Raw genomic sequence first — 144,179 nt, forward strand, 5'->3', positions numbered from 1 at the left:
GAAGAGCCAAGACCGGGACCCTACCCAGAGAAACAGAGATACCTGAGATAGAGACAGAGACGATGACGTGGAGTGATGAAGCTGCTGGGGACTTTGGACCCCAGAGAGGGAAAGGGACTGTGGGCCAAAAACTGGGGGTGGGGGGAGTGTAGGGGGCAGGTTTCTGGGATATACCCTTTGGGTGGTTGATGATGCATGGAGGGGATTGGAACCATGGCAGTGAGATGATATATGATGGAATGAATGTAAAACTAAAGTTCTCCTGGGTAAACTATCATATAATTCACAATAAAACATTAAAAAAAACAAACAAACAAACATAATCACAGATCCAGAGAGGGAGAGCGACTGTGTGCTGAAGACTTGGGGGTACAGGGGAAGGATTGCATGGAGGGGATTGTAACCATGGCAATGAGACGATATACGATAGAATGAATGTAAAACTAATGTTCTCCCATGTAAACTATCACATAATTCACAATAAAACATTTAAGGAAAAAAAAAAACATAATCATAATAGAATTGCTACATTTAAAAATAATTAACAGTAATTCCTTAGTATCTACAAATTTCTATTATTCAAATTTCCATTTTTCTAAAAAATATCATACATTAGGTTCCAAATAAGGTCTGCATATTGCATTTGGTTGACAGGTATCTTAAATCTCTTTGAATTATGACTTCCACCTCTTTGTGTTGTTTTTTTTTTTATTATTATTTCCTTGTAATTTGTTTATTGGTAGAAACTGGGTAATTTTGTTTACAAATGTGTACCATTTGTTTTCTGCAGTGTGGATTTTGCTGATTGTATCTTTGTGAGGTAGTTTACGTGTTCCTTTTCCTTGTTTCTATTTCCTTTGAATACTTGGGTCTAGAAACCTGACCGGATTAGGGCATGGGATTAGAGGGGAAGAGGAGAGAGAGAGACTTCAATTAAGGGGCATGTAATGACTGGTTATCTCTTTCTGTGATGGTAGTTGCCATTGATGCTCAATTCCTAGAGTCATTATTTCATTAGGGACTGCAAAACAGTGGCATCTTAATGCCGTTATTGTGACTTCATTTATTTGCTGGAATACTTCTATTTGGTACAGTTTTTGTAGGAAAGACAAGATAAATGCTTGATTATTTTTCTTTATCAGTAATCAATGAGTTGATTCACTAGCATCCTTCAAAGAGGACTTAAAAAATTATACGTTCTCATACATACATACATACGCTACTCAGCGACTAAGAGAAATGAAATCTTGATACATGATACAGTATGGATGGACCTTGAAGACATACTGAGCAAAATAAGTCAGTCATAAAAGAGCAAATATTATATGACCTCATTTATATAAAAAGATAAGAAAAGGCAAATATATAGATACCAAACTGTATTAGTGGTTGCCAGGGATGGGAGGGAGGGAAAGGGGGAGCTACTGCTTAGGGAGTACTGAGTTTTGGGTTTACAGTGATGGAAAAATTGTATTGATTTAGGGTAAGGTTACATAACCAATTATTTTAAGTGCTGTTGGTAAGTTATACACCAGTAAAAAGTGGAATTGGCAAAAGTTGTGTGATAGATATATTTACAGCAATGACAAAAAAAAAAAAAAAAAAGAGTAGCTGCTGAAGCTGCTTATGAGCAACCAAAAACCTAATTGGATTTGGTCTCTTTGTTTATAGGTTTAGGGTCGTGGTTTCTTGGGACATCCTAGTTAATTGGCCTAATAGCATGTTTAGTGCCTTAGCTTTACCTCCTGTGTTATCATTAAGTGCCATGGAGTCTGTTCTGATTCATAATGACCTTGTATAGGGTTTCTGAGAAGCGGCTGATGGATTTGAACCACCCACCTTGCAGTTAGCAGTAGGCTGCTTATCTCACAATGCCTCACCAGGACTTTATTGTTATTGTTGTTAAATGCCATTGAGTCATTCCAACTCAAAGCAGCCCTGTGTAGGGTTTCCAAGGAGCAGTTGGTTGGTTTGAACTACTGGCTTTGCGGCTAGCAGTCCAGTGCTTATCCTTCAGCACTACACCAGGCCCCAGGAGTTTAGCTAGTAAGAATTTTTTCAATTTGGTTGCTGAGTCCTTTTGACATGGCCTTCTATGCTAACTGGCATGAGAAAAATGTAACTGGCTCATCTTACACATGTTCTTTCCCAGACCTGGCATCTGCATATCATCAAGAAAGCTTGGTTCCTTTAAGTTGGATGTGATATTTAGAGACCATATTCTAGGCAATGGAGTCCTGGTGTGACTCTGTGGGTTAATGTGCCAGACTGCAAAGCAGTTTGAACTGCAAGGTTGGCAGTTCAAGCTCACCAGCTGCTCCTTGGAAACCCTGTACGGGGTCACTATGGTTGGAACTGACTCGATGGCACTTCACAATAACAACATTCTAGGCAATATTGTTGTGAAATGCCTTCGAGTCAGTTCCGACTCATAGCTACCCTGTATAGAGTTTCCGAGGAGTGGCTGGTGAGTTTGAACAACCAATCTTGCAAATTGACCTTGCTCTCCAGTGCTTATCCTACAGTGTCACATCAGGACTTCTAGACAACAGAGATGCTCCTTTCCTTTGGATTGATCGTTGTTTTTAGGTTTCTTCCATGTTGTGGACTTATGTTATGCCAGTTGACCATGGTGTCCCCTGAGACTGTGGTCCTGAGCCCCCAGACCTAGTAGTTCATTGCCTTAACATATTTGATATTATCTAATAAGTTTTCATCAATTGCCCCCTGTATGCTCCATCACACCATAGGTGTGTTTGCAACAAAGCTACAAATGTTGTTTTTGTTGTTAAGTACTGTGGAGTCAGTTCCCACTCATAGCGACCCTGTATAGGGTATCTGAGGAGAGGCTGGTGAGCTTGAATCTCCAACCTTGTGGCTCAAACCGACATTGTAGTCCAGCACATTAACCCACAATGCCACACTAGGGCTCCAAAGGTGCAAGTATCCTATTTCAAATCTTTATATACTATGGGTATACTATCACGCTCCCTTCTATACCCATTCATCCTGTGTATCTGTCCATGTATCTACCCTCTGAACACTGTTGTTCCAGAGTTATGTATATAGCACTGTTTACCGCTATTTCCTTTAACTCTTGCATACCTCACTGTGAGTTCACCTGTCTTTATCATTCTTCTGCCAACTTCCTTCTTATTGTTACTCAAGTTAACATGTGTCTACCCTCTAGCCAGTGAATTACTTTCCCCTCTCTCCCACCAGTGGTAGCCATAAAAAAATACTTCTTTTAATATGAAAATCTTTTCTTGAGTTTTTTCAATAGTTGCAGTTGTTGGTAAGTACTGTTGAGTCATCTCATATAATATTTGTTCTTTTGTGATTGACTGATTTCACTCAGCATAATGTCCTCTAGGTTCATCCATGTTATGAGGTATTTATTCTTCAACATTATATAGTATTGATGGGCATTTAGGCTGTCTCCATCTTTTTGCTATTGTGAATAGTGCTGTAGTGAACATGGGTGTGCATGTATATCTACTTGTGTCCTGGCTCTTATGTCTTGTGGATATATACCAAGTAGAGGGATTGCTGGGTCATAAGGCATTTCTATTTCCAACTTATTGAGGAAGCACCATACCATTTTCCACAGTGGGTGAACCATTTTACAGTCCCATCAGCAATGTAGGAGTTTCCTAGTTGGTCCACAGTCTCACCAGCATTTGTGGTTTTCTGTGTTTTTGAACTTTGCTATTAATGCTAGGGTGAAATGATAGCTCATTGTTGTTTTGATTTGCATCTCTCTGATGGTTAATGATCATATGTTTGTTGGCTCTCTGAATATCTTTTTTGATAAAGTGTTTGGTCATGTCCTCTGCCCATTTTTCATTGGGTGGTTTGTCTTTTTCTTGTAGAGCTTTGTCGTTTTCGATGAATTTTAGAGAGTAGTCCCTTGTCTGTTGTGTTATTACAAATTTTTTTTCCCAATCTGTAGGCTCTCTTTTCATTACTCGTAGTGAATTCTTTTGATGCACTTAAGTGTCTAATTTTTAGGAAGTCATCTATTTTGTCTTCTACTTTTTGTGTATATTTTAAGTTATATTTAAAAATGTATTTATGTGATATTTGCCATTTTGAATCAACAATCATGTGGCTTATTATGCCAGGAATGACAAATTGAAGAGGAAGGACATCCCATTCATCATCACAGTGTTTTAAGCGCTATCTTGAAGTAGGATGCTGTCTGTGATAGGATAATATCTTTATGCATACAAGGAAGACCAGTTAATACCACTAGTATTCAAATTTATGCACCATCCACTAAACCCAAAGATGAAATAGAAGATTCTACCAATTTCTTCAGTCTGGAATTGAACAAACATGAGATCAAGATGCATTGATAATTGCTGATCATTGGAATCCAAATGTTGGGAACAAAGAGGAAGGACCGGTAGTTGAAAAATATAACCCTGTTAATTGAAACAGTTAATTGCAAGACCTATGACTTCTTCATTGCAACATCCCTACTCGACCACATAAATGATGAATGTACATGTGGGCCTCACCAGATGGAATACAAAGGAATTAAATTGACTATATCTGGGGACTTATCTGGGGGGAAGATATGATGGAGAAGCTCAGTATCATCAGCCAACACAAGGGCCAGGGGCTAACTATGAAAAAGATAGTCAAATGAAAAATCAGGCTGAAGTTGAAGAAAAATAAAAACAACTTCATGAGAGCTAAAATACAACTTTGAATATGTTCCAGCTGAGACCGTCTCTCAACAGATCTGATGCATTAGACTGAAGACTAGAAGAGTTGTGGGATGACATCAAGAACATCATACATGGAGACTTCTGGCAAAATGGCGGACTAAGTAGACAACCTGTATGAGTCCATATAACAAAGATACAAGAAAGCAAATGAAACAGACACAGATGAAAATTCTGTAACCCTGAGTTTCGGAGGAAAGGTTAGAGAGGTGGCCTGAATACTTGCATGGAGGAGAAGCTGAGCAAGAATGGTGAAAGAGGGAGACTGACTAGTGAACAGCTGACCAAAAATGGTGTGACCATCTTGTGAGCAGTTTTGGCAACAGAAGGTGGTCTGTCAGAGCAGATTCACACACATGACAGGAAATGTGTGATTCCTTCTTTTTCCCTACACTCCCCTGGTGACCACAGGCATGGCCAGCACCCACCCTCACCCACCCCTAATGCAGACCCTGCTTGATGCAAGTTCGGAGCCACACCTGTATGAGGTGGTCTCTTATTTTTATCTTCTTTAGCTCAAATTTTATGTCCCTCTTTCATCTTTATACTTACTGTATTCTTTTTTTCTGATTGCTCTTTTTATTTTTTTCTCTTTATTATTTTCTCTTTTCACTGTTAGTTCCTTGTTTGTTTATTCTCTTTTGTTTTCTGTGTGTCTGCGTGGTTTCCTTTCATGTCCAACATTAGACAGCAACCATCTGATACAGTCCAGCCACAATACCCTCTGCAGCTCCAACCGCTGGACAAGAGTCAGTACCAGCTCCTATAACCACCTGATCAGTGTGATAGACAGCAATCTACACCAGCCAAACCCACCCTAAACTGAGGTGCATGAGTGGTGAACAAGAATGGTGTACATGCTTCCTTTCTTTAATTACACCCACAGGAGACAGTGGGTGGGTGCTTAAGTACACACTAACATACAATCATCAATTAAATATAAATATGAAAACACCACAATGCCCTGGAGACAACAGAAAATTTTGGTTCACATGAAGAAACCAGAGAGAATGATTCAAACAGACCACCAAGAGGCAGAGACAACAAATGTTTCTGAGGAAGAAAAGGTAATGAAGCTAACTGAAAAATAATTTAAAATAGTGATATTTAGATAGCTTCAAAGGATTGATAGAAAGATTGAGGAAAGCAAGGAGAAAAGAGGAAAAAAAAACTTTAGAAGAATTCAGAGAAAGACTACAAGAACAAACAGATAAGTTACATGCAAATTTTGAAATAATACAAAAACTGCAATTATAAATCCAGAAGGATGATTCTAAGATTTCAGAAATGCACAATACATTGAAAGGACAAAGGAGTAGATTCGAAGCAATGGAAGCCTGAATTACTGAGCTTGAAGATAAATCTCTCAATACTAGTATGCTAGAAGAACAATCAGAGAAACGAATGAAAAATTCTGAAGAAAGTCTACAAGTTATGTGGGACACCATGAAGAAGAACAACTTACAGATTTTCAGAAGAGGAAGAGAACAGCACAAAGAAAACTGTTGAAGAGGTGTTGGAAGAAAACTTCCATAACATCATGAAAGACAAGAAGATAAGCATTCAAGAAGCTAAACGAACCCCAAACAGGATAGACATCAAAAGAAAATCACCAAGATGTATCATAATCAATCTCTCTAAAACCAAAGGCAAGGAAAGAATCCAGCTTGGGAAAAACAAAAAGTTATCTAAAGAGAAGAACCAATAAAATTAAGTTCTGATTTCTCAGCAGAAAACATGCAGGTAAAAAGGCAATGGGATGACATATAAAAACTCTAAAAGAACATCACACATGAAAAGAAAGCATTAAAAGGCCAGGAAAGAAAGAAAAGACGAAAGTGGATGTCAGAAGAGACTCTGAAACATGCTCTTGAATGTAGAGACTCTAAAGCAACTGGAAACAGTAGTGAAGTAAAAGAGCTGAACAGAAATGTTCAAAAGGCAGCTCAAGTAGACAAAGTAAAATATTATAATGAAATGCACAAGGACCTTGAGTTAGGCAACTGAAAGGGTAGAACATGCTCAGAATTTCTCAAACTGAAAGAGCTGAAGAAAAAATTCAAGCCTCAGGTTGCAGTATAGAAGGAGTCTATGCGGAAAGCAATGAATAATGTAGGAAGCATCAAAAGGACATGGGAAGAATACACAGATAGTCACTGTACCAAAAAGAACTGGTCAGTGTTCAACCATTTCAAGAGATAGCCTGTGTTCAAGAACCCAGTGGTGTTGAAGGAAAAAAGTCCAACTGCAGTGAAGGAATAGGTGAAAAACAATGCTCTAGGAATTGATGGAATACAAATTTAAATGTTTGAACAAACTATTGAAGCACTGGAGATACTCATCTATGCTAAGAAATATGGTAATCTGCTTGGAAGAGATCCATATTTGTGCCCATTCTACAGAAAGGTGACCCAATGGAGTGAGCAACTTGTCAAGCAATATCATTAATATCACATGCAAGTAAAATTTTACTGAAGATAATAAACAGTTGCAGTAGTATATCGATGAAGCTGCCAGAAATTCAATCCAGATTCAAAGGAGGACGTGGAATGTGGGATATCATTACTGTCAACAGATGGATAATGGCTGAAAGCAGAGAATACCAGAAAGATGTTTACTGTATTTTATTGACTGTGCAAAGATAGTCAACTGTGTGAATCATACAAATTATGGATAATATTGCAAAGAATGGGAACTCCAGAACACTTCATTGTGTGCATGAGGAACCTGTATATAGACCAAGAAGCAGTTGTTTGAACAGATACTGAATGGTTCAGAGTCATGAAGGATGCCTGTCAGCATTGTTTTCCTTCACTAAATTTTTTCAATCTCTATGCTTAGCAAATAGGGAAACTTTATATGTGAAGAAGAATGTGGCATCGAGATTGGAGGAATACTCATCACGAACCTTCAATATGCAGGTGCTACAACCTTGCTTACTGGAAGCAAGGAGAACTTGAAATACTTACTGATGAAGATCAAAGATTGCATCCTTCATTATGGATTGCACCTCAATGTAAACAAAACAAAAATCCTCACAACTGGACCAATAAATACCATCTTGATAAATTAATAAATGGTTAAAGTTGTTAAAGACTTCATTTACCTTGAACCCACAATCAGTGCTCATGGAAAGAGCAGTTAAGATATCAAAAGACATTGCCTTAGGCAAATCTGCAAAAAGTCTCTTAAAAGTGTCAAAGATCAAAGATAATCACTTTGAGAACTAAGGTGTGCCTGACCCAAGCCATGGTATAATCAGTTGCATCATATGCCATGTGAAATTCTGGTATAGCAATGTAGAATAAGCACTGGACTGCTAACTGCAGGGTCAGTGGTTCAGATTCATCATCTGTTCCTTGGAAACTACATACAGGATTACTATGAGTTGGAACCAACTGGATGGCACTTAACAATAACAATAAATGCATGTGAAAGTTGGACATTGAATAAGGAAGAGAGTAGAAGAATTGATGCATTTAAATTATGGTATTTGGTGATGAATATTGAAAATGCTGTGGACTTCGAGAAGAGCAAACAATTATGCTTTTAGAGCAACTATGGCGAGACTTATCTCTTGTACTTTGGACATGTTGTCAGGAAGGACCAGTCCCCGGAGGAAGGACATTATGCTTGGTAAATTGAAGGGTCAGCAAAAAAGAAGACTCTCAACAATATGGGTTGACACAGTGGCAGCAAAGTGGGCTGAAACATAAGAAAAATATTATAAGGTAGGCACAGGTCCAGGCACTGTTTCATTCTGTTGTGCATAGGGTTGCTATGAGTATGAACAGACTTGACAGTACCTAACAACAACAACATGTGCAACAACAACATGTGCAAGACAGTCTGCTGACTGTAGGGATTTAGCAGCGAGCCAAGAAGTCATTGTCCTTAAAGAATACTATCTAATGAGTGCATATAGAAGGATGAACCTCATTATACCCTCTGTACAGGTGCGCATACATGCTGGAGAATGAGTTTTCTCTTTATTCCAACTCACCAAGCTCCCTATCGCAGTCCCCAGAAGAGACAGACATCTAGCTGTGTCAATCTGTATGCACAGAGACCAGTTGACAACAGAATCTGGGTCCTTCCTGTTCTTTCAAACCTCATATGAAGGTCCGTGAGTTTTCTCTGCATTCCTTCTCTAAGAAGTTGTTGATTGAAGGTACATTTGCTTGTTAACAGACTGTCTCTCACATTCACATATATATATGCACATACACACATGAAAGGGAGAAGTGTTCAGCATGTACAGGCATGTGAGCAGATAGGATTGGCAGACAGAGAAAGGAGTCTCAGTTTCATGCGCACATGGGGCATATAGCTCCCCTTATCATGCATTCATTTATATTTTCCCTTCTATCTCTCTCTCTTGCTTTCACACAGAGGCACACACTCAAAAGAAGGCACTTTCTGAAGCATTCCCTTCCTTCTGATACATGCAGGTATATGCACATACATGAAACATTCAGGAGAGTGTGCTATCTCACCAGCTCCCTCTCTCACATCATTTATCTGCTGGAGAGTGAGCTTTCAAAAACTCACTCCAGCATGCTGGGTTTGCAGGAGTGGAAGCCTAGTGTACCCCACTCTCTTGTATGGGTGGCATGTGTTCCCACACATACTTGTACCTACATAATGCAAATCTATCCCCCCCTGAGCATAAGGGCACACGCTCCCCTCACCCACTGCTCTGCCCACATACAAAGGGGCTGCAAAAACTTCACAGAAAAATTCTATTATCTTTTTATTTTTTAAGTTTTTATTGTGAGTTGAGTGATAGTTTACACAGGAGAACATCGGTTTTACACTCATCGTTTCATTGCAATGATTACAATCTCCTCCGTGCATCATCATTCAGCAGTATTTGCTTCTATTCCCTCTGTTTTTAGTTTAGTTTAATTTTGTTTTGGGGGGGAGGAATGTACACAAAAACACTCAGGAATATATAATAATTTAACAATCTATCTTTTCATTCAATTTTTAAACAAACTTTTTGAAACTCCCTCATGGCTTGCCTGTTGAACAATGAGCTCTTCAAACCCCATTCCACATGCTGGGTTTGTAAGAGGGTGAACCTTGGTTTTCCCCTCCCACCTCTGTTTTTCCCTCCCCCCCTCCCCCTCCTCTTTCTCTCTGTCTCTCATTCTCTCTGTCTCTCTCTCTCATACACACACAAAGAGATTTTTACTTCATATCCTCTATGTGAAATGGTGTGATCTTTGTTGACATATGGGGATTAAAGGAGAGGAAGACTGTTCAACTCACACAAGAGAATGATTCCGTTCATTTTCCCATGTAAATACTCAGGCACAGATATTTAGGCTTCTTGACTCTCACATGCCCTTTTACATGTAGAAATATGAGTTCCCTTAAAAATTCAAATTCATCCAAACACACACACACATATATAAATGGAAGTTAATATGTAAAATTGGTTCTATGTCAGGTACTATGCTCCGTTTTATATTTATTTGTAATCTTATTTTGTTTTCTTGGCACCATTGAGAGGTAGACTTTCTTTTCTCCATTTGTCACAAGTGCAACTTGACCTTGGGAAGATCAGGTACACAGGGTTTGTGAATACCAAAGTCCATGGCTTTTCTTTTACATCAGTGGCTGTCTAAGTGTGGTCCTCAGACCAAAATCATCAGTATCTTGTCATAAGTGTCGGGATTTTGTAAGAAATGTAAGTTCTTGGGACCCACCCAGAAGAATTACTGAGTCAGAAACCCCTGTAACTTGTATTTTAGCAAACTCTCCAGGTGATTCTTAGGCATGTTAAAGTTTGAGAACTGCTTGTTGCATAGTCTCATAATTTTTTCCCACAAATTATTTTTGGGACATTGAGCATTGTTATCTCATATCCATTCTCTTTTATACTCCCCTCTCCTGGTCTCTTTGTTTTTGCTTATCTGAGAGAGCAGACAAAATATGTGCTCAGTTAGACATCTTTAATGTGAAGCTTGAGAATTTTTACTTCTGTATCATCACAAGTAAATACCTTGTGTTAAGAGTGAGCCTTCTTAACACACATGGGGGAAGAAGGTGTCTGCTGTGGTCCTCCAGCTAATCCTTATTACCTGGGAGAAAGTTCTGTCTGACTGTAATGTAATACACCTGGGCAAGGATTCTGAGCGCAGGCACTTCATCTTATAGGATTGAGCACCTTACATCCCTTTATTCTACAAATATTTATTGATTTCCTCTTCCATATGCAGTACTCTGTTGGGCAATGAGCATATAGTAGTAAACAAGACATGTCGGTCCCTGCCTTCATGGAGCTTTCCGTTAAGGAAACAGACTAGAATTCATTTTCAGTCAGTACATCTACCTGCACTGAGAGTGGATAGGTCTCAGAGTGGACTTATTACACTATCACTCACCAATACCCACACAAAAAGTGTGACTTTTTTTTTTTTTTTTAATCACAGAGAACTAGGCAGGAGAAAATATCCTCCTCATAAATAATCAAGATCAAGACTCTTGATTATAAACATACCCACCCACACACACACACAGAGGAAGGGCAAGTGTCTGAGCCTTCTTGTCTGCTCCCCTTCTCTAATCCTTGGAACCTAGGTGTGAGTGCTGTTTCAATGCAACACACCTATTCAAGGATTCAAAGAGGCTGAGCCTTGTCTGCATGTAGAAGGACAGAGTACTTGAACATCACTACTTCCACCTTCCACGTTCTTTCAAATACTGTTACTAGGTGCCTCTACTGGGTAGTAGCAATCACATCTGTCTTAGTTATCTAATTTTTAGTTAAGAATTTATTCTCTTATAGTTTAGAAGGCTAGAAGTCCAGATTCAAAGTGCCTGCTGTAGGGGAACACTTTGTCTTACCGGCTCTGTGAAAAGGTCCTCGTTTCCTTTTAGCATCTGTAGGCCCAGCATTCCTTGAAGATCTCTGTATGCCTTGACATCAATCTTCCCCTGTATCTAGGGTTTTCATAGTGCAGGGACCCCTAAGTCTAAAGGACACGCCCCACTCCCCGTTATTTTATCTTGGTAGTAATAGGTCCCTCTTTCTCTGCTGAACTCTTCTCTCCTTTTATATCTCAAAAGTCATTGACTCATGATATTACCTAATCCTGTAGATTTCATGCAGCTTCGTTAACATCATAGAAGTGAGGATTTACAGCACATTGGATACTTACATCAGATCAAGGCTTATCACATCGGATCACATTATAGGCAGAGTGATTACACCATATTAGATCTCATCATCTCAGAAACCCTATGTTGCTGTTGTTAAGTGCCGGCGAGTCAGTTCCGACCGATAGCGACCCTATATAGGGTTTCTGAGGAGTGGCTGGTAAGCTTGAACCCTACCGACCTTGTGGTTCAAATGGACATTGCACTCCAGTGCATTAACCCACAGTGCCACACCAGGATTTCAGAAACCCTATACAGGGTCACTATCACTTGGAACCAACTCAACAGCACACAGCCAGCCAGCCAGATCTCGTCCTGGAAGTAGTTATTATGTCTTAACTGCTAAACCATTGAGAATCCTGGCACAGCCAAGTTGACACTTTGTTCTACAAATATTTATCGATTTCTTCTTTCATATGCAATACTCTGTTGGGCAATGATTATATAGTAGTAAGCAAGACATACCTAGTCCCTGCCCTCATGGAGCTTACATTTAAGGGAGAAGACTAGAATTCATTTTCAGTTAGTACACCTACCTGCCCTGAGAGTGGGTGGGTCTTGAGTGGACTTAATAATTACACCATCACCCACAAATACCTGCACAAAAAGCATGAATCCTTTTTTTTCTGATCTCACACAGAACTAGGCAGGAGAAAACATCCTTCACTATCACACTATCCATCGCCATCAAGCCAATTCTATCTCATAATGACTCGATAGAACAGAGTAGAAATTCCCTGTAGGGTTTCCAAGGCTATAAATCTTTATGGAAGTAGACTGCCACCACTTTTTCCCTTGGAGCAGGTGGTGGGTTCAAACCACTGACTTTTTTGGTTGGCAGCTGAGTGCTTTAGCCATTGCACCACCAGGGCTCCATGGTATTAACAATACAGTGGTGAATAAGATAGAAAAAGTCCCTGACCTAGATTCCTATCCCTAGGGTTCTATAGAAAGTACTGATTGGAATGAACTTTATCATTCCCAGTGAGTAGGCATCCATCTATGTTAGGGTGTGAACTTTCTCTTTATTCTTGGCTTACTATGTGTCAGAAATTGTACTGGGGAAATATAATGAACAATGAAATCCCTTATCCTTGAAGAGCTTATATAATACAGCAGAGCAATGGAAGGGAATAAAGTATCCTCCCTTTGTTGTATCATCCTCCCACATGTACATGCTTGTGTGTGCCTACATATGCAGATTATCCCATCCTCTCAAGTATGATCTGAAAATTATATTATTCACATTACAGATTCAAAAGTTCTGTAGGATAGTGTCCATGTGACATTGTGAATGGGACTGAATACATCCTACTCTAGATGCATCAGTCTTACTAAATACATGCATTGATGTATGGCAGAAAAGGAATGCGAATTAACTTATACAAGTACACACAGTGTGCTTTCTGCTCTGCTCTCCCTCCTTAACTCTTAGTATCTGAATGCAAGTGTTGGCTGAACCAGTAAAATGCCTCTGAGTAGAGAAGAACAGAGGATCTGTACATCACCTCTCTCATCTGCTTATGGTTTGCCTGCATGCCTGCCTTCTGTTCCTCAGAAATTCTTTTCTTCCACAATTAGTATTTTTTGGGCACTGTGCTGGGCTTCGGGTGAACCAGGAGTAAACATAGAGTAGAACAGAGTACTCCAGCATGTACTGAGGGTGAGTGGGCCAAATAGTGGGCTTATCCACCCCCTTCAATTTACACACAAGTGAGAGACTTCTTGTTCCTATTCTCACAGTTATATATGTAAAGAAACCTCCTTATTTCAGTTTCCAAACCAAAGCAAACCACATCTGTGAAGTTGATTTGGACTCATAGAGACCCTACAGGGCAGGGCAAAAGTGCCCCATAGGGCTTCCAAGGCTGTAAATCAGAGAGTGAAAGCTTCATCTTTGCATGGGACAAGGCACCTTTACACCTTCCTCCCCTTCCAATCTTTTATAATTGTCTGCTGAGTATTTATTACAGGTGCTGTGCTGGAAACTTGGTCCACAAAAAAAATGAAGCTTACAGTCTAGGGAGGAGAATGGACTTCCTTCTCATTCATTATGTCTGCATGTCCTGAGAGTGAGTGAGCCACAGTTTGGAACGTTACACACACACATAAACATACACACACATATGCCACACAGATGTATGCCTGGGGAGCTTTTAAACCTCAGTATAAGTCCACATAAATGCACTGTATGTAGGAGAGGGGCCTTTCTGGTTACACCCAAAGTCCCAGATCCACAGAGTGTGAAGGTATCTGAGCCCTCTGACCTGCTGCACCACCCCACATTCTTTCAGCCTAGGTGCAAGTGCTGTCTTAATTCAATGCCCCTGTTCAGTGGTTCAAAGTGAAGGAGTCTTGTACACATTTAAAGCGACAGCAACTCTCCCTCTTTTTCCTTCCTTCCACAAATATTTGAGTGTCTACTAGATGCCAGGCACTATGTTGGTCACAAAACATGTTTGTTGTTGTTAAGTGCCGTCAAGTCGATTCCAATCCCTAGTGACCCTGTATAGGGTTTCCAAGGAGCAGCTGGTGAGCTTGAACTGCCAACTTCGCAGTTCAAACATTTTGCAGTCTGACGCATTAACCCACGGCGCCACATGTAGCAAGGATCAAATGGAACAAGGTTGCTACCCTTCTGGAGTTTATATTCTGGTAGAAAAATAATGAACAGACTTGTTGTTAGGTGCCATCAAGTCGGTTCTGACACAACAGAAGGAAACACTGCCAGATCCTATGCTATCCTCACAATCATTGTTATGCTTGAGCCCATTGCTACTGCCACTGTGCCAATCCATTTCATTAGAGGTCTTCCTCTTTTTCACTGACCCTCCACTTTCTCATGCATGATGTCTTTCTCCAGGGACTGGTCCCTCCTGATAACATGTCTAAAGTATGAGAGACAAAGTCTCACTATCCTGGCTTCTCAGGAGCATTCTGGCTATACTTCTTCTAAAACAGACATGAATGATGTGGAACAGTAGGCAGCTGTTGTTCCATCATAATCATAAGGAGAAGCATGTGCACCGTATGCTAGAGTGAGATTTCGCCACATCTCCCCCACACCCTATATACACAGACAAACCCAGAGATATGGATGTACATATACTAATCTCACTTACAGGGAGCGCAGGAGATGGGGCCTGTTGTACTGTCCTGCTCCTATTACCCAGCATGAAGACCAATGAGCTTTCTTATATTCCCATAAATAAATAGATACCCACCCACCGGTATCTTGGAGAGATCCTTTTCCTTATCTGTCTATACAATCATATATGTATGTAGAAAAGAACCTTCCCTGTGTGTACATACACACATATACATGAGTGTGCACACGGTATGTGGGTATCTGAGTCTTCAGTTCTTCTCTTCTTCAATAATCTTTAGTACCTGGCTATGTTGCAGTCACAGTGCAATCATTCCAAGACTGAGTTGCTTTTGCATAGAGTGCAGAGTTTCTGTACATTCCCCTGCTCCTCCTTTCACTCATGCCCTCAACAAGTAAGGAGAGGACCATGTCATTTACCAGTTCTGGAGACATATGGTAAACATAACCCCATCTCTCTCTCTCTTCCACTCTCTTTCTTATACACACATAGCACTCAGATATAGAATCATAAGATAATGTCCCCCTGTACACAGAAATGCCTCCATGGTATGCATAAGATAATGAGCTTCATTAGAAGCTTCCTTTCACCCATATCTAGTGTACAAGATAATGCACTTCCTACATGCTTGTCCCATAGCCAGAACTTGTATATGCATATGCAGAAAAGACTTCTCATCACCTTTGTACATAGTCAAATCATCTATGAACAGGAAAATGATGCTTCTTAGACATACATACACACAATTTGAAAATTCTGTTCAGTTTATTCTCATTCTTGATAACTAGGAACAAATGCCGCGCTAGTCTATTATCCTTATACAAAAATTCAATGAGAGTGAATCTCATTCATGTTTAAGAGTCAAATTCTTGCATCACCCTCTTCAGCTCTTCCATTTCTGTAATGTCCATTTTGAACAGGGGTTTTCAAAGTATAGTTGCTGACCCAGCAGCATTAGTATCACCTAGGAACTTGTTAGAAGCAGAAAGTCAAAATGAGTGAGGCCCAGCAATCTGTGTTTCAACAAGCTCTTCAGGTGATTCTTTTTTATGCTCAAGTTTGAGGATCACTGATTTAAAGTAAGTACCAGGGACACAGTAATGAGTAAGTCAAGTCCCAAACTTCAATGGACTTCATTTATAGGAGGTGGTATAGAATGGACTTGCCATTCCTCATGTATATTCCCTTTGCTTAGCATGCAGACAGCGGCAGGGAGTACATCTTCTCATTATTGTCTCCCATGTCTGTAACCACATGGTTAAGTGATCATACAATGAAGACTGTATTAAGGAGAAGTCTTCAGAGCCTGCACTTCGCACTTTAAACATACACACATGATGTGCAGAACAAATGCTTCTTCTCCCATACCCATTGCATATAGGAGTTGTGATTTCTCAAAACACCTCCTGTGTGCATGGATTACAGGAGGACGAGCCTTGTCATCATGAACCTTCTGCCAAACACACTTAAATCCAACCATTAAATGAGTACATACAAATGGATCACTTTTTATATATCACTGTTCTGGTAGTGCCCAGCTGAATAAAACAGTGTCTGTCTCTCTTTATAGATTTCCAGCTTATTGGAGGTGTGTATAGTGAATGAACTTTCCAAGCTAGGAAACAGACATCCTGAGTGTGCCAAGAATTGAGCCTTCTCATTCCTCTGACAAACCCATGTATGCACATGCAAACACACACGTGTAAATATAGACACATTTCCACACAAAACGTAAAGGGCAGGACAGAGACCTTCTTATTACCCACACTTATTTGCAGGGTGTAAATGCCTACACTCGATGAATGTCTGGTGTGCAGGTGCCTGGACCTTTATTTCTGTTCCCATTCACTTATCCTTGCGACCTAGGCATGGATTGCCTCCTCAGTGCAGTAAGCTTATACAGAGATGTGAGGTTGTGATCCTTGTGTGTGTTTGTAAGACAGAGCCTGTACAGTGGTTCTCTGCTCTTTTTTTCCAGTCATTTATGTGTGCATTACTTTGTTCATTAATTCACTCATCAAGCCATTCACCCATCCTTTCAACAAATATATTGAGTTACTGCTATTTGAGGATGCCAACGGTGAACAAATTGGTCAGGGGCACCAGCCTTACTGTCTAGAGGGCTCATGAAGAATCAGATTCCTCTTAATCAAACTAGCTGTGGTTTACATGGGCTTAGAGTGCCAGAAATTGGACTTTTCTTTGTCTTCTCAAAGATATGGGTACCTATGTCCATGTGTGTGGTGTGCACATCCTGAGCCTTCTGCTCTACTGCCCCTCTTATTATTCTTCCTTGTGACCTAGATGTGAGCACAAATTTTATACAATACACCCACTTCAGGACTCTAAGGGACCTTTTCTGCATGGAGAAGGACAAAGTACCAGTGAATCACCTCTCCCACCTGTCTTCCCACCTCTTTTCTTCCCTTCCACAAGTATTTATTTAGCACTTATTATGAACTGACACTGTATTGGGCTGTCAACATACGGTAGTTTGCGAGATGGACTTGGTCCCTACCTTCAAAGAATATGCATAGGAGAATGGACTTCTTTGTCATCTAATATCTCTGCATGTATTAAGTTTTTGTGTACAACAGAATGGGGCTTCTTACTAATACACTCTCCCAACACAAAGTGTAAGGCTAATTATTTCCTGCAACAGAAAACCTTCTCCACACCGAGCACTGCAGGTGCCTGAGCCTTCTACTCCGCTCCCTCTCTCTAATCCTTGCTATCTGGGTGCTAGTGCTATTTCAATGCAATGCACCTAGGCAAGGATTCAGAGAGGGTGAGCTCAACTGCATCAAGAAGGACAAAGAGCCTGTGCATCACCTCGCCCTTCTTCTTCTCTTACTAGTAATACATTTTTTTGAGTGCCTGGTGGGTGTTGAGAATAGAATTATTAGGGATGGAAGACTTTATGTTGAGTGTACTAGAATAAATGTCATTATTAACATAATGTCTCCGCGTTCAGGTGCTCTGAGTGCTGAAGTGTGAGCTTTCTCTTTATTCCTCTTGTGCTTTCCACATAGGTGTGATTGTTGTCTCATGTATTCAAAGAATCTTGCCAACATATACAAGGAATGAGTGCTGTTATGTGCTTCCTTTCCTTTTCTAAGTATGTTTTTTAAGTTTCCACTATGTATCAGGCACTGTGTTGAGTGTTGAGGATACAGTGATAAACAAGGCAGGCAAAATCATTGGGTATTCTTGCTAGTGGGTCTTGGCTGCCATAAAGGATTGCAGGATGCTCTTAGATTACCTTTGCCTTTCATTTGTTCATGTATTTGATAAATATTTATTGAATGTCTTCTGAATGTTGGGGATGTAGTGGGCTTATATGAGAATGATGGTGGTGGTGGTGGTGTGCTGTGAAGTCGGTTCTGACTCGTAGCAACTCTGCATAGGGTTTCCAAGGCTGTAAATCTTTACGGGAGCAGAAAGCCTCCTCTTTCTCCCACGGAACAGCTGGTAGTTTTATACTGCTGGCCTTGAATACTTATTTGGGAATCACTTGCTATGTGCCATCCATTATGGTTGCTGTTGTCAAGTGCCGTCAAGTCGGTTCCAACTCAGAGCGACTTAAGCCACTGACTTTGCAGTTCAAACTGACCTTGCAATCCAGTGCATTAACCCACAGCGCCACACCAGGACTCCATCCATTATGGTAGCGGTTAGAAATGCGTCAATGAACACAACTGTGGTTGTTTGGTCTAGTAGGTACAAATAGGAGTTTAATAGAAACTCTTAATGTGTACCCCATCTACCATTATGTGTGTGTGTGTCATTGATATTTTACCACAATAAAAAAACGACATAAAATTTGCTATTTTAAATCATTTAAATGTGTAGTTCAGTGGCATTAATTACATTCATAATGTATAACCACCATCACTGTCGTTTTCCAAAATTTTCATCACCCGAAACAAACTCTGCACCCATTAAGCAATAACTCCACCTTTTACCTCCAGCCCTGACAACCTCCGGTCTACTTTCTGTCTTTATGAATTTGCCTATTCTAGATATTCCATATATGTGGCCACCACCTGTCTCACTTTGTCATACTATAGTGGCTTACATGCTATGCTAAAGGCTATGCCATCAGTACTTAAAACACCGGCAGGGTATTCCATGGTGGACAGGTTTCAGCAGAGCTTCCAGACTGAATACAAATTAGGAAGAAAAGCCTAGTGATCTACTTCTGAAAATTAGCCAATGAAAACCCTATGGATAACAACACAATATCATCTGATATTCTGAAAGGCACTCAAAAAAAATATATAATGGCCACAGTAACGGATTTGAGCATACTAATGACTGTGAAGGTGATGCAGAACTAGGCAACATTTTGTCATAGGGTCACCATGAGTTGGGTTTGACACGGTGACAGCTAACAATGACATATAACTGGAATCATATAATTTTTGTGTCTATTTCAGTTAGCATAATATTTTCAAGGTTCATCACCATTGAAGCATGTATCAGTACATCATTACTTTTAATGGGTATATAATATTCCATTGTATGTGCATTTTCATGCCACATTTTGTTCATCCGTTGATATGGACACAGGCTATTTCTACCTTTTGGCTGTTGTGATTAAAGCCCCATTGAACATTTATGTACAAGTATCTGTTCTGTTTGAGTCCCTGTTTTCAAGTTTTGAGGGTATATGCCTAGGAATAGAATTGTTACTTCATAAGGTATCTTTTTGTTTAACCTTTTGAGGAGCAGGTAAACTGTTCACCACCACAGCTGTACCATTTTACATTCCCACCAACAAAATGCAAGTATTATAGTTTTTCCCATCTGCTTTTTAACTTTATGTTTGGGTGTAGAGAGAAGCAGAAGAGTTTTATCCCAGAATTCAATGTTGTATATCATCAGCACATTTTGTCTTCTGGAAATGAGACAATTCAAGAAACTAAATAGGATGAATCTTTAAGAGAAAAGAAGGGAAGGTTTGGAGAATTCTGATTTAGCCTACCATTTCTATCCTGTCACAACTCTGGCCTCAGAACACCTTTCCTGCTTTGACGTGCGGTGTTGTTGTTGTTGTTAAGTGCCGTAGAGTTAGTTCCGATTCGTAGTGACACTGTATAGGGTTTCTAAGGAGCGTCTGGTGAGTTTGAACAACTGACCTTGCTGTTAGCCGTCCAGTGTTTATTCTATAGCAGCACCAGGGCTCCTTGACTTGTAGTATTCTTCAGTAGCCAGTTTGTGCTTCAACTATCTATCTATTCATTCCTATCTTTCTTAGTGCTTTTTCCCATTGCCCATTACAAATTCATGATTTTCAGCTCTGAATACCAAATATTCCAAAGAGTAGAGAGAAACAGACAGACTCTGTTCAGTCTTCTTTCTCAAGTTCTTAAAGAGTTGGGACTTTCAATCTTGATCTTCCTTCTCTTCCAGTCTTTCCCAGTGTATTCTGAAAAATAAGATTCAGATTATTTAATGTTTCTAATTTTTGCCTCACCCTAAATCCCATATTGATTACTGCTTAACCTTATTATTTTTCTCAAATTTTATATTACCCTTGATGCCTAGGATAGCAGCATCAGGATCCCTTGGATACTTGATAGAAATACAGGTTATCAGGCCTCACCACAGATCTACTGAATCAGAAAACCACGGGTGGAGCCAGACAGTCTGTGCTTTAATGAGTCCTTCTGGTGATTATGGTGCATGCTAAACTTTGAGAACCACTGAGTCAAGTAACTAAATGTCCATGTTTTAATTGTTAAAGAGACTTCTGTGTTCCATGGAATGATTTTCAGAGTCAGAATTTTCTTTCACTCTCTTTTTTTACTTGACTGAAAGGAGACCTGGTGGTGCAGTGGTTAAGCACTAGGCTGCTAACCTAAAGGTCTGTGATTCAACCCACCAACTGTTCCATGAGAGAAAAGTATGGCAGTCTGCTCCCATGATGATTACAGCCTTGGAAACCCTATGAGGCAGTTCTACTACTCTTTTCAATAGGGTGGCTGTAATTTGGAATCTACTTAATGGCAACAGGCATTTGTGTTCACCTTTTTTAGTGATGACACAGGCACCTTATGTGCACATTACAGGTTTTTTTGCTAATCACACAACCGCCTCACCTGCTAGTTTCCTCTATGTGCTATATGCGTGTGTACATTTGTGAGAAAAATACAGTTTTTTTCTTTTCTGTTCCTTTCACTTTATTGTGTATATTCCCTAATATAAAAAAAGTATTTATTTTAATACATGTAATTGAATTCATCTTATCTTGTTTCATAGATAAGAATTTTGTCTCTTGTTCACATCTGGAATAAATATGCTATTCTGTGTCTTTTTACAAATCAACTTTTAAAAAACACATCTGGAATTTATTGCATTGTGGTATGTTATAATTCTATACTCTTCTCCATCCTGATATCCAGCAGTCCATCAACTGTTTACTAAAGAGGGATACTTTCCTTCTATTTTAATAGTTTATTAACTATTCCAAGACCAAACCAAACTTATTACCACCAAGTTGATTCCAACTCATAGCGACCCTGTATAGGGTTTCAAAGACTGTAAATCTTGATGGTAGCAGAAAGTCTCAGCTTTCTCCCATGGAGCTGCTGATAGATTTGAATAGCCAGCCTTGCAGTTAACAGTCCAGTGCTTATCCTACAGTACCACCAGGTTTTTATAATAGTTTCAATCCATTGCTAGGATCTCTCTTCTTAATCCAGTGCTATAAGGTTTTGATGATTCTACTTTACAGAAGATAAAACATGACAGGATAAATTTATATTTACATTGAAGAAAATACATATACTAGTATCCATGGCTACTTATACTTCTAGGTGGATTACACTATGAATCTATCAAGTTGTGTAAAGGATCCTATGGAGACTTTAGATTAATAAAAAAAATGTTGTTGTTGTTGTTGAGTGCAGCCAAGTCATTTTGGACTCATAGAGACCCTGTATAGAGTTTCCAAGGAGCGGCTGGTAGGTTTGAACCACCAATTTTGTGATTAGCATACTAGTGCTTATCCTACAGAGTCAACACCAAGGCTCTAATATAAAGATGTAATACACTTCAAATTAGGGTCTCTTTCATTCTTGCTACTTTTAAACTTTCCATGATATCTTTGTTGATTTATGTCTTCCTTCCTCCCCCTGCCCCCAATTTGGCTTTTATAACATCTTTTTTTTAATACTGCATTTTGAGTAGAAACCGTGGTTTATTGATTTATGGCTTATAGCTCTTAAATTATTTTACCATTGTATTTTGTATGGTAGTATATAGGGATGCAGTTTACTTTTGTAAATTTGCCTTATAATTTCTGAATTTATTATTTTCAGTTATTTTAAGTAGACAGTTATGTTATAGAGTACTATAGGCATGCTTTCATGTACATGCTTTCAAACACTGCAATATTGTGTTTTCCTATATATATTCCTCACCTTTTTGTTCTTTGAATTTCTGTTGTACCACATTAAAGATAATTGACAAAAGGTGTCATTACCTTCCTGTATTAAGGAAAATGGCAATTTGCTTTTATTTCCTGTCAAGAAAGAAATCCTCCAAATGGAATATTTTAAAATGTTTCTACCTTTATGTTTTATTTTATTTTATTATTTTTAATTTACTTATTTTGATCAGCATAAATGTTCTTTAATTATTTTTACACTTTCTGTATAGTATTTTGAGCTTTAACATATCAGGCTAGTATAAAGGTTTACAGTTAGTAATCTTAGATTTTGAGTCATTTTAAGATGAAAGTGGAAGTTCAAAGTGTACTTATGAAAATTAATTTTCTTTTGTAATGTCTAGTTCTTCATCATCATCACCATTATCTTTGTTTTGATCCTTTTTTAGTCAACATTTACCAGATACACATTTAACTGATAGCTATCTCTGAAGAGGCGACTTTGAATTTGCTCTTACAATATCTAAAAGAATGAAGTGAATAATTTGGTGGATACAGAGAATTTCGGAAAACCTCTAAATCTTCTTCCCCATTAATCTTTTGTATATTTTGGTATGCAGCAGTGTAGACCTCTAAAGCTTGGCCATGAAATAACAGTCAATAGTGATACATTCTGAAAATATTTTCTTTATATCCTTTATTTTCTGTTTTTCAAAGTTGCCAATCGTTTTCCTCCAAATGACGAGTTATTCAGGTAGCATCTATTGTAGCTCTTTGCAATTCAGTTTCTGCCTATGAAATAACATGTCCATCGGATGGGTTTTGCTGGCATATCATTTCTAACTGTGTTAATTGTTTAGCTTCTCAATTCCTTGCTGCTAATGTTGCTTTGAAAGGAGCTCTGGTAGCGTAGTGGTTGCAAGTCGGGCTTCTAACCTCAAGGTCGGCAGTTCAAAACTACCAGCTGTTCCGCAGGAGAAAGATGAGGCTTTCTTCTTCCATAAAGATTTACAGCCTCAGAAACCCTGTACAGGGTCACTATGAGTCGGCCAACTCCACGGTACTTAACAACAACAACAACAACACAATGTTGCTTTGAGGTCATCCTGCTTCATTTTTACAATGGTTCCATAACCTTTCAAAGGTTCAACTACTTTGGCTTCAAGTCTTTCAGCCTTGGCTTGTTGATAATCCTGAAGTTTGGCAAACTCATCAGCAAAGTTTTTCAAGCCCTGCTTTAAATTTGGAATCTCTGAAGAGGCATACACATTGATTTCATTCACCAGGAGGTCTGCTTTGTCTCGCAATCTGGCGGTTTTCCATACATAAGCAGCAAAGATTTGGCACAGCTCTCCAAAATGCTTCTCCATATTTGTGACAACATCTTGCAGTTGTCTGATTTGAGCATCCCGGTTCTTCAGGCTGTGCTTCAATATCTTGCCTTGCACATGACCAAGGACCTTTAATTTATTTTTAACACTTTTTATTGTGAATTGGGTGAAGGTTTACAGAGCAAATCCATCTTCCATTCAACAGTTCACACACATTTTACTTCATTTCATTGATTGTAATCTCCACAGTGTAATATCACTTATCCCACTTTCTCCCTGTGTTTCCTGTTTCCATCCCTCCTTCTTTCCTGACTTCTGAACTTTGCCTTTGGGTAAATGCTACCCTTTTGATCTCAAATGGTTGATTATTCTAAGGAGTATGTACCTTCCTAGTATTACTGTTCCCCTCATAGAACTATTGTTTTTGTTTTTGGCTGAAAATTGAACCATGGGGGTGAGTAGTGAGTTCATTCTCAGACCTGAAGGGGTGACGAAGGGCCATCATTGCAAAATATATATATATATATATATAGAGAGAGAGAGAGAGAGAGAGAGAGTCCTGGTGTAGTGCTGTGGGCTAATGCGCCAGACTGCATAAGCCATTTGAACTGCAAGGTCGGCAGTTCACGCTCACCAGCTGCTCCTCAGAAACCCTATACAGGGTCGCTATGGGTCGGAACTGACTCGACGGTACTTAACAACAACAACATATATATAGGTTTGATAGAGGATATTTCTACATGTATATACTGCAAATATATCCATGAATGTGGTTGAACACACAGGGAGCAAAGTTACGAAAACTTGTTTTTTTAGACATCACCAAACACTTTGAGTCACTGGGCCTGGGGGTTTAGGACCATAGTGTTGGGATGCCAAGGTCAATTGGAGTAACATAGTCCACAAAGGCAATGTTTTACATCTTACTTTGTTGAGTAGTGGTTGGGGTCTTAAAAGTTCATGAGTGATCATATAAGATGCAACTTTGGGTCTTTCTTAGTATGGAGGGAAGAAGAATGAAGTAAATTAAAGACACATAGAAACAAAACAGCCTCATGACCCTGCAACACTACAAACTGCTCTCAAAAGAATCACATTAGAAGGTCCTGGATAGATTGGGAGAAAAATGTGGAGCAAAACTCAGAATCATAAAAAAGACCAGAGTTACTGTTTGGATAGAGACTGGTGGGACCCTCGAGATGGTGGCCCTTAGTTACCCTTCAGGTCTGAAAATGAATTCATCCCCATGGCTCATTTTCAGCCCAATGATAGACAGGTCTATAAAGGGAACAGTAATACCAGGGAGAGGTACACACTCCTTAGATTTTAGATCAACAATTTTAGATCAACAGGGCAGCATTTACCCAAGAACAAAATTCAGAAGGGTTAGGAAAGATGGAGGAATGGAAACAGAAAACACAGAGAGGATATGAGATAAGTGATGATATAAAATCAATGACATAAAATAAAATGTATATGAATTGTTGAATGGAAACTGATTTGCTTTATAAACCTTTACTCAATTCACTACTCAAATCACCTACACTAAAACTAGAAATAACAAAGTACCTACCCAGTCCTTTCCTCTTCCTGCCCATTGATAGCACAATGAGCTCCTCAAATAACATTTTTGCTTGTTACTCTTCAAGACCCACAGTGACTCCATTGACTTTCCAGGGCCTTCATGATCTATTTCTGTCCATTCATTCTCAAATACCTACCCTATCCTCTATCTAAGCACAGATCCTAGCTTCATTCTCATCTCCAAGCCTCTGACTATTTTGCTTCCTGGGCTTAGAATACCCTCTCTCTCTTCCAAGCCTTCTCTAGCTTACAATCATTCTTCCTTTTCCCAAATGCCCATTGTACTTTTATTCTAAAAGTTTAATATTTATCTGTTGTGTAATTGCATTATGTGATGGTCTTCTTCCTAATTAGAACATAAATTTCTTTATAGTAGTCACTGAGTAGCAAACTCCTTTAAAAAATATCTTACTGTGTTTTCAAAGTTTATGCAAGTTGAATTCTTATTTGACAGTTTCTGTACAAATTTTTCCATGACATTAGTTGTATTTTTCATAAAGCATCAACCTTTTTTTTATGACTCCATCTGGTTATTCCATTTCCAGTGACCCCTTATCTTCTGATCTTTGCTTTAGACCTTTTGAATCCATATAGATGGTGTTTTAGTAACTGTCACACTCACAGGTAATATCCTTTATTTTATGTACCAACCTGTTACTTTGCTAAAAGACGACCTCTGGATAGTTTTGGTTCAGGGTTTAAAGAGTATCTTAGGAAGATGATCTCAGAATAGTCTCAACTAGTCCAGTAAGTCTGAACTTCTTAAGAATTTGAGTTCTTTTCTACATTTTTCACTTTTTTCTATCAGGGTCCATCTCTTGTGGCCCTGATCAGAAATTTCAATAGTGGCAGCTGGGCACCATCTACTTATTCTGGTAGTCTCAGGCCATGGCTCATGTTGGCTATTAGTCCTATAGACTAGTTTCTTCTCTGAGACTGGTTTCCAACAAACTTTTCATATTCCCAATTACCACCCTTCCCCCTGACCCCTGCTTCAAGTGCATAGTATAAATTTGGGGGGTGTCAACTCTAAAAAAAATATGATTAGCTGTTAACCTTCCCCAGCTGGAATTCTTTTCAGTAAAGATTTACTGAACACCTCTGAAAGAACACTGGAGTTGCAGAAGAACAGAGATGAGAAATGAGAAGGACATGGTGTACTCACAAGACTCAAGTGGAAGAGATTATGCAACCAGTCTGAACAAAAAGCGTATTACCGAAAAAGCCTTTTGAGCTGACCCTAGATGAATTGATAGGTTAAATGGGATTTAACCAGGCTGAAAACAGGATTGGGGTGAGGGCCTGACTAGGAGGGATTCCAGATAGAGCAACTGGCCTGAGCAAAGGCATGGAAGTGTAAAAGTACATGGCTTATAGGGGGTATTACAGATTTGTGGCAAGGAGCTCTGGTAACGTAGTGGTTACAAATCGGGCTGCTAACCTCAGAGTCAGCAATTCGAAAATACCAGCCATTCCATGGGAGAAAGAAGAGGTTTTCTGCTCTCATAACGACTTACAGCCTCGGAAACCCTGTACAGGGTCACTATGAGTCGGAACGGACTCTATGACACATAATAACAACAACAACAAACAGATTTGTAGCAGGTTATAAAGTCTATCAGGGTAGGTGGGATCCATACTTCAAAGGACCAGGAGTTTCATGCAGAGAAGTTGAGACTCGACCCTGTAGGCAATGGGGTCTAGCTTATGCTTTTGAGCAAAGAAGTGACAAAGGAAATGTATCAGCTCTGAAACTCAAATAGCATTCAAACATTTCAGTGATTGACCTTCTCCCTACTCCTCTATTGCAAGGCAGGTCCTATGTTTGAACCCACTTTAGAGGCACTTTGAATGACAGGCCTAAAAATTCTAAGGATCAGTTTTACTCTGCACCCATGGGGTTTCCATGAGTCAGAGTCAACTTGACAGCAACTAACAACAGCAACTATAGTTGGGAAGATAAACCAGCTCCTCTTGTTTTGTTCCTTTCCTGCTCCTGACTGACTTCAGGGTTGTGGTCAGTTCGAGGTTTGATTTATTCCAGGGGTGCCATTCTCTGAACTGACATGTCATAGTGAAGTCCCAAGGTTATGGAAAGAGTACTGGGCTTGGAGAGTTGAACTAGATGAGGGTTCAAATCTCAGGTTTCAGGAACTTTATTTCCTCATATTCTGCTGCTTTATTATTTTTTAATTTGTGGACAAATATCACTTTTACTGATTTGGTGTATATATATTGTTTAATGCCTATTTACAACATCTGCTTTGCTTGATTTATTTCTTTTAATTCTCTTTTGTTGACTCTTTCTATTCATTTCTTAAGGAAGCACTTTATAACCCAAACAATAAACCAAATAGCTGCTCCAGGAAATGTTTGAAATAAGGATTGTTCTCTGTCAGTGGATTATAGGAAGGAATTTGTAAACTGAAAAGTTTTCCAGTTTCCCCTTTGTTGTGTCTTCAACTTATAGCCTATTTTGTTTTAATGAAATCCCCAAACAATAGGACAACTTTCTGAAAATATGACTAGAGGACATATTCCAAAGCCAAAAAAAATATTTTTGGACTCCGCAGACTTTTTCTTCCTATGATTTGTTTTGCTGGAACACACTGTATTTTAAATAACTTCCTGAGTGAAACAAGTAACAAGTGGAGAGAGAGGGTGAATTCTGTATCACTTAAAATTTTTCTTGCTTTCTTTCAGTGCAAGAAAACAGGACTTGCACTGAGCACTTAATAAATGTATGGAACTCATGGGCACTTAATAAATTTAAACTGAAAGAAAACCTCAAGTTGTGCTACTTTATTAACCCCAGTTCTTCTCATTATTAAAATGGTTCTTGTTTTCATCCAAAATTTTTAGAAACCTGGAGTGCCTACTCTTGAAATTGCTTTCAAGGTCATCTGGTATCTATGGAACATGGTCAAAGTCATCCCATGTCTATATTGTTTCATTTCCCCTACCAAAGAATGTCTCTTTTAGTATGAAAACCTTTTCTTAAGTTTTTATAGTAATCTCATAAAATACTTGTCCTTTTGTGATTGACTAATTTTACTCCAGGTTCATTTATGTTATGAGGTATTTCGCAGATTCATCGTTATTCTTCAACATTGTATGTTGTGTATGTACCAAAGTTTGTTTATCTGTTCATCCATTGATGGGCACTTAGGCTGTCTCCATCTTTTGCTATTGTGAATAGTTCTGTGATGAACTTCAGTTTGTAGGGCCCATTTTTGTTAGGTGCCATTGACTCAGTTCTGACTCATAGGGCCCATTTGATCCACACAACAAAGTTAGAGTTTTTGAAGCTGAGGAAGTGGTTTTAGGGTCAATAATTTTGTACTTTAATTGAACTGCAGTGCAATGAATTATTTAATGTATCTTCTAGCCATAGTCTTTGTAAACTCCCACAAAATGACTTTTTCCTAATGGATATATCTGAATAAAAGAAGGTGGGGGAAGATCCTGATGTATTATATGATTCAGTTGTGACTGATTACTTACAGGTCTTATTGTGATTGGTCAATTTTGCATGGACCACAAGAGGCACTTGTTTGAACAGAACATGGGAACACTGAATGGTTTAAAATTAAGGTGTGCGACAGGGTTGTATTTTTTCACCATACTTATTTGTATGCTAAGCAAATAATCGAAGAAGCTGGGTTATATGAAGAAAAACGTGGCATCAGGGTTGGAGGAAGACTTATTAACAACCTATGTTATGCAGATGATACAACCTTGCTTGCTGAAAATGAAGAGGACTTAAAATACAGGGCTTCATTCTTCTTGGATCAACTATCAACACTCATGGAAGCAGCAGTCAAGAAATCAAACGACATATTGCATTAGGCAAATCTATGACACAAGACCTTTTTGAAATGTTGAAGAGCAAAGATGTCAGCTTGAGGACTGAGAAAAAGAGGAAGACCCCCAGCGAGATGGATTGGCAATATGGCAGCATCAGTGGGCTCAAGTGTGTCAACAGTTGTGAGGTTGGCCCAGGACTGGGCAGTGTTTCGTTCTGTTTTACACAGGGTCCCTATGAGTCGGTACTGACTCAATGGTACCTAACAACAACAACTGTGTATAAAATGAGCCATCTCAGAAGCAAAGTTGGGAATCTTTGAACGCTGCACTTTGGTCCTCCTTGATCCAAGAGATAGTGGACATCCTAGCCCATGAAGCACATAAAGCTGAGTGGCTTTGGGCAGGGAGCTCATTTTCAGAGTGAGGTGCCACCAAGCACTTAATTGGGGAGCTAGGTTTGCTGACCCACAGAGCTAGAGCTGAGTGCCTTTGGGCTGAGGCTTATGATGGAGTGAAGTACTCTTTGGGCATTTATAAGCAGCTTTAAAGAAGCTTGTAACATTGCTGGAACAGGGCAGTTGCCAGGCCAAGGAACTGAAGACCAGAGAGAGATCTGCTTGTGTGGGCATGGCTGAAAGAGGCTACCTTGACTGAGCATTTCCAATCTTGAATTATAACCTATTAACTTCCTTAATGAATCCCATAACTGTAAGTATGATGTTTGAGTTCTGTGTGGCCATTGCAGTGGATTATTGATCTTGATGTCATCCCACAGCTTGTTTGGTCTTCACTTATTAGTGTTTAGTGTATCAATTGTATTCTTTTTTATAAGGTCTCTAACCATCCCTCCCAAAGTAGAATGGGATGGTTGGTGCCATTTTTACAATACCTTGGAGAAAATTTGTTCCCTTCTAAGCTTCAAGCTGTTTGTGTATATTAAAGAAGAATATTAAGAATGCATTTCTTGTGTTTATATTCATCCTTACTCCTAAAAGGAAGAAAGATTTCACTTGGAGGAGGATTGTATTTTCTCTTGGTTTCAAGTATCAACTTCACATTAGTCCTCTTGATTTTCATCAGACAAGCTTGTGTCATCTGTATATCACAGGTTGTTAATGAGCCTTCCTCTAATCCTAATGTCACATTCTTCTTCATATAGAGTCTGCTCAGCAAACAAATTGAATAAGTATGGTGCCATATGGTGACAGGATAGAACTCTGAAACATCCCTTTCCTGATTTTAAACCACTAAATAATATCAACACTGGACTGAGAACCACAAGGTCGGCAGTTCAAACCCACCAGCTGCTCTTTGGAAACCCTATACAAGGTCGGAACCAACTTGACAGCACTTTACAGCAACAAGTATTCTCTTGTTATGTTTGAACAACTGATTCTTGTTGAATGTACAGGTTCCGTATGAGCATTCTTTACAATTAATTCCCATTCTTTACAGTGTTATCCAAAGTGTATTATGATTTGCATAGTCGAATCTGCATAGCCTTTGTATAGTCAATAAAATAAAAGACAAGTAAACATCTTTATAATTTTCTCTGCTTTCAGCTAACATCCATTTGACAGTTCCTGTCAATATAGTGCTGCAAGACCATTTTTTAATGGTCAGCAAAATTTTGTGTGTCGTGTTAATGATATAATTTGATAATTTCTGCCTTCTGTTGCATCACCTTTCTTTGGAATAGGCATAAATAGGGATCTCTTCCAGTGAATTTGCCAGATAATAGTCTTCCAAATTTCTTGGCATAAATGGGTAAGTGTCTCCAGGACTATATTGGTTTGTTGAAACATTTTGATTTGTATTCCATAAATTTCTGGAACCTTGTTTTTCACCAATGCCTTCAATGCAGTTTGTATGTCTTCCTTTAATACCATTGATTCTTGGTCATATACTACCTACTGAAATGGTTGAACATTGACCAAATCTTTTTAGTACAGTGACACTCTGTATTCTTTCCATCTTCTTTGGCTGCTTCCTGTTTCATTCACTATTTTACCCATGTTGTTGATAAATACTGTCGAGTTGTTTCCGACGCATAGCAACCCTGTATAGGGTTTCTGAGGAGCAGCTGGTGAACTCTAACCACCAATCTTTCAGTTCAAACCAACTTTGCAGTCCAGTGCATTAATTCACAGTGCCATACCAGGGGTCCATTTTGCCATAGAATCCTTCAGTATCGCAATCTGAGCTTTGACTTTTGTTCTTCCTTTCAGCTTGAGAAATGCCAGGAATGTTCTTCCCTTTTGATTTTATAACTACATGTTTTTGCACATTTTTATAATAATTTACTTTTTCTTCTGTCTTACCCTTTGAATTTTTCTGTTTAGCCTGTTTTTTTTTTTCAGTCCATCATTTCTTCCAGTCATGTTAGCGTCTCTACATTTAAGAGCAGCTTTCAAAGTCTTCTTCTGACATCCATTTTTGTCTTTTCTTGTATTCCTATCTTTTTAGTGACCTTTTTCTTTTTTCTTGTGTGATGATCTTGATGTCATCCCACAGCTTGTATGGTCTTCACTTATCAGTGTTCAGTGTATCAATTGTATTCTTTTTGAGATGGTCTCTAACTTCAGGGGGAGTATCCTCAAGGTCATATTTTGGATTTCATGAATTTATTTTCATTTTCTTTCCCTTCCACTTGGACCCACATATGAGCAATTGATGGTCTGTTCCACAGCTGACCCCTGGCTTTGTTCTGGCTTCTTATAGTGAGCTTTTCCTTCATCTCTTTGCACAGATGTAGTTGATATGATTCCTGTGTAAACCATCTGGCAAGATTCATGTGTGTAGTCTACATTTATGTTATTAATAAAAGGTATTTTACTGAATAAATCATTAGTCTTGCAAAATTCTACCATGTGAGCTCCAGCTTTGTTGCTATCAAGGCCACATTTTCTAACTACTTCCTTTTAGTTTCCTATGTTCACATTTCAATCACCAGTAGTTATCAATGCATCATTATTACATGTTTGATCAATTTCAAACTGCAGAAGTTAGTAGAAATTTTCAGTTTCTTCATATTTGACTTTAGTGGCTGGTGCATAAATTTAACTAATAGTAATTTCAATGGTCTTCCTTGTAGGTGTATGGATATTATTCTATCACTGACAGCATTGTACTTTAGAATAGATCTTAATATGTTCTTTTTTACAATAAATGCAACACTATTTCTCTTTAATTTGTCATTCCTGGCATAGTTAACCATATGATTATCCAATTCAAAATAGTCTAATGCCTATGATACGGATCTTTATGTATTCTATTCATTTTCAACAACTTCCAATTTTCCTAGATTCATGCTTTGTACTTTCCACATCTCAATTATTAATTGATGCTTACAGCTGATACCCTCAATTTGCCTTTTGTTTAAATGAAGGTCCCAAAAGCTCTGCTCCATCCATGTCATTACTTAGAGAACAGAGTCCTAAGGTCACTGTGAAATTAAGCATGGAACAATGTTCCAGTGCAACTCATGAAGCTTTCAATAGCTAACTTTTCAGAAGTGGATCGCCTCTTCCTTATTCTTAGTCTTTCACAGTCTAAAAGCTCTGCTAAAACCTGTCCACCGTTGATGACCCTGTTAGTGTTTGAAATACTGCTGCCTTATCTTCCATCATCACAGCAACATGGAAGCTACCACAATATGACAAACTGACAGACAATTACTCACAAATCTTTGCCTTTCAATCTTAATTTCATCTGGCCCTTGTTCCCGGCATCGTGTTTCTACCTGCCCCTCTATCACACAGTGTTTCCTACATAATAGGTGATTCATAAATGTCACTCACACTGTAGTCAAGTTGGTTTCTTTATTACATTTAGGTATTGTCAAAACAAGCACAGGATTTGTAGCTTTTTTTTTTTCTTTTGACACTAAATGAAAAGAATTTACCCTAAACCCATAACTTGGTGGCTAGAAATTGAAGAGTACCTAGTAAATAATGATTTTTTTCTTTATGTTCAATAATGAAAATAGTTTATTTGACTGCCATGATTCCAATTTTTCAGGTCTGTCACTTAATGTGGATCATCACATATAATTATGGTAACCTGGAGTAAGAAGCTTCTTAAAAGAGTTAGAATACCTAAAAAGTAATATTTAATTATCCAGTAGATCTTTGTGGGCCCTGATTCTTGACCAAGATTTCATTTTAAAATATGGGGGAAAGAGAGAAGGCAGGGCTGGACAAGGTAAAGTTGACTGTACTGCTGTGTTGCTATTTTTATCAGAATTCTCAGAGGATTTTTTGGTTCTTTTTTGTTTTTGTCTTTGAGTAAAGCTTGTAATGTTAGATTTACACCAGGAATGTAGAAATTGTTATCTGTTATTTTATATTGTTCAGTATAGAATAACATTGAATGACACAGTCTGCTTTTTTTTTTTTTCTGTGTCAAGCATCCAGTATTTTTTTAAAATTTTTTTTTTTACATCTCACTTTACTATACCAAGAAATGTGGAAGACAGTTATACCTGGACAACCAACTGGGACAGAGATCCAGACTTGTGCCCCTTCCAAAGAAAGGTGATCTAATACCATGCAAGTTAAGTTTTACTGAAGATGATTCAAAAACAATTGCAGCAGTACATCAATAGGAAACTGACAAAAATTCAAGCCAGATTCAAAAAGGATGTGAAACAAGGGATATCATTGCTAATGTCAGATGGATCTTGACTGAAAGCAGAGAATACCAGAAAGATATTTACTTATATTTTATTGACAATTCAAAGGCATTTGACTATGTGGATTATAACAAAGTATAGATAACATTGTAAAGAACACTTAAATCTATACATAGAACTTCTCAGTCATTCAAACAGACCAAAGGAATATTGGGTGATTTAAAATCAGGAAAGGTATGCATCAGGTATATCCTGTTGTTATACTTATTCAATCTGTATGCTGAGCAAATAATCAGAGAGTAGACTATGTGAAGAAGATTATGACGTTGTTGTTGGGTGCCATCAAGTCGCTACCAACTCATAATGACCCTATGCACAATAGAATGCAACACTGCCTGATCCTGGGCCAACCTCATAATCATTGCTATGCTTGAGCCCACTGATGATGCCACTGTGCCAGTCTATCTCGTTGGGGGTCTTCCTTTTTTTCTCCTACCCTCCACTTTACCAAGCATGATATCCTTCTCCAGTGACTGGTCCATCCGGACAATCTGTCCAAAGTATGAAAGGCAAAGTCTGGCCATGCTGGCTTCCAAGGAGCACTTTGGCTGTACTTCTTCCAACACAGATCTGTTTGTTCTTTTGGCAGTCCATGGTACTTTCAATATTCTCCTGTAACACCATAACTCAAATGCATCAGTTCTTCTACGGTCTTCCTTATTTACTATCCAACTTTCGCCTGTATATGAGGTTATTGAAAATATCATGGCTTGCGTCAGGTGCACCTTAGTCCTCAAACTGACATCTTTGCTCTTCAACACTCTAAAGAGGTCTTGTGCAGCAGATTTGCCCAATGCAGTACATCATTTGATTTCTTGATGGCTGCTTCCATGAGTGTTGATGGTTGATCCAAGAAAAATGAAGTCATTGACAACTTTAATCTTTTCTCCATTTATGTGGATGTTATTTACTGGTTCAGTGGTGAGGATTTTTGGTTTCTTTACACTGAGGTACAACCCATACATAAGACTGTGGTCTTTGATCTTCTTCAGTAAGTATTTTAAGTTCTCTTGGCTTTCAGCAAGCAAGGTTGTATCATCTGCATATCACAGGTTGTTAATGAGCCTTCCTCTAATCCTGATGCCATGTTTTTCTTTATATAACCCCAGATTCTCAGATTATTTGCTCAGCATACAGGTCAAATAAGTATGGTGAAAGAATACAACCCTGGTGCACACCTTTCCTCATTTTAAACCATTCGTTGTTCCCTTGTTCTGTTTGAGCAACTGCCTCTTGGTCTATGTACAGGTTCCTCATGAGCACAATTAAGTGTTCTGGAATACTCATACTTCACAATGTTGTCCATAGCATGTCATGATCCACGCAGTTGAAAGCCTTTGCATAGTCAATAAAGCACAAGAAAACATTTTTCTGGTGTTCTCTTATTCTCTGCTTTTAGCCAAGATCCATGTGATGTCAGCAGTGATATCCCTTGTTCCACATCCTCTTCTGAAACCGGCTTGAACCTCTGAAAGTTCTCTGTCAATGTATGGTTGCAGCCATTTCTGTATTACCTTTAGTAATACTTTACTCGCAGGGGATATCAATCATAGTGTGGCATTAGGAATGGAGAAAGGCTCATTAACAACCTATGATATGCAGATGACACAACCTTGCTTGATGAAAGTGAAGAGGACTTGAAGCACGTACTGATAAAGATCAAAGATGATATAGCCTTCAGTATAGATCATACTTCATTGTAAAGAAAATAAAAATCCTCCCAACTGGACCAGTAAGCAGCATGATAAATGAAGAAAATAATTGAAGTTGTCATAGATTTCTTTGCACTTGGATACACAATCAATGCCCATGGAAGCAGCAGTCAAGCAATCAAATGACATACTACTTTGTGTAAATGTGCTACAAATGAACTCTTTAAAATGTTCAAAAAGAAAATATGTCACTTTGAAGAGTAAGGTGCACATGACCCAAGCCGTGATATTTTGGATCACCTCATATGCATGTGGAAGCTGGACAATGAATAAAGAAGAATGTAGATGAGTCTATGCCTTTGAAGTATGGTGTTGGTGAAGACTACTGATTGCTAGCAAAACAAAGAAATTTGTCTTGAAAGAAGTAAAGTCGGAATGTTCTTTAGAAGTGAGAATGACAAGACTTCATCTCATGTACTTGGACATGTTATTAGGAGGGACCAGTCAATGAAGAAGGACATCATACTTGGTAAAGTAGAAGGTCAGTGAGAAAGAGGAAGATCCTCAATGAGGTGGATGGATTCAGTGACTGCAGCAGTGGACTGAAACATAGTAACAACAATTGTAAGGATGGTACAGGATTGGATAGTGTTTCATTCTGTTGTATATAGGATTGATACCGACTTGAGAGCATTAGAAACAACAACAGCAACTTTGTTTTTGGAGCTCTAGGAGAGTCAGAAGCATCACATAATGCTGCTTCATTACCAATTGGCCTTAACATTTCTCAATATCCAACATCTATGGCATTATCTATTTTAAATGATAACTTGTGAATTCCAATTTTTTTATACACATGCCCTTATTTGGTTTTGTGCTCATTTGCATGGTTTTTAAAATTTTGTTGTGAACTAAGTGATAAGGCTAGAGGTACATTACACTTAGAGTGTAACTGAATATATTAAATAGTTTGTCTGTTTTGTCAAAGTAAGCATGGAAGAAGACATAACAATAAGTGGTAAGGGATTTAGAGGTCATTGTTTTAACTCTCATATTTTTCTTTCTGCATAGGCGCCATGGATAACAGAGGCTTTCGGCATGGAAGTTTTAGTAGCTTCCAGAGCAGCACCAGTGATGAAGACTTGATGGACATACCAGGCACAGCTATGGATTTCTCCATGAGAGATGATGTTCCTCCTTTAGACCGAGAAATAGAAGGTATTATTACTCCTCATGTAAGAGCCCTGGTAGTGTAGTGGTTATGACTTGGGCTGCAAACCACAAAGTTAGCAGTTTGAATCTACCAACCACTCCCCAAGAAAAAGATGCTCCCATAAAGATTTACAACCTCGGAAACCCTATATAGCAGGGGTGGGGGACATCTGGCCCATGGGCTGTATGTAAATGGCTCTGGAAATCATTTGGTCTTGCCCTGCCAAGGCAACTGCAGTTCCAGCCATCATGTTGTTGTTGTTGTTGTTAAGTGCTGTCAAGTTGGCTCTGACTCATAGCCATCTTGTATAGGGTTTTCGAGGAGTAGCTGGTGTGTTTGAACCCTTGACTTTGTGGTTCAAACAACCTTGTGGTCCAGTGCACTATCCTGCATTGCTACAGCAGGACTCACATTGTTGTTGTTAAGTATCACTGAGTCAGTTCCAACTCATAACTACCCTGTATAGTGTTTCTGAGAAGCAACTGGTGAGCTTGAACCACCGGCCTTGCAGTTCAAACTGACCTTGCAGTCCAGCACATTAACCTACAACACCACATCAGAACTCATGTTAGGGGTGAGTTAATGAAATGTGTGACCAAATATAGCAGGCTAATTTTTAAGATGATAATTTTGTGTGGCCTGCAAATGATGTTATGAATTTTGACAGAAAAAAGGTTCCCCACCCCTGCTATAAGGAGCTCTGGTAGCGTAGTGGTTATGAATCAGGCTGCTAACCTCAAGGTCGGCAGTTTGAAACTACCAGCTGTTCCGCAGGAGAAAGATGAGGCTTTCTTGCTTACGTAAAGATCTGCAGCCTCGGAAACCCTGTGCATGGTCAGTATGAGTTGGAACTGACTCCACGGTACTTAACAACAACAACCCCTGCTGTACAGGGTCACTATGAGCAAGAAGTGACTCCACAGCACACAACCATTGCTCCTGATGACAATTTGTTTTTTTATTACTTTAAATTTTTACTTACATTAAAATTTATTTCTTCTGAAATACAATCCTATGAGTTTAAATACATGCAGAAATTCTTGTATCTATCAGCACTAGCAGGATACAGAACAATTTCAACACCCCAGATAATTCTCTTTTGCTACAACTTTGCAGTCATACCCCACCTTGTACTCTTTTCCTATAGCTTTGCTTCTTGTATTTCTTATTGTTTTAGTTTTCATTATTATTGCCTTTTATTATCAATGTTTTTATAAATCTGACCTTTGTCTTTGGGGTTGAAAACATTGCATATAAAAAAGATACATTTTAATGTATACATACATAAAAATTTACTTCAATGATGAAAAGTTGGATAATGTTGGCATTTTGTCAGTTGTGGTAATAACTCCACTTGTGGAAGGTTCTGGATCATCTTTATTATCCCTGGGAATGAGGGTTGTGTTTTTAGTCAGAAAATTAGTGGTAGTTGTCTTTATGTGGTCCTTTTCTTCATATATTTTGCAGTGTTATCTCACTGCTTCCCTAAACTAGCCTGTTGATTTTTAGCAAAACAATCATTTGGGTCCATTTTTAAGTGACTGAAAACCCCTGGTTTAGTTTAGAAAACAAAATCTATATGGCTGTGTTTTGAACCGTAAAATCGATATGGCAGTGTTTTGAACAGTAAATCGTAAAATTGAACATCTGATAATGATGATACCAGCAAATTATGTTCTGCGACATTGTATGTGATTGTTGTTGAGTGCTGTTGTCCATTCTGACTCATAGTGACCTTGTATAGGGCTTCTGAGGAGTAGCTGGTGGGTTTAAAAGTTCAGTGCTTATCCTATAGTGCCACACCAGGACTCCATTGTATAGAGCACATACTTGTGATTGTAACAATAAGATGAGCAAACAAACAAACAAAAGGAACGGTTGTAAATCCTCTTCACGGAAACTTGAATGTCTTAAGTCGGGGACTCCCTATATGTGGAATCATATAGTATGTCACCTTTTGAGACTGTCTTCTTTCATTCAGCAGCCATTTGAATAGGTGTGATGCTGTATCTCATCCTGGTTTTAGCTTGTGTCTTCTGAGTGCCTAATGATGCTGGCCAATCATTTCATATGTTTTGCTATCCTTAACATGCTCTTGTATGAAATGTCTGTTCAAATTATTTTCCATTTTTAGTTAGTTGAAATACATGTATCAAGAAAAAAATCTCATCTGTTATTTGGTTGCCTAGTCATGTGTCATTCTTTTCATTGCATACAATTTCATGATATGGTTGTTTATATAATCAACCTTCTGTTGATGTACATTTCATTTGTTTCCACTCTTTCTTTTGTAAACAATGTTGCAAAGAACTACTATACATGTATATAACTATCAATGATAGCCTGGGAAACCCTATGGGGTAGTTCTACTCTGCACTGTAGTTTTGACTCCATGGCCCACAACAACAACAGCATCTATCTTTGTAGATACAGATCATGTCTTTCAATTATATGAGAGTGTTTTCTGAAGCATGGATGCATGAAGATCCTTATTTCCCACAACTTAGTATTGGCTATTATGATTCTTTGTCATCTTAACCCATATGATAGGTATAAATAAATGCAATACATTCATGTTATTTTTTATTAATGTGGCTAAATATATTTTATGTATTTATTGACCATTTTAATATCTTTTTCTGTAAGTTTCCTGTTTACATGATTTTTCTATTTTTCTAATAGGCTGATTATCTTCTTTCTTTTTTTAAGCTTTTGTGAATTGAGTGATAGTTTACATGGGAGAACAGTGGTTTTATACTCATGCTATCGTATTTTGTTTCATTGCAATGATTATAATCTCCACGCATCATTTATTTAACAGTATTTGCTTCTATTCCCTCAGTTTTTTGTTTTGTTTTGTGTTTTTGATGTACACAAAAAACACTCAGGAATATATAATCATTTAAGCAACCAAAGGGCACATTTTGCAAGGCAACCTCCTGGCTGCTAGCACAAAGCCTTTCTCTTCCCATGAGTCTAGAGTCTTTAGCTGCTCTATCTCACTATGCCATCACCTCTGCCTCCATCTCTGGTGTCACTGCTTCTCTGGTTAGGGTCCCACATTCTGCTCATGCTCTTCTCCTTTGATGGTTCTGGGGTCCTCTGTTCCTGGAATGTAAGATCAACTACTCCCCCCTTTATGTTACACAACTTCTACCTTTACAGTTGTGACAATTGCAATTAGTTATGATAACAATTATTCACTATTTAATCAAAAGAGTCCTATCTCCATCTCCTTTCACCAGACCCGTCAAGCAAGCCCCCTATTCAGTGGGGCTTCTACCTTGCCCAGCACATTCTGAAATCAAACTCTCTTTTGAAAACTTGTAAGCCAGCCACTTCGTGCCTTTATAGCCTTCCCCCCACCCCATTTTAGGTAGCCAATGTCTAATTTGCCCATCCCTGTCAACCCTGTATACCAAGGGTACAGGCTTGATCTTTAATGTGATGATTCCTTCCCTCTTGGTAGGTATTTTGAGCTACTACATCCATAAGTATAGGTCAAGTTCATCAAATTGTAGCAAGTTACATTTGCTTCTTTTATCAAATCTTGTTATCTTCCTCCAGTAGAGCTCTGGTCATCAAGCCATTGAAGCTAGGACAAATGGGTGCTATCTGCAAGTTTGAGCATTCTTGTACATCTTCCCCTACTTCATATCAGCTGGACACTTCACTCTCAGTTGTAGCCCTCCGTGGCTAGGTCAGTGTCCATGGGCTCAAGAGTTCCCAAATCTCACCAAACTTCAGTCCAACCAGCATTTCTGTTCTCTTTCATCTGAAGGTTGACAGGAGTCTATGGAACGTGGTCGAACACAGCCCATATCTTCATTACTGCCTTTTCCCCACTTTCACTCAATATGTAAACCAACATGGTCACCAGTGAGCTTACATGCCTACTCATGTGTTCCCTTTGAGTTTCAGTCTTGGAGGGGGGTTTGTCCTGAACAGACTTGATTGCTTGCCTTGATGACTTCCCAGTGAACAGCTTGCTTATAATAGACAAACAGATTGCCATTTTTGTTTTTGTTTTTTTTTCTGCTGGTCTTTCTTTCAGGAAGTATCTTCTGTTCCTCTAACCGCTCGGGGCTCGTCTGCATGTCCTTTCAAGTAGGAATGTCCCACTCAAAAGGTTCTGGATGGGGCTCAGGATTCCACCTAGGTCCTATACACTACAAAGGCTCCACAAGAAGCCTATTTCACTGGGAAAATTCTAGAACCCCTTTTGTGTATTCAAATCAGTTATAGGCTGAAGATGGGCTTACAAGCTTTCTATAGTCCTATTTCCCAATATTCCTTTCTATCCCACTCAAGTGTCTATTTTAGACTACTAGGCAAAGGAAACCAATATCCATAAGACAGTCAAGCATCTTAACATTATTTCTCCTCTTTTACCCATTCAGACTATGCCTTAATCCCTGTATCATAGAGCCCTGTTGTTCCGAAGTTGAGCATACATCACTATTTACCTTTGTCCCATTTTGAGCTGATTATCTTTTCTTAGTTATGTTGTTGTTAAGTGCCATTGAGTCGGCTTCAACTCATAGCAACCCTATATAGGATTTCTGAGGAGTGACTGGACAGACCTTGCAGTCCAAAGCATTAACCAATAGCACCACACCAGGACTCCTTTCTTAGTTATAGGAGGCCTTTGTATATTAATCCTTTTTATTACCTCTACATTTCACTTTGTACTTAGAAAGGACTGTACTTAAGATTAAATTTGCACAATTATTGTAAAACTACCGTCTGGTTCTTTAATTCACTGGGATTGCCATTTTCAAAGTCAAGTCAGAGAGCATTCAGTATTTGTACTAAAGGCTTATGATATTGTAGATACTTTACTAGGTCCTAGGAATTAGGAAGGCTTTAAGATACCATTACTACCTTCATGAGGTTGATTCTAGTTAGCTAAACACATATAAGTACTTAAGATAAAACCTACCACTTCGAGTTGTGAAGATTAAATGAGATAATAAATATAATATGCTGATAACTGTAGCTGGCATAGAATTAAAATGTTAGCTGTAGCTTTTACTATTATTGCCATAACCCTTTATTATAAGTACTAAGAATTTAGAAAGGTGCCCTGGTTGGCATAGTGGGTTGCATGTTGCGCTGCTAACTGCATAATCAGCAGTTCAAATCCACAAGTTATTCCACGGGAGAAAGATGAGGCTTTCTGCTACCATAAAGATTTACTGCCTCAGAGACCCTATACCAAGTCACTATGTATTGGAACCGACTCCATGGCACACAACCCACCACCACCAAAAGAATTTAGCAGAGGAAGCGTTCGTATTTAGTATGTGTGTCTGCAAAGGATTAGAAAAGGTATCACAGCAAAGGTGTATTTGAGCAGGACCTTGAAAGATTAGTTATTCAATAAAAGGAATATAATTCCAGAGAGAAAGCTTTTATAGGACTATTATTTCCCATAATACACAGAGCTATAAGCCCAAGTAGGTAACTTGGAGGAAGCTTGAGTCATGCTAAGGAGTTTGAATTAACTTTTTGACCATTTTGAGGATAAAGCTCCTTCACCCATTCATTTAGCATACTGTTTTTGAGTACCTGCTATGAACTAGACACTGGGGATACAGTAGTGGGAATAAGATAGATAAGGTCCAAGTTGCCCTGTAACTTAGAGTCTAGTTGAGGAAAACAGTAAATGGATTGATAAATATATCTCACCTTGATATATTGCCCATTGCAACAAGTAGTAAAAATGTAAAACTTGCCGTCAAGTTACTTCTGACTCAGCAACTCTGTGTGTCAGAGTAGAACTGTGCTTATAGCGTTTTCAATGGCTGATTTGGGGTCGGGGAATAGATTGCCAGGGATTTCTTTCAAGATGCCTCTGGGTGGACTTAAACCTCCAACCTTTCACCAGCTGTCAAGCACGTTAACTCTTTGCACCACCCAGGGATTCCGTAATAAGTTGTTTTTAAGTGCCATCGAGTCAGTTCCAACCCATAGTGACCCTGTGTAGGGTTTCTGAGGAGCGGCTGGTAAACTTGAATCGCTGACCTTCTAGTTCAAATGACTTTGCAGTCCAACACATTAACCCACAGTGCCACACCAGGACTCGTAGAAAGGAAATAAACTGAATGACAATAGAAAATAAATAGAGAACAACACTTTAGTTAGGCAGGTCAGAGAAGATCTCTCTCAGGAGGTGATACAAATTGGGGTGGACATACTTGTATGAAAATTGCGGCTTTAAAAGGATGAATAATAAGAAATTTGCTTAGTAAAAATACCCCAGGAAAGCAGCAGTAGAAAATAGCCCCTGAATTAAAGTTCATAAAAGAAAGGTACTCATGGTTTGGTATTTGCCTGCTTTATTAAAGTATTATTTGTGTATCAGCATCTTGGTGTGTTGCCATAGGATAAGCACTCGATCACAAAGTCAGTTGAATTGGTGGTTCAAACTCACCAGCCTCTCCTACAAAACCCTATACAAGGTCACTATGAGTCAGAACCAACTCAGTGGCACTTAACAGTGACAACAACAACAATAATTTGTGTACCACTTCCACTTTATGTGTAGTTAAAACCATAGTGAGTTGATTATAGCAATCACTGGCTCTAATGAAGTCATTAGTTAGTGTATCCATAACTTCAGCTTCTACTTAAGCTTTTCGGTTTAACTTAGCTATCTATCATTGTTTCTTCTAATAGAAAGTGGTTTCAGGTAGCATCGTATCACCAAAGTACTTTCTGTGTGTTCATGTTGCTCTCAGTAGATGATTAGGGCAAGTGGTTATTCATTATTTCTACTTGATAGACTAGAATACTGAGGCAGAACAAGATTTGGACATTGCTTATGACTGTAGACTGTGTTTTTATACTAGTCCTTCACAGCTTTTCACCAGTCTTTCACAGGCTATGACCATAAAATAATGTGGCTAGTTCCCATGAGTCAACACTCATGGTAGCATCAGTCAAGAAATCAAATGATGTATTGCATTGGTCAAATCTGTTGCATAAGACTGCTTTAAAGTGTTGAAGAGCAAAGACTAAGTTTGAGGACTAAGGTGGGCCTGATGCAAGCCACGGGATTCTGAATAACCTCATATGCGTGCAAAAGTTGGATAGTCAATAAGGAAGACCATAGAAGAATTGATGCATTTGAGTTACGGTGTTGTAGGAGAATATTGAAAGTACCATGTGCTGCCAAAAGAACAAACAGATCTGTGTTGGAAAAACAGTACGGCCAGAGTGCTCCTAGGAAGCCAGGATGGCCAGACTTTGTCTTGCATACTTCAGACATATTGTTAGGAGGGACCAATCACTGGAGAAGGATATCATGTTTGGTAAAGTGGAGGGTCGAAGAAAAAGAGGAAGACCCCCAGCGAGATAGATTGGCACAGTGGCAGCATCAATGGGCCCAAATGTAGATTGTTAGATTGGGCCAGGATCGGGCAGAGTTTCGTTCTGTTGAGTTTAGGGTCGCTATGAGTCCTTACCGACTCGATGGCACCTAACAACAACAGCAAATGATATGCTGCAGTGATATAATTTTCATACTTTGCTGTTTAATTGTTCCTACTGTATTTACAGTTTTCACATGGGATTTCCTAAGGGGGTGGGAACAGGAGGAAAAAAGTTCATAAAGTCCTTAATATTTGGTAAAACTGTGCATAAAATAATAATTTTGTTCTAGGCATGTACTAAAAATGTTAGAGGGAATTTGAAAGGCAGTAAAAGTGGATCTTGTTTTCCAGATGGCTAGAGGGATTGATTTATGAGTAATTAAAAATAAATTATGCATAGCATGGATAAATGCATCTGAGGTAGCATAGTCTATAAATTAAAAGAAATATAAACATGGGATCTAAGAACAAAGTGGAAAGAGAAAGGAAAATAGGAAAAGGGTTTGAATAACAGAAAATGAGTCTGAGTTGTTCTCATAGTCCAGTTGATCTTACTTGCCTTCCTCTAAAGTCTGTCCTCATAGTCTACAATTCATTAATTCGTTCAGTGTCTATGTGTTGTTTTTGTAATGTTCGTCAATTCCTTTCTCTCACCTCCTTGTCTTTTTGCCTAGTGTGGCTTGCTACACCCTAATTGTGAAATGAGGAGACATTCCTGGCAGACAGCAACACAGGAGCATGAGAGAGTCTTTTATATTCAAGAAACACAGAGGCTGCGTGTCGGAAGTCTAAGGCTTCTGAGGTGGGAGGGGGTGGTGGCGGCAGGTGTTGCAAAAGGGGGAAGGCATCAGAGAACAGGATGTGAGATTTAACTAGAAATCTAGGCGGAGTCCAGATTGTGTACACTTTTGGACTTCATCCCATAGCCAGCACAAGAAAACCTACTGCCGTCAGTCCAAATGCCTAGCAACCCTGTAGGACATAATAGAATTGTTCCGTAGGGTTTATGAGGTTATAAATTTTTAAAGAAGCCGACACCCTCATCATTCTCCCATTGAGTGGATGGTGCCAATGTTCAAACTGCCAGCCCTTTGGTTAGCAGCCCAATGTTTAACTTACTGTTTCACCAGGGCTCCTTTTGTGCCAAAGAGTCATCAAATGAATTAAAAGCAGAAGAGTATGATGACATTTGTGTTTTATAGATCATTTGTGGCAGTGTGGAGGGAGGATTGAGAGCAATAATAGATTGGATACTAGAAGACCAATCAAACTTGTTTTTTTTTAAATCAGGCAAAAGATGATAGGGACAGATGTAAAACAGTAGGAATGGAGAAGAAGTAATAAAAAGTTCAGGAGGAATTTCAGAGGTATAATTGATAAGACCAATTGGATATGGAAAATAGAAGAGTATCATGGATGAATTCAAAGTATAAGGCTGTGTTCCCCCTTGTTAGTTGCTGTGGCGTCTCCTCTGACTCATGGAGACCTTATGTGTAACAGAACAATGTGTTGTCCATACTGCCCACTGCCAAGTGAAACAAAACCTCCAGTATCCCAGAGAGAAAAATAAATGTTGGTTTTCAAATGGGATAGAATGAAAACATGAAAGCTATCAAGTAAATTGTCAAAACATTTCTGTTTATTCTGCCACGATATAAAACTCATCATTTTCCTTGAACTAGAACTAGAAAACAGCTTGGGCTCCAGCTCCTAGAGAAATCTAACCTTATCACCTCAGTTATGCTTCCTCTAAGATGTTCAAGTTAAGCAACTGTGTGGATTAGTGTGCAGAAAACAAGGAAAAGTACTTTGGAATCTGTCATCTTCATAACCTTTAAACTTCCCTTACTCACTTAGCCTGAGAGAATGGCAGTCGTTACTACTGTTTTTCTGGATTTGGAAAGAAAAGTTGCCCACGTCAAAATTTTGTGGGGCCCTTAACCATACTAGTTTTATATTCTGAACCTTTAAAATTAGACCTGTGATAATATCTGCATGCTTTAAAGGTTTCCTTTGAATTGCTTAATAGGAAAATGGCTGGCCAGATTTTAGAATTGATACTCTGTAATCACTCCTGGGTGGAGCTCTGGTAGCATAGTGGTTACAAATTGGGTAGCTAATCTCACAGTCAGCAGTGAGAAACTACCAGTGGTTCCACGGGAGAAAGCTGAGGCGTTCTGCTCCCGTAAGGATTTACAGCGTCGGAAACCTTATATAGGGTTGCTATGAGTTGGAGCCGACTCCACGGCACATAACAACCACCACCAATCACTCCTGGTGTGGCACTCTAGGATCAGCACTGGACTTTGAACCACAAGGTTGGCAGTTCAAACCTATCAGCCGCTCTTTGGAAGCCCTATACAGGGTTGCTATGAGTCGGAACTGACATCACTGCACTTATCACAACAATCATTCACTCGAGTATGGTAGTTCTATAGGATAAGCTCTGGACTTCAAAACACATGGTCAGTGGTTAGCGCCCACCAGCCACTCCACAGGAGAAAGATGAGGCTTTCTGCTCCTGCAAAGATGTAAAGCCTCAGAAATGTTGCTGTGAGTCAAAGCTGACTCAAAGGCAGTTAACAATACCAGTCATTCCTCAAGGAGCCATGGGGCACAGTGATTAAGGTGCTCAACTTCTAATCAAAAGATCAGAAGTTCGAATCCATCAGCCACTCCGTGGGAAAAAAGAAGTGACGGCTGCTTCCATAAAGATTTACAACCTTGGAAACTCTATGGGGGCAGTTCTATTCTGGCCTATAAAGTTAGTATGAGTTGGAATCAGCTCAATAGCAGTGGTTGGATAATCAGTCACTTATTTATGCATTTTTATTATTTTTTATTAACTAAACTCCTGGTGTCCTGGTGTGGCACTGTAGATTGGCATTGTACTGCTAATCAATTTGCATATTTTGTTTTTACCTAATGTCCCATTCAGGATACCACACTGTATTTCATTGTCATGTCTACTGTGCTGCTTTTGCCTGTGATACTTTTCCAGTCTTTCCTTGTTTTAAATGACCTATAGAATTTTGAGGAGTACTGGCCAGCATTTTGTAGAGTTTTCCTCAATTGAGATTTGTCTGAATTTTTTTTTTTAATGATTAGACTGGAGCTATAGATGTCTGGGATAGAAACCCGGTATGGCACTGTAGAATAAACACTGGAATAATAGCCACAAGGTCAGTGGTTCAAACCCACCAAACGCTCCTTGGAAACCCTATACAGGGTCGCTATGAGTCAGAATGGACTCGACAGCACTTAACAACAACAATATTTATTTCTGGAAGATCACAAGATAAAAGTGCCATTCTCATCCCATATCAAGGGCAGATACTATCAACATGATACCACTATTGATGTTAACCTGATCACCTGACTGCAGTATTTGGTTAACCATTTGTTAGATTAAAAAACCAGTTGCCATAGAGTCGTTTCTCACTTATGACAGCCCCACACGTGTCAGAGTAGAACTTTGCTCCACAGGGTTTTTAATAGCTGAGTTTTCAGAAGTAGATTATCAAGTCTATCTTCCAGCTGGTTAGTAGCTGATCCTGTTAACCATTTGCACCATTCACAGATGTACATTTGTTAGGTTCTTGCAATGGAAAGTTACTTTCTTTATCCCCTTTTGTATTGTATTAGGGAGTTAATTAAATTCCATCTCCTTAAGGCTAGAGTAGAGGTTACGAATTGGGCTGCAAACCGCAAGGTCAGCAGATCGAAACTACTAGCTCTTCCGCAGGAGAAAAAAGGCGGCTTTCTGCTCCCATAAAGATTTACAGCCTCCGAAACCCTGTACAGAGTCACTATGAGTTGGAACATAACAACAACAACAGCAAGAATAAAATGTCTGCAGAAATTATTTGGAATTGTTTCGTGTAAGACATTTTTCTATTCTCTCCCATTGATTTATTTAATCATTTATTTACATAGATATAAACTCATGTCTATGTTATACTTAGGATTATAATCCAGTACTACTTAATTATTTTGTTGCTCAAGTTGTTCCAGCTTTGACCTATGGGAGTTCATTCAGTTGGCTCCTGTGTTTCTTTACATGTCCCATCTTTTTTTTTTTTTTTTGGTACACTTCCTTTCTAGTACTAAAAAATGTTCCCTGCTCTAGCCCTAAAATAAACCATTTCACTAAGAAGCCCTGTTCCTTTTATTGGAGAATGGTACTAGCAGTGAAGATCTGGGCACTACTTTACTATTGGGGTACTGTTGCTTTTGGGCCCTCTCAGGCAACAGAACAAGGAAATACATGTGTGTATACTCACTCAAGTTTATACATATATTTATAAATATAGCTACATGTAACCATCTGTATATATATTAACCTAAACATGAGGTCACACTGATGTTTCCAACTTTAATTCATTTACCACATGTCTCACACCACATGCCTTCTCCCCTGATTGTATCTTTCCACTAGGACAGTGAGAAAGCTGGCTGCTACCATCTCTGATCTATTTACTTAACTGTTCAGTTCCAGTATGCATGTGTAGTGTGGTTTCACAATTGTGAACCCATACCCCTTTTGGAAAATAACTTTATCGACAAGAGTATAGTGCTTATGCACAATTCCTTTTACTGCTAGTCTTACAGAGGCCACTCCATTCCAAACTTTCATAGGCCAGCATTTTTCCTTTCATCTCCTTCAGTTAGGTTCATATGTTTATAATACAGTTAGAGATTCTTTTGTCACATTCTGTATTTCATCCTGGGATCCCCACCCTCCTGAATACTTTCTTTAAAATGTGCATGAATTAAGAGTCACTCTTTGCGCTATGTTGTTGTTATTAATTGCCCGTTGAGTTGGTTCTAACTCAGTGACCCTGTTTCTGAGGTGCAACTGGTGAATTTGAACCATGGACTTTGTGGTTCAAACTGACCTTGCAGTCCAGCGCATTAACCTGCAGTGCCACACCAGGACCCCTAAAGTTCTGTGTTGTTATTTTGTTGTTGTTAAGTGCCATCAAGTCGGTTCTGACCTATAGCAACAATGTATAGGGTTTTCGAGGAGCGGCTGGTGAGCTTGAATCGCTGACTTTGTGGTTCAAACTGGCATTGCAGTCTAGCACATTAACCCACAGTGCCACACCAGGACTCCGTGTATATAAATTTCTATAGATCTTGGCAAATGCATAGTGACATGTATTCACCATTACAGTATTATATAGAAGAGCTTCACCACCCTAAAAACAAAAACAAAAACTCTCTTGTATTTCACTTATTCAATTCCCCCACCTCCTAAATGCTTGATAATCATTGATCTGTTTATTGCCTCTAAATGTGCCTTCTCTAGATTGTTACATAATTGGAGTAATACAGTATGTAGCCTTTTCAGATGGACTTCTTTAACTTAGCATTATGTATTTAAGATTGATCCATGTCTTTATGTTGCTTAACAAATCGGGCCTTTTTATTGTCAGATAATAGTCCTTTGTATGTATGCATAAGTTTGTTGTTGTTCTTGTTGTTAGGTGCCATCGTGTCAGTTCCGACCCATAGCAACCTTATGCACAGCAGAACAAAACACTGCCCAATCCTAGGCCAACCTCACTACTGTTGCCATGCTTGAGTCCATCTATGCTGCCACTTGGCCAATCCATCTCATTGGGGGTCTTCCTCTTGTTCTCTGACTTTACCAAACATGATATTCTTCTCCAGCGAATTGTCCCTCCTGACAATATGTCCAAAGTAATGAGAGGCGAAGTTTGGGCATCTTGGCCTCCAAGGAGCACTCTGGTTGCACTTCTTCCAAAACAGATCTATTGTTCTTCTGGCAGCCCGTGGCACTTTCAATATTCTCCTCCAACACCATAACTCAAAAGCATCAATTCTTTTATGGTCTTCCTTATTCACTGTCCAGCTTTCACATGCATATGAGGTTATTGAAAATACCATGGCTTGGGTCAGGCTCACCTTAGTCCTCAAGCTGACATCTTTGTTCTTCAACACTTTAAATAGGTCTTGTGCAGCAGATTTGCCTAATGCAATACATCCTCTGATTTCTTGACTGTTGCTTCTGTGAGTGTTGGTAGTTGATCCAAGAAGAATGAAGTCCTTGACAACTTCAGTCTTTTCTTCATTGATAAGAATGTTGTTTATTGGTCCCATGGTGAGGATTTCTGTTTACTTTACACTGAGATGTAATCCATACTGAAGGCTATGCTCTTTGATCTTCATCAGTAAATGTTTTAAGTCCTCTTCACTTTCAGCAAGCAAGGTTGTATCATCTGCTTATTGCAGGTTGTTAATGAGTCTTCCTCCAATCTTGATGCCACGTTTTTCTTCATAGAACCCAGCTTCTTGGATTATTTGCTCAGCATACAGGTTGAATAAGTATGGTGAAAGAATACAACCTTGTTGCACACCTTTTTAAATTTTAAACCATTCAGTGTTCCCATGTTCTGTTCAAACAACTGCTTCTTGGTCCAGGTCCAGATTCCTCATGAGCACAATTAAGTGTTCCAGAATACTCATACTTTGCAATGTTGTCCATAGCTTGTCACGATCCACACAATTGAAAGCCTTTGCGTAGTCAAATGAAGTACAGTTAAACATAGTTCTGATATTCTCTGCTTTCAGCGAAGATCCATTGGATATCAGCAATGATATCCCTCGTTCCACGGCCTCTTCTGAATCCAGCTTGAACCTCTGGAAGTTCTCTGTCAATGTATGATTGTAGCCGTTTCTGTATTACCTTTAGCAAAACTTTACTCGCATGGGATATAAAAGTGATTGTCTGATGATTTCTGCATTCCGTTGGGTCACCTCTCTTTGGAATGGGCACAAATACAGATCTCTTCCAATCGGTTGACCAGATAGTTGTCTTCCAAATTTCTTGGCAGAGATGAGTGTCTCTTGTGCCGCCTGACTTTCTTGAAAGATTTCAATTTTTATTCCATCAATTCCTGGTGCCTTGTTCTTTGCCAAATCCTTCAATACACCTTGGACTTCCTCCTTCAGTATCATTGGCTGTTGATCGTATGCTACCTCTTGAAATGGTTGAACATTAACCATTTCCTTTTGGTACAGTGACTCTCTGTCTATTGCTTCCATCTTCTCTTGATGCTTTCTGCATCACTCGATAGTTTACCCAGAGAATCTTTCAATAGCAAAAGTTGAGGCTTGAATTTTTTCTTCATTTCTCCCAGCTTGAGAAATGCTGAGACTGTTCTTCCTTTTTGGTTTTCTGACTCCATTTCTTTGCACATTTTGTTGTAATATTTGGCTTTATCTTCTCGAGCTGATCTTTGAAATTTTATGTTCAGCTCTTGGACCTCCTCATTTCTCCCATTTGCTTTAGCATCTCTCCACTAGAGAGCAAGTTTCAGTGTCTCTTCTGACATCCATTTTGATCTTTCCTTCTTTCCTGTGTTCTGAATGACTTTTTGCTTTCTTCATGTATGCTGTTCTTGATGTCATCCCAAAACTCTTCTGGTCTTCTGTCCTTCCTCTTTGCTCCCAACCTTTGTATTCTAGTCACCAGTAATATCTTGATTGCATGTTTGATCGATTTCAAATTGAAGAAGTTGGTAGAATTCTTCAATTTCATCCTAACTGGCTTTAATGTTTGGTGCGTAAATTTCAATAATAGTGGTATTAACTGGGCTTCCCTGTAGGCGCAAGGCAATTATCACAGATGGTGTTGTACCTCATGACTGATCTGGATATGTTCTTTTTGACAGTGAATGCAACTCCATTCCTCTTCAATTTGTCATTCCCGGCATAGTAAATCATGTGGTTGTCAGATTCAAAATGGCCAATAGCAGTCCATTTAAGCTCACTAATGCCTATGATATTGATGTTAATGCATTCCATTTCATTTTTTACAACTTCCAATTTTCCCAAATTCATACTTTGTACATTCCATGTTCCAATTTTCAATGGATGTTTACAGCTGTTTCTCTTCATTTTGAGTTGTGTCCCATTAGCAAATGAAGGTCCTGTGGGCTTTTCTCCCACAGGCTTTGCTCCATTCACGTCATCACGGTCAACTCTACTTTGAGGAGGCAGCTCTTCCCCAATCGCATTTTGAGTGCCTTCCAACCTGAGGGGCTCATTTTCTGGCACTATATGTGACAGTGTTTCTCTGCTATTAATAAGGTTTTCAGTGACTCAATATTTAGAAGTAGTTAGTTACTCTTTCTTCCCATTCTGTCTTCGTCTGTAAGCTCATCTGAAACCTGTCCACCATGGGTGACCCTGCTGGTATTTAAAATGCCAGTGGCATAGCTTTCAGAATCACAGCAACTCACAAGCCACCAAAGTATGGCAAACTGACAGATGAGTGGTGGATGCATCAGTTTATTCACCTATTAAATGACATCTTGGTTTGTTCCAATTTTTGATAATTATGACTAACACTGCTGTAAATATTCACATGCTGTTTTTTGCGTATACATGTTTTCACATCAGTTGGGTAAATATCAAGGGAAGACATTGCTGGATTACATGATAAGATTATGTTTAATTTTGTAAGAGACTGCCAAACTGTCATCCAAAGTAGCTGTACCATTTTGCATCCCCAACAGCAATGAGAGTGTCTGTTACTCTGCATCCTTGTGAGCAATTAGTATTTTGGATTTTAATAGATTTCTTAGCTACTTTAATAGATGTATAGTAGGTTTTGCTGTTTCAATTTTCATTTTCATTTCCTTAGTGGAAAATGATACTCAGCATCTACACATGCTCCTTGCATATCTTCTTTGGTGAATTGTCTATTCAGACCTGTTGCCCATTTTTTAATTGAGTGGTTTGTTTTATTATTGATGAATTTTCAGAGTTCTTTGTATTTCGGGTACAAGTCCTTTATGAGCTGTGTGAGTTGCAAACATTTTTCCCTAGTCTATAGCTTGTCCTTTCATTCACTTAGCATTGCCTTTTACAGAGCAGAAGTTCCACATTTTAATGAAGTCTAACTTAGGGACTTTTTCCTTTCTAGGTTTGTGCTATTGTTTTTAAGTTTTTTATCATGAATTTAGTGAAGGTTTACAGAACAGATCGTCAGTCTCACATTCAACAAATCATGCACATTCTGTCATTACAGTGATTGGAATTCCTTCCAGGTACCATCAGTTAACAGTATTTACCTGTATTCATTTCATGTCTTTCACTACCTTCATCTATACTGAGCCAGCCTCCATCTTGTTGTATATTGCCTTCCCCATCATCCAAGTTAACATGTGTCTACCCAGTGAGTAATTTTCCCTTACCTCCCACACCTGGTAACCATCAGGAATAGTTCTTTTAGCAAGAAAATGTTTCCTTAACTTTTCACTACAATGTTCTCTCACAATATTTATCCTCCAGGTTCATCCATGTTTTGAGGTGTTGCACAGATTCATCATTATTCTTCAACAGTGTAGTATTCCATTGTGTGTATGTACCAAGTTTAATTAACCTTTCTTCCCTTGATGGGTAATTTAGGCTGTCTTCATCTATATAATATTGTGAACAGTACTGCAATGAACATGGATGTGCATATATCTACTTATGTCATAGCAGTTATTTCTTGGGGATCTAAACCAAGTAGTATGCTGGATCATGCAGCATTTCTATTTCCAACTTTTTGAGGAAGCACCATACGTTTTCCACAGTGGTTGTGCCATTTTACAGTCCCAACAGTAGTGCAGGAGGGGCCAAGTCACTCTACACCCTATGCAACATTTGTTGTTTCCTGGTTTTGTTTGAGTTTTGTTATCAGTGCTGGAGTAAAATTATATCTCATTATTGTTTTGATTTACATCTCTCTCTAAGTGTGGCACTCACGACCCATCTGTCAATTTGTCATACTGTGGTGGCTTGCATGTTGCTGTGATTCTGGAAGCTATGCCACAGGTATTTTAAATACTAGCAGGGTAACCCATGATGGACAGGTTTCAGCTGAGCTTCCAAAAAAAGACAGACTAGGAAGAAGGAGAGATGGACTACTTTCAAATATTTAATCACTGAAAGCATTATGAATAACAGTGGAACACAGTCAGCTCCAGATTATTGAATATTGAAGCATGATGACGAGCCACCGGAATGTTGTCAGATATAGTGCCAGGAGATAAGCCCCTCACGTTGGAAGGCACTCAGAATGTGACTAGGGAAGAACTGCCTTTCAAAGTAGAGTTGTCTGTGATATGATGCAAATGGAGTGAAGCCCTTGGGACCGTCACTTGCTGATGGGACACAACTCTAAATAAAGAGAAACAGCTGTAAAAAATCTGTTAATAATCAGAACATGGAATGTATGAAGTATGAATCTAGGAAAATTGGAAATTGTCAAAAATGAAATGGAACATATAAACACCAATATTCTAGGCATTAGTGAGCTGAAATGGACTGGTATTGACCATTTTGAATGTGACAGTCAAATGGTTTACTATGCCAGGAATGACAAATTTAAGAGGAATGATGTCGCATTCATCATCAAAAAGAACATATCAAGCAAGAGCAGTCATGAAGTACAACACTGTCTGTGATAGGATAATATCCATACACCTACAAGGAAGACCAATTAATAACACTGTTATTCAAATTTATGCACCAACCACTAAAGCCAGTGATGATGAAATTGAAGAATATGCAAATTCAAACTGAAGCTGAAGAAAATGAAAACAAGTCCATGAGAGACAAAATATGACCTTGAATATATCCCAACTGAATTTAGAGATCATCTGAAGAACAAATTTGATAACATTAAACACTACAGACTGAAGACCAGAAGAGTTGTGGGATGACATCAAGAACATCATACATGAAGAAAGCAAAAAGTCATTGAGAAAACAAGAAAGAAGGAAAAGGTCAACATGGATGTCAGAAGAGACACTGAAACTTGCTTTCCAATGGAGAGATGCTAAAGCAAACGGAAAAAATGAGGAGGTCCAAGAGCTGAACATAAAATTTCAAAGATCAGCTCGAGAAGATAAAGCCAAATATTACAACAAAATGTGCAAAGATCTGGAATCAGAAAACCAAAAAGGAAGCACAGTCTCAGCATTTCTCAAGCTAGGGGAACTGAAGAAAAAATTCAAGCCTCGACTTTTGTTATTGAAGGATTCTCTGGGCAAATTATTGAATGATGCAGAAGGAACCAAGAGAAGATAGGAAGAATAGACAGAGAGTCACTATACCAAAAGGAAATGGTTAATGTTCAGCCATTTCAAGAGGTAGCATATGATCATGAACCAATGATACTGAAGGAGAAAGTCCCAAGGTGCATTGAGGGAATTGGCAAAGAACAAGGCACCAGGAATTGATGGAATAAAAATTGAAATAATCGGACAACCTCTTTGATATCCCATGCAAGTAAAGTTTTGCTAAAGATAATACAGAAATGGCTACAATCATACATTGACAGAGAACTTCCAGAGGTTCAAGCTGGATTCAGAAGAGGCCGTGGAACGAGGGATATCATTACTGATATCCGATGGATCTTCACTGAAAGCAGAGAATATCAGAAAGATGTTTACCTGTGCTTTATTGACTACACAAAGGCTTTCGATTGTGTGGATCATCACAAGCTATGGACAACATTGTGAAGTATGAGTATTCCGGATCACTTAATTGTGCTCATGAGGAATCTTTACCTGGACCAAGAGGCAGTTGTTCGATCAGAACATGGAAACAGTGAAAGGTTTAAAATTAGGAAAAGTGTGCGACAAAGTTGTATTCTTTCACCATACTTACTCAAACTGTATGCTGAGCAAATAATCTGAGAAGCTAGGTTATATGAAGAAAAGCATGGCATCAGGATTGGAGGAAGACTCATTAACAACCTGATATGTGCAGATGATACAACCTTACTTTCTGAAAGTGAAGAGGACTTAAAGCATTTACTGATGAAGATCAAAGAGTATATGGCCTTCGGTATGGATTACATCTCAATGTAAAGAAAACAAAAATCCTCACCACGGGACCAATAAACAACATTCTTATCAGTGAAGAAAAGATTGAGGTTATAAAGGACTTCTTCTTGGATCAACTATCAACACTCACAGAAGCAGCAGTTAAGAAATCAAAGGACATATTGCATTAGGCAAATCTGCTGCACAAGACCATTTTAAAGTGTTGAAGAACAAAGATGTCAGCTTGAGGACTAAGGTGCGCCTAACCCAAGCCATGGTATTTTCAATTATATCAGATGCTTGTGAAAGCTGGACAGTGAATAAGGAAGACCGTAGAAGAATTGATGCTTTTGTGTTATGGTGTTGGAGGAGAATATTGGAAGTGCCGTGGGCTGCCAAAAGAACCAATAGATCCGTTTTGGAAAAAGTACAGCCAGAGTGCTCCTTGGAGGCCAGGATGGCCAAACTTTGTCTCTTATACTTTGGACATATTGTCAGGAGGGACAAGTCGCTGGAGAAGGATACCATGTTTGGTAAGGTGGAGGGTCAGAGAAAAAGAAGAATACCCCCAAAGAGATGGATCGGCCAAGTTGCAGCATTGATGGACTCAAGCCTGGCAACAGTAGTGAGGTTGGCCCAGGATTGGGCAGTGTTTCATTCTGCTGTGCATAAGGTTGCTATGAGTCGGTACTGACTCAATGGCACCTAACAACAACAACCAACTTCTTCAGTCTGAAATTGATCAAACTTGCAGTCAAGATGTATTGATAATTCCTGGCGTAGGTGGATGGATTTGCTTCTAGTATCTCAGTATGTTCCACTGATCTATGTGCCTTTCATTTTACCAGTACTGAACAGTTTTGACTACTGTGTCTGTGTAGTAGGTTTTGAGATTGGGAGTTGAGTGGTCTCCTACTTCGTTCTTCTTTTTTAGTAATGCTTTGCTTATCCAAGGTCTCTTTCTTTTCCATATAAAGTTAGTGATTAGTTTTCCCATTTCTTCAAAAAATGATATTGGAATCTGAGTTGGGATAGCATTATACTTACAGAGTGCATTGAATAGTGTTAACATTTTGACAACTTTATGTCTTCCTTTCCATTAGCATGGTAGATTCTTTCATTTTTGTAGATCTCTTTTGGTTTCTTGTAGTAGTGTTTTGTAATTTTCTTTGTTTAGGTCTTTTGTTCTCTTGTTAGATTTATTCCTAAGTATTTATTTCATCCTGGTGTGGCACTGTAGGATCAGCACTGGACTGAGAACCACAAGATTAGCAGTTCAATTCCTCCTCAGAAACCCTATATAGGGTCATGCATAGTGGTTATGAGTTGGACTGCTGACCTCAAGGTCAGCAGTTCGAAACTACCAACCATTCCATGGGAGAAAGATGAGGCTTTCTGCTCCAGTAAAGATTTACAACCTCGGGAACCCTATGTAGGATCACTATTATCAGAATCGACTCCATAGCACTTAACAACACCAGCATTTTATCTTTTAGGTGGTTACTGTAAATTATGTTGTTTTCCTGATTTCCTTTTCATAGCTCTCTTTATTAGTATAAAGGGATGTAACTGATTTTTAGATGTTGATTTTGTACTCTGCTACTTTGCTGAATCTTTCAATCAGTTCCAGTAATTTTCTTGCTGAGTCTTTTGGATTTTCTCTGTATGAAAATCCAATGAAATGCAGATTGATTTCATCTGCAAATTGGGAGAATTTTACTTCTGCATTGCTCATTTGAATGCCTTTCGCTTCCCTTTCTTGCCTTTTATCTCTGGCTAAGACTTTAAGCACAATATTGAATAGGAGTAGTGATAAAGGGCATCCTTGTTGGTTCCTGTACACAAGGGGAATCCTTTCCATTTCTGTCTGTTCAGAGTGAGGTTGGCTGTTGGTTTTGTATATATGCCCATAATTATGTTGAGCAATTTCCCGTGTGTTCATATTTTGTCAAGTGGCTTTTTTTTTTTTTTTTTAATCAGAGATGGATGTTGGATTCTGCCAAATGCTTTTTTCTACATCATTCAATATGACCATATGTTTGTGGTTTTTTCTTCTTTTTTTAATGTGGTGGATTACAATGTTTGTTTCGCTTATATTGAACCATCCCTACGTACACTTGGTCATGATGTTTTTTTGAGATGTTGTTGAAATCTGTTGGCTAGGAGTTTTTGCATCTGTGTTCATGAGGAATAATTGGCCTATAATTTTCTTCTTTAATGGTGTCTTTGCCTGATTTTGTTATCAGGGTTATACTTACTTCTTAAAATGAATTTGGGAGATGTCCTTCCTTTTCTATGTTCTGGGATAGAATTTGAGTAGAATTGTTGTCAGTTCCTCTCTGAATGTTTGGTATAATTCACCAGTAAAGTAATCTGAGGCCAGGCTATTTTTAGTTGGGAATCTTTTAATGACTTGTTCCATGTGTTCTCTTGTTATAGGTCTGTTCAAGTTTTCTACTACTTCACTCTGTGTTACTTTAGTAAAGTCATGTGTTTCTAGGGATTTGTCCATTTCTTCTAGATTTTCAAATTTGTTGAAGTAAAATTCTTCATAGTATTCGGTTGTTATTATTTTTAATTCCATTGGTTTTGTTGTGATGTTACCCATATAATTTCTTATTCGTGTTTTTGCATCTTTTCTGTCCTTTGTTTTGTTAGATTTGCCAATGGTTTGTCAATTTTATTAGTCATTTCAAAGAACCAACTTCTTGTCATGTTGATTCTTTCTATTGTTTTTCTGTTTTCAATTTCATTTAATTCTGCTTTAATCTTTAGGTTTACTGTTCTTTTTCTAATTTTTAGATATGTTGGATTAAGGTGTTGATTTTGATACTTCCTTCTTTGGGGATGTGTGCGTTTATTGCTATAAATTGCTCTCTGAGCACTGCTTTTGCTATTTCCCAAAAGTTTTGTTATGTTGTGTTTTCCTTCTCATTCGATTCTAGGAATTCCCCCCCCACCCCCCCTTATTTCTTCTATTTCCCAGTAGCTTTTAAACAGGGTGTTTTTCAGTTTCCATATAACTTATTTTTTCCTCTTTTCTCTTCCTTTTGTAGATTTCTAATTTTATAGCACTGTGATCTGATAAGATGCTCTTGTAGTATTTTGATGTTTTTAAATGTATCGAGGTTTGCTTTGTGATCTAACGTATGATCTATTCTGCAGAATGTTCCATGTGCACTGGAAAAGAATGTCTATTTTGCTGTTGTTGGGTTGAGTGTTGTGTGTGTCTACGATGTCAGATTAGTTGATTATGTTGTTTCATTATTTTTTGTCTTTGTTGCGTTTCTTTCTAGTTGTTTTGTCTTTCAAAAGTGGTGTGTTAAAATCTCCTACTATTATTGTAGAGTTGTCTATTACAGTTGATTCATGTATTCTGAGCTTCTTTCATTGGTAACATAGATATTTATTATGTTTGAGCCAATAGCTGCTGCCCTGAGCCCATCCATCTTTTTGGGGTGTTTTCCTCTTTTTCTCTGACCCTCCCCTTTACCAAACATGATATCCTTCTCCAATAACTGATCCCTCTTGATAATCTGTCTAAAGTTTGAGAGACCAAATCTGGCCATCCTGGCATCCAAGGAGCACTCTGGCTGTACTTCTTCTAACACAAATTTGTTTGTTCTTTTGGAAGTCCATGATACTTTTAATATTCTCCTCCAACACTATAACTCAAATGCATCAGTTCTTCTATGGTCTTCCTCATTCATTGTCCAATTTTCACATGCATATGAGGTTATTGAAAATACCATGGCTTGTGCCAGGCACACCTTAGTCCTCAAACTGACATCTTTGTTCTTTAAAGAGGTCTGTGCAAAAGATTTGCCTAATGTAATATGCTGTTTGATTTTTTGATTGCTGCTTTCATGAGTGCTGGTGGTTGATTCAAGCAAAATGAAGTCTTTGAGAACTTCAATCTTTCTTCATTTATCTTGATTCTATTTATTGGTCCAATGGTGAGGATTTTTGCTTTCTGTACATTAAGGTGCAAGCCATACCAAAGGCTGTGGTCTTTGATCTTCATCAGTAAATATTTTCAGTCTTCTTCACTTTTAGCAATCAAGGTTGTATCCATGTGCATATTGCAGGTTGGTAATCCCGTTGCCACATTTTTCTTCATATAATCCAGCTTCTTGGATTATTTGCTCAGCATAAAGATTGAATATGTAGGGTGAAAGAATACAACCCTGACACACACCTTTCCTAATTTTAAACTATTCGGTGTTCCCTTGTTCAGTCAAATAACTGACTCTTCCTCATGAGCACTATTGAAAGGCTGATTTGGTTTTAGGCTGTGGATTACTTTTTTTTTTTTTTTTTTTTAAGTTGAACCAGTTATGAATCTGGCTGCTAACCTCAAGGTCGGCAGTTTGAAACTACCAGCGGTTCCATGGGAGAAAGATGAGGCATTCTGCTCCGTAAAGATTTACAGCCTCAGAAACCCTGTGTAGGGTCACTATGAGTCAGAACTGACTCCACAGTACTTAACAACAACAACATCTTATTATACCTGGACTTATATATCACTTGATTGTCATGTATAATTCTTTTTATACGTTGTTGGATTAAATTTGATAATATTTTGCTGGTAAATTTTATTACTATGTTCATGAGAGATATTAGTGTAGATTTCATTTCTTATAATGCCTTTATCTTGGTTTCATGCTAGAATAATAATGCTTACTTCGTAGAAGAAGTTAGGATATGTTTTCTCTGCTTCTGTGTTTCAGAAGAGATTGTGGAAAATTGCTATTATTTCTCCCTTAAATTTTTGGTAGAATTCACCAGTGAAACCACTTAGCCCTGGTACTTTCTTTTTTGAAAGGTTATTAATTACTGATTCAATAAAAATAATAATTATCATATAATCCAACATAATTATATATGTCTATAATTATATTAGATTGCTGTTACTGGATTAATAATTATATATGTAGCTCTTCAGATTTTCAATTTTTCCTTTTGTGAGTTTTGATAGTTTGTGTCTTTAGGGAATTGGTCTATTTCATCTAGTATTAAATTTGTGCACATAAAGTTCTTATTATCCTTTGATATAATCCTGCTGTGGCTCTGTAGGAAAATCACTGGACTGATAAGCATAAGTTTGGTTGTTCAAACCCACCAGCCACTCCTCAGAGACCCTATACTAGATCATTATGAGTTGGAACTGACTGGACTGCACTTAGCAACATAACAACAATCCTTCATTCTAGGAATAAGTAGTGGTGACCTCTCTTTCATTTCTGACACTTATGATTTGTGTTTTCTCTCTTTTTTCTTGGTTAGCCAGTATAACATTTTATCAATTTTGTTGATCCTTAAAAAAACAAAAAACAAAAAAACCCTACTCTTGGTTTGGTTGGTTTTCTCTATTGTTTTCCTAATTGTAATTTAAATAATTTCTCTTCTAATTTTAAGTTTCTGATTTTAGCTCTTTCGTATTTCCTAATATGTATATTTATGGGCCCTGGTGTGACAAACCCACCAGCAGCTCTCAGAAATCCTATCAGGGTTGCCATGAGTCAGAACCAACTTATCAGCACACAACAACAAACAACAGCAACAATATGTATATTTAATCCTATAAATTTTCGAAGCACTACTTTCCACTGCATCCCACAATCTTTGATATGTTGAATTTTCATTTTCATTTAGTTCAAGTTATTTTTTCAATTTCTCCTGAGACTTCTTTGACCCATGAGATATTTGAAAGTATATTATTTAATTTTCAGATATTTGTGAATGTTCTACTTATCTTGATTATTGGTTTCTAGTTTAATTCAACAACAATGAAATACTATGGAGTCCTTGTGTGGCATTGTAGGATAAGCATTGGACTACTAACTCCAAGGTCGGCAGTTCAAACCCACCAGCTGTTCCTTGGAAACACTATACATGATCATTATGCATTGGAAATGATTCAACAGCACTTAATAACAATAACAGAGTATAACTACAAGGAACCCTGCTGGGGCAGTAGGTTAAGCTTTAGGCTGCTAACCACAAGGTCAGGGGTCCAAACCCATCACCAGTTGCTCTGTGGAAGAAAGGTGAAGCTGTCTACTCCCATAAAAGTTTAGTCTCAGAAACTCTAAGGAGCAATTCTACTCAGTCATACAGGTTTTTGAGTTGGGATCAACTCAATGGCAGTAGGTGATTTATTGTGTTTTTTAAACACAACTACAAAGAGCCTTGGTGGTGCAGCAGATTAGGCATTGGATTAATAACCTAAAAGATGGTGGTTTAAATCCACCAGTCACTCCTTGAGAGAAAGAGGAAGCTGTTGGCTTCTATAAACATTACAGCCTTGGAAAGCCTGTGGGACAGTTCTACTCAGTCCTGTTTGTTGCTGTTGTTGTTAAGTGCCATTGAGTTAGTTCCAACCCATAGTGACCCTGTATAGGGTTTCCAAGGAGTGGTTGGTGAGTTTGAACCACTGACCTTGCTGTTCAAACCGACTTTGTGGTCAAGTACTTATCCTACAGCACCGCACCAGGACTCCCATGGAGATGCTGTGAGTTGAAACTGACACATTGACAGTAGATTTTGGTGAGGTTTTGTTTTTCTTTTTCTTTTTTTTTAAGTGCAACTACTGAAAAGGCATGTTGGCACATTGGTTCAAACTCTAGGCTACTAACCGAAAGGATTGGCTTCCATAAGGATTTATAGCCTTGGAAATCCAATGGGCAGTTCTACTCTGCCCTGCAGGGTCACTGTGACTTGGAATCCACAGCAGTGGGTTTACAACTACTAGAGAAATTTGTGTCTTACACTTTTTACCTGTGTGTTGTGTTAGTACTCCTGGTGGTGTGTTGTGGATCAGCACTGGACTGCAAATCATGGTGTCAGTGGTTCAAACCCACCAGCAGCTCCTCGGAAACTGAAGTTTTTGGCTGAAATTCCTCATTATACGGGAGTCCTGTTAGTGTGATTCTAAGGTATGGGTGACAGGAGCATTTAATAATCTTCTGATTAAATCCTAGCCTTTTAGTGGGCCTATGTCTTTGGACTGTGACCTTCAAAAGTATTTTTCCCAATGGTGTAGCTTTTTCTTCTCTGTGACTTCTACTTCCTTATCTTACTGCATTCCCAGTCTATTTTCTAGAAGTCTTGACCCTGTTGACTAACCTCCCCCGCCCCTTAGGTGAGACAAGGTTAGAGGGGGCTGAAGTAGAAGTGGCAGGCCCTGGGTGGTGAAACTGGTTAAGTGCTCAGCTAATCCACCCAGAGGTGCCCAGGAAGAAAAGCCTAACAATCTGCATCAAAAAAGCCCTATGTAATGAAGTTCTCCTTGGCTTCCATGAGTCTGAATTGACTGTAAGGCTACTGGTTTGGTTTTGGTTTGGAGTTGGATGAATGCCCTTCCTCCAACTAGGATAAGGCTCAGGCAAAGTATTTTACCCTGGAGCATAGACCTTTGTTAGAAGCTGTTGTTAAGTGCTGACCTTGTGGTTCAGATCAACCTTGGGGTCCAGTGATTATCCTGAAGAGCAGTTCACAAAGATTACTCTTCCCCTCTCTGTGTCTGGTGGGGATCTTTCTTGGATTTTTACAGTCAGAACCTGGGAGAGGTTCCTGAAGGTCAAGCCCATGCAAGATTCCATGTAAGACTGATGCTCACCTAAGACTGGAGGGTAGGAGCTTCTCACTCTTGTGCTTGTCCATATTCAACCTTCAGCAATTTATCAAAATCGCCAGTTGAGTGTTCCTAACAGTTTTGGGGTAGACTCCTGGTGTGGCACTGTAGGATCAGCACTAGACTTCAAATCACAAGATCTGCAGTTCAAACCCACCACTAATCCTCAGAAACCTTATACAGAGCCTGAACCAATTTGATGAATCAACTCAAGGGCATTTGACAACAGCAACAGGTAAACAGTACTCAACTTGTATCTCCTTGGATTTTAGGCTGATGGTTTCCTCTGTAATCCCAGTTCTCTGATAGGTCTAAGAAAGTCATTATTTTCAGTTTGTCCAGATTTTTCTTGATGTGAAGAAGGGAAGGGTGACTTGTAAGCTTTTGATTGCAGGAATTGAATCCAGAAGTTACTTGTTTATTTTTTCAATTAGTGAAACTATTTTGGGCCCTTCTTAGAGGAAAGGTAGTATTTTAGAATCCCTTTGGCAATAATATAATTCCTTAGTAGACTATTTCAGTTTGTGGCATGGGGTAGGGAAAAGGATTACTACAGTGATTCAGAATCTGATCAGAAAAAAAGTATTCTCAGATAACTGTGTTATCAAAAATACTATTTGTAGGCTCGAGGCGGGGCTTCATGGTGGCTAGGGTGGAGGTGCAGTGAACTTCGCCATCAGCCATACCACAGAATACCAGGCAAAGCAGATCCAGGGCAGAGCTCCAAAACTAAGAACCACAGAGATAGGAATATTTTAAAAGTTTGAAGGCTTATAGATTGCGGAACTTGAAGCTGAAGTTAAAAAATCATGTACTTTTGAATCTGCTGGGCTGGGCTCGGAGTCCTGGAGCCAACATCTTGGGCAAGACCAAACGGCGAAGCAGGGGGAGCAGAAACACCACGGAAAAACACCGCGGGAACCTTGGAACAAAGGTGAACAATATACTTCGTCAGTTTTGCTTTGTTCTGATTTTCTTTTTTTTGGTATCTGGTCATTGGCGCACCCACTGTTTGCGCACCTCCATTCTGATGACTAGAGGGGGAACCTGAGCGAGTGGACACCCCCCACCATCACCACTGGTGGATTCTTCTGCCACGCATGTGCACAGATACTCAGCCCAAGAGTTTGTTTAATGTTTTTTGTTTTGTTTTTTAATACGGGAAAGGGAAGGACAGGTCTATAGAGAGGGAAAGAGAGTTTAAAAACAAAACAGGCTGAAAATTAAATTAAAGCCTGAGGTATAGCATAATAACCAACACTGGCATCTTGAAATCTCTTAGGCAGCTTTGAAAGCAAGAAGCTGAAGAGAGCACATTAAAGTCATACTCACATTAGGCTACAGAATTTAAAAAAAGAAAAAAATTTTTCTTCTCTCCCTCCTCTCCCTTTTCTGTGATTATAGACTGCAGTATTCAGTCTAGTTTTTATTGTAGCTGTTTTTTTTTTTGGGGGGGGGGGTTTCCTCTTGTTTTTTTGTTTTTGTTTTTGTGTTTTTTTTGCTGGTGTGGTTTTGCTGTTTTTTGCTCCCCCTTCTACCTTTGGAGGATTCTTTCTGTCCATATGTTACACAAGAAGAGTCAGCAACTGCTGCCATATAGCCAAGCTACAATCACACTCTATAAAACTCCAAAACTCAGGCAAGAACCAATAACAACTGCCATATACCAGGGAGGCAGACAACACCTGTGAAAGTTACTCTGCATTAAACAATAAGAAGAGTGAAAAGGAAAGCCCACATCCTGATCAAATTTTCCTGGAAGCAATCAGAAAGCATAAAAAATACCAAAACACATACTCAGTTAAGTATTAAGGCCACAGATAAACACTAAACATGTCCAAGAAGCAAAAGCAGATAACCGTATCAGCACATGTCCAGAAACAAGATAAAATGTCTGAGACAAATGACCTAGAAGTAGACCTGGACTCCATTCTGGAAAGATGTTTCAAAACACTTTACAATGGAGTTGAGAAACTAAGGAAGAAGTCAGGAAAGCGCTACAGGAGCAATCAAATAAGATAGATACAGCATCAGAAAAAATTCAAAACCTACAGAAAGGTCCAAAAGATCAATAACAGAATATCAGAAATAGACAATACTCTGAAAGGGCAAAGGAGTAGAATAGACGAGATGGAAGGCAGAACCAGTGATCTGGAAGACAAATCTCTCAATACCACTAAGATAGAAGAACAAAAATACTATTTGTAATTTCTTAAAGCTAAGATAAGGAGCTCTGGTAGCATAGTGGTTATGAATCGGGCTGTGAACCGCAAGGTCAGCAGTTCAAAGCTACCAGCTGTTCCACGGGAAAAAGATGAGGCTTTCCGCTCCCCTAAAGATTTACAGCCTCGGAAACCCTGTACAGGGTCGCTATGAGTCAGAACCGACTCCATGGCACGTAACAACAACAACAAAGCTAAGATACTTTCAGAAGTGATTTAGTATAATATGTGAATGATTTGATAAAAAGTCATTGCTAAAATGATAGAGTATAAAAGTTGGAGGGGACCTTAAAAATTATACATTTTACTGATGGGGAACCTGAAACCCACAGAAATAATTCAATTAACCAAGGTCACACAACGAGTGAGTTGTGGAGCTAGGATTACTATCCAGAGCTCACTGCTGGCTAATGAGTCAGAACACAAAGATCTTTTCCCTACTGGTTTTAATTTTAAAAATTAGTAAGCCATCTTTCAGGATTTTTCTCCTTGTATTCACCAGAGACTATCATATGCTTTGTAAATATTGTAGTGGTCTGCCTCTAGAATATCGATCCTGGTGTGGTGCTGTGGGCTAATGCGTCAGACTGCAAAGTCATTTGAACTGCAAGGTCAGTGGTTCAAGTTCACCAGCTGCTCCTTGGAAACCCTATACAGGGTCTCTATGGATCGGAATTGACTTGACGGCACTTAACAACAACAACATTCTTGCTGTTCTTTTTGTTTGTTTGTTTAAAGTCATTTATGTTATATATAAATATTAAAGATTCAATGGGAGCATGGGAGCTATAGAGGATAAGCACTGGACTGAATCCATGAGGTCAGTGCTTGGAGCCCACCAGCCACTCCATGGGAGAAAGATAAAGCTTTCTGTCCCCGCAAGGATTTACAGCCTTAGAAATCCTATACAGGTTCACTATGAATTGGAACTGGACTTGAAGGCACTTAACAATAACCACAGTTAAAGATTCAAAGAATACACATGCATGTAAAACGTGACCCCCCTGCACTTCCGGTCCAAGTGACAACCCCCGAAATTAATTCAAAAAGGATCTGTTCAAGTCTTTTTATATCTAGTTAGACAGAAACACATTTTTAAAAACATATTTTATTATTTTATAACTTGCTTTTTCATATATCTAATACATTTTCCCATTTCAGTAAACATCAGTCTACTTCGTTTTTGCACATTTCCATTATTAATGAACTCTTGGATTGTTCCCATGTTTTTGCTACTACAAATAGTACAGCAGTGAGTAGCTTGCATAAATTAGGTTTGCACGGGTACAGGCATGTCTTTAAGAGCATTTCCTAGATGTATTTTTATTTACTCTCTTTTCTGTTCATGACCTCACACTATTCCCATGAACCCAAAAGAAATCTCCTAATTGATATTTCTTCTCTTGAAGTTTTCCCCCAGGAATAATTGGTAATCTCTTGTTTCTAAGTCCATTTTGGATGTTAATAGGGAGAAACTTATTGTTGTTATGTGCCATCGAGTCGGTTCTGACTCATAGTGACCTTGTAAAGGGTTTCCAAGGAATGGCTGGTTAATTTAAACTACCGACCTTGTGGTTCAAATTAACCTTGTAATCCAGTGCTTTATCCTGCAGCATCACACCAGGATTCCATTGGGGGAAACTAGTGTAAACTAAATACAAAAGAACTGGAGAACCTGCTGCTTTTTAAATAATACTTGCAAATTATTAAACAGAATTGTGCTCCCCAAAAGTATATATCACTGTGGTGTGTAATGTGCATTTTAGGGCAGTGCCACTCTACCCATTACATCCCCTAATCCTTTAGTCAGTTCCATAAATGTGTGAATTTGCCAAGGAAAAAATAAAAATAAAAAATAATGGAATATTTTAAATATGTTTTCCTTTTTCTTGAAACTGTATAAAGTTATTTTTCCCTGCCGTTAGCATAAGTATCTTATATATAACGACTCATTTACACAAGGTTTTAAAGTTGATATATGCAATGTATATATTTATATATATATAGTGTGTGTGTGTTTCCCTTTTTGACTTTTTTTTTTATACTGTATGAAACCCAAATGTCACCAAATGGACATTAAAGCATCAATTGCTATAAAAAGTTGCTTTAAAAGCTCATTACGTATGGTAAGACTTGAAAATCAATGTGAGGATTTTAAGGGCACTGAAGACTGAGAAATAGCAGTGACTATCCTTAGAACTCACAGTGGAATGAACGCCTTGCACAGTTAGGACATAGACTGACCATGTGCAAAATTTTATGTGTAAAATTTTCAGTGGTTATAGCTTTCTCTCTCTTTTTAATGCTGCAGTTTTTTTGTTCATCATGTTTTGCTGTGATGTTACATAGGTAGATCTGTATGTAGTTTGAATGTAACCTATAACACAATGTGCTTGGTAGCAGATTGTCCGGAAAGCATTTTAAATGGTGAGCTAAAGGAAAAACCAATTGCTGCTTCTATGTATACTTATTACATACAAGTAGGTGGTGGTGCTTATTGTGCCTTGGAGTTGGTTCTGACTCATAGCAACACTGTATAGGGTTTCCGAAGTGGTAAATCTTTATGGGAGCAGAAAACCTTATTGTTCTCCCATAGATAGAACCACCCAACTCGTAACCACTACACTACCAGAACTCCTTATACAAGTAGCTGATGGTGGTTATGGTGATATGCCATGGATTCAGTTCTGATTCATAGCGATCCTGTACAGGGTTTCCAAGACTGTAAATCTTCACGGAAGCAGAAAGCTGTATCTTTCTCCCATGGAACAGCTGGTAGTTTCAAACTGCTGACTTTGAGATTAGCAGACCGACTCGCAACCACTATGCTACCAGAGCTCCTTATACAAGTAGGTAGGGAATTATTTCATAGACAGAGCCATATCTGATTTGCACATGATTTCCCACATAGTCCGCTGTCACTCATCCATTCCACACAATCATTTCACATGCATGCACAATGTTGTCATCAGCCATGGATGTGGGTGGGCATTTTAATATAGCTCGAGTATGGATAATTTTTGACTCAACCTCGTGGTTTTAAACCATCAAGTGATTTTTATGGAAAAAATTAGAAAGTGATTTTCTTCAAGGAATATAGGTTATGCATTCATTTATGTACCTGACATTCAAGCAATGTGTTCCTAAAGAATCATTCTTATTCAATCTTTAGACCTAAATATAACCACTGTTTTAATATTAACATTTATTTCTGACTACTTATTTTTCCTGAATCCAGGTAATGTAAATTAGCCTTTTGGGGAACCTTCTTCTATTATTCAAGTTAAGATCTGATTGCACTTTAACTTGAATAATTTTGTTAGGTACTATCCAATAGATTCTGACTCATAATGGCCCTATGCACAGCAGAATAAAACACTGCCCTATCCTGTGCCATCCTCAAATTGTTATGTTTGAGCCCATTGCTACTGTCATTGTGTCAATCCATCTCATTTGGAGGGGTCTTCTTCTTTTACTAACCCTCCACCTTAACAAATATAATGTCCTTCTCCAGGGATTGGTCCCTCCTAAGAACTGCAAGGTCAGCGGTTCAAGCTCACCAGTCACTCCTCGGAAACCCTATATAGGGTCACTATGGGTCAGAACTGACTTGATGGCACTTAACAACAACAACAACATGTAACAAGTCTTGCCATCCTCTCTTCTGAGGATCATTCTAGCTGTGCTTCTTTGAAGACAGATTTGTTTGTTCTACCATCAGCCCACGGTACTTTTAATATTCTTCTCCAACACCACAATTCAAATGCATCGATTCTTCTCTAATCTTCCTTATTCATTGTCCAACTTTTACATGTATATGAAGCTATTGAAAATATCATGGCTTGGTCAGGTGTACCTTAGTCCTCAAACTGACACTTTTGCTCTTGGACACTTCAAAGAGGTCTTTGACTAATACAGTACGTTATTTGATTTCTTAACTGCTGCTTCTATGGGTGTTGATTATGGATCCAAGCAAAACGAAGTCTTTGACAACTTCAATTTTTTTCTCTATTTGTCATGATGTTATTTGTTGCTCAATTGTGAGGATCTTTGTTTTCTTTACATAGAGGTTCAATCCACAATAAAGGTTTTTTATCTTTGATCATCATTAGTAAGTATTTTAAGTCCTCTTTGCTTCCAGTAAGCAAGGTTGTGTCATCTGCACGTTGCAGGTTGTTAATGAATTTTCCTCCAATCCTGATGCTACCCTCTTCTCCATATGATCCATATTCTCAGATTATTTGTTCAGTATACAGATTTAATAAGTATGGTGAAAGGATACAACCCTGGAGCATACCTTTGCTAATTTTAAACCATTCAGCATCCCCTTGTTGTTGTTGTTAAGTGCCGTCAAGTCGGTTCCGACCCATAGCGACCCTGTACAGGGTTTCCATCAGCATCCCCTAGTTATGTTCAAATGACTGCCTCTTAGTCTATGTACAAGTTCTTTATTAACACAATTAAGTGTTCTGAAATAACCCATTCTTTGAAATGATACCTATGGTTTGTCATGTTCCACACAGTCGAAAGACTTTGCATAGTCACTAAAGCACAAGTAAACATCTTTCTGGAATTCTGTGCTTTCAGCATCTGACGTCAGCAATGAGTGCTCTCATTTCATGTCCTCTTCTGAATCCAGCTTGAGTTTCAAACAGTTCTTTGTGAATGTATTGTTGCAACTGTTTTTTTAAAAGATTTTCTTGTTAACACATTAAATTATTTTATATATAACTTAAGGTTCGCTATGTCTCCAAAACTCACTTGAAACAAATGTTTGCCTTTTTTATCCCCCTTAAGCAGAAGCCTAGACTCACCTGAGTATCTCAATTTGACATTTAGACTCATTGTTTAATTTTGTCCTGTCATCTTTGACAGCATATTTATAGACTAAAAACTTAACTTTTTATTATGAATTGAATGAAGGTTTACATTTGGTTTACATTCAACAAATCATGTACAATGATTTCGTTGTAATGATTCAATCCTTTCCATGTACCAACAGTTAACCTCACTTACTTCTATTCACTTTAACATTGCATTCTTCCCTGTGTCTCCCACTACCTTCTTTTTTCCTCTACTAACTTCCCTCTTGTATATTGCCTGCCCTGTCACCCATGTTAACATGTGTCTACCCTCTAGCCTGTGAATAATTTTCCCTTTTCTCTTACCCCCGCACCTCCCCCTTGCCCTGTTATGTCCATGGATTGTTTCTTTTATCAAGAAAACCTTTTCTTAACTTTTTACAAAAGTGGTCTCACATTATGTGTCCTTTTGTGAGAGACTAATTGCACTCAGCGTAACTTCCTCTAGTTCATCCATGTTGTGAGGTGTTTTGCAGATTCATCATTATTCTTCAACATTGCCTAGTATTCCATTGTGTGTATATACCAAAGTTTGTTACCGTTCTTCTGTTGATGTGTATTTATAGGATGTCTCCATCTTTTTGATGCGTCTCTTGTAGACTGCATGGTAAATGATCCTATTTCTTATCTATTCTGCTCTCTTTGTCATTTGGTAGAGTAGTGGTTACAAAATCAGGCTGCAAAGCACAAGGTCAGCAGTTCAAAACTACCAGCTGCTCCGTGGGAGAAAGATGAGGCTTTCTGCTCCCATAAAGATTTACAGCCTCGGATACCCTGTTCAGGGTCGCTAAGGGTCGGAACCAACTCGACAGCACTTAACAACAACATTTAATCCACTTACATTCCATGTACTTTATCGATTTTGTTGTTGTTAAATGCCACCAAGTTGATTCTGACTCATAGCGACTCTATATAGGGGTTTCCAAGGAGAGGCTAGTGAGCTTGAACGGCCGACCTTGCTGTTCAAACCAACCTTGCAGTCCAGCGCATTAACCCACAGCACCACACCGGGATTCCTAATTATAAATTGTTGTTAAGAACCCTCAAGTCAGTTCTGACTAATAGTGACCCTGTATAGGGTTTTGGAGGAACGACTGCTGGGTTTAAACCACCAACCTTGCAGCTCAAACTGACCTTGCAGTGAAGCACGTTATCCTGCAGTGCCACACCGGGACTCCAATTAATATGAATTAATTGCTGTCATTTTTCTATGTGTGTGGTTTTTTGTGTGTGTGATGCTGTTGCTTTCTTTGTTCTACATAATTTTCGTTCTTTTTGCTGATTATTTTTCTAGTATACTAGTATTGAGAGATTTATCTTCAAGCTCATTAATTCAGGCTTACATTGCTTTAAATCTACTCCTTTACACTTTCAATGTGTTGTCCATTTCTGAGACCTTAGTATGAATCTGGGTTTTTAGTTTCAGGTTTTATATTGTCTCAAAATTTGCATTTATTTTTTCTGTTTGTTATTGTAGTGTTTTCCTGAATTCTGATTTTGTCCTGTTTTCTCCTTGCTTTCCTCAATCTTTCTATCAATCTTTTGATGGTACCTAAATATCACTCTTTTTCAGTTAGTTCCATTACCTTTTCTTCCTCAGAAACCTTTTCTGGCTTTGTATCTTGGTCATTTGTTTAAACCATTCTATCTTGTATCTTCATGTGAACTAAAATTTTCTGTTGTCTCTGGGGCATTGTGGGGTTGTTGTATTTGCATTTAATTGAAGATTATGTACTCTTAGATTGATGTACTCTTAGGTTCTCGCCAATAAATAAATAAATACAGAAAAACCTGGGAGAGGGAAAATGAAAAGAGAAAGAGAGTGGTAAAGAAACATGAAAAGTGGGGGGAAAAAAGAAGAGAGGAAATGAGAAACAAGAGAAAAGGAAAAACAACAGCAGAGATAATAAAGATAAATTTTAAGGGTATGGATAAAGAAGAAGGAAGAGAAAGAATAAAGGAACAAAAACAATGAAAGGAGAAAAAGGATACAACCAAGTACAAAAACAAAACCAAAACAGTGTAGCTGTTGGACCCAGAAAGGAAATAACTCGGGGTGGGTTAGGGGGTGGGGGACCTCCTACAAACCAAGGAACTCATGAGGTGGATGTGGGAGGGATGTGACAACAGAGTTCATGGCCCTAGATGGAGTTCCTGTCAGCCTTCATGTTACATATGTTCAGGGCCCCTCAATCTGGAAGTAGTTTGTGGAGACCCTTGATGGAACTGGTTTCCATGTGAGGACTACAGGGCAGTTGGGGGCAATGTGACTGGTTAAATACTGGTCTGTCAGCTCTGCAGGTCTGTAGGTTTGGAGCCGAATCCAGGCACCAAAGTGGTGCAGCTGGCCCCTGCCACACACTGGTGTTTCTCCTAACCATGTGGCTCTGGACATCTGAAGAGCAGGTTCTGAGCTGGGAGTGGATGAGGGTGTCAGCTGGCTACACCTCTTGTTACCAGGGTTGTTGTTGCTTCTTTAAGTGCCATTGAGTCAGTTCAGACTCATGACAATCCTGTATGGAGTTTCCGAGGAGTGACTGGTGGGTTTGAACCGCTGATGTTATGGCTCAAACTGACCTTGCAGTCCAGCACATTATCCTACAGTACCACACAAGAACTAGCATGGGGATAAAGAAGGAATCACACCTTTCCCATTATGTGTCAGGTCACCTTCTGTTTCCAAAGCTGCTCGCAAAATGGTCGCACCATGTCTAGCAGGTCATTCACCAGTCTGTCTCCCTCTCTCACTGTTCTTGCTCAGCTTCTCCTCCCAGCACTCTTCTATAAACTTCCCACCAAAGTTCAGTGTTCCAGGATTTTATCTCCGTTTTATTGGTCTCTCGTCTTTTTGCTATGGTGTCTTGGTGTGGCTCTGTGAGTTAATGCACTGGACTGCAAAGTTGGTTTGAAAGACAAGGTCAAAAGTTCAAACTCACCAGCTGCTCCTTGGAAACCCTTCCTATACAAGGTCGCTATGGGACAAAATTACTCAATGGCACTTAACAACAATGTCATCTTTGCTGTAGAGAGTCTGTGCAGTACGTCTGCTTAGTCCTCCATTTTGCCAGAAGTCCCTATCACTATTTTTTTTAAGGATTTTTGCATTTTAAAGAGCACTGGTGGTTGGGCCTTGGGCTGCTAAGTGCAAGTTTGGTAGTTCAAACCCACCTGCTGGTCTTCAGGAGAAAAGTGAATCTGTGCTGCAGTAAAGATTTACAGTCTAGGAAACCCTAAATAGGGTCACTATGGGTCAGAGTCATCTCATTTGTAGTATTTTTTGTTCCGTTGTGTTCTTCATACTTCTTTATTGGTCTTGAATGGATAGATAATCTGTGTTGCCATACCAGACAGCTAAGTCTTAAGAGTTTGTTCTTTCTACTAAATTTTTTAAATTTCATGCATGATTTTTATTTAGCTTTTTTCTTTTTTAATCCTGATGCCTGAGTCCAATATACTAATGGAAATGAATTTAAAGAATACCATGTTTTTATCATATCCCCTGCATAATACCATCATTTTAACTACACATTGCACTGCATTATTAGAAATTAATATGAGACATTGTATCAGTGTATAGTCTTGCTTTTTAACTTATAAAAGCAAGTGGATAAATTTTGTTGAATCTGTACAATTTTAACTTCAATTGCCTTTAGTAAACTCTTTTGCAAAATACATTTCTTAACTTATTTCAGACAGGATTTCAAACTGATGTTTTTCATTCTGTTTATAAAACTATTTTAACTTAAATTCTGTTCATCTCAAGATTTTGTAATTAGTTTTGAAAGTAGCAACTGCATCTGCAGCATTCACTAATAATTAAATCTAAAGTGACAATAGTGTTCAATTTTTAATCACTGTTTTAAAACCTTTTTTTTTAAAGTGTTAAGAAGAGAAGCCACCTAGATGTGGACTGTGACTAACAGCTTCCACTATCTGTCATCAATACTTTGGTAAAAGAATGCAAACAATTGAATCTCTTCATTGATGAAACCAATTACTAGTAGTAGTGTTGTTGCTGTTAAGTGCTGTGGAGTCGGTTCTGACCCCTAGAAATCCTGTATAAGGTTTTTGAGGTTCTAAATCTTTGAAAGAGCAGAAAGCCTCATCTTTCTCCCATGGAGCAGCTGGTGGGCTTAAACTGCCAACCTTCTAGTTTGCAGTCTAGTGCTTATCCTCTAGAGCCACTACACTCTTCAGCGTGTCATTATCACCATAATTATTATTATGCATTTAAAATATTTTCTTTTTCCTATTCTAAAAATTGGAGTGCAATGGTTCTTTAGAATAAGAACTAGACTGCAAACCACAAGGTCATCGGTTCGAGTCTTAACAGCCACTCCGCGGGAGAACAATGAGACATTCTATTCCCAAAAAAGATTTCCAATCTCAGAAACTTTATACAATGTCACTATGAGTCAGAAGTGACTCAATGACACTTAACAACCACAACAACATTTTAAAAATTAGGATGAAATATTTTTAACTTACTGACCCACTCATGTAACCAATACCCATTAGTGGTCTTTGTACCCTGAAAGTTTTTAAAACACTGCTAAAGGAGCCATTGACATTTTTGACATCAGGAAATGATCTGGCTTGATGTGTATTTCAGAAGATAACTTCTTGCCCCTAAATATTAACTATATTATTGGTTTTATCATTGGAGTCTTTGTGTGGCCCTGTGAGTTAATGCGCTGGACTACAAGGCTGGTTTAAATCGGCTCACCAGCCGATTCCTTGGAAACCCTAGCATGCCTTAAAACTTGGTAAGCTTTTCTTTGTCTTATTTTTGCAATAATATTAGCTGACCTGCATCTGACAGTCTGTATAGTGAATATATTCCAGAGATGATAAATTTGATAGAAAAAATAATAGAGGGTAAAAAGGTATGTACCATATCAAATTCTGAATACCATTTTTTAACCTAAATTGTAATTTTATCTCATTTTTGCATGAGTACTGTATTATGTTGTTGTTAAGTGTCATTGAATTGATTCCAATTCACAGTGACAGTACCCTATATATGGTTTCCAGGATTTGTATCTGTGTCTGTTTCATTTGGTCTCTCATATCTTTGCAGTAGAGAGTCCATGTAGTGCATCTGCCTAGCAGCTGGAGGATTTGAACTGCCGACCTTGTGGTTCACAGTCCAGTGCTGATCCTATAGCACCACTCCAGGAGTCCTACCAGTATATTCTACTTCTCTCAAAGCAAGGTGGGGGGGGGCATTCCTTGACACAGAATTTTTATAGTCCTTCCTCTAGAAACACTGAAAAACACATTACTTTCCTTGAAAGTTATTAACCTGGTACAATGTTTGCAGATTCAAGCACTATATATCAAAGAACTATATATTTTGTAAGTACCAAAAAAGATAGTGATGGTGGTTATGTGCCATGGAGTTGTTTCTGACTCATAGCGACCCTGTACAGGGTTTCCGAGGCTGTAAATCTACAGAAGCAGAAAGCCTCATCTTTCTCCCACAAACCAGCTAGTAGTTTTGAACTGCTGACCTCGAGGTTAGCAGCCCGACTCATAACCACAATGCTACCAGAGCTCCTTAAAAAAAAAGATAGTATCATTGCTAAATTGACTGCTAAATATTATATCTGATGAAATGTAAAACAATCTAATAAGAATATGAATTTTCTTAGATCATATAAATTATTTAGTGATCTTTTGATACTACAGGTAAAATCTTATTTAATGAAGAATGACTTTAAAGGGGGGTTATGAGGTTGGGAATGTTACTCTCTTTGAGTAAGATCCACTTTTCCTAAAATTTTAGTCATTTAAGACAACCACACTTGAGCCACAAAATAGCTATTGCTTTTTACAACATTGCAGTTCATTGTTGATCCTATTAGTTGCCAATTCATTGTAATTCTGCTCACTAATGCTAGATTAGTTTACCAAGAGAGTGAGATACTATAATAGTGATGGGATTATAAACCTACAGTCTTCATGAAATGCCTCACATTTCATAGACTTTTGTTATATTACTATTTCAGAATGCATTGGGCCTTTAAGAACTGCTAAGAGAAATTACAACATTTCAAAACCCTGTATTTAGGGTCTGATTACTGGAGCACACTGTGACTGGGTTAATGTTTAGCATGGCTGTCCTGTGGATTCACTAGGGTGTTGAGAGATGGAGACTTTATTTTTCTTTCCTAGATGGACCTTGTTTCCCAATTAATTAATACCTGCTTTAAAATATCCTTTGGAATAGAGTTGGGAAGTCTTAAAACTTAGTAATGGATTTATTTTTATAACTGAAATAGCTGCTTTCACCCAAGTAGGAGTATTAATGAATATCAAGCTACACGCTGCTCTCCGGGTAGAGCACTACTAGTAAGAACAACTGTTTTTTTAAAACTCTATTCTGGGATTTCATTGTTACTATGCAGTATTAAAGAACTAACCTTGTATATAGTAAGCTCACATGCAGTTCAATTTTCGTTTTTTTCTTTAGTTATATGTAGCTAGAACAAAGGCATAAAACGTATGCATGCAGTTTAAAGAACAATTATGAAGTGAACACTTGAGTAACTACCACCAAATTTAGAAAATGTGTCAACATTTCAGAAACCCCACCAATCACCCACTTGCTCCTCCTAGATCACAACCTTTTGTGGGTTGTGATTATTATTTATATCTGTTTTTTTGGTTTTTTTTCTTTTTCTTTGTAATGCAATCACTTAATGATATATTCTTTTGTGTCTGACTTCTTTCATGCACCATTTTAGTGTGTGAGATTTTTAATCTGTTATTGCTATCCAGTGCATTGTTAAAATAAAGCCTTTTATTAAAATATATATTTGCCTTTCTCTCTTTTTACTTAGGATCTTTGTAACTCTAGATGCTTTTGAATCTTTCTACTTTGCCTTCTTCAACTTTCTGCTAAACAGATCCCAATACTAGTCTGGACCCCAGTTTTCTGAACTAACCCCACTGCCCCCAGTTTGATGGCATCTGTTTAGATGAGACTACATCTTTAAGGCTTCTGTGCTCAGTTAAAAAATCTTCCCTTCTCCAAGGCTGGTCCAAGGGTCTGGTCATGTGATTTCACCAGTGACATCACATTCTGACTGCCGGGGAACACTGATTCTTTAGGTGGCAATTTGTTCCTGTGAACACAGAGAAGGCAGGCAAGTGTCCTTCTAAAGCAGTTGCTACCAGGTCTCCTGTAAAATCTCCTCATCCTAAATGACCAACTGCTGCAGTCTGCCAAGGTTATTTCTTCCCTGAGGCAAGAAGGGGGAAAAAAGCAAGCTGTGATTGAAGGTAAGCCGACTTTAGCCAGAGCTTGGAAATGAAGCATGACCCCAGGGAGAAGGGGCTCTGGATAATCACAAATGGTGTACTGTAAGATTCTAATCACTGCTTGCTTTTTTAGAGCTGCCTGACAATTGCCATTGTTAACAGTAGACTAACTACAAAAAAGGATGATGTACTCAGTGCTTGTGTTACCTACTGATGTAATAGGATTCTTTCTTCCTGTTAGGAAGCTTGTTGCAGGTCTACATTCATTTTGTCTTAATATCCTTAGATCTAGGGGGACTCATTTGATATATTGTGTAACATTAGAGGATTTTTTAAATTCATAAAAATCTTTTTTTCCCTCTCTCCTAAAAGGAGAAATCTTAAGCTAGAACAAATTGTTAAAGTAAATTTCTGTTTATCTGGTTCTCTATGTTCATGTCAGCATTTGAGTTGAGAATTGAAACAGTTTGTTTTTTTTTCCCTTGCTGTACTTTATTCTCTTTTGGCCCTTATTTCTTAGCTGGCTTTTTCCCTCCAAGCTCTCAGCTACACACCAGCATTAATCTTTATCAGCATGACACTAACATGATAGGAAATGCTGGGTTGGTGATTCAGCAGCCAACCATTTTACAGCCAGGTACTCTTGAAGATACCGAAAGGACTTTGATTTGGCATTTTAAGATTAACTTGTTCACCTCCACTCCACACCTTACTCCCACCCCCAATATGATTTCACTTCTGCAGAGTTTTTTTTCTTTCAAATATGTACATTACTATGCTCAATTCTGAAAACTTGTGCTTTGTAAACCAGGTACAGCTTAGGGTGGTAGTTCAAATTTACTCTTTGAGAACACTGAAGTTATCTGTTAGGAGTGGAGAGTTCAAGATGGAGATGCAGATGGGAGGGAGAGAGGGTCCATCCAGGCCCACTTTGGCTTTCTCTGAGAAGGGATTAGTTGCCAAATAGTCTGGATGAAACCTTGTCCCTGCCAAGGTTGGTACAGCAAATGTGAGCTTTGGCTGGTTGAATTAAGTGATGGCGTTACTTTGCATTTTCCCCCAGTGTGTATTTGCATAAATTCCTCAATGCATTTTGTTTAATAGCAAAATATTGCTCCATTAGACGCTGTTGCAGAAATACTTTGAGCAAATTTGTTAAGCAATACTAACTCTGTGTGAGTTCAACTTCTTAGTTTGAATACCTCTTCCTGATCCCCATCATTCATCAAACAAATTTTGATTCAGTAGGTATTTATTGAGTCTAAGATATGTGCTAGACACTTCTGAGAAGGCAATGATGAATCAGACAGAGGACTTGCCTTCAAAGAACTTAGTTTGGAAAGGAAGATAAGAATTGTGTGTAAGTAATTGTAGTGTTGCTGTTGTTGTTTAATGCCATACAAAAAAAGTAATTGTAATAGAAGTACTAAAAGTGACACAGATAAAGAACAAAACGATGACTTTTGAGCGAATGAAATGTTTCTTCCAGTTGAAAGATCTAGGAGGGACATTTCATCACTGAGCCATGTGCTGTTTTCTTAATCTCATCTTGTAAATCTTAGACTTCTCTGGCATACTCACTTATCTGCATAGGTATTATACCCACTTCAGGGCTGGCAGCAAGGATCCTTTTCAATCACTTTCAAGCCATCATTAACTTTTAAAAAGTCGAAGTCTTATACCAATCAAAGTGAACTTTATACATTTTAAACAGCTTTTCTTTTGAAGAGGTTGACATACTTTCTTTGGAAGCCCCAATCAGGTTAAAGTTGCCCTATAGCAGAGGTAGCATAGTGGTTATGAGTTGCGCTGCCAACCTCAAGGTCAGCAGTTCGAAACTACCAGCTGTTCCACAGGAGAAAGATGAGGCTTTCTACTCCCATATAAATTTACAGCCTCAGAAGCTGTATACAAGGTCACTATGAATTGGAACCGACTCCATGGCACATAACCAACCAACCATAGCAGAGGTGGGGAATGTACAGCCCGCTGGCCATGTGAGGCCCTTGAAATCCTTTCATCTGGCCCTGCCAAGGCAATCACAGTTCCAGCCATCACATTGTTATTGTTAAGTGCTGTTGAGTCGATTCTGACTCATAGAGACCCTGTATAAGATTTCCAAGGAGCAGTTGGTGAATTTGAACCACCGACCCTTATGGTTCAAACTGACCTTGCGCTTTATCCCACCGCACTACACCAGGACTCCTTGACCAAATATAGTCAGCTAATTTTTACGTTGATAATTTTGTATGGCCCGTGAATACTGTTATAAAATTTGGCAGGAGAAAAGGTTCCCCACCCCTGCCCTATAGGATTGAGTTATTAAGTGGTTCCTGATATGATGTCTGCAAAAATCTTTGATCCTTTGTCTCCCTTCCAAAACAAAAACTAAATACCTGAGCTGATCCAAGCTCCTGTCTTGTTTCGTTACAGCAACTCCTATCATTTCTCCCTTTCACTGTCACTCTCACACGTCCCTTTCTATTCAGACTGCCTTAAGACATTAACCATCTTGTGCCTGTTGTTGTTAAGTGCCGTGGAGTTGGTTCCGACTCATGGTGACCCTGCATAAGGTTTCCAAGGAGCGAATGGTGAGTTTGAACTGCCAACCTTGCAGTTATCAGTCCAGTGCTGATCCTACAGCTAGCTCCACTAGACTGCAGAAAACTCTGAATGTGAGGGACATTCCCACCCACTGATGATATTATATTATCAGCACACCCTGACTATAGTTGTCTGACAGTTGAAGGGCTCACCTTTCCATACTTAGAAAGGAAGTATTAGGAATGTAAGAGTGTCTGAAGTGCTAATATCTGTTTCCTATTTAATACAGAGGACAAGCCATACAATGGTGCAGGAATAGGTTTTGTCAATCGGATGATGGACTTCTTGGAGGAGCCAATCCCTGGTGTGGGGACCTATGATGATTTCAATACAATCGACTGGGTGAGAGAGAAGTCACGAGACCGGGATAGGCATCGAGAGGTAAGGCGAAAAAATGTGTGTGAATAAGTATTAGGAAACACCAGTTGAAGATACATATCCTTTACATTCATTTCTTTCATCAGCCCTGAATGTGGCTGAACCTTGCTTTAATTAACAATGCAGAGTTTTATTTTTTAATTTATTTTTGTTTTGTAATTATTTTGTATGTTGGCTTCAAGATTTCTTTTAAAATTTAATGAGTGTTTATTTTTCTTTAGTAAGCAGTTGAAAAGGATCCTTGATGGCAGCCCTGAAATGGGTATAAATGCCCATAAACAGACTTGAGAAGAATCCAGATAAATTTTTAAGTCTTCCTCCTGCATCTCAGCTACTTTTTGTGGTTTTCCTTTGAAGCAGGATTTTTTTAACTAAGAAAAATAGACTATCTTCACTAAAGGAATAAAGGAAGAGAATAAATGTTCAGAGTTCTAATATTTACTGGGAGTCACTTGGTAGTGCAAATAGTTAAGCACTTGGATACTGACCAGAAGGTTGACAGTTCAAATCTATCCAGAGACACCATGGAAAAAAGGTTTGATCATTTACTTCCAAAAGATCACAGCCATTGAAAACCATATGAAAACGGTTGTACTCTAACACACATGACATATCCGTGGGTTGGAATTGACTTAATGACAATTGTGGTTTGGGGTTTTTTTTAATGTTTGCTGAAGCATACAAGATAAATTCTTTGTGATTATAGCTTTTTCACACCCATAAAACCAAAGCAAATGTACACAATAAATTCAAACAAAACTAGCAGACCAACCAAATTCAAATTTAAGCACATTAATTTACTGTGATAGGTTATAAAATCAGCTTGAGATAGGCAGCTGATCTCAACTCTTGGTGGCCCCCATGTGTGTTGGAGTAGAACTGTACTCCATAGGGTTTTCAATGGCTGAATTTTTTTTAAAGTAGATCATCAGACATTTCTTCCAAGGTTGTTCTGAGTAGGTAGGCTCTGGCCTCCAACCTTTCAGTTAGCAGCTGACTGCCTTAGTAGTTTGTTTGCACTACTCAGAGATTCCATTGTAGGTAGTCCATCCATCTGACCGTTACCCTTTATAGAAGTCAACTGCCACAACTTCCTTCCTCAGAGTGGGTGGTAGGTTAGAACTACTGACGTTTTGGTTAGCAGCTGAGCATTTAACCACTGCAACACCTTGTAATAGGTTGTTACTTACTGCTATGATACAGGCTCTTTTGAATTTTAAAAAATAGTTTTTATACTTTTCTTTTTTCAGAGTACTGTGAAAACTTCTCAGAGTACTCTGTAAAGATCATTTGCCTTTGACTTGGTCCTATGTTATCATTTAAATCAGTCACATATTGTAGTTTGTGGAAGGGTCACATGAAGAGCTTATTGAAAAGGTAGGTTACCAGCCCCATCTCAGAGATTCTGATTCAGTAGGCCTTCTGGTGAGACATTTCTTTAATCAACAATAGTAGGTAGAAAAAAAGTAAGTTTTTCTATCTTGTTATTTCTGCTTTGACTCCAAATAAAGACTTGAGGTTTTGTTTGTTTGGTAAAAATATATACAGCAAAACATTTGCCAATTCAACAATTTCTACATGTATAATTCAGTGACATTGATTGCATTCTTCATGTTGTGCTAACATTATCACTCTCCTTACCCAAATTATTGTACTACCATTAACATTAACATAAATCCAGTGCTGTCTAAGCAAAAACTCCCTCCCTCTCATTGTGTGCCGTCAAGTTGGTTCAGACTCATGTGACCCCGTATAGGGTTCCCAAGACTGTAAATCTTTATGGAAGCAGAAAGCCTCATCTTTCTCTCAAAGAGTGGCTGGTAGATTTGAACTTCCAACCTTGCAGTTAGCAACCCAATGCTACCAGACCTCCTCCCATCCCTGGCAGCCGCTACTAATTGGTTTTATATGTTTGCTTATTTCATATAAGTGGGATCACACAATAGTTGGTTCTTTTGTAATTGACTTATTTCACTTAGCATAATGTTGTCAAGATTCATCCATCTTGTGGGCATGCATTGGAACTTCATTTCTCTTTATAACTAATATTTCTTTGTGTATATATTCAACATTTTGTTTATCCATTCATCTGTTGATGAAAATTTAAGTTATTTTCAACTTAAATGATTCAATTATTCCACTATTAGGGATAGTGCTGAAATAAATTTTGGTGTCAAACATCTATTTGTGTTACTACTTTCAATTTTGAATACAGGACTATTTAGGATTAGGAGTGTTAGACCATAAGATAGTTCTATGTTCAACTTTTTTGAGGAACTGTCAAACTCATTTCTGCAGTGGCTGTACCATTATTTTACATTCCCACCAGCAATGAATGTGGGTTCCATTACAAATTAGTCTTTAAGCTGACCTTATACTCCCTTGGATAACGTACTAGACTGCAAGATCAGTTTGAATTGTAAGGTCGGCAGTTCAAACCCACCAGCTGTTTCTCAGAATCCCTATACAGGGTCGTTATGAGTGAAGACTGGCTTGAAGGCAGTTAACAACAGCATACTCCCTCCTGAGTTCTTGGTTCCTTCTTAGAGCCAAGCAAACCTCCTGAACAGTCAGTTTCAGATTACTTTTTAACAAATTATTTATGATTTTGCTGTAGATGAAGGTGAGGTGGCTAAGAGTTTCAAGGATAGGAAATAGAGATACAAAGAAAGGGGCAAGTACCAATAGCACAGCTGTCAGAATGCTTGTTTGGGGCACTGAAGAGTTAAATTGACAAGGCTTGATCCAAAAGATAGAACTTTCTACACCTTTTGATAATCTCAGATATCCCCAGCAGGTCTTTGAAAACTAAAGAAATGCATTTTTTTTAATATCACTTAGTACCTGTGGTCAGCATACAACATCTTGTGGTAGTCAGGACTTGGAATTTGCCTAATCTAAAGCACAATGCTAGGTAGTAAACCACAAAGTGTACTTTCACTACTGGAATTAGCCTATATTTATTTATTCTTTGAAAAACAAGCAAAATATGTTCTGGGAGTCAAGAGAAAATCTCCTTTGATTTTCTGATGCCTGGGCAGAAAGTGAACAGGCCGTAAACAAAACAGGTTGATTTTACAAGAAATTCACAGGCGAAGCCTTGGCAGCTCAAAGGTTAGACTCTGCTGCTACACACAGAACGATTGTTTGTTGGAACACATCAAGTGGCTTTGTGGGAAAAAGACCTGACAATCTGCTTCTGTAAAGATTACAGCCTAGAAAACCCTATGGAACAGTTCTACTTTGTCACAAGGGATTACTGGGAGTTGGAATTGACTCCAGGCACCCAAACAACTATTCTAGTATAAAAAGTTTAGAAAATCTGAAAAGTTCTTGGTTAAACTTGTTCAGCAGAAGATTATTTGAGAAGCAACTCCAGGTAATTTGTCTTTGTGTTTCTTTATTGAGCAATTTTAAGATGAAAAAAAAGTATATATCAATGTTTTCTCATTTTCCCTTAGATTACCAACAAGAGCAAAGAGTCAACATGGGCCTTAATCCACAGTGTGAGTGACGCTTTTTCTGGCTGGCTGTTGATGCTACTTATTGGGCTTTTATCAGGTATGGTAAACTAGTTCTAAGATTGTGTTGTGCTCTATCTGCCCCACCCCCGCCCCAGTGTCATGAACTGAATTGAGTACTATGGTTTACTATTTTCCTACCTTAAATGAATTGCTGGTGAACCTCCTTTTAGAAACTCGGTTTCCCCATCCGTAAAGGGGGCTCTATTGCCTGAAACACCTACTTTAAATAAATGAGAGTTAAGTTAGGAGATGCAATTGACAAACGTTTTATAAACTATAAAATCTTCTATCCATCTAAAAGTGTTGTTTTCATTGCATTTTGGTGCTTGCTTTGAGAAAGAGCCCATCTGTTGGGGACAGTCAGTTGAGCTTCAACATACATTGCCAGAAGTTTAGGAGAGAGGTTGTAGAAGAGGACTTCCTGATAATTTATCTTTAATATTTCTTTAACCTCTACTCTTTCATTCATTGGTACAGAAGGGCATGTAATATATGCCTCTGTCCCTTCAAAGAATTGATGATCTTAGTCTTTCATAACAGCTTAGGAGTAGGGATGGTATACCTTTTCCTATAATCAACATCTCCATCAAACTCCCAAACCACCCCAACTAATATACAGCTTAACTAAAAATATTTACTATGCAAATGCAGATTTAAAACAAGTTCTCAAGCAGGCTTTTTCTCCCATGGAGGAAGCATAATGCCAGGGAGGAAACTAGACAAAGATGTTATGGGTTATGTTCTTATGACACTAAAAGATGGGGCCTAGAAAGATCTGGGAGACTGAGCTAAAATAGAAGTTATAGGGGGAACCTGGAGTTTCATAGCATAAAATGTCAGTCAATAGCAAAGACTCTAGCTTTTATTGGATTTGATTTCCAGCTCCATAATTTGCTAATTTTGTGGCTTTTGACAAGTTTCTTAGCCGCTGGAAGCATTAGTCTACTGATCTATAAAACATGTATGATAAGTACTGGACCACAAGGCCGTTTGAATCGCAAGGTCAGTGGTTCAAACTCAACCAGCCACTCCTTGGAAACCCTATACAGACAGGGTCCCTGTGATCCAGAAGCAACTAAACGACACTTAACAGCATATTACATGCTGGAGTCCTGGTGTGGTACTGTAGAATCACTGAACTGATAACTGCAAGGTTGGCTGTTCAAACCAAGCAGCCACTCCTTGGAAAACCTGACACAGTGTCAATTTGAGTCAGGACTGACCCGACAGCCGTTATCAACAACATATTGTATATTTGTTGTGAGGATTGAATGAGATGCAACACACATAGCACTTAGCACAGTGTCCAGTGTTAATGTTGTTGTTGCTGCTGCTGCTGCTGTTGTCACTCAGAGTCATAAAGTATAAAATTCTGGGTTTTTAAAGAGTGCCCAGGGCAGGGGTCCACATACATTTTCTGTATAGGGCCAGACAATAAATACTTGCGGGCCAAGTGGTCTCTGTAGCACTTATTTAACTTTGCCAGTGTAGCACAAAAGCAACCATAAACAATAGATAAATAAATAAGGGTGGCTGTGATTGAATAAGTACAAATATAGGCAGTGGGCAGGATATGGTCCTGTATTGATAGTTTTTCACCTCCTGATCCAGAGTGTTAACTGCCCTGCCTGACTCTCACAGGCCAGGTATGGAGCTGGTTAATATTAATCTGGATAGTCATGGTCTGTAATGCCAAATACTAAGGAAGAAAATGATTGGGAAAGGGTTATAAACAGTTTAGCAGTTAGGAGGATATCAGTGACCTTTGACGAACAATTTCAGGTCAATGTTGGGAGCCAGATATTAAGGGGAGGCAACCAGTATAGAAGTTTTGGGTATTCATTGGAAGGAGAAAAAGAACAAAAGCTCGAAGTGATGACAAAAATAAAGGAAAGTGTTTTATTCTTTGTTGGTGATGTTGGTGTTAAGTGCCAATGAGTCAGTCAGTCTCCACTCATAGCCACCCTTGTTTAAGGTTTCTGAGGAGCAGCTTATCCTACAATGCTACAGGGAACTCTGATAAAAATTTGTTTTCAGAACATTCATCACTTATACCATGAGTATGCCCCTTTCATGGACCCTGACTGTACACCAGATGAAAGGCAGTGCCATATTAGACTACTAACAAGACTGGCTCTTTCACCAGTATCGATTACAGTTTAGGGGAATAGGGTGGACGACTATGTTGGCATATTTCCTTTAAGCTCCCTTTCTTGGCAAACCATCATGGAAGGAAGAGTGATGTTTTATCTCGAAAGAACCATTATATAAGGAAAATAGTGATGGCTTTTAGCCAAAAAATTGTGTTTTTTGGTTCTGTTCTTGATAAACAGAGTGAGTGGCTTTCATTTCTAGGTTCTTCAAGAATAATGTTAGCAAGTGCCAGATGAAACAATAAAAGACATTGCCTAAAACAGAGTAACTTGATTGCCAAGGACTGTAAATTATCTTAAATTAGCAGTGTCTCCTATAACCAAGTGTAATGGGCATATTGGGATTCATGAGTAGGAATCATATATCCTTCCATACACAGTGTACACTTACTCTTGGCAAGGATGCTTTCATGTCTAACCAAGAATTTAGTTTATTCATCTTGCTTCAGAAGTGTTGATTATGTCTTGGTTTTGAAAACTTTAAAGTTGATCCTTACCATATGTCTCTTCACTTTGAGCTCTGTGAGATTACCTTTAGCATTCAGAGATTAAATGCTATTGAAAAGCCAAAACAAGGCCCTTAATAACCCTGAAACCTCACCATCAGAATTAGCATGAGAACACTAAAGTTCTTTAAGACTATAAAGTTCTATAAGACTCTAAGAGAGCATGACATTGAAAGTCAGTATAATCATAATTGGACAATAACTTGAATCTGTATTTGTCCAAGACAGTACTATCCCTTTGGTGTTCCAAAGTGTTTGCAGGGTGCAAGAATGTGCACCCTGCAAACACTTTGGGATATCTTGGGTTAAAGTCATAGCCTTTTTTTCCCAGCTCTCTGCTTTTAATTGTTTTCCAAAGTATGGGTCACCAAAACATTTACTAAGAGTGATTTGGTTTAGGATTTCGGAAATTTTTAGTAGTTGGAAAAAAAAACCACAACGTTCTTACAATGGAAACATCAGTTCTCTCCTGAGTTTAAATCATAATATAGGTTGGTGTCTTTGGGAAATGGCCACAGTTTTCAAGATCTAATTATGCATAATGAATTGAGAATTATTGGAATTTCACAGTAGCAGTTAAACAGCCATAAATTGTGTATCTCCTTAATTTATTTTAATTGTTGGAAATTTTAAAGAAACTTCAGTTAATATTTTATTAAGTGCCAATTTTAGGATATAACTAAATATCATTTATTAAAGAATAACAGGCCTACAGTTATTATTTGATGAAGGACAATCATCTACTGGTTACATGAATTTGTTAGTCAAACTGAAAATAATGTGAATTACAAAAGATTGGAAAATATTTTTATTCTGCAGACTCAGTAAATTTCTGTCGTTTGCTGTTACTGTGCTCATTTTTTAAAAATGGATTAGATAACAATATAAATGAATTCAAATCAGAGTCCTAGAGTAAGTATTGGATGCCAGAGAGGTATTTGTAACCGAAGTTCCTTCCTAAGTCTGTGTATATGTGCTACCTTAAAAATCCCTTAAGGACAGGCTGGGAGTAAATGAGTATCATTTAAAATTACCAAAGACTAATGCTTGGATTCTAACAAATAATCCATTTTATCCTCTATTGTTGTTTTTGTTAAGTGCCATCGAATCGGTTCCGACCCCTAGCGACCCTGTGTAGGGTTTCCGAGGAGCAGCTGGTGAGTTTGAACTGCCGACCATGCAGTTCAAACGGCTTTGCAGTCTGGCGCATTAACCCACAGCGCCACACCAGGACTCCTATCCTCTATTGTTGTTGTTAAGTACCGTGGAGTCGGTTCTGACTCATAGTGACCCTGCACAGGGTTTCCGAGGCTGTAAATCTTTACGGGAGCAGAACGCCTCATCTTTCTCCCGCGGAACCGCTGGTAGTTTCAAACTGCTGACCTTGAGGTTAGCAGTCCGATTTGTAACCACTACGCTACCAGAGCTCCTTACACAATGAACTAGGAGGTAGAATAAAAGCACTAAATATGTTATTAAGCCAATCCTCTATTAGTTCTATAGTATATAATTTGAGACTTTTTTAAGTTGGCAAATCATAAACCAGTTGTATAACAGTATCAAATCTAGAGTTTCATAGAAAGTTCCCACCTAAACTCCATCTTACCAAGCCTGAAGAAAGTTAAGCTCATACACATAATATGCTGACGTATAGTTCTTTTTCTAATAGTTTTTATGTCCTGTGCCAGAGATGAGAATATTTCTGGTACTGATTATAAGACCAAGGGTAAAAGGATTGTTGTAGAAGGCATACCATGGCAGTGGCTGGCAAGAGAGAGACATTCCTAGCCCAATCTTGACCTAGTTTCTTTTTTCCTCCCTCACACTTACTTTCCAAGTCATTTAGGAGAAGGCAGCCGTGTTTCTCCCCTATTGTTTCTGGCTATTTTATTTTTATTTGTTTTGCATGGAATGGAGCTCAAACAACCAGAAGAGAAAACACATTTTGATCAATTAAGCAAAATATTTGCTTCAAATTTCAGAAGTTACGTGGAGGGAAATAAAAATACTAAGTACTTTGACATGTGTTTGGTTTTTTTCTGTTTAAGCTTTTTGCATACTTTTGTTCATAGTATAGAGTTGGACTTTTTTCCCCTTAGAAATCATTCTTAAATCTGGCATTTTTGAATATTGGAAATATTTTTTTCAAAAGAACTTACTATTGTTAAGTGCCATTTGAGTGAGTTCCAACTCACAGTGACCCTGTATAGGGTTTCCTAAGAGCGGCTGGTGGGTTTGAACCACCAACCTTGTGGTTAGTCATTCAGTGCTCTGGCCTTATGCATATAGTGAAAATCAAATAATGTTTAATAAACTTTGCTGTGTTTAAAAACAAAACTTTTTATTGTGACTTGAGTGAAAGTTTATAGAGCAAAATTTTTTTTTTCAATTCAACAATTCACACACACATACACACACACATAATATTTTTTACTGTATGTCAACCTTTATTTTTAAAAATGCAAAATTTGCTGAGGTTTTGGCTGACGCGTTCTTCCTCTAAGGGGAAAAATACATATTTTTGCTTTTTTAAAAAAATAAAATAATACTTTATGTTCCAGCTTAATGTTCCAATTATATTTAAATTAAACACATTTTAAAGTTTTGTGTTTTGTTTTTAGGCCTTCCACTTTACCAAAGTTAATATGTATCTAACCCTCTAGTTAGTGATTTACTCTTTCTTCCCCTCCCCATGTTTCTTTCAGAGTGAAAACCTTTTCTTGACCTTTCATAATAGAGGTCTCATACGATATTTGTTCTTTTCTGATTGATTTATTTTACTCAGCATAATGTCAGCAAGGTTCATCCATGTTATTTAAGATGTTTCACAGATTCATACACATTTTGGTTTCTGACACTGATTGCATCCCTGTAGTATAACAACACTTTTCCCACTTTCTTTCTGTGTTTACCCTTTCCATTCTTCTTCTTTCCTATTATCTCCTACCTTCTGAGTTTTATTCCTGGGAAAATGCTGTCCTTTGATCTTATATAGTTGATTACTCTAAGGAGTGCATACCTCCCTGGTATTATTGTTCAAGTTATAAACCTGTGTATCTTTTGGCTGAAAGTTGAGCCGTGGAAGTGAGTTCAGTTAGGCCTGTAGGATATTTAAGGGGCATATCTTGGTGGTTCTAAATTTTACTTTCTTTATTAATTAGTAAACATAAAACTGTAAGCCATAACAGTTTCTTTGCCATGTAAATTCAGCTTAAAGGCAAGTCCCCTTGTCCCTTGCTCCCACCCAACCATTTTGCTTTTTCATAAGCTCCTTTTATAGCGAAATTCTACAGATGGCAAGTGTGTAATACAGAGATAAGGGGAAATCAAGCAAACACACCATCAGAAAGATATTATAGATGGAAAGAGAAAGTATAGCTTGTCTAGTATTTTGATTCCCCTTACTCTGATTATCAAAGAAAAAAAATTTCAGAAATTAAATTTAACTTTGCCCTTTCCCCCTTTCCAAATCAGGTTCCTTAGCTGGCTTGATAGACATCTCTGCTCACTGGATGACAGATTTAAAAGAAGGTATCTGCAAAGGGGGCTTCTGGTTTAACCATGAACATTGTTGCTGGAACTCTGATCATGTCACCTTTGAAGACAGAGACAAATGCCCAGAGTGGAATAGCTGGTCCCAGCTTATCATCAGCACAGATGAGGTAATATGTAGTAAAGATTTCTGAGTCATTGACCTTTGTTCTTACATTCACTTTATTTCTTAATTCTGTACTCAGAATAATTTATGGAATCTTCCCCTATTTTCCTTTCCAAGAAAAAGTGTCAGTTGCCTTTCTTTGTGGCTTAAGTGAAGCCCATTTCCATCCCTACTGACACATGAATTCATTTGGACATAGACTTGAAATTTTGTTGTTGTTGTTGTTTTTCCTCTTTTTAAAATTTATTTTTTGTTATCAAAGACAAAGATAATATCCAGAAACATCATCAAGAATGAAAGAATCTTTTCATGGCATTGTTTTTACAAAAGTTTCCAATGCAGTGTGAATATTTTGTTTTCTTATGTATGCTTCACTGATTAATTATGAGGTGAATGAACTGATGCAATTGCTTAAAAAAATACAGACACCCTTACAGAGGAGGGACAAAAAGCTGTTCTCATTCTGAATCTGTTGATTACAGTGAGTTCACTGGTCATAATACCACCACAGGCTAAGAACCAAAAAAATATTACCACAAAAATCATAGAAACTTATATTAAACACAGACATCAAAATGTAAAGCTATTGTTTTTTTGACATGTTTTCCATCTAGGACTACATACTTCTGACATCTTACTGGTGTTAGCTTATGGGCAGGGTCCGAAAGTTTCTGCTGCATATTCTTGCTCCTATGTCTATGGTAGCAAAATTCTCTCAATGAAGTGGTTACTCTTTAGAGCACTTAATTATGGATTTTAAGGGGGAGAAAACACCCCCAAGAATTTTAGTAAATATAATTTCTTGGGAGAATTTGTCGCCAAAGTAATCAAAGATGAATTTTGTGGAGCTTTTGGGTCAGTCTTCACTTCAAATATATAGCTAACGTTCCATTCTTCCAATAAAAGGGCTTTAGACCTTTTGATAAGATGGTTAATTGTAAACCTATGAAGTCACTCGAAGAAAGTGAATTTTATTTCGGGGCTTTCAGTTTGCTCTGCCTTTTTGTCCAGCCTTAGAAATAATTGTAAATTTGCTTTGGGCATATCAAAACAACTCATTTTCAGTGACAAGTGGCCTGACAGCGTTTTAATAATTGCTTTGCTCTGGAAAGGAACCACTTGAGCTATTTGATGTTGGTCTTTTTCTTTTTAAAATTTTTTATGATCTCCCTCCTAAAAAGCCACTACTCAAAAGAATTGTGTGTGTATCTAGGCTAAAACAAGCTTTTTACTTTTTTTCTCCTATTCCAGGGAGCTTTTGCCTACATAGTCAACTATTTCATGTACGTCCTTTGGGCTCTCCTTTTTGCCTTCCTTGCTGTATCTCTTGTCAAGGTGTTTGCACCATATGCCTGTGGCTCGGGAATACCTGAGGTGAGTGTCTACAGTGGATTATAAATTTTAATAATAATGATCCTTTTTGGTTAAAACCCTTTAATATGTATCTCAGCATATACCACAGTTTGGTGAATGTTAAACAGGATTAGGCCTGAGGTCTTCCCTTAAGCCTCTCCCAGTCTATGCCATCTGGAAATAAAAGGGAATTGAGTCTGAGCCTCCTAGGGGTTTCTGTTGGGACTCCTGAAGACCTCCCCTACTCCCTACCCAAGAAACGCTCATTGTAGATCCCAAGATTCTGGCCTCAAAAAGTAGAAGCGTTGCCAACTTTGTTAGAGTACAAGAAATAAAGCTGTTTTATTACAGTTTCCACAATGTGATTTGAACTAGAAGGGAGGGAGATTTTGCAACCCTATTCATAACTATTAGTTTAGATTGCTTAACAGTGACTAAAGCAACCAAGATGACCTTGGTCATTTCTATTTCCTGACCAAGTAATAACCATGAATTTCTTTAACAGTGAATCAAGGCTATGCCTAACCTTTAAGATTGTTTCAGGGGGATTAAGCTTGCCCTCTTAGAACATGTCTGTTGGGCCACTGGCCACCATTTTGTGATGTAAAGAAAACATTCATCATTCCCTTTTTTGCCTCCCTGTTCTTCCTATATTTATACTCTCATATTTACAATAAACTCTTGTCCAGCTATCACATAGCCAAAAAAGGGGAACATTAAAGCTTTCTTGGGCTCCTGGGTTCTCTCCCAAACTGGGATCACTGTAGGCCAAAGTGTTTGTATGAGCCATGGACAAAACTGTGTAATTTCTAAATTGAAGTTCAGAATATTGCTTCTTAGCAGCCTTGTTTACTTGCTTAGTTTTTATCTGATCTCTTTGTTTGACCTACAGATAAAAACTATCCTGAGTGGTTTCATTATTAGGGGCTACTTGGGTAAGTGGACCCTGATTATCAAAACCATTACCTTAGTACTGGCGGTATCATCTGGCTTGAGTCTGGGCAAAGAGGGCCCCCTAGTGCACGTGGCTTGCTGCTGTGGGAACATCCTGTGCCACTGTTTCAACAAATACAGGAAGAATGAAGCTAAGCGCAGAGAGGTAATTGCAAACACCCCTAATATTCTTTTTTTCTTTTGTGATTCAGGCAATGTTAAGATAAATACCCTTTGACCCAGAAATCCCACTGACACCCTAGCATGTTTATACACAAAGATGGATGCACGGGGATAGTCAATATAGCATTTACCAATGTAGTGAAAGACTTAAATTATCTAAATGTCAACAGTAAGGGACTGAGTGAAGAAACAGTAGGCTATCCGTACTGTGTAACTAATGAAAGAAAGAGGTAGCCCTATGTGTACTGACATGAAATGATGGCTACGAAACACTGTTAAGTTTTAAAACCAGTTTTTGAATGAGGTGTCGAACTTTTAAAAGGTGACACAGTTAAGCACTTCACTACACCTGAGTTCTAGCCCACCCAGAGGCACCTCAGAAGTAAGATCTGGCGATCTGCTTCAGAAAGGTCAAAGCCTTGAGACCCTATAAAGCAGTGCTGCTCTGCGCACAGGAGGTCACCATGAATTGGAATCAACTGAATGACAAGTAACAACATACATATGCACTTAGTGAATGTTTGGAAAGTGGGTTGACCTCAAACTGTTAAAAAAAAACTACCTCTTTCCCCTCAACCATACCACAGCATTTCTGTAGTTATTCTCATGTTTATACAATTGTTACTATATGTTATTTTGAGGAAGAAGAGCACATTTTTTCAGTGTTTCAAGTCATTGGTTACTTTCGTCCTGCTATTACTGAGGACTTTTGAAAATAATGATTCTTTCTCCAATTTCCTTGAATTTCAAAGAAGTCACATATGGAATGGGCTAAGACCAAGGTCCTTCCATTAAAACAAATTTTTAACAAAAGTCGAAAGTAGCAATTTTATTCTGGAAAGAAAATTAACCACAAGACTCAGAAGGAACTCAAGGAAGCTTCAATTTCATGTATGGAGTAAAGTTTGATAATACGAGAGAGGAAAGTACCTGGCATAGTTTTTCTGTTTTAAGTTTTTATTGTGGATTGAGTGAAAGTTTACAGGACACATCATCAGTTTTACATTCAACTGTTCATTACACCTTGTTCATTATAATGATTATAATCCCCTCCGTGTACCATCAGATAACAGTATTTCTATTAACTTTAGCTTTTTTTTTTAACACTCAGGCATATTTAATAATTTACACCACCAAAGGGCACATTCTGCAAGTCTGCCTCCTGGCTGCCATCTCATAGTCCCTCTCTTCCCATGAATCTAGAGTCCTCAGCTGCTCCCTCTCTCCATGTCCCCATCTCTGCTTCCATCTCTGGTGTCGCTGCTTCTCTCGATAGGGTCTCGCATTCCACTTGTGCTATTCTCCCTTGATGGTCCTAGGGTCCTCTATTTCTGGACTGTAAGATTAACTACTCCCCCGTTTTTGTTACAAAACTTCTACCTTTACAATTGTGACAGTTGCAATTAGTCATGATAACAGTTACTCACTACTGAATCATCTCTTTTCACCAGACCCAGCTAGACAAGATGAAAACTATTTAGTGGGGACTCTTTCTCCCCCCCCCCCCCCCACACACTCTTAAACTAAATTCTCTTTTGAAACCTTATAAGCCAGTCACTTCATGCCTGTATCCTCCCCCTCGTTTTAGGTTGCCAATGTCTAAGATGTTCATCCCTATCTACCCTGTGTACAGAGGGGATAACATTGATACTTGATGTGAAGACTCCTCCCCTCTCTGTTGGTATTTAGAGTTACTGCCTCCATGAGTATAGGTCAGGTTCATCAAATTGTAGCAATTTACCCTCATTCCCTTTATCAAAAATTGTTTTATTCTTTTTTTTTTTATCTTCCTCTAGTTGCATTCTTATTATCAAGCCATCGAGGCTAGGTCAAATGGGTGCTAAACGCAAGTTTGGGTGTCCTTGTGTGTCTCCCCTCCCTTCATACCATATCAGATGTATTCTTTACTCTCAGCTCTATCCCTCTGTGGCTATGTCCTTGTCCATAGGCTCAGGTGTCTCCAGGTCTCACCAGACTTTGGACCAACCAGCTCTTCCTCTTCTCTCTCTCATCTCCAGGTCAACGGGAGTCTATGGAACATGGTTGAACTCAGCCCATTTCTTCATTGCTGCCTTTCCCCCACTTCCACTTACCAGTAGACCAATGTGGTCTATAGTTTAAAAGGAATGGAGAGCTAGATGGAGAGAGGTCAGGATATCTGAGTAGATTATTTAGCTACCTGTCATAGGGTAGAAAGGAGCCTTGGTGGTGTAGTGGGTTACACATTGGACTGAAAACCACAGTGTTATCAGTTCACATCCACCAGCAGGAGAAAGGTGAAGTTTTCTGCATCCATAAAGATTAACAGTCTCAGCAACCCTATATAGGGTCGCTCTGGGTCCCAACTGACTGCACACCACACTACCACCACCACTACTGTAGGGCAGAGGGAATGTGTTAATATGTTAAGCCGAAATAATATACAACAGAAGTTAAAACATTGAAAGGACATTTTAATGGGCAAGAGGTTAGTGCTGTGCTTGCATGGGCGGAAGGTAAATTTGGAACTACAGTTTGTGGTTACTTTCATTCCATAAAATTGGCACTTTTGTTCAGATGTTGTTGCTGTTAGTTGTTAAGTGCCCTCGAGTCAGTTCCAACTCATAATGACACCCTATATAGTGTTTCCGAAGTTGTAAATCTTTACAGAACAGAAAGCCTCCTCTTCCTTTCATGCTGCAGTTGGTGGGCTTGGACCACACACCTTGTGGTTAGCAGTCCAGTGCTTAAGCTACTGAACCTCTCTGTTCAAATAGTTTCATATAAAATGAGAATTGGTTTTGTAGTTTCTCTGTAGACGTGTCATAAGTATATTTGAATCTTTAATCCCTATTATTTTGACTTTCCAGTTCTTGTTTTCTGTAGTTCTCACCTATCATTAACTGTTTTATGCTCAAGTTTCTAAAAGTAGGCAGGTGGTTAAGAGTAAAATAATGATTTGGCAAGGGCTGACATGGACAGACTCCCCTCTATAGAAAATTCAAGCAGACTGGTCAACCTGATTCTTTTTTCTCCCTCGTAATTCATCCTAAACACCGTTTCTCAAGTTGAATGTTGGCGGTCTTCATCCTGGTGTTCCTGGGTGGCACAGTTAAAGCAGTCAGCTGCTGACTGAAATGGTTAGCATTTGTGTCCACCCAGAGCTGTCTTGATGGTCCACTTCTTAAAAGATTAGCTAGCCATTGAAAACCCTTTTGAGTGCAGTTCTAAATTTTCACAAATTAGCATCATAGACCTCACTCTCTCCTCATTTTTTCTGAGCCGCCTTACACTCCCAGAGAAATCTTTCTAATAATTTTGCAAAAACGCTTTTATTCAAAACATTATTTTAGTTTAACTTTCTCTTTAAAATAGTTCTTTACTATTCCAGATCATATAATTGTCCACACCAACCAGAATCCAATGAAAGGGACTTTATCCTTCCATGAATTCTTGTTGGTTTGCAATTGCTAGTGTTCATTATGCACATTTTTATGTATGTGCATTTAAAATACCAAGGTTGTGCTCTAAATGTATATTTGTGTGCTCTCTTGCATGCTCCCTATCTCTTTATCCCTTATTCTCTCCCTCTGGCATCTGCTTTCTCTACCTTTCTAGCCCCTGGCCTTGCCATACCTGTATTTAAAAATGTCTCCTTCATCTTTCTTCTAGTTGCCTATTTCTGTTTTCATGGGATTCTGGACATGGATTAGGACCAATTTTTTTTTTTTTTTTTTTTTCAAAAAGGGAGGGGTAAATGCAGAACAGAATGTTAAATTCTCATAGACTTCAGATTTTCTGGAGCCATAGAGGTTGGGCGAGTCTCTGAAGCTATTGCCTTGAGATAATCTTTAAACCTTTAATCAGAAATATCCCCTGAAGTCTTCTTGTTCCGTTCGATCAAGTCAACTGCAACTCATAGGGACCTTGATTAGGGGTTCAGAGGAGCAGCTGGTGGGTTTGAACTGCTGACCTTGTGGTTCGCAATCCAGGGCTAATCCTATAGTGGTAGTTTAACTTAACTAGTAAAGGATTCTTGCCTTAGTCATTATACTCTTTTAAGATCTGTCTATGTGGGATCAGATTGACAACAGCAACTTAAAAGATTGGATAGGAACCTTAGAGGGCAGTGAGTGTATGTTACTGAGGAAGAACAACTCTGAAAAGGCGGTTAAGAATGTACATCTCAAAGAATGTAATTCATGTCACTGAATTGCACATGCAGAAATTGTTGAGTTGGTAAATACTCTGCTGTGTATATTGTCAACAACAAAAATAAAAACTGTTTTGGAAAATCTCATTTACAAAGAACGTGCTCTGTGAATACATCACTCTAAGGACTTCATTTAGGTGGTGAACAGGTTCATAAACTTAAATAATCAGTTAACTGAATTGTGAGTATTTGGGGTGGGGAAGAGAACATAATTTAAATAAAGTGCTTGACTAAATCAATTACAAAGGAAAAGCCCTCCTACTTACTTTTTCAAGCATCAGAATCAAATGTCTGTATACAGTGTTCTCAAAGTAAATATAAATTCCTCATATTTGATAAACAGGACCATGTAAAGATTGTTTTGTCTTTAATGTTTATTAACCACTAAGGAGCTCTGGTAGCGTAGTGGTTATGAATCGGGCTGTGAACTACAAGGCCAGCAGTTCAAAACTACCAGCGGAGAAAGGTGAGGCTTTCTGCTCCCGTAAAGATTTACAGCCTCGGAAACCCTGTGCAGGGTCCCTATGAGTCGGAACCGACTCCACAACAACAACAAGCCTTTAAAAATGTGATTTGCAGGTAGAAATATGTCATTATCTTTTTACTAATTTTGTGTTTTGATCATAGGTCTTGTCAGCTGCAGCAGCAGCTGGTGTATCTGTAGCTTTTGGGGCACCCATTGGCGGAGTATTATTCAGCCTAGAAGAGGTAACTACTTTTAACTGCAGAGCATGTGTGTTCTTTATGTTGGGAATTTTGGCCAAGATCTGTGTGTGTACATCACAGTTCCTAAGTGCTCTGTTCAAATTATTTCTTTACCACGTGACTCTAGAATTGTATAGACAGCCTTAACACTATAATATTTGTAGCACAAACTGGTCACACAAATCAGTGTCTTGTATATAGTCTGATTTTGCTTTCTCACCTTTTCTCTTATAGGTCAGCTACTATTTTCCCCTCAAAACACTGTGGCGTTCATTCTTTGCTGCCTTGGTGGCAGCGTTTACTCTACGTTCCATCAATCCATTTGGAAACAGCCGCCTGGTTCTATTTTATGTGGAGTTTCATACCCCGTGGCATCTCTTTGAGCTTGTGCCATTCATTCTGCTGGGCATATTTGGTGGTCTGTGGGGAGCTTTGTTTATTCGCACAAACATTGCTTGGTGCCGGAAGCGTAAGACCACTCAGTTGGGCAAATATCCTGTCATAGAGGTACTCATCGTGACAGCCATCACTGCCATTCTGGCTTTCCCCAATGAATATACCCGTATGAGTACCAGTGAGCTCATTTCGGAGCTATTTAATGATTGTGGCCTTCTGGACTCCTCCAAACTCTGTGATTATGAGAATCGTTTCAACACAAGCAAGGGGAGTGATCTGCCTGACAGACCTGCTGGCCTGGGAGTCTACACTGCAATGTGGCAGCTGGCTTTGACACTCATACTGAAAATTGTCATTACTATATTCACCTTTGGCATGAAGGTAAGGATATCCTTTGGGTGTTTAGTGGATACTTGTATGACTATGAATGTTGGAAGGCATCCTGATCACTCCTATAGAGCTTTCAACTTCTGCAGACATCATCCTCCCACCCCTAATAGCCTATTTAATCCCCACATGTTTTCATAACTTCCTAGACAATTGTACCTCTACCTCATTTCTCAGACCAAGTACAAACTTCAATGAGCGTTTTTAGGTAGAAATGTTTTCTCCTTTTCTATAGAAAATGTATATTTGCTGCTCAAAAAGAATGGTGAGGTATTTATTCCAGCACATTTCACATTAAAACAGTATCTGGACATATAGGGTGGCTTGGTGATGGTAGTGGTTGTGTGCCATCAATTCAGTTCCAACTCATAACAACCCTGTATAGGGTTTCCAAGGCTGTAAATCTTTACAGGAGTAGAAAACTGCATCTTTCTTCTGGAGCTGCTGGTAGATTCAAACGGCTGACCTTGCAGTTAACAGTCCAACTCATAACCCACTACACTACCAGGGCACTTAGCATTTACCAAAATTGCAAAATATTAGGCTGAACCAAATGAAGTTGCCAATATTCAACCACTTTGACTACTAAAATAGCAGTTTCATGTGGTTCAACCTAATATATAGTTAAATGTAATTTAATGCTCGTTTATCAAGAATGGAGCATCCACTTCACAGGTGATCATAAATTAGTATTGAAGCTATCAAAAGCAGACAACAGGCCAGCATGTTTTACTTTAAATATAGTAGTTTTACTACTACTATATTTCAGAAGAAACCAGAAAGGAACATTTATTAAGGTATTTCCTCCTCATCCTTCCAAGATTCTTTTTCTCTTCTTTAACACTCCACTACCAAGTTACTTCCCTTTATGCTCTAGGGAAACAAATTCAAACCAGAAACAGAAACTTGGTTTAGAAAATACTGTTGTAATCTCTGTGATGATTCCACATATAACCTCAACACAGGGATAGAGTGGAGATAATTGAAAGGATTTGCAGTATTTCTTGACTTAATTTTCACCTTCATTCTTTCATTTAAAATGAATTTACAGACCATCAGACCCACATAAATGCAAGTACATTCCATAATCAAACAAATTGTTTTTAATTAATCTGTTTTGATTATCCTTCATTATATTTGTATCTTCGGAGTTAAGAAAGAGGGCCGGAAGGTAAATGAGGTTTCCTCCTTTGGTTAGTCATGCAACCACAGTCTCTATATCATTTTAATTTTGAGTCTTACTTTATATTACTATAAAATAAACTGAAACCTCATGTGTCACCCTTTTTGTGTGAGCAGTAGGTTAAGATTTAACACAGAGTAGTTAGGAGCATCACATTTAAAACCACCACCAGCATTTACTAAATCTTGACCTTGAATCGGTCATTTTCTCTGAAACGTAGGTTCTTAATGATTTGGAAATAATAGCACCTGCCTCCTAGAGTTGTCAAGAATTGATGAAATCTTGTATGTAGAGCATTCAGGACTTAGTATATAATCAGTAAAGGATATAGTTATTGATACGAATTCAAAATTAAGGGCAGTGTCTGCATATATGAAAAACTCCATCTAGTTTCCTTTTTCTTTGGGAAAGAGTTAATTTCTGCCCCCAGTTCTGTCTTGGTCTGGAGAATTCAGGCTCTTGCCTAATGGACCATGAATCAGGGTAAGCTTCTTTGCAGTTGTCCTTACCCACACGTTCCAGAGAACCTTTAGTTACTGTAGTGTTACACAGATCTTTACAGCCACTTGCCAGCATAGTGCATAGTTACATTGCCATTGGCCTGTTTGCTTTATATAAAGTGAGCCCTTTAGCCCTTACCGCAAGTCAAAAACATCATTTCTCAGCCATATATTGCTTTCTCTTTACAGATCCCTTCTGGCCTCTTTATACCTAGCATGGCTGTTGGTGCTATAGCAGGCCGACTTTTAGGAGTGGGAATGGAACAACTGGCTTATTACCACCATGACTGGGCCATCTTCAATAGCTGGTGTAGTCAAGGAGCTGATTGTATCACACCTGGCCTTTATGCAATGGTTGGGGCTGCAGCATGCTTAGGTGAGTAAGTGTTTAAATTGATGCCAAAGAAGTTGCTATCCAGGTGGCATGAAAAACAATTGGCTGCAGATTTTTCAGTGGTCTTCAGGTTTCTATTGGGTTTGCCATTTTTAAAGTGCTTTAAGAGCACATTCTTTCGACTTCCAGCAAGATGGAGAACTAGGCAGATGCACTACATGGACCCTCTACAACAAAGATAAGAGAGAAAATAAAACAGAAACAGATGAGAATTTTGGCACCCTGAACTTCAGAAGACAGGTTAGAGAGGTAGATGAAGCGCTTGCTGAGAGGAGAGGCCAAGCAGGGAGAGCAAGTGAGGGAGCCTGACTGGTGAACAGCTGGCCATACATGACTTGAGCATCTTTGGCGGATGAGCAGATTCATGCAGGTGAAGAAAGAAGTACGACTTATTCTTTTTTATCCCCATGCTCACCTGGTGAACAGAAGTGTGGCCAGCTCCCACCCTCATCCACCACCAGTACAGACCTTGCTCTCCAAGAGTCTGGATATTCATGGTTGGGAGCCACACCAGTGTGAGGTGAGGGGCCAACTGTACCACTTTGGTGCCTGGATTCAGGTGGGCTCAGCTCCAGGCCTACAAAGCCCACAGAGCCACCAGACCAGCATTTAACCAGTCACACTACCGCTAGCTTCCCTATCGTCTTAACAGACTCTGAAACAAGCTCTATCAAGGGTCCCCACAAACAACTTCTGGATTGAGTGCCCTGAACATAACATAACACTGAGGTCAGTAGGAATTCCAGGAACTCTGGTGCCAGGAACTCTGCTACCACATCCCTTCAGCAACCACCTTGTGAGCTTCTTGAACTGCAGGAGCCCCCCCCCCCCCAGAGATTTCTTCCCTCCAGGTCCAATAACTACACTGTTTTCACAAATACAAACCCCACAATGCCCCAAGAGACAACAGACAATTTTAGTTCATGTTAAGAAACGAGAGAATGGCACAAACAAAAATGACTAGGCTACAGAGACAGTGTTTCTGAGGTAGAAAACGTAATGGAAATAACTGAAAAGGAATGATAATTAGATACCTTCAAAGGATCGATTAAAAGATTAAGGAAACTAAGGATAACATAAAAACACAAGAATTCAGGAAAACACTACAAGAACAAAAAAGGAAATGCAAATTTTGAAACAATACTAAAACTGCGATTAGAAATCCAGAAGATTAATGATAAGCTCTCAGAAATGGACAACACACTGAAATGGCAAAGGAGTAGATGCAAAGCAATGATTAATGAGCTTAAAGATAAATCACAGTATTAGTATGCTAGAACAATCAGAAAAAAAAAAAAAAAAAAGAATGAAAGAATCCAAAGAAAGTCTAAGAGTTATGTGGGATACCATGAAGAGGAACAACTTAAAGGTGATCAGAATTCCAGAACAGGAAGAGATAATAAAAAGCACAGAGAAAATTGTTGAAGAGTTGTTGAAAGAAAACTTCCCTAACATCATGAAAGACAAGAAGATAGGCCTACAAGAAGCTGAACAAACCCCAAACAGGATAGATTCCAAAAGAAAATCACCAAGATATATCATAATCAAACGTCCAAAGTAAAAAACAAGGAAAGAATCCTGAGAGCAGCTCAGGCTAAATGAAAAGTTACCTGTAAAGGAGAACCAATGAGAATAAGCTCTGCTTTTTCAGCAGAAACCATGCAGGCAAGAAAGCAGTAGAATGACATATGCAAAATTCTGAAAGAAAAAGATTGCCAACCAAGAATCATATACCCAGAAAAGCTGTCCCTTAAATATGACAGCAAAATTAGGACATATCCTGATAAACAGAAATTAAAGACATTTGTAATGATCAGATCAAGTTTACAAAAAAAATGCTATAGGGTGTTCTTTGGACTAAGAACCAACAACAGCAGACAAAAACCTCAAATTAACATACATTACAACACCCAGAACTCAATGTAAAGTATTTCAAGTAAAACAAATCTACAAGACTGAAACTAGGGAACCAGAGATGTAGGTGTATAATGACATCAACTACAAAGCAACTAGATAGAGAACTTCAAAAGGCAAGGAAGTTACATAGACTTCAAGATAAAATAGTGTTTTAACCAGAGAAAAATTAATAAATTACAGGGTAACCACAAAGAATCATAATACAAACTGCACATCAAAATTAAAAATGAAAATTAGAAAGATTTAGTAAACATTAACACAACAGAAATGAAAATGACAAGAAAACTCATAAAGAAAATGAACTCAGCATGGAAAATTATGTAGAACAAAGAATCCAGCAGCACCACAAAAAAAGTACACAGAAAATGTCAACAATCAATTTATGTCCATTGATAATTACACTGAATTAAATGGATTAAATGTACCAGTCAGGAGACATAAAAACAAAATGGATAAGAAAACAGGTCCCTTCAATATGTTGTCTACAAGAGGCATATCAAAATGATAGAGATCGCCTAAATGCCAAACAACAGAATGGCTAAACAAACTTTGATACCTACAAATAATGGAACACTACAGAATGCTGAAGAATAATGATGAATCTGTGAAACATCTCAAAGCATGGTTGAACCTGAAGGACATTATGATGAGTGAAATGAATCAATCATAAATGGACAAACATTGTATGAGACCAATATAGTAAAACATTAAAGATTTTCTTGATAAAAGGAACATTCTATGATGGTTGGGGTGGGGGAATTATTCATGGGCTGGAGTCCTGGTGTGGTGCTGAAAGATAAATGTACTAAACCACAAAGTTGATTTGATCCACAAGGTCAGAAATTCAAACCTACCAGCTGCTCCTCAGAAAACCTAGACAGGATCTCTCTGTGTTGGAACTGACACAGTGGCACTTAACAACACCAACAGAGGGTAGACACATGTTAGCATGAGTGACAAAGCAAACAGTATTATACAGCAAGATCCACATTCCACATGGGTCACCTGTCTTTGAAATGGACACAAATATGAATCTCTTCTAGTCAGTTGGCCACGTTTCTGTCTTTGAAATGTCTTGGAACAGATGAGTGAGCACCTCCATTGCTGCATAAGTTTGTTGAAAGGTTTCAATTTGCGTTTCATCAATTCCTGAAGCCTTCAGTGCAGCTTAGACTTCTTCCTTCAGTACCATGAGTAGTTGATCATATGCTACCTCTTGAAATGGTTGAACCTTGATCATTTCTTTTTAGTATGCTGTTGTTGGATTGTATTGACATTTTCACAGTGTTAAGTGTTCCTATGGATCAGCATGATATATTCTTCCATTTTTGTAGGTCTCTCTTGGTTCCTTGTAATAATGTTTTGTAGTTTTCTTTGTATAGGTCTGTTGTTTTTCTGGTTAGATTTATTCCTAAATATTGTAAATGGTATTTTCCTAATTTCTTTTTCCGAGCTGTCTTCATTAGTATAGAGGAATCCAACTGATTTCTGTATATTAATCTTGTACCTTGCCACTTCACTGAGTTCTTCAATGAGTGCAATAATTATCTTGCTGAGTCTTTGGGATTTTATATGTAAAAGATCATATCATGTTCAAATAGAGAGAGTTTTACTTTATCTTTGCCTATTTTGATGCCTTTAATTTCCCTACTTTGTTTTATAGCTCTGGTTAAGATTTCCAACACAATATTTAATAGGAGTGGTGATAAAGAGCATCCTTGTCTAGTTCCTGTTCGCAAAGGGAATGTTTTCAGTGTCTCTTCATTGAGAGTAATTCTAGCTGTTGGATTTGTATGTTGCTGATGTTATGTGCCTTCAAGTCAGTTCTGACTCATAGCGACCGTATATAGATAGGGATTCCAAGGAGTGAATGATAGGTTTGAACCACCGACCTTGCAGCTCAAACTGTGTTTGCAGTCCAGTACACTATCCTGCAACATTACACCAGGACTCTATTAGATTTGTATGTTGTTGTTGTTAAGTGCCATAGAGTCCATTATGACCGATAGTGCTCCTGTATAGGGTTTCCGAGAAGCGCCTGGTGAGCTTGAACCACTGACCTTGTGGTTCAAACAAACTTTGCAGTCCCCCGCTTTAACCCACAGTGCCGCAACAGGACTCCATTGAATTTGTATGTTGTTGTTGTTGTTGTTATGTGCCGTGGAGTTGGTTCCGACTCATAGCGACCCTGCACAGGGTTTCCGAGGCTGTTAATCTTTACGGGAGCAGAATGCCTCATCTTTCTCCCACGGAGCAGCTGACAGTTTCGAACTGTTGACCTTGCGGTTCGCAGCCCGATTCATAACCACTATGCTACCAGAGCTCCTTTGTATTGTATATGTGTCCTTAATTATGCTGTGGAATTTCTCTTCAATACCTACTTTGTTGAGTGTTTTTTATCAAGAATGGATGTTGGATTTTGTCAATTGCCTTTTCTGAATCTGTCAAAATAATCATGTGGTTATTTTCCTATTTTTATTTATATGCTGAATTACTTTGATTGTTTTTCTAATATTGAACCATTCTTGTATCCCTGGAGTGAATCACACTTCGTCATGATATATAGTTTTTTGATATGTTGTTGAATTCTATTGTCTAGAATTTTGCTGAGAATTTTTGCATCTATATTCATGAGGGATATTGGTCTATAATTTTCTTGTTTACTGATGTCCTTGCCTGATTTTGGTATAAGGATTATGCTCACTTCACAAAATGTATTTGGAAGTTTTCCATCCTTTTCTATATTCTGGAATTGTTTGAATTGGTGTCAGGTCTTCTCTGAATGTTTGGTAAAACTCACCAATAAAGCCATCTGGGCCTGGACTTTTTTTGGTTGGGAGTTGTTTGATAACCTGTTCAATTTCTTCTTTTGTTACAGGTCTGTTCAAGTTTTCTACTTTGCTATGTGTTAGCTTAGGAAAGTTGTGTTTTTCTAGAAATGTATTCCTCTATATTTTCAAATTTGCCGGTGTACAACTCTTCATAGTATTCTGCTATTATATTTTTTTCTATTAGTTATGTTGTGATGTCACCCATTTGGTTTCTTATGCATGTTATTTGCATCTTCTCCCTTTTTTCTTTTGTTAGATTTGCCAATAGCTTGTGGATTTTATTAATCCTGTCAAAGGACCAATTTCTTGTCTTGTTGATTCTATTGTTTTTTGTTTTCTATTTAATTTATTTCTGCTCCTGTCTTTATTGTTTATTTTCATCTATTAACTATAGGTTTACTTTGCTGGTCTTGTTCTAATTGTTGGAGATACTGTGTTAATGTGTTGATCTTGGTTTTCTTCTTTTTGGATGTATTGCCTTTTTTGCTATAAATTATACCTTCCACACTGCTTTTGCTGTGTCCCAAAGGTTTTGGTATGTTGTGTTTTCATTCTCATTTGTTTCTAAGAATTTTTTATTTCTGTTACCAGTAACTTTTAATCAGGGTGTTAATTCAGTTTCTGTGTATCTGATTTTATTTCCTTGATCTTCCTATTGTTGTTTTCTAATTTTATAGCATTGTGTTCTGAGAAGCTGCTCAGTAGCATTTTATGTTTTTTAATTTATTGAGACTTGCTTTGTGGCCTAACACACCTGGTCTATTCTGAAGAATGTTCTATGTGTACTGGAAAAGAATGTTTATTGTGCTATTTTTGGGGTTAAATGCTTTGTACAAATCTATGAGGTCAAGTTAATTGATTATGTTGTTTAGTTCCTCTGTCTTTGTTGAGTTTCTTTCTGGTTGTTCTGTCCTTTTCGAGGGTCGTATATTAGCATCTCCCACTATTATTGTGGATCCTGATGTGGCTCTCTGAGATAAATCAGTAGACCTCAATGTCATTTGAATCAAACTCACTACTGTTATTGTAGAGTTGTGTGTGTTTTCAGTTAATGTAACTGAATATAGGGTTTGATTTATATATTTTGAGCCTTTCATTGGGGCATTGATATTTATTATGGTTATGTCCTTTTGTTTAGTTGACCATTTAGTCATGAGGTAATGTCCTTCTTTGTCTCTTATGTTGGATTTTTGCCTTAATGTTTATTTTATCAGAGATTAATATTGCCCCTCCTGCTCATTTTTTATTGAAAATAGCTTGTTATAGTTTTTTTTCCAACCTTTAATTTTTAATCTACTTTTGCTTTTGTGTGTTAAATTGTGTCTCTTGTAGACAGTATATTTAAGGATCCTGTTTTCTTATCCATTCTGCTACTCTCTGTCTCTTAACTGGTGCATTCAATCCATTGATTGCCATTCAATGTAATTGTCGGTAGGTGTGAATTGATTGTAGTCATTTTGCTGTCTGTTTTTGTGAGGTGGTGCTGTTTTCTTTGTTCTGCATGCTTTTCTGTGCAGAGTTCATCTTAAAAATCTTTTTCTTGTTCATTTCTTAAGAGTTTTAATGTTTATAAAATCTTCATGGATATTCCTTTTCTTGATTTGATGTAAAGTTTCTTTGCAGTTACCCTGTACTTTATTAATTTCTTCCCCATTTTAGAACAATCTGTTTTATCTTGAAATTTACCTGGCCTCTCACTACCTGGAAATCTGTAACTATACTTTTCCCTTTCTTCACTTTGTAGTTGTCCTGATCATAGACTGACATCCCAGATTCCCTCTTTTCAGTCTTGTAGTTTTGTTCTACTCTGAACACTTCCATATCTGGACTGAATTCTATGTGGTGTAGCCATGTAAGTCATTCTCTGTTTTGTTTGTTTGTTTTGTCTGCTCTTGTTGGTTCTCAATCCAAAGAAGTCCCTTTAGTATATTTTGGAGAGTTGGTTTGGCTGTTACAACGTGCTTTAATTTCTGTTTATCTGCAAATGTTCTAATTTTGCTGCCATATTTTATGGACAGCTTTGCTGAGTATATGATTCTTGGTTGGCAGTTTTGTTTTTGTTTTTCTTTCGGAGTTTTGCATATGCTTCCCCTTTGCCTTCTTGTCTGTATGGTTTCTCCTGAGAAAAGCAGAATTTAATCTGACTGGTTTTCCTTTGTAGGTAACGTTTCTTTTTTCCCGAGCTGCATTCAGGATTCTTTCCTTGTCTTTGATTTTTGAGAGTTTGATTATGATATTTCTTGGTGATTTTCTTTTGGGATCTTTCCTGCCTGGGGTTTGTTCAGCTTTTTTTTTTTTTTAATGTTTTATTGTGAATTATATGATAGTTTACATGGGAGAACATTAGCTTTACATTCATCCTATTGTATATCATTTCATTGTCATGGTTACAATCCCCTCCATGCATCATCAATCAACCAAAAAGTATACCCTGCAAGCCTGTCCCTGGTCATCAGCACACAGCCCCTCTCCATCTCTGGGTCTAAAGTCCCCAGCAGCTCCATCTCTCCACGTTATTGTCTCTGCCTCCATCTCTGGTGTCACTGCTTCTCTGGGTTGTTCAGCTTCTTGAATACTTTTTGTTGTTGTTGTTAAGTGCCATCAAGTCGATTTTGATTCATAGTGACCCTCTACAGGGTTTCCAAGCAGCAACTGGTGAGATTTAACTGACGACTTTAATGGTTAGCAGTTCAGTACTTCTCTACAGTACCACACCAAGATATTATATGATCACAGACAACATTATACATCAAGATAGATAATGAAATATATTTATAGATGATGAATACAATGTCATTCCTCTAAAATTTGTAGTTCCCAGCATAGTATGTCATATGATTGTCTAGTTCAGAATGGCCAATATCAGTCCATTTCATATTAGTTTTTATGTATTGTATTTCATTTTTCAGTTTACAATTTTTCTTGAGTTATGCTTCTTACATTCTGTGTTCTGATTATTAATGGTTGTTTGTAGCTGTTTCTTCTCATTTTGGGTTGTGCCCTATCAGCAAATGAATGACCTGAAAACTTTTATTCCATTTACGTCATGATCAACTCTACTTTGAGGATGCAGCTCTTCCCCAATCATATCTTTGTTATTGTTGTTGTTAGGTGCCATCGAATCGGTGTTTACTCATAGCAACCTTTTGCACAGCAGAACAAAACACTGCCCGATCCTGGGCCAACCTCACTACTGTTGCCACGCTTGAGTCCATCTATGCTGCCACTTGGTCAATCCATCTCTTTGGGAGTCTTCCTCTTTTTCTCTGACCCTCCACCTTATCAAACATGATATCCTTCTCCAGTGACTGGTACCTCCTGACAATATGTCCGAACACTTAGCACCTTCCAATTTGAGGGGCCCATCTACCATCGCTATATCTAATAATGTTTTGCTGTTGTTCATAAAGTTTTCAGCAGCTAATAATTTAGAAGTAGTCTGCCTCTCCTCCTCCTTAGTCTGTCTCAGTCTGGAATCTCTGCTAAAAACTGTCCACCATGGTTGACCCTGGTGATATTTAAAGTACTGTTGGCATAGCTTCCAGCATCACAGCAACATGAAAGCCTCTACAGTATGACAAACTGACTGATGAGTGGTGGATAAGAGCAGATACCCTCATCTCTTTTCTATATAGTAACTGGTAAGTTTGAATGGCTGACCTTGTGGTTAGCCACCTATTGCTTAGCCCACAGCACTACCACAGCTCCTTCATGCACAGTAAGGGACTGGTTAAATAAATTATGGTTCATCTATGTGATTATGGAGTCTTGGTGTGGGGATGTGGGCTAGTGCACTGGACTGCAAAGTCTGTTTAAACCACAAGGTCGGCGGTTAAAATTCACCAGCCACTCCTTGGAAACCCTAATACAGGGTCACTATGGATAGGAACTGACTCAACGGCACTTAACAATAAGAAGAACATGTGATTATATATTATGAAATCATTAAATATGTTAATATATTATCTTTAAATATGTTAAATAAATTTGTAACACTACAGGAAATGTTCCCAGTATAAAGTGGGGGGGGGGGCATGAAATGTATTTAAATATAAAATATTATTTTACCTGTATATAACTAATACATTTTAAATAGAGACATATATAAAATAATTTTAAATGTTTACTGTGCTTACTGTGCTTATTTCCAGGCAGTGAGATTATGGATGATTGTTTTCTTTATTTTCCACTTTTCCACAATGGGCATGTATTTACTTTATAATGGAAAAAAAAAAAAAGGAAGCAACAGATAAATGGAGGTGGCGGGGGGGAGATGAAAAATCAAGAAAGTAGCTTGTATCTACCTAATGAATGGGAATGCATGGGGAACCTCAGATTTATTGTTGGTGAAAACATACAGCTCTAGAATGACAGGAACCATTACTAGAAATCTTTATTTTTTTTTTATATATGTTAAGTGCCATTGAGTCAGTTCCAACACATTAACAACCCTGTGTAGGGTTTCCTAGGAGCAGCTGGTGAGTTTGAACCACCAGCCTTGTGCTCCAGTGCATTATCCTACAGTGCCACTAACATTTAGATGAAGGTGAGTCAAATTATCTGCACTCCAGTTACATTAAAACACCCACCCATGTCCACAGCTGATGACAACATTGAGTGTGCATGTGAAATGAATCTGTCGAGTAGGCATGTGATAGTGGACTATGTGGCAAATCATTTGCAAATCAGCCATGGCTCTCCCTATGAAATAATCTAAGACAGACTTAGGTTTCTAAAGGTTTGTGCTAGATGGGTACTGAAACAACTCACAAAAGAGCATAAACAGAAGCATTTGAACATAGGCAAATAAATTTGGACCGGTACTTGAAGGAAGGTAAAAGTTTCTTTAAAAAATCATTACTGGTGACATGACTTGGATTCATCACCACAAACCTGAGAGTAAATGGCAGATTATAGACTGGAAAAATCCTCAATAGCCAACCAAGAAAAAGTTCAAAAGTCAGCCATCAGCTGGAAAATTGATGCTTACAGTTTTCTGGAATTCTCAAGGGCCTGTATTAGAATACTATCAGGAAAGTGGTTCAACAATCAACAGTGCTCAGTACAGTGAGATGCTCATTAAACACCTGAAGCCTAAATTTGAGATTAAACGCAGAGGGCTATCCAAGACCAGTGTAATATTGCATGACAATGCATGTCTACACACCTCTCTGCTCACACTGTTGACACTGTAAAAACTTAATTTTGAGGTATTAAAGCATCCTCCCTATAGTCTTCATCTTGCTCCATTGGACTTTCACCTGTTTGGTCCCCTGAAAGCAGCCCTTCAAGAATGAAGATTCACCTCTAATAAAGAAGTGAAGACAGTGGTGCTTTCGTGGCTCACAGCTCAGCCTAAAACATTTTTTAAATAAGGGAATATGAGACTTTGCTGGCAGGTAGACAAAGTATATTGAAAAGCAAGGAGATTATGCCCAAAACCCTGATACATTTATCTTTTCTAAAAGTGGATTAAAATACATTCGATAGCCAGAGTGCTGATAATTTATGACTCATCTCATATCTTTTTCCTTTTAAACAGGTCAGAGCTTTTCTAAACTGTTTTGCCAATGTAGACCTATTCAACATTTTATCTTATGGGAATAACTGGAGTAATTTTTGCTTCATGCTCATATTAGTTTTTAGACATTCTTTCACAAAATTAATAGCTATTTTTAAGTATACATGAGCAAACTGGTGACTCGCCAGAGCACTAAAATGCTTTTGAGAAATATTTTCTTGGCCTGAATCTACCTGTTGGCATTAATTATGTTGTTAAGTGCCACTGAGTCAGTGCTGATTCATAAGAACTACTTACAGGGTTTCCAAGGTAGGTTTGAACTGCTGACTAGTGGTTAGGAGTCAAGTGCTTATCCTGCAGCGTTGGGAAATGTCTTTACTCTTCACCAACCACAGTGACTTAAATGTATGCATTTATTTAGTGGATTTTGATATTTTCTTAAATACTAATGAAGATATTTTGAAGAAAAAAGAAAGTACCTCGTAGTTCTGTAGATATTTTGAGAAACCTGAATTGTGTAGATTTTAACCTTGCTTCAATGTAATTACTGAGGTCTTTGTGGAGTCCTGGTGTGGTGCTTTAGGATAAGCACTGGATTGCTAACAGCAAGGTCCACAGTTCAAATGCACTAGGTGCTCCTCAGAAAACCTATACAGGCTCACTGTGAGTCAAAACTGACTCTGTGACACTTTACAACAATGTGTGGTTATAGGTGAGACCCCATTATAGCAATATTTCTGGTAAGTAAGCGCTTCGGGATGGAACCTGTGACAGGCCTATAATTGTAATAAATCCTATCTTTTGCCTACCCTCGGTGACCTTTTTTGTGTTACTTTCCAGGTGGAGTGACTCGGATGACGGTTTCTCTTGTTGTCATAATGTTTGAACTAACTGGTGGCTTGGAATACATTGTGCCTCTAATGGCTGCAGCTATGACAAGCAAGTGGGTGGCAGATGCTCTTGGCCGGGAGGGCATCTATGATGCCCACATCCGTCTCAATGGATACCCCTTTCTTGAAGCCAAAGAAGAGTTTGCTCATAAGACTCTGGCAATGGATGTGATGAAACCCCGGAGAAATGATCCTCTGTTGACTGTCCTTACTCAGGACAGTATGACTGTAGAGGATGTAGAGACCATTATCAACGAAACCACTTACAGTGGCTTTCCAGTAGTAGTGTCTCGGGAGTCCCAAAGACTTGTGGGTTTTGTCCTCCGAAGAGATCTCATTATTTCAATTGGTAAGGAATTTCAGAAAGGGGACAATGGAATCAGTTAGTAAATAAATATGCATGAAATAGGGGAAGTGGGGAGTGGTTAGGGCCTGAAGGCTAAAACAAGCACTTCCATGTTCAACTTTTTTCCCCTCTCACTTTTCATATAGAAAATGCTCGAAAAAAACAAGATGGGATTGTGAGTACTTCCATCATTTACTTCACTGAACATTCTCCTCCAATGCCACCATACACTCCACCCACCCTGAAACTTCGAAACATCCTGGATCTCAGCCCCTTCACTGTAACAGATCTTACACCCATGGAGATTGTAGTGGATATTTTCCGCAAGCTGGGACTGCGTCAATGCTTAGTGACACACAATGGGTGAGAACTCTTTTGGAAGAGACATTGATTTGTGAAAGAAAAAAGGGTATAGTGAAAAGAAGGATAACTCAATTTAAATGAACATTGGTGGTGATGGTGAGCCTTGGAGTCGGTTCTAACTCATAGCGACCCTGGATAGGGTTTCCTAGGCTGTAAATCTTCACAGGAGCCAAAAGCCTCATCTTTCTTCTGTAAAACGGCTGGTAGTTTCCAACTGCTGACCTTGAGGTTAGCAGCCCAACTCGTAACCACTTCGCTACCAGAGCTTCTAAATTAATATTAGTAGCACATATAAACCTTTTAAGGAGCCCTGGCAGCATAGTGGGTTATGAGTTGGGCTGAAAACCACAAGGTCAGCAGTTCAAATCTACCAGGAGAAAGATGCAGCTTTCTGCTCCTGAATTTACAGCCTCGGAAACCCTGTACAGGGTCGTCATGAGTCAGAATTTATTCCATGGCTCTTAATAACTTAATAACAACATAGACCTTTTGAGAAGCCCTGGTGGAGCATGGTAACGCACTTAGCTGCTAACTGAAAGGTTAGTGGTTCAAATTCACCAGCTGCTCTTCAGGAGAAGGATGTGGCAGTCAGCTTTCATAAAGATCATTTCCACAGCTTTGGCAACCCTGTGGGGCTGTTCTGCTCTGTCCTATGGGGTTGCTGTGAATCCGAGTCATCTCAATGGTGATGAGTTGGGTTTATGAGTATTTTGAAGCTTTCAAATGAAGGTGAATGTATTTCTTTTATCATCGTAAATAATAGAAAAGATGTTTGGAAAAGAAAGTATGTTTGAGAGCTGTCAACTGCTGGTTGCCCATTATAAATAAGCTTGCCCCTCCCCTCCAAAGGAAACAGCTGTGTTCTTTTGAACAGGTAGCACTAAAATTTTAATGGTGATACAGGCTATCCTGGGATTATAAATGAGATCCATTTCTAAGTGTCTTAAGTCGAATTTGTAGGTAAGTTGGAACAGGTGCATATGGTTCTTTAGTGTAACAAAAGACTTGAAGCCTTTACAGTCGTCTCAAGCTGCCTGTACTGCTAGTGAAGGGGATTATGATGAAGAATTTGTTGTGAGTAGTGGTTCAGTTGCTTCAATTTGAGGGCACATTTACCTAACATTAAAGGGCTAGTAGGAGTCATCTGCAGTATTCCGGTTGGATTTTTTTGAGGGTGAGAAAACCAGGTTTCAGTGAGGTTTAATGATTTGCACAAGTGCCCCTAGTTAATCAGTAGTAGAGAGGGCAGTTTTTCATGTTAGTCATCTGGGGTGCCTAAGTCACACTCCAGACCAATTTTATTAGAATCATCGCAGGATTTATTTATATAGTTATTTTAGCATTTCTACTTACTTTTGTTGCTGGTGTTACATAGAGGTAGGCTTTAAACACACATCTTGCAACTCCCAGAGCCTAGACTCTCTTCTTTCTGGGATCCCCCTCCCTCCCCTCTTTTAATGGAGTTTGGTTGAAAACTTACAAAGCAAATTAGTTTTCCATTCAACAATTTATAAACATTGACTCTAGTCCCCTCATTATAACAGCACTCTTCCCACATTCTCTCCGGATTCCCCACTTCTATTTCTGCCCCTTCCTGCCCTCTGAACATTGTTTTGGGGCAAATGCTGCCCTTTTGGTCTAGTATGGTTGAATGCATTGAGGAGTACATTCCTCCCTGGTGTTACTCTGTTTGACTGGAGTCCTGGGGTGGTGCTGTAGGTTAAGTATAAGACTGCTAACTGCAAAGTTGGTCGTTCAGACCCACCAGTCACTCCTTGGAAACCATATACAGGGTTGCTATGAGTCAAGAAAATTCAAGCCTCGACTTTCGTTATTGGAAGATTCACTGGGCAAATGATTGAATGATGCAGAAAGCATCAAGAGAAGATGGAAGAAAGAGACAGAGTCACAGTACCAAAAGAAAATGGTTAATATTCAACCGTTTCAAGAGGCAGCATATGATCAAAAGCCAATGATATTCAGGGAGGAAGTCCAAGGTGCATTGAAGAAATTGGCAAAGAACAAGGCACCAGGAATTGATGGAATAAAAATTGAAATCTTTCAAGAGAGTGAGGCAGCACAAGAGGCACTCACTCATCTTTGCCAAGAAATTTGGAAGACAACTATCCGGCCGACTGATTGGAAGAGATCAATGTTTGTGCCCATTCCAAAGAGAGGTGGCACAACAGAATGCGGAAATCATCGGACAATCTCTTTGATATCTCAAACGAGTAAAGTTTTGCTAAAGGTAATACAGAAACGGCTACAATCATACATTGACAGAGAACTTCCAGAGGTTCAAGCCGAATTCAGAAGAGGCCGTGGAACGAGGGATATCATCGCTGATGTCCGATGGATCTTGGCTGAAAGCAGAGAATATCACAAAGATGTTTACCTGTGCTTTATTGACTATGCAAAAGCTTCCAATTGTGTGGATCATGGCAAGCTATGGACAACATTGTGAAGTATGAGTATTCCTGAACACTTTTAATTGTGCTCATGAGGAATCTGTATCTGGACCAAGAAGCAGTTGTTTGAACAGAACATGGGAACACTGAATGGTTTAAAATTTTTAAAGGTGTGTGAAAATTGCATTCTTTCACCATACTTATTCAACCTGTATGCTGAGCAGATAATCCGAGAAGCTGGGTTCTATGAAGAAAAACGTGGCATCAGGATTGGAGGAAGACTCATTAACAACCTGCGATATGCAGATGATACAACCTTGCTTGCTGAAAGTGAAGAGGACTTGAAACATTTACTGATGAAGATCAAAGAGCACAGCCTTTGGTATGGATTACATCTCAATGTAAAGAAAACAAAAATCCTCACCACTGGACCAATAAACAACATTCTTATCAATGGAGAAAAGATTGAAGTTGTCAAGGGCTTCGTTCTTTTTGGATCAACTATTAACACTCACGGAAGCAGCAGTCAAGAAATCAATGACATATTGCAGTAGGCAAATCTGCACAAGACCTTTTTAAAGTGTTGAAGAACAAAGATGTCAGCTTGAGGACTAAGGTGAGCCTGACCCAAGCCATGGTATTTTCAATAACCTCATATGCATGCAAAAGCTGGACGGTGAATAAGGAAGACCGTAGAAGAATTGATGCTTTTGAGCTTTTGTTGCTTTTGTTGGAGGAGAATATTGAAAGTGCCATGGGCTGCCAAAAGAACCAGTAGATCCATTTTGGATCTCCTTGGAGGCCAAGATGGCCAAACTTCATCTCTCATACTTTGGCCATATTGTCAGGAGGGACGAGTCGCTGGAGAAGGTTATCATGTTTGGTAAGGTGGAGGGTCAGAGAAAAAGTGGAAGACCCCCAACGAGATGGATTGGCCAAGTGGCAGAATTGATGGACTCAAGTGTGGCAACAGTAGTGAGGTTGGCCCAGAATCAGGCAGTGTTTCGTTCTGCTGTGCAGAATAAGGTTGCTATAGGTTGGTACTGACTCAATGGCACCTAACAACAACAACATGAGTCGGAACCTACTTGACTGTTCTTAACATCAACAACAACATTGTTTGACTGAAAGTTGATCCCTGGGGATGGGTTCAGTTCCAGGATTTAGGGGTGTCTAAGGGCTACGTCTTAGCGACTCTACCAGTCTTTATCAGATCAGTAAATCTGGTTTTATTTCTTATCCAGCAGTTACATAAGAATTTTACCTTCCTCTAAAATTTCTAAATAATATAATAGGTCTCTTGTAGGATTTAAGTCAGAAAAGGTTCATTCAATATTTACTGAATCTTTATTTCATGTAAGAAGACATTGTACTAGATTATGAGAGAGACAAAATTGAGTAAGGCCTTTCTCTACCCTCAAGGAGTGGAGTATACAGTGTTAGAGGGAGACTAACAATGCACAGTTGATTATAGTACAATAGCAAATAGGTCAGGTGCTATAGAAGAGGTACACAAAAAAAGACCCTGTTGCTGGGAGGATGGTGAAGGTACTTCTGGCTTGTAGGATCTGAGAAGGTGTTCTGGAAGAGAGGCTGAACTGCAAATGGCAAGTAAGAGATATATATGTTAGGAAGAATATATAAACCCGAGGAAATTGTCCTATTTGGGTGATCAAGTATTGTCTCTTCATTTTATTTATAAGTGCAGCTAGTGTTCAAAGACAAAGTTGTAAAAGGCGCAGGAGTAAAAGTGTCATCTTTGGAAATATTATTTTAGCTTCAGATTTGTTCTTATTTTGATTTACTCTGTTTTGTATTTTAGGCGATTGCTTGGAATCATTACCAAAAAGGATGTGTTAAAGCATATAGCACAGATGGCGAACCAAGATCCTGATTCCATTCTCTTCAACTAGAATTGCAGTGCTGTGCTGGCTGTAAAATCAGAAGGACATTGCAAACCCCAATGGATATAGTTTATTAACTGAGTACCCAAAACACATTTCCAATATTTGGATGGTGAAGTAATATTAGCGTGTTGTCTCTTTCCTACAGGTTAACCAGTTGCACTACATAATCTCTGCAAATTAATCTTCTTTTCAGGAGAAAATACTGTTAGGCTTCTGTGATACTCTATTAGGAAGATTTCATGAAAGTAGAGGAAGATTGCTGTGGTTCAATTTGATTTTTTTTAACCTTAAAAAATAGTTGTTAGCCAATATGCAATCATTGTAAACTATGCAAGAAAGATTCTAACCATCCTGACCTGTAGCCTTCATGAAACTCGTGAAAAAAAAAAGTCAACTGTTTTTGAGCTCTAACTCATTGGTGGAAGATGAAGTGCAAATTAAGGGACTTTGCTTTTCCAACCATATAAAGGAAAGCCAGAAAATAGTAATGGTATTTTCTAGACTGTGAAGATTCAGTTCAAATGTTATCTTTTTCCTGTTACAATATTTAGCGTTATTAGTTTTGTATGTGTATATGTTCATTTTTAAATTTCTGATTATAAGACAATGCTGCTTGGTTAATCTCCTCTAAATGAATTTAGAGAGGTTGACTTTTATAGCTTGCTTGTTCCTGGTACTCTGTTGAAGTGCACAAAGATAAGTTATAGAGCTTTCTGCTTGTCTGCAAAAAGGATAAATTGCAGATGGTATTTGTTAGCTAGCAGACAAGGGCTTTGCCACGAACTTGTTCATAACAAGGAATAATTTCTTTCCGATTTCCTTGAAATGAATGTTTAGTAAAGTTCTAAGCAAAGTCACTGACTAGGAATTTCACATTTTTGTGAGATCCCAACTAATCCTCTTACTCAGAGGCCACCTCCATGAATGATGGTGCTTAAGGCTTCTGGAACAGTAAAGGGAACTAAGTCTAGACTGCAAACTGATAAACCAGGGAAGATCCAGCGCTACATCTGCATTCCTTTGTAAAGACCACCAGTAGTAAAATAACTGGATACTCACACCTCCTCCAAGCATTAAGTATGTACAACAGGCCAGTGTTGTTCCCCATGAACAAGAAGTAGGCTTGGGGTACTTTCAAATATATTCAAGATATTGGAACAGGCTAGGTAGCTGTGACTCCCTCGAGGCTCCTTACAGTTCTAAATACAATGCAGAGCCATTATAAGACCCAGGGTATGGAAAGGGCCTGGTGACACCAAAGGTGCTTCCATCCAATTGAAAAGGTGCCAGTGTCAATACCCTCCCACCTTTACTGCACTATATGGACACCTGGTGGGATTACCAAGTCAACCACCATCATTCCTACCACTAGTTTTATTTTCTGTAGTTTTACTGACACTCTCCATTTATTTCCCTTTCCTACTAAGTACTGAATCCTTTTAGACTGAGAATTTTGTCTGGCTAGTCATTCCTATTACAATAATAATAATAACTCCTGAGGCTAGTGAAATTTTAAATCAAGGTTGAACAACATTATGACACGTGGACAGAGGTGACACACAAACATTTTCTTTGCCATGTGGCCTCTCTGCTGCTGCCATTCCTCCATTTCCACCCACATGCTTATGGCAGTGAGACTAACTGCCACTGGCAAGAGTTCAGCCTTTCCTTTTTGTCAAGTCTGTTCTCAACGCTTCCAGCCCCAGCCCTTTTCACCACCCCAAACACCTCAATGTACCTCATTTTAAAAACTGCTGACCTTAATACTAGGAGTTTTATCCCCAGTTCTAAACATCCCCAAATCAGAAATCTTTTTATTGCTCAGAACTGAGTAGCCAAGGCTTATTTTGGTTATTATCTTTAAAATATGAAGATACTCACAAGAGTTAAAAGGTGAATTAAGTACAGTGAAACCTGTGGGCACTGGAACTCTATGGGACTGCCTTGGTTTTTTTCTGGGTCTCGCAAGTTTTGCACTTTTGGCCAGATGCACTTCTTGGTCATTCTCTACTAGTGGAAAATATTTGTGTTTTCCTTCTCTGACAGGTTTCCATCTTATACAATTTCCAGATTTCACAGGTTTTACTCTACATCACTCTAGCAGTGTAGCAGAAAAGGAAAACAAAACTTTCTAGGTACGTTTGTATCACTGTCATGCTTTACGTCATATGTCCTTTCTACTCTACTAATTTCCTCACGTGAGTTGAGACTGTTTGACTATCCCTGTATATTGTGTAGAAATCAAAGTACTTATCTGTATATTTCTGGTTCACTATCTGTCTTTTCTAATTAGCCATCCTTCCCCACCAAGTTTGCAAAACAGGAAATGTTTGTATATTTCATGTTCATGGCAGTTTGACATATTTCATGGTGTGAAGCAGGGATAAAGTACACGTATGTTTGCCCTTGTGTTTCTCCTAGGTTCTGTTCTTGATTTAAGACAGAAGAGCCAGTGTTAAGGTGCTACTTCAGAGAATAAATTCAAGAAATCAGATAACACTGTGCCAAGGTACACTTTCTAGATGCTAAGCACCAATTGGCCCTCCAGAGAATGACAATATCCCTTTGATACCTCACTCCTAATAAAATCTCATTCATTAAACTCAGCTTCTCAGGAATCCTTATAGCTCATATTCAAGAAATAGCTATAGTGTATGGTTTCCATTATATGCCCAAACTTATAGTTGGGCTCAAAGGTTGGCTAATTGTGACTAGAACTCTCTGCTAGACTGCTAGCTCAGCACCTTGTCATGTAGTTTCTGGTCTTGAGGTGAAGGAAAATGTTCTTTCTGCATGGACAATTCAGCAGTTGAACATACGAGGGGACTTCAAAAAACTAATGGGAAAATTCCATTATCTTTTCCTTCCATTTTTTCATGTAATTTTTGATGCCCCCTTGTACTTAATCAACAAGCAAAGCCAGTATATGGAGGTCTGTCAGAAGCATCAAATGGCCACAAACCTCAGTGGTAAAAGACTGGATAATTTGTGTTTTACAAATGAATAGAGTGCAAACCAGTCTATTTTGCTATTAAAAAGAAGAAAATTGCCTGACACGAAGGGAAAGCTTTTTACTAGAAGCCATTGTGCTTCAACAAAGTTGTTGTTGCTGTTCAGTGCCATCGAGTTGGTTCCGATTTATAGAGACTCTGTATAGGGTTTCCCGGGAGCATTTAGTGGGTTTGAACCACCAACCTTGTGGCCCAAACTGACCTTGTGGTCCAGCACAGTTACACATTTCCAAAGAAGACTACCTGGTAAGCATCCAGCACCGAAAGGAGTGAAAGGATATAGACTTGTAAAAGTCTAACTGCTCTATCTTTGTGTCTTCAGATCTTCAATTTAAAGAGCTAAAGAAACCAAAACGGTTAATGCATGATTAGTTATAACATTGGAGAAAAGGGGCAGGGGGTTGATAATACAAAATACTGACTTTACTTTAAAGATAATTTCTGTTTGGTCATGGGTGTGTGTTCAGACACTTTCCACTTTCTCTGGCCCCAGCTTCCTTCTGGCTCAGGCCAGCTGGAATAGGAGTGGTATAATCCACAACACAGATATCCTCTGGTGGATAATATAGCATTAACAATAATTTGAATTTGCCAGCTGGCAAAGCAAACAATTAATTTTCTGATTGAACTGCAAAGCCGTTCAATTGTTTTGGCACCAAAGGCTGAATCTGAACCCTTTACAGGAAGAGCAGAGCAGAATATAAATCTCTTCATTGGGTCTTCAATTCTGTTAGAACATGAGAATGTTAACATAATGGGGACTTAGTGTGGTCTGCAGCTGCTAAGTAACCCAGAACCAAAGTTTTATGAGACCATTCAGGTATGGGGGAGTACAGTCCATTATGAAGAAGTAATCATTGTATGTTTCTCAGTATTTTACTCACTTGCTGTTGTTGGCTTGGTTGGTTGTTTTGTAACTTTTTGTTGTGATTTGATTGAAAGTTTACAAAACAAATTGTTATTCCATTCGACAATTCATACACGTTTTGCTTTGTGGCAGTGATTGCAATCCCCACAATGTAACAGCACTCTTGCACTTCCTCCCTGTGTTTGCCGTTCCATGTGTTCTTCTTTCCTATCTTTCCTGCCTTCTGAGCATTATCCCTGGGCAAGTGATGCCCTTTTGATCTCATAGGGTTGAGAGTTCTAATGAGTGTGTGCCTCCCGGACGTTATTATTGCTCACCGAAGAGGCCTTCTGTTGTTTGGCTAGAAGTTGATCTCCAGGGGTGAGTTCAGTTCCAGGTCTGAAGGATGTCTATGTCTCAGGGTTTCCACCAGTTTCTATCAAACCAGTAAGCCTGGTCTTTTTTTTTTTTTATGATTTTGAATTTTGTTCTAGATTATTCACCCACTCTATCCAGGACTTCCTATTGTAAACCTTTTGAGAGCGCTCAGCAGTGGTATCTGGGCACCATCTAGACCTTCTGGTCTCAGAGTTGGAGGCTGGATTCATGTTGTCTTTTGGACTAATTGTTTCCCTTTGTCTTTGATTGTCTTTACTCTTCTTTGCTCCAGATGGAGAGAGACCAATAGTTGCACCTTAGCTGGCTGCTCACAAGCTTTTAAGACCCCAGTTGCTTCTCACCAAAATAAGATGTAGAACACTACCTTTGTGGATTTGGTTGGGTCTTGCTGTTGGTTTGTTCTGTTGGGTGATGAGTTGTTTGGTGTGTTGTTGTTTGTTTGTTTTTTAATAAACCCAAAGATTTGTTTAAGAGATTGAAAATTTAGAAGTTCAGTTTTTAAAATAATGGTGTTGACGGCAATGTTGCGGATTTTAAATGGCTAGTATGTTTTATATTACCAAAGTACTTAAAATGCTTAATTATGTGCCTGAAGGAGGTGGGGGAATGAAGTTACACCACCACCACCAAAGACCAAGCTTTTCAAGCAAAGATAAGCTTCAAAGCAGTGTTTGGCCTGAGAGTCAAAGCAGTGTTTGTTTGGCTTGCTGGATATCTACTTTTATGGAGAGAGCCGACCCAAGACATCTTCTCTCTCCTGCCATTGCCTAAGTGATAATCTTTAGGTAGATTTCTTTAGCAAAAGATTTTTTTTTTTCAATCCCTTATCAGTTAACCAGTTTCTGTTGATTCGGACTCATAACGACTCTCTATGTGTCAGAACAGAACTGTGTTCCATAGAGTTTTTAATAGCAGATTTTTTTGAAGTAGATCACTAGGCCTTTCTTTCCAAGACACCTCTGGATGGATCTGACCCTCCAACCATTCAGTAGTTAGTAGCCAAGCACCTTAACCATTTGTACTACCCTAGTATCTGGGTCCTGGTGTGGTGCTGCAGGATAGTGCACTGGACCACAAGGTTGGAATTTCAAACTCACCAGCAGCTCCTTGGAAACACTTTATATGGTCACTGTGAGTTAGAACCGATTCGACAGCACTTAACAACAAGAAGTATCTGGGTGGCATAAATGGTGAGACACCCCATGTGTGCAGGTTGCGAGAGGTGCCTCAAAAGACAAGCCCTAGCAGTCTGCTTCTGCACACATGGGATTACCATGATTCAGAATCAACTTGAAAGCAATCATCAAAAAGAAAGCAACAAACAAAATATGACTTAATGTGTGTGTGTGTGTATATATATATATGTATGTATATATATATATATATATATATATATTTGTTTGTTTGTTTGTTTGTTTTTAAATTGAGAGTTTCTTAAGGAACTGTGTTACATCTGGAGTTAAATCAGTGTAGTGGACCTTTGGTGATAAATAAACTTTGCTCTGCTTCAATTTTCATTGTTTACTCCAAGGACAGAATTTCTTGGAATAGTAGTGTTAACAACTTGAAGTTATATCCCCAAATGTTTGCTGGCCACATTCTTATTTCAGAACATCTGGAACTGAGCAAAGTTTTGAAGTGATTTAGGGAGCAAAATTGTGTTTTTCTGCTGTGTAGTCTGATTTTGCCAAATCACCCTCCATCCTCCCCCGCAAAAAGGGGAAACTATATGATGCGTGGTGTTTGATTTTCTTAGATGGGACCTATCAAGTTGTCCAGTCCAATTCTGCAGTCATAATTCCTTACCTCTAAATTCCTGCCAAAGGGTCTTCAGCCTCTGTGTGCACACTTATTGAATAAATGCCTTGCCTGAAGTTTGGCCTTTTAAGGAGAAACAACATGTGATGATTTTAAAAATATGAGAGTTAAAAAAGTGGCCCTTTTCCCTTCTTGCCTAGTCCCTGAATCAAGATTTCTCGCAGTTGTTACAAGCATACTGTTTTGAATATGGACTTTGGAGGAGAGGGCAGATGGTTTTGAGAATAGAGAGAATGGGAGGTAACACGGGCGAAAGGGCTTCAAAACATCTGTAGAAAAATTGGACTTAAAAGGTAATCGAATTTTTCCAAGAACTTTTTGAAGCCCCTGATACTTTTAAGTGGAAGGGGTCAATGGGGATTTTTTTTCTACATTAGGGACTAATTTGGTAGAAATGTTGAGGACTTTCACATTTCATGGAAGACACTTTGTTATTATCTGATAGTCCAAATCTGTTGAAATTCAGAGGAAGTCTAGGATTTAATGTGTGAAATACCATCTGGCATTTGAGAAAGAGGAAGTGGCCTGAGTTTTTAGGTTCCGTTTCATATTTGAGTGTCCCTCAAAATAGATGGTCCTTCAGAAGTAATTTTACCACCTCCATTTCACTTTGTCCCCTCCTCTTCCTCCTTTCTATCCTGTTATCTTGCCCTTTTAGTACTCAGATTTTTATAAGTATTTACTTTTTTATTATATATTTAGGATTGTGTAATGATTAAGAACTAATTTCATTCTATATAAAAATAATGTATGTTAATATTCAATACTGTTCTCTTAAACTGTCTTTTGAAGCTATACTGCCAACCAGGTATAGGCCAGAAAATAATTGGGCCTGACAGCACCCTGGTCATGTCACCTAAGGATGACATTGATGTCATAATGATGACCCTTCTCCATTTGACCAAGGTCAACCTCCTGCTCTAACCTCTGCCCAGTAAGTTATGGCCTTGGGAACAATACCACCTAGTGTGTGACCCATGAGGCCAGGAGGATCAGAGGGGCCAGGTTCCAGCTCATGGGCTATCTTTGTAATACACTCATTTGTAGGGCCAGCTCCAACTGCATTAGCCAAAGAAAACCTGTCTGACTTGACGTTTAGTTCCTGAGAGTTGGTATAAGTTCACCTGAAGCTAATATATAGACATCAACAGTAGCTAGGCATCCAGAAGCTAGCTTTAACCAAAGCTAATATAGCCTGAGTTTCTGTAGGAAACTTGGTGCTGAGCTGTTTCGAGTAATTATTTGAGTGTTGCCAACCCTTTAGCCATGCTTTCTTAGCTTTTTCTAACTTTTAAAGATATTGGATCCTGTTCTCATAGGCACAGCCTGAACCAAAGCTGTGACTTACTTCCATGCTGCTTCCTGGTCATACACAGCAACAACGTACTCCAAAAAGGAAAGCATGGACTGGGGAGTTAGGAGACCTGGTTTCTATTCCCTATGCTTCTACTAACTTGCCTTGAGATCTTAACCGCTCTGTGCCTCAGTGTTCCCATCTGTAAAATGGGGATAGTGTTATTTGCTCTACCTACCTCACAGGGTTGTTGTGAGGATAAACTGAGACAGTGAATGGAAAGTACTTTGACAAGTAAGTGCTATGCAAATAGTAAGAAATAAAAACAATCGTATTAAAGGCAATGGAATAGACATTGGTAGAAGGGTTAATGGGATAGTCCAGCCCTTTCTCTCTGTGGCTTAAAATCAGGTCACCATTGCTTTATACAGTTTCACTTACCACATATTTGTAATTATGCATGTAATAAATAAAGCACAGCCTTATCCAACCTGGTGTCCAGTGTTTGAAGACCCTGCACTTCGGAGTCATTGATTTCTGATCAGTGGGCAGGAGCATGGGAAGAGGAGTGTAAAAGGCAGGCTCACTTCTTAAAAAGACTTCTTAAATACTTAGTTATTTTTACATTTCAAGATTTAGTAATACTTTTTGCTACAAGGAGGCAGAATAAGGGCCAGCTTACGTTTTCTGAGAGATTCCTGTTACCTAGATACCTTATTATGGCTACTTAAGTTATTTCTTATGCATTGGTGATACATTCCTGGTGACCTGAGAATCCACTGGGAGCTATGTTTTGCCTATCTTTGAGCTTTTAATGAATGCAAGATCGTGGTCTTTGCCAGACCTCTTTCCTACAGTCACTTGAATAATTTATTTTTTATTGAAAATATGCACAACAGAGCCTAACACCAGTTTATCAGTTTACACGTGTACAGTTCAGTGGCATCGATGACACTCTTCAAGTTGTGCAACCATTCTCACCCTTCTTTCCCTCGTTGTTCCTCCACCACTGACAGAAACTTACAGCCCCCTAAGGTTCCTATCTAATCTGTTGAATTTATTGTCAGTTTGATCCTGCATAGATAGCTCTTAAAATAACATAATGCTCAAGTAGACATTTTAAACTAATGAAGCTAAACTATTGTTTGGCTTTAAGAAGACTTCTGGGTATATTTTTGGTTTGAGGTTTAAAGATAATCATAAATTGTGCAATAGTTTCAAGGGTTCATCTGGAATCCATGAGAATTTGACATTCTGTTCCATGTTTTCCCCCCTTTTGATCAAGATTCTACAATAGAATCTTTGATCAAAATGTTAAGTAATGGTAGTGAGGCACCATCCAGTTCCTCTGGTCTCTCTGACAAAGAAGGCAATTAGCCATACATCACATTGCCTCCTCCTCCTCCTGACTCTTGCCTCTGTTGCACCAACCTATAGTCACTTTTTACAGGCTGAGTGGTTAAAATGGTTTTTCAAATGAACACCAGTGTTCTTAGCATTCTTTTTTATGATGTGTTGAGATTAAAATGTCTTCTGTGGGAAACCTGCTGAAATTGTCATGTAAGTTAAAGCATGTGGGGAGAGGTACTTGAGTATGCTAACATTTCCTTTGCACATTTTGTGGAATACAGAAAGCAAAGTAAAGCCATACTTTAACTGTGACTTCCCTCCTTTCTCACCCCATTTTTCCTGCATTTCATTCCTTCGTTTCTCCCTCTCAACATTAGCCAGTCACCAATAAAGCGGTTTACCTGTGTCCTAGTTTTCATGTCAGAATTCCTCTGGTTAACATTGGCTCGATCATATGTGTACTAGTGTTAGTTAACTTGTTGCGATCACCAATTTAATGCCTTTTGCTTATTTGGTATCATCTCAGGAAAGACACCACTATATAAAAATAACATCCTTATAGGCCTGAAATTCCATAGAAAAAGTTCAGCGTATGTTAGTGATCATTTCACTGTGTCCCTTCCATGCTGTTGTCATCCCTGTCCCTAATTTAAATACCTTTTAAGAAGAAACAATACATCGTCACCAGCTATCAACAACTTTTCAGAGCTATTTACTGTAATGTTCAGATAAAATTTGCTTCGATGGAGTGTGAAGTTCAGGAACTGCCCATAGAAAAATTTGCCAATTACCACCAGAGATCAGTGCAATCATGAAGATAGCCATGCAGCTAAGTTTTGGCCAGAGAAACTGAGGGATAGGAAAGGCAAGAAGCATTCATTGATACTGCAGAGAGTTAGATGCTAAGCAGCCAAGCCCTTGCCAAAGAGTCATTTCAGAGTCATGGCAACCCCATGAATTACAGAGTAGTAAAATGGTTTTTATTGGCTATGATCTTTATGGAAGATCACCAGGCCTTTCTTCCACAGTGTTTTGTTCACATTGCCAACCTTTAGATTAGTAGTCAATCACAAACTGCACCACCTGTGGACCTTAAACTAGGTACTGTTGTGTGCTGTCCTATTGATTCCAACTCCTAGCAGCCCTATATGACAATAGAACTGCCCCATAGGGCTTCCTAGGTTGGAATCTAGGAGGGAGCAGATTGCCAGGTTTTCTCATGCACAGGGGCTGGTGGGTTTGAACTGCTGACCATTGTACCACCTTGAGCTAGATGCTTTATTGTTAACTGCTGTCCAGTCAGTTTTCACTCAGGGTTTCTGAGGAGCACCTGATGGGTTTAAACTGCCAACCTTGTGGTTAGCAGTCCAGTGTTTATCCTACAGTGCCACACCAAGAATATAAAATTTAATCATTTCTTAGTTTATCATTTTGTGTATATAGTGGTTACGAATCAGGCTGTGAACCTTAAGATCAGCAGTTTGAAACTACCAGCTGTTCTGCGGGAGAAAGATGAGGCTTTCTGCTCCCGTAAAGATTTACAGCCTTGGAAACCCTGTACAGGGTCACTATGAGTCGGAACCGACTCCAAGACACAACAACAACAACAACAACAATACTTATTTAGGGCCACAACTCATCTGCTAGTTTGTTGTACTCTGGTGACTTGTGTGTTGCTATGAGGCTGGAAGCTATGCCACAGGTATTTTAAATACCAGTCGTGGACCCATGGTGGATGGGTTTCAGCAGAGCTTCCAGACTAAGTAAGACTAGGAAGAAGGAAAGGTGGACTGCTTCTAAATGGTAAGCCACTGAAAACCTTATGAATAGCTGTGGAACACTGTCCAGCATAGTGTTGGAAAATGAGGCCGTCAGATTGTAAGGCACTCAAAATACAACTGGGGAAGAGCTGCCTCCTCAAAGTAGAGTTGACCTTAATAATGTAAATTGAGTAAAGCTTTCAGGATCTTCATTTGTTGATGGGGCACAACTCAAAATGAGAAACAGCTGAAACATCCATTAATAAGTAGAACATGGAATGTATAAAATATGAATCTAGGAAACTTGAAAGTTGTCAAAAATGAAATAGAATGCAGAAAGATCAATATCCTAGGCAGCTGAAATGGTATTGGCCATTTTGAATCAGACAATCATGTGATTTACTATGCTGGAAATGACGAATTCAAGAGGAATGCTGTTGCATTCCTCAAATAATCAAAAAGAACATTTTAAGATCTATCTTGAAGTACAATACTGTCTGTGATAGGATAATATCCATAGATCTACAAGAAATACCAGTTAATACCATTATTCAAATTTACACACAGGACACTGAAGCCAGTGATGATAAAATTGGATAATTCTATCAACTTCTTCACTCTGAAATTGATCAAACATACAATTAAGATGTAATGATAATTACTGTGATTTGAATGCAAAAATTGGAAACAAAGGAAGAATCCCTAGTTGGAAAATATGACCTTGGTGAAAGAAATGATGCCGGAGATTGCATGATAAAAAAAAAAATTTAACTTTATTGTGAATTGAATGATGGTTTACAGACAAGATCATCAACTTTACATTCAACAAATCATACACTTTGTTTCATCTTAATGATTATAGTCCTCTCCCTGCAAGTTATTCTATTTCCTCCCTCTGGTTCCCCATTTACATCTTGTATTTGACAAATGAACAAAGCAAAAAATATTTGATGTGCATATGCAAAATATTCATATAAATGCACAAGGGGCACATTCTGCAAACCAGTCTCCTGCCTGCAGGCTTGCAGCCTTACTCAGCCCACCACCTCTGTCACTATCTCTGCTGTCACCACTTTTTTCTTCTCATGCTCTTCTTGATGGTTCTGGAATCATCTTTTCCTGAAATGAAAGATTTGTTAAGTGCCGTTGAGTCGGTTTCGACCCATAGCGACCCTGTATAGGGTTTCCCAGGAACGGCTGATGAGTTTGAACCGCCAACCTTGCAGATTAAATTGACCTTGTGGTCCAGCACATTAACCCACGGCACCACACCAAGACTCTTGAAAGATTGCTCCCACCTTTGAGTTACACATCTATAATTTCAGTTTTGACAATCACAATCCTAAAAATTACAATTGAATAATAAAATCTGGTCAGCTTACCCAGAGAAGCAGTGATGCCTGAGATGGAGCAACTGGGGACTTTAGACACAGAGAGGGAGAGGGGCTGTGTGCTGACGACCGGGGGGTAGGCTTGTACCTTTTGGTTGGTTGATGATGCATGGAGGAGATTGTAACCATGGCAATGAAACAATATACGAAAGGATGAATGTAAAATTAATGTTCTCCTATGTAAACTATCGCATAATTCACAATAAAACATTTAAAAAAAAATCCTATCAGCATCTAGGACTAAGTGTAACCAGAGAAACAAAGGACCTATATAAAGAAAACTACAAAACACTACTATAAGAAACCAAGAGATACTTTAAAAAGTGGAAGAATATACCATGCCCCTGGATAGGACATCTTAACATCGTGAAAATGTCAATACTGCCCAAAGCAATTTACACATATAATGCAATTCCAATCCAGAGTCCAACGACATTCTTCAAAGAGATGGAGAAAACAATTACAAACTATATGGAAAGGAAAGAGACCCAGGATAAGCAAAGCACTACTTAAGAAGAAGAATAAGGTTGAAAATATCTCACTCCTTGATTTCAAATTTTACTACATGGCCACAGTGGTCCAAACAGCCTGGTACTGGTACAATGAAAGATACATTGATCAATGGAACAGAATCGAAAATCCAGAAATTAACCCATCCACATACAACCAACTGATTTTCGACAAAGAGCCTAAGTATATTGCATGGAAAGGAGATAAGTCTCTTCAACAGATGGTGCTGGAAGAACTGAAAAGCAATATGCAAAAGATTGAAACAAGACCTTTTACCTCATGCCTTATGCAAAAAACAACTCAGCATGGATTAAAGACCTAAATGTGAACCCCAGAATTATAAAGGCCATCAATGAAAAAATGGGGACAAATGTGAGGGCTCTAATTCAGGGCATACACAGACTACCAAACATTTTGAAAACTACAAAGAAAAGTAGACAAAATAGATACTAAAAACTAAAAACTTATGTGCATCAAAAGACTGAAAAGGGAGCCCACAGAATGGGAAAAATTCTTTTGAAACGACACATTGGACAAAGGACTAATTTCTAAAATATATAGGAAACTACAACACCTCTACAACAAAAAAAGACAAATAACCCAATTAAAAAATGGACAAAGGACATGAACAGACACTTCACCAAGGAGGAGATCTGGGCAGCCAACAAACATGAAAAGGCCAATCCATCAACAATGAGTATCATCTCACACCAGCAATAACAGCGAAGATCAAAAAAGTAGAGGACAATAAATGCTGGTGAGGATGTGGAGAGACTAGGACACTCCTACATTGCTGGTGGGATTGCAAAATGGTGCAACCACTCTGGAAAGCAATATGGTGCTTCCTCAGAAGGTTGGAAATAGAAATACCTTAAGATCAAGCAATTCCTCTACTTGGTATTTACCCACAAGAAATACGAACCATAACGCGAGTTATGCACACCAATGTTCGTAGCAGCACTATTTACAATACCAAAAAGATGGAGACAGCCTAAGTGCCCATCAATGGAAGAATGGATAAACTGTGGTACATACACACAATGGAATATTATGCTACCTTGAATAACAAGGAGGCTGCAACCCACCAGATAACATGGATGAACCTTGAAGACATTATGCTGAGTGAAATTAGTCAGTCACAAAAGGAGAAATACTGCATAGGACCATTATTGTAAAAGACTAAAAAAGAACCCATATTAAAAGGGGAAGAAAAAAAATTATTTGCTGGTTACCGGGTTGTATGGGGTGGGTTGAGGGGAGGGAGGAGAAGGTGAGCACAGGGTAGGGAATAAGACACAGGATAGTTTGGGTGCTTTGGGGGGGGGCAATACACAAAATGGGGGAGGGGAATGGAAGAACAAGGTGGATGGGAGAACAGGCAAGTTTGCATGGACTAAGTGGGACAGAGGTAAATAATGATGTATGCACAACCTTGGAACAATAGGGCTCTGGGATACAGGAATTGAATGAGTAAAAGAGGGGAAATAATGTTAAGATGCTTGGTTGTCTTTTGAATCTTGGTTTCCCTTGCCTACCATTATAAAACAGACATTTGAGGGAGAGAGAAAGGAATAGCCAGAAACATCACAATAGAAAGCTTGTAAGTCTGTCTTCCGCCTATAACTGATTTGTTGTTGTTGTTGTTAGGTGCCATTGAGACCGTACCGACTCGAATACCTAAAATGGGGCTACAAACTGCCCAGTGAAGGAGGTTTCCTGAGGAGCCTTTGCATTGCATAAAACTATAGGTGGACTCCTGAACCCCATCCAGAATCTTCTGAGGTGGGAAATCTCCACTTGAAAGGACAAGCCGACCAGCCTGAAGTGGCTAGAAGAACAAAAGATATTTCTTGAAAGAAAGACCAGCAGGAAAAATCAAAAACAGTAACGGCAGTCCGATTGACTACTACAAGAAAAAGCAAGTTGCTCACCCAGGAGACATCAAGGTAAGTGGTCAGGTCCCCTCAGGGCAAACCCCCTTCCAAGACTAAGACTCAGTGGGAATACACAAGCAGACATGCACTCTGACGTTGGTCACCGATAAGGGGAACTGAGGGAAAAAGAACAATGAAGCTGTGAGCTAAATCCTACCATCTTCAATAGACTCCTGTGAACCTGGGTGGAAACCTGGTTGGCCCAGCAGTATGGCAAGACCTGGGGACTCCTGGGCCCAGAGGACTAGAGTGGAGAGTGAAGCATCCAGCTGATAAGAACACCCACTTGACCTGGCTTTAATGGCTGGATGATCAGAACTGAACTAGAAGAAGAAAGAAGAGGGAAAAAAGAGAATAATTTGATACAATTTGATGAACTTGACCTACACCTATGGATGCAGCAGCTCAAAAGAGGGAACAAATCTTTACAGCGAGGATCATTCCCACCCCCACCCCGCTATGCAGGGTTGACAGAGATGGGCAGCTTAGACATTGGCTACCCAAAAGGTGCGCGGGGGTGGTGGTGGTGGTGGTGGTGGTGGTGGTGGTGCTACAAAGGCAAGAAATGACTGGCTTACAAGCTTTCAAGAGGGAGCCTAGTTTCAGAGGGGGCGGGGGAAGATAGAATCTCCACTGAGTGGTTTCCAATCTGCCTGCATGGGGCTGATGAAAGGAGATGGGGATAAGACTCTTGTAGTACAATAGTGAATAATTGCTATCAGGACTTACTGTGAGGGTTGAAAATGTAAAGGTAGACGTTTTATAACAAAAGGAGGGGAATGGTTGATTTTGCAGTCCAGGAGTGGAGGTCCCTGGGACCATCAAAGAAGAGGAGTGGAGTGCCAGACCCTACCCAGAGAAGCAATGATGTCAGAGATGGAAGAAGAGATGATTCATGGAGAGATGGAGTGTCTGGGGACACTGGACTCAGGGAGGGAGAGGGCTGTGTGCTGGCACCCGGTGGGGGGCAGGCTTGCGGGGTGTACCCTTAGGTTGTTTAATGGAGGGGATTGTAATCATTGCAATGAAACAAAATATGACAGGATGAATGTAAAGCTAATGTTCTCCCGTGTAAACTATCACATAATTCTTAATAAAAACTTAAAAACAAAAATCCTATCAGCATCATCCCCAACACCCTTTCACCGACCCATCTGGAAAAGAAGAAACTAGTCAGGATTCTACCTTATTCCCCTCATTCTGAAACAAAGCACACCTATGAAAGCTTGTAAGACAACCACTTCATACCTTTACAGGTCCCTCGTTTTTGATAGCTAATGTCTAAATTGCCTGTCCCTATCAACCTAGTACACTGAGGAGGAAAGCATATTCCTTGATATGAAGAATCTTCCATTTTGAATGGAATTTTGAGCAACTGCATCCATAAGCAAAAGTCCAGTTCATCAAATTGTAGCAATTTACACTTGTTCACAGTGTCAAACATCTTTATCTTCATCTGGTTGGTTTCTGGTCAGCTTATCCCTAGCCATGCAAGCTAGGTCAAATGGATAACAGCTGCAAAATTGGTAGTTTACACATACCTCCCTGCGCTTCAGACCAGCTGGCCCCTTCACTTTCAACCCTAGCCCTCAGGGCTCAGGAGTTCACACAACTCCCTAAACTTCAGACCAACCAGTCCTTCTCTCTCTCATCTCAAGGTCAATGGGTACCAATAGAACATGTCCAAACTCAACTCATGTAGTCATTGCTGCATTTCCCCCACTTCCACTCACAAATAGACCCAGGTGGTCCCCAGCGAGCATACTAGACTGTTGCGGGTTTCCTTTCACTTTCATCCTAGAAGGGGGTTTTCCTTGACTTTTATCATGACTTTTGCATCATAAAATTTTGCAAATCCCCTTTTTCAACAACATATACATGGCTCTCACCAGGTATAATACACAGGAATCAAATGACTATGTCTGTGGGAAAACATAGTGAGATACTCAATATACTCTGCCAAAACAAGACCAGGGAAAGACTCTGGAATAGACTATCTATTGCTCATATGAAAGTTCAGGCTGAAGCTGAAGAAAATAAAAACAAGTCAACAAGAGTCAAAATAGGACCTTGAGTATGTCCCACCTGAATTTAGAGACCATCTCAAGAGATTTGATGTTATTAGACACTAATGATGGAAAACCATAATAGTTGTGGGTTGACATAAAAAACACCCATGAAGAAAGCAACAAGTCATTAAGAAGACAGGAAACAGTGAAAAGGCCAAAGTGGATGTCAGAAGAAACTCTGAAACTTGCTATTGGGTTCAGAGAAGCTAAAGTGAATGGAAGAAAGAAGTAAAAAAAAACCTGAACAGAAAATTTCAGAGGCCAACTCATGAGGACAAAGTAAAATATTATAATGAAATATGTGACCTAGAGTTAAACCAAAAGAGAAGGTCATCCTGAGCATTTCTCAAGCTGAAAGAATTGAAGAAAAAATTCAAACCTCAGATTGCAATATTGAAGGAATCCATGGGCAAAATATTGGATGAAGCTGGAAACATCAAAAGAGTATGAAAGATGATGGAAAGAATGAATACACAGTCACTGTACCAAAAATAATTGGTTAGTGTTCAGTCATTTCATGGCTATCATATGATAAAGAACTGGTGGTATTGAAGGAAGAAGTTCAAGTCACATTGAAGGCATTGGTGAAAAGCAAGGCTCCAGGAACAAACTGACACAGCACTGGAGAGACACTCACTTTGTCTATGTCAAGAAAATTGGAAGAGATTTGTATTTGTATTTGTGCCCATTCGAAAAGAAGATGACCCAACAGAATGCGGGAATCATTGAACAATATCTTTAATATCACATACAAGTACAATTTTACTGAAGATAATTCAAAAATGATTGCACGAGTACTTCAATGAGAAGCTACCAGAAATTTAAGCCAGATGCAAAAGAGGATGTGGAACTAGGATTATCACTGCTGATGTCAGATGGATCTTGGATGAAAGCGGAGAATATCAGAAAGAAGTTTACTTGTGCTTTATTAACTATGCAAAGACATTCAACTGTGTGGATCATAGCAAACTATGGATAACATTGTGAAGAATGTCTATTCCATAACACTTAATTGTGCTCATGAGGAACCTGTACATAGACCAAGATGTAGTCGTTTGAATAGAACAAGGGGACACTGAGTGGTTTAAAATCAGGAAAGGTATATGTTGGGTTGTATCTTTCCCCATACTTATTCAATCTGTATATTGAACAAATAATCTGAGAAACTGAAACTATATGAAGAAGAACGTAGCATCAGGCTTGGAGAAAGATTCATTAACAACCTGTTCTATGCAGATGATACAACCTTGCTTGTTGAAAGTGAAGAAAACTTGAAATACTAATGAAGATCAAAGACTCCAGTATGAATTGCACCTCAGTGTAAAGAAAATGAAAATACAACTGGACCAATAAATAACACCATGATAAATGGAGAAAAGATTGAAGTTGTCAAAGACTTCAGTTTGTTTGGATCAATACTCATGGAGAAATCAAACAATGTATTGCATTAGGTAAATCTGCAAAAGACCTCTTTAAAGTGTTAAAGGACAAAGATGTTAGTTTGAGGACTAAAGTGTGTCAGACCCAAGCCATGGTATTTTTAAACACCTCATATGAATGTGAAAGTTGATCAATGAGTAAGATCCGAGGAAAATCAATGCATTTGAATTAAAGTGTTGGCAAAGAATATTGAAAGTACCATGGACTGCCAAAAGAACAAATAAATCTGTCTTGGGAGAAGTGCAGCCACAATGTTCCTTAGAAGCAAGAATGGTGAGACTCTGTCTCTCACACTTTGAATATATTATCAGGAGGGATCAGTTCCTGAAGAAGGACGTTATACTTGCAGAAGTGTGTGTGTGTGGGGGGGGGAGGGGTATCAGCAAAAATGAGGAAGAACAAGATGGATTGACACAGTGGCAGCAAAAATGAGCTGAAGCATAATAATTGTGAGAATGGTGCAGGACTAGGCAGTGTTTCCTTCTGTTGTACATAGGGTCACTGTGAGTCAGAACGTACTCAATGACACCTAAAAACAACAAGGGAGTGTGGTGGCTCTGTAGGATAAACACTGGACTGCTAATCACAAGACTGTCAGTTTGAGTCCGCCAGCTACTCTGCAGGAGAAAGATGAGGCTTTCTTCTCCCACAAAGATTTACAGCCTTGGAAACCCTATACAGGGACGCTATGAGTGGGAACTGACTTAATGGTACATCAACAGCATAACATGTTTATTTGAAAAAAAAAAAAAAAAGAAAGACACTCCACGGCTTTAAAGATGTTTATTGTCCTGGAGTCTCAAAGGTATAATTTCCTTTTCAAACCAATGGAGGAAAGAAGGGCTCTTGTTTCTCCCCAAGTGATGTGGCCATATAGTTTATTTTATTACGAGATACATGGTGGAGTCTGGTGTTTATAGTTATTGAAGGGCAACAGATATAAACTGGGACTATTCCAGGCAAACCTACTCCTTAGACATCTGGTGTGGTGCGGTAGGATAAGCGCAGGACTGCAAGGTCAGTTTGAACTCACCAGCTGCTCCTCAAAAACCCTATACAGACTCGCTATGAGCTGGAACCAACTCCATGGCATTTAAAAACAACAACACATACCAGTAACAGTTGAGGGAGAGTACTCATTCTGAAGTAGTTGAGTCTAGGGAAGCAGCCTTCAAAGCTCAAGGGAAGGAAAGAGTCTGAGATTCCAGGGATGGGATTTGGGAGACCTGAAACATGTGTCCAAAGGACAGGAGCTGGAAATCAAAGGAATGTTGTTGTTGTTAAGTGTCGTCGAGTCAGTTCTAACTCATATTGATCCAGTATAGGATTTCTGAGGTGCGACTGGTGAGTTTGAACCGCCGACCTTGTGGTTCAAACTGACTTTCAGTCCAGTGCTTTATCCTACAGTGGAAACCCAGAGAGCAACATTCAGAATAAGAGGAAGTCACCTTGGGGATACTTTGAAGTTCTGTACTTATATTGCCCACTGCTAGTATCTCTAAGGAGTCCTGGTGTGGCTCTGTGGGTTAATGCGCCAGAATGGAAAGCCATTTGAACTGCAAGGTCGGTGGTTCAAGCTTGCCAGTTACTCCTTGGAAACCCTATACAGGGTCACTATGGGTCGGAATTGACTCGACAGCACTTAACAACAACAAGTATCTCTAAATGAGCCCTGGTGTGACACTATAGGATAAGCAATGGACTGGTAACTGAAAGGTCACCATTTCAAACCCACCAGCCACTCTTGGAAACCATATACAGGGTTGCTGTGAGTCGGAACTGACTCACAACAAAAAGTATCTCTAAATAGACCCTTTTACGGACTTGATTCAGGAGGCTGTGCAGTACAGAAAGAATGGGAAAGGCATAGAATAGATTTAGGGCCAGAAGACCTGAATTTTAAGCTTTTTGTAAAGTAGTTACTGCCTTCCTTAAACAAAACTCGGAATTTCTAACTTTGGCCTTGAAAGGAGAATCTACCTGGCAAGGGGCTTCTGGACTTCACAGGATAACTTTGTGCTGTACAAGATTCTCCTTACCCTTGAGGCAAGGTTGTTTGTTTTTTTTTTCTTTAAGTTTTTACTGTGAATTGAGAGATAGTTTACATGGTTGAACATCGGTTTTATACTCATCCTATTATATTTTGTTTCATTGCAATGATTGTAATCCCTTCCATGCATCATCATTCGACAGCATTTGCTTCTATTCCCTTTTTTGGAGGGCAGGGAGAGGTTCAGATGTACACAAAAACACTCAGGAATATATAATCATTTCAACCACCAAAGGGCACATTCTGCAAGTCTATTGAGGCAAGTTTTTTGATTAATATTCCTTGTTTTGTAATCTAGTATTCTAATTATTTCTTTTTTTAATTAAGTTGAAATTCTACTTATATACTATATTCATTACAGCACCATTCACAGTAGCTAAAAGGTGAAAACAACCTAATTGCCCATCAACATATGAGTGGATAAACAACATGTGAAAGGGAAAAAACAACCCGGAGTCACTCATCAACTACACCACACACTAGAGACTTTTATTTGGGGTGAGGAAGAGCAAGGTGACTTCTGGCGGGAAGCAAAGGCAGAAGTGAAGATCAATAGGAAGGGAGTGGTCTTATATAGGTTCAAATCAGGAGATCACACGTCATTGCTAGGGTGATTTAGCTCTGGCCTATCAAAAGCCATGTTGTCTTTTAAATTATGCACCTTACAGCTTAGTTTGGCGGGGAAACAGAAACCTAAGGTTACAAAATGGAGTTGAAGGGAAGGGAGAGGGAAGAACCCAGAAGGTACAGCCTAAAATGGCGGGCCTGATTGTGACTGACTGATTGTTGTAACAAAATGTGTTGTTACTATTTTTAAGTGTTGAGTCCATTCAACTCATAGGGTTTCCGAGAATTGACTGGTGAGTTTGAACTGCAGACCTTGAGGTTCAAACCAACCTTCTAGTCAAGTATTTATCCTACAGCGCCACATCAGGACTTCTAAACAAAATGTGCATACATTCAATGAAATACCATACAGTCAGTAAGAGAAATGGCACCTTGATACATGCTATAATACGGATAGAGTTTGAAGATGCAGTCAAGTTGGTTCTGACTCAGCAACCCTGTATAAGGTTTTCAAGGCTATAGATCTTTGAGGGAGTCGAAAGCTTCATCTTTCACTCTAGGAGTGGCTGGTAGATTGGAACTGACCTTCGGGTTAGCAGCCCAATCATAACCCTCTATGACAACATTGAGCAGTATGAGTATTCCAGAACACTTAATTAATTGTACTTCTGAGAAATCTGTACCTGGACCAAGAAGCAGTTGTTCAAACAGAGCATGGGAACACTGAATGTTTTAAAATTGGGAAAGGTGTGCGACACGGTTGTGTTCTTTCACCATACTTATTCAACCTCTATGCTTAGCAAATACAAGCAGCTGGGTTCTATGAAGAAAAATGTGGCGTCAGGATTGGAGCAAGACTTATGAACAACGTGCGATATGCAGATGATACAACCTTGCTTGCTGAAAGTGAAGAGGACTTGAAACATTCACTGATGAAGATCAAAGAGCACAGCCTTCCATATGGATTGCATCTCAATGTCAAGAAAACAAAAATCCTCACCACTGGACCAGTAAACAACATTCTTATCAACAGAGAAAAGATTTAAGTTGTCAAGGACTTCATTCTACTTGGATCAACTATCAACACTCACTGAAGCAGCAGTCAAGAGATCAGAGGACATATTGCATTAGGCAAATCTGCTGCACAGGAATTTTTAAAGTGTTGAAGAGCAAAGATGTCACCTTGAGGATTAAGGTGCGCCTGACCCAAGCCATGGTATTTTCAATCACCTCATATGCATGCGAAAGCTGGACAGTGAATAAGGAAGATCATAGATGAATTGATGCCTTTGAATTGTGGTGTTGGAGGAGAATACTGAAAGTGCCATGGACTGCCAAAAGAACCAATAGCTCTGTTTTGGAAGAAGTGCAGCCAGAGTGCTCCTTAGAGGCCAAGATGGCTAAGCTTCGTCTCTCATACTTTGGACACATTGTCCGGAGAAAACAGTCGCTGGAGAAGGATGTCATGCTGGGTAAGATGGAGGGTCAGAGAAAAAGAAGAAGACCCTCAACGAGGTGGATCGGCCAGGTGGCATCATTGATGGCGTCAAGTGTGGCAAAGGTAGTGAGGTTGGCCCAGGATCGGACATTGTTTCGTTCTGCTGTGCATGGGATCGGTATGAGTCGGTTCTGACTCGATGGCACCTGACAACAACAACAATGCTACCAGGTGTTGCCAAACCAAAACAAGGACTTGCCACCTGTCACTGTAATTAATCACAGAGAAGGGGAGAGATCCAATCCAAGCTTTAATAACATAAAGCCAGCAGCCTGGAGGATGTGAGAATAGCTTCTCAAGACCATCCTGTCCATTATGAAGAGTAGGTACATTATATAGGGTAAGTTACATTCAGATGTTCACGTAATCTATTTTAACATCAAGATAGCATCTTTGGTGGGGGAGAGGGGGCGGGGAGTAACAATCAGGCAATGTCCTTCTCAAACACTATCTTTCAGGGAAAAAAGGAACAATCAGGCAATGATCCATCTCAAATGTTCTACCTTTAGGGTCTCTGCTTAACTCCTGAGATAACTATCTGGGTGGGTTTAAGCTCATCCTATTCTCCTTGTCCTGTCCTCCTTCTAGGACCACAAGGTCATCCCAGCCAATGTTTTAATTTCCTCATTTGCAAGGTCCTCACTTGAGACTCAATGACTAAACTGACTCCAATTTGTTTAGGTCAGTAGATCCATGCTATCACAAGGACTTCTTAGATATAAACAAATGCTTATGGGATTTGGTTCCTTGTTTTGGAGCTTTAGGGCCATAGTTTCATGGGCTGTACCGGTTAATGAGACAAATAACATGTTTAGTGCTTCTGTTTGTTTTATAGTGCCTAGGGTATTAAAAGCTTTCAAATGGCCATCCAAGGTACAACAATTGATCTCTGTTCACCTGGAGCAACAGAGAAAGAAGAGTCAGGAATGGTGGTGGTTATATGCCATGGAGTCAGTTCCTACTCATAGTGACCCTGTACGGGGTTTCTAAGGCTGTAAATCTTGACAAGAGCAGAAAGCCTCCTCTTTCTCCCATGGACCAGCTGGTAGTTTCGAAATGCTGACCTGAGATTAGCAGCCCAAGTTGTAAACACTACGCTACCAGAGCTCCTTCCAAGGTACAACAACTGATCTCTGTTCACCTGGGGCAACAGAGAAAGAAGAGTCAGGAATAGGAGGGAGAAATGAAAGTGTGGCTAATTACCTCCATGAACAACTTTCTCCTTTGCCATGAGACCAGAACTGAATGGTGCTTACTTACCATTACTGGAAATTGTGATAGAAGATTCTATGGAAGAGTCCTGATCAAAACGGGTAAAATGCAGGACAGATTTTGAAATTAATATGGACTCCAAACTTTCTGAAGTCATAGGGGCTAGATGAACTCCTGAAACTATCACCTTTAAAGCTTGAATTAAAAAAAAATTTCCACAAGTGACTCATATTTTATATTACAAATCACAACCTGACAATTATAATCTCTATCCAACTTTTTATAGGTGATGCAGGGTATATTTATTTCAGTCTCTTATACTTATGCACCATGTGATGTTAGGCATGTGATTTGACCTCTGTGAACCTCAGTAACCTCATCTGTTAAAATAGGAGTGACAATAAAACTTATTGAGATAATTAATTGAAACTGGGTATGAAGACTGTGCTTTACAAGTTGGCTATATCAATATTATTGTTATTAATTTGATCCGGGAGGCTAAATGATATTGTTCTCTCAGCCAATATTTATTGAGCACCTACTTAGTGCCATGCACTATACAAGAAACTGGGGACACAATGAAAGAAAAGAAAAGAGACCCGTTCCATGGGTAACAATCCAACAGTCAATTTAGAATGTCATAAATGAAATGTTTTATAATGATATTTTCCCCCAAATCCAATATCTATGGACTTGACATACCTCACCTAGTATTAAGGAACCTTTGTGGCACCTCTCCCACCAAAATGGTTCCCAATTTTTTCTGCCCCTGAGACTCTGGAATACACCTCTAAATCAAATACCCAGATACCCTCAAACCAATCTGTCAACTATGGTTGTCAGGAGCAATGTACCCACTTTTTTCTCTCCTGCTCCAACTCTCACTTGTCCACAGCCCAATTCTGCAAAATCCTTAGATAACCCTTACCACAGACATTAGATCAAAACTAAACCCAACCCATTGTTGTCGAGTCAATTCCAACTCATAGTGTCCCTATAGGAGTAGAACTGCCCCATAGGGTTTGTTGTTAGATGCCGTTGAATCAGTTCCAACGCATAGCAACCCTATCTATGCACAACAGAATGAAACATTGTCTGGTCGTGTGCCATCTTGAGGCCATTGTTACAGCCACTGTGCCAATCCATCTTGTTATGGTCTTCCTCTTTTTCGCTGACCCTCAATTTTACCAAGCATGATGTCCTTCTCCAGTGACTGATCCCCCCTGATAATATGTTCAAAGTACAAAAGATGAAATCTTACCATCCTTGCTTCTAAGGCGCATTCTGACTGTACTTCTTCCTACACAGATTTGTTTGTTCTTCTGGCAGTCCATGGTACTTTCAATATTCTTTGCCAACACCATAATTCAAATGCATAAATTCTTCTAAGGTCTTCCTTATTCATTGTCCAATTGTGGCACTGTGGACTAATGCATCAGACTGCAAAGACATTTGAACTGTAAGGTCGGTGGTTCAAGCTTACCAGCGGCTCCTTGGAAACCCTATCCAGGGTCCCTATGGGTCGGAATTGACTCAATGGCACTTAACAACAAACAACAATGAAGCAATTGAAAATGACATGGCTTGGGTCAGGTGTACCTTAGTCCTCAAAGTGGCCTCTTTGCTCTTCAACATTTTAAAGAGGTCTTGGGTAGCAAATTTGCTTAATGTTTGATTTCTTGACTGCTGATTCCATGAGTGTTGATTGTGGATTCATGCAAAATGAAGTCTCACACAAGTTCAATCTTTTCTCTATTTATCACAATATTATTTATTAGCCCAGTTGTGAAGATCCATAGAGTTTACAAAGTTATAAATCTTTATGGACACAGACTGCCACATTTTTCTCCTGCAAAGCATCTGATAGGTTCAAGCCTTCTGCTTTTGGGAAAGCAGCCAAACACATAACTACTGCTCCACCAGGACTCATCACAGACATTACCCAGCCTGAAAAATTCATGTGTATCCTTTACCTCCTGACCTATCCGCCTGTATAAAGTTTTCTTTCTAATTTCAGTTACAAAACAAAAATGTCCATGTATATGAATAAAGGTCAACAGATATGGTTGTGTGGGGAGTATAGAGGAGGGCTGGCTACACTAGCAACAATGCACTAAAAAGACCTACTTATAAAAATGCCCTTGAACCTCACAACAACCCCATGAGAAAGGCAAATACACATATACAGAAACCCAAATTAAGAGGTGATTTGCTCAGTACCTCAGAGGCAGGAAGTGTAACAGGAACTTGTTGTTGTTAAATGACCTCAAGTTGATCCTGACTTATAGCAACCCTGTATAAGGTTTCTGAGGAGTGGCTGGCAGGTTTGAACCACCACCCTTGTAGTTCAAACTGACCTTGCAGTCCAGCGCATTATCCTGCAGCACCACACCAGAACTCAATTATTTTGACTCCAAATTCAATGATCTTTCTACTACTAATCTGTGACTACATGCTTTAGTTCATGTTGAACTTTTCTACAACAATTTATGGAAAAAGGGTAACAGCAGCCTGCCTGGTGAAATTGGAAAGTTGGCCTAGTGTTACATACAAATTTACTATGGATAAAAATCTATATAGAGATGCTCAGAAACAATCATAGGAAGGGGATCACCAAGGAGGTTTTTTAAATGAAATTGAGAAGTAGAAATGGATAGGGATGGGGTCCTGTATTTACCAATTTACCCCTTATAGTATTTCTTGGGACTCCTGGTGTGGCACTATAGGATCAGCACTGGACTTCGACTCACAAGGTCAGCAGTTCGAACCCACCAGCTGCTCCTTGGACCCCAATACAGGGTTGCTATATGTTGGAACTGACTTGACAGCACTTAACAGCAATAAAAACAAGTATTGATTGAAGTTTTTATCAGGAGCTAATTTTACCTTTGTAATTTTTTTTTTTAAAAGTATACATTCAAACAGCTGGTACAATGAAAGACACATTGATCAATGGAACAGAAGCGAGAATTCAAAAATTAACCCATCCACATACAGCCAACTGATTTTCGACAAAGTATCTAAATACATAGCATGGGGAGGGGATAGTCTTTTCAACAGATGGTGCTGGCAGAACTGGAAAGCAATATGCAAAAGTTTGAAACAACATATTCGCCTCACGACTTATACAAAAACCAGTTCAACATGGATTAGAGACCTAAATGTGAATCCCAGAATTATGAAGGCCATCAATGAAAAAGTAGGGACAAATGTGAGGGCTCTAATTCAGGGCATACACAGACTACGAAACATTTTGGAAATTGCAAAAACAAAAGTAGACAAAATAGATGATTGGGACATACTAAAAATTAAACACGTATGCATATCAAAAGATTTCACCAAAAGAGTAAAAAGGGAACCCACAAAATGTGAAAAAATCTTTTGCAATGACACATCACACAAGAGACTCATTTCTAAAATATATAGGAAACTACAACACCTCTACAAGAAAAAGACAAATAACCCAATAAAAAAAATGGGCACAGGACATGAACAGATACTTCACCAAGGTGGAGATCCAGGCAGCCAACAAACATATGAAGAAATGTTCACGATCATTAGCTATTAGAGAGATACAAATCAAAACAACAATGAGATATCATCTCACAACAGAAATAACAGCAAAAATTTAAAAAAGTAGAGGACAATAAATGCTGGTGAGGATGTGGGGAGACTGGGAAGCTCCTGCATTGTTGGTGGGACTGCAAAATGGTCCAACCTCTCTGGAAAGCAATATGGTGCTGCCTCAGAAGGTTGGAAATAGAAATACCTTATGATCCAGCAATTCCTCTACTTGGTATTTACCCACAAGAAATATGAGTCATAACATGAGTAGATATATGCACACCAATGTTCATAGCAGCACTATTTACAATAGCAAAATGATGGAGACAGCCTAAGTGCCCA

General features: G+C 38.8%; 1 protein-coding gene and 1 pseudogene across 3 annotated transcripts; one reads left to right on the forward strand and one right to left on the reverse strand.

Moving 5' to 3' along the window:
- Nucleotides 1-22,780: 22,780 nt before the first annotated feature.
- LOC102812397 lies at nucleotides 22,781-24,979 on the reverse strand (annotated as a pseudogene).
- An 11,564-nt stretch (nucleotides 24,980-36,543) lies between these two features.
- Nucleotides 36,544-117,763, forward strand: LOC102842859 (H(+)/Cl(-) exchange transporter 5-like). 3 transcript variants are annotated; one of them, XM_006877625.1, is made up of 12 exons: nucleotides 36,544-36,685; nucleotides 80,725-80,876; nucleotides 84,335-84,434; nucleotides 90,531-90,718; nucleotides 91,966-92,088; nucleotides 92,960-93,166; nucleotides 98,003-98,083; nucleotides 98,315-98,857; nucleotides 100,736-100,922; nucleotides 112,050-112,448; nucleotides 112,592-112,808; nucleotides 117,039-117,763. In XM_006877625.1, the coding sequence occupies exons 1-12, from the start codon at nucleotides 36,544-36,546 to the stop codon at nucleotides 117,127-117,129; spliced, it is 2,430 nt and encodes an 809-aa protein (XP_006877687.1). In that variant the 3' UTR covers nucleotides 117,130-117,763. The 3 variants fall into 3 exon arrangements, with proteins under 3 accessions (XP_006877687.1, XP_006877685.1, XP_006877686.1); XM_006877623.1 differs by lacking the exon at nucleotides 36,544-36,685 and adding an exon at nucleotides 77,766-77,912; XM_006877624.1 differs by lacking the exons at nucleotides 36,544-36,685; nucleotides 98,003-98,083 and having other exon boundaries at nucleotides 80,769-80,876.
- The last annotated feature ends 26,416 nt before the right edge of the window (nucleotides 117,764-144,179 follow it).

Source organism: Chrysochloris asiatica, unplaced genomic scaffold (genome assembly GCF_000296735.1).
Source record: "Chrysochloris asiatica unplaced genomic scaffold, ChrAsi1.0 scaffold00541, whole genome shotgun sequence".
NCBI lineage: Eukaryota > Metazoa > Chordata > Mammalia > Afrosoricida > Chrysochloridae > Chrysochloris > Chrysochloris asiatica.

Coding starts and splice junctions, on each gene's coding strand:
- LOC102842859 (XM_006877625.1), top strand. CDS start 36,544: ATGGATAACAGAGGCTTTCGGCATGGAAGTTTTAGTAGCTTCCAGAGC. Junction 98,084..98,314: donor TATTATTCAGCCTAGAAGAG/GTAACTACTTTT, acceptor TTTCTCTTATAG/GTCAGCTACTATTTTCCCCT. Junction 100,923..112,049: donor TGGGGCTGCAGCATGCTTAG/GTGAGTAAGTGT, acceptor GTTACTTTCCAG/GTGGAGTGACTCGGATGACG.